At 38.6% G+C, this 144,179-nt stretch overlaps 3 protein-coding genes across 3 annotated transcripts in view; 2 read left to right on the top strand and 1 right to left on the bottom strand.

The window, feature by feature from the left end:
* Nucleotides 1-2,492, top strand: part of LOC139309694 (neuropeptide Y receptor type 2-like) — a 16,543-nt gene extending 14,051 nt beyond the window's left edge. Inside the window, exon 2 of the mRNA XM_070933877.1 lies at nt 1,274-2,492. Within this exon, the coding sequence (XP_070789978.1) occupies nt 1,332-2,492 (1,161 nt within the window). The 5' untranslated portion in view covers nt 1,274-1,331. The remainder of the gene's footprint in view (nt 1-1,273) is intronic.
* A 42,615-nt stretch (nt 2,493-45,107) lies between these two features.
* On the top strand, nt 45,108-70,730 carry HMGXB3 (HMG-box containing 3). Its single transcript, XM_070937228.1, has 19 exons — nt 45,108-45,262; nt 48,007-48,181; nt 48,979-49,545; nt 49,697-49,795; nt 52,746-52,877; nt 53,711-54,129; nt 54,851-55,026; nt 55,465-55,562; nt 55,921-56,019; nt 57,283-57,432; nt 59,943-60,244; nt 61,836-61,963; nt 62,171-62,302; nt 63,155-63,339; nt 63,633-63,852; nt 64,266-64,399; nt 65,498-65,614; nt 67,989-68,198; nt 69,053-70,730. The coding sequence occupies exons 1-19, from the start codon at nt 45,117-45,119 to the stop codon at nt 69,515-69,517; spliced, it is 3,954 nt and encodes a 1,317-aa protein (XP_070793329.1). The 5' UTR covers nt 45,108-45,116; the 3' UTR covers nt 69,518-70,730.
* Nucleotides 70,731-76,082: 5,352 nt separating this feature from the next.
* Nucleotides 76,083-136,847, bottom strand: CSF1R (colony stimulating factor 1 receptor). Its single transcript, XM_070934391.1, has 24 exons — nt 136,776-136,847; nt 132,540-132,638; nt 129,444-129,777; nt 123,843-123,974; nt 106,779-107,030; nt 104,784-105,059; nt 104,067-104,209; nt 102,363-102,528; nt 100,632-100,818; nt 99,617-99,732; nt 98,780-98,891; nt 97,264-97,457; nt 96,051-96,151; nt 94,190-94,316; nt 92,358-92,462; nt 91,078-91,188; nt 90,421-90,589; nt 89,752-89,834; nt 84,595-84,710; nt 82,539-82,661; nt 82,183-82,294; nt 78,305-78,404; nt 77,461-77,566; nt 76,083-76,217 (listed from the first exon to the last, which is right to left on the bottom strand). Exons 1-24 carry the CDS (start codon nt 136,845-136,847, stop codon nt 76,083-76,085), a joined length of 3,471 nt encoding a protein of 1,156 aa, XP_070790492.1.
* Between the last annotated feature and the right edge of the window lie 7,332 nt (nt 136,848-144,179).

Genomic DNA, 144,179 nt, shown 5'->3' with positions numbered 1-144,179 from the left:
GGGAATTCTGGGCTCCACATACAGCCTGTGGACCATAAATCCAACTTTTATGTTTGTGAACTAATTGCAATTTATCTGGTTCAACCATGGATAAGCAAACCATAATTTATTGTGCTAAACACAGCAACTGTTAGATGCAAACAAGCAGATCCACACATGTAGTGTTCAGGCTAGCTATTTTATTGTTCTCTGTCTATTACAGAGGATTCTCCTCAGCCTGGCAGATTTAGCCTATCAACAACCAGATAAGGCTGTAAGGCAGCAGCCCCCAACTTTTTGGGCACCAGGGACTGGTTCCGTGGAGACAGGTTGTTTCGCGGACCAGAGGGGGTGTGGTTTCGTGTGTTCTCTGCATCCTGCGGATGGGGCTTTGCTTGTTTGCGCAGCCCAGTTTTTGACATGCCACAGACCAGTGCTGAACCACAGACCAGGGGTTGGGGACCCCTAATCTAAGACATTTAAGGAAGGTCATATCTAGCTCTCTTTTATTTACGTAGCAACTGGAATGATTGTTTTCCAACAGCAACTGTGTCAGCTCCTAAAGATCTACGTTAGCCCATGCGAAATGGCTTGCTGGGAGTATTATGAAGAATATAAAAAAATGGCTCCTATTGTTGCTTGTCCAGGTTAGTCTTTAGTGGAGGATCTTGTTCACTCAGTCCCATCATATAGTTATATCCAATTCTATGGGCAAGGAACTGAAGCCTTAAGCATACTGATGAACAAAACAGCTGCAGAGTTTATTGTATTTCTAGTTCATTGCTAATTTATATTTTGACTTTCCTTGCCATTCTTCATGCAAATAGAATTACTCTGACAAGCAGAGGCAAGGTCATGAGAGCGCACAAAGGCAGATTGTAGATCAATTGCAAGCAATTGCAAATTGCCAAACTGGTGATCTGGTTTATGTGATGATATGAGCATGACATTTGGAAGGATTATTTTTTTTAACTCATTCAATTTTAGATAAAGAGAATTGCAAAGAGAAAAAAACATCTTTTGTGAAAAATAATGTGAATTTAATCAGGGTCAAACTTTTTTTGCTCTTTGCTTGGCTTTTATTTTATCATGCAGATATAATGGGATCTACAGAGGCTAATTTTTTTCTTTCAGGTATTCCATTCAACTGTGCATGAAAACCAAATATTAATCGTTTTAATGTGCACGAGGATTGCAGAAATTTAGAGCTTAATTTGAAATGCTGTATTTGATTATAAACTAAAGTCTTTAAATATCATCTTTTTCAATCTTATATTTGTTTCTTTTTCTGCAGACAAACATACAAGCATAATACTGTCAACCCAGGGCCTATATAAATACAAAAAATAGGCATGGGGTTACTTGATCAAGTCAATAGCACCGTCATCTTGGAAGAGCGTATCTTAGAGAAGAAACCACAGTCTCGCTGGCATGCAGACAGTCTTGTCACCCCCAGTCAAGGATTTCAAGGCGGATCCAGTGAAATTATGATGGACAGCACCAAGATCCTGGGGGTCCAAATCATACTGGTAATGGCTTATTCTCTCATCATTCTGCTGGGATTCATTGGCAATTCCTTGGTCATCTACATGATAGTGAGATACAAAACCATGAGGACTGTAACCAACTTTTTCATAGCTAACTTAGCTCTTGCTGATCTAATGGTGGATACTTGCTTGCCCTTTACTTTGGCTTACACTCTGCTGGATGAGTGGAAGTTTGGGGCTGTACTTTGTCACCTGGTGTCCTCTGCTCAAGCTTTAAGTGTTCATGTATCTATTCTCACATTAACCGTGATTGCTCTCGATAGGTACAGATGTATTGTTTTTCATTTAGACAGTAGAATATCCAAGAAAATCAGCTTCACCATCATAGCGATTACATGGCTGGTTGCCGCTCTCCTAGCTAGTCCACTGGCTATCTTTCGAGAATACAGATACGAAGAAATTCCATCCATCAACCTCAGAATCGCTGTCTGCTCAGAGAAATGGCCTTCTGGCAACAGAGATGCCACTATATACAGCCTATCCATGCTCATCCTGCAATATGTCTTCCCTCTTTCTATCATCTGTTATGCCTACATCAGGATATGGTTCAAACTGAAAAGCCACATTAGTCCTTCTGCTAGAAATGACACTCACTGTCGCAGGAAAAAGACCACAAAGATGCTTTTCATGGTTGTTGTGGTGTTTGCCGTCTCTTGGTTACCTTTCCATGCTTTCCAGCTTGCCGCAGACTTAGATATGGCACTTGCCCTCCATGATTATAAACTTCTTTATACGGTATTTCATGTCATAGCTATGTGTTCCACTTTTGCAAACCCTTTGCTCTATGGCTGGATGAATAAGAACTACCGCAATGGATTCCTTATGTTCTTCCATTGTCAGAAAAAGCCAGAGAGGCTCTATGTAGAGGGATCAATTCGGGGGAGGTCCTTCACTTTCAAGGCTACTACTTTGAATGGGAGCATCAAGCACTCAACAGGTGATGGACAGCTACCAACACCGGTTTAGTACATAACAGCTTCATCTCCATACAGGGCCTACCTGTGTTGCCCACCTAAAACTGTTGTTTCCTCCCCCCTAAAAATAAAATTGCCAAATTTGAATTGCCAAAATGCTGTCATTGTCATAGTTAGATGAAAGCACCTTATCTATTGGTCTCTCAAGCTTTGTGTACCATCCATTCTGCTTTCCCAAGTTAAACAATCCTTGCCTCCAATTTGTGTTTTGTGTTCCAAAAGAAGCAGAAATCATTTCATTCCAGCATGCTTTAATTTATGAGAATAAATAAATAAATTTTACTGTTATTTGAAGGGCAGGAGAAATAGCAGGCAGGATTATTTCACTGCTTTAGGCGCTTAAGAGGGAATGAAGGTGTTTGCAACAATATTGACAAATCACAGCAAGCAATGGCACTTATTAAATACATGATGTTTATTTTAACTTCCTGCAGATTTTTTCCACTCCTTATACCAAAGATCTATCTTACCATTCCTTAATCAGAATTCTGGGTAATACATTATTATAGTTATAGTTCAACAAAAGAATAGGAATGAAAAAGTTGTATAACACACGGGTTCTGTGAAAAGTTGTTCTAAAGTAATTAATTCCAACTTCTCCAATTATTAAAAAGGGCAAAATTTGCTTTTTGATTTCCAGCAGAAAATATTGACTCTAAATGTTTTTAGGCTAATGTTATTGATAGTGACACTCACACTGCACTCCACTTTTTGCATTTCATTCACTGGTTAAAGTGATTGTTAAATCTTGTTCTTTAATACGTAAATATTTATTTTGGGAATTGAAATTCCTGTTCTTCTTGACTGTCATGAATATTTCATATTATGAGATTGCTTTCCTACTTTTTCTGTTTGGGGGATTCTAAGATGTCATCCATAGCCTTCATTCTTGGTAAGTTATTGCAAAAAACATGTCCTATAATACAGGTAGTCCTCGACTTACAATAATTCGTTTAGTGGCCATTCAAATTTACAACAGCACTGAAAAATGTGACTTATGACCGTTTTTCAAAATTATGACCTTTGCAGCATCTCCATAATCATGTGATCAAAATTCAGATACTTGGCAACTGGTTCATATTTATGACAGTTGCTGTGTCTCAGGGTCACGTGATCACCTTTTGCAACCTTCTGACAAGCAAAGTCAGTGGGGAAGCCAGATTCACTTAACAACCAGGTTACTAATTTAGCAACTATAATGATTCACTTAACAACTGGTACAAGAAAGGTCATAAAGTGGGACAAAACTCACTTAACAAATGTCTCACTTATCAACAGACATTTGGGGCTCAATTGTGGTCATAAGTCGAGGACCACCTACACTTATATCCACTTGACCAATTCAGATTCTGCATGAATACTATAGAAGAACAGATTTTCCTTATCCTGAATTCTCAGTTCTTCTAGTGTCTGAAGTAAGAATCAGGATAACTCCAGGTGGAAGGGAGAGTAATTGCAAAGAGCAAATGTGAGCATTGTGGCAGTCAGTAAAGCACTCTCTCTAACTGAAAATTTTGTGGTTCATTGCCAACATGTTGTATCAATTCTACCATTGCTCCAGGTGATCTTTATCCAGAATTGTTCAGAAATGCTACGGAATATTGATATCCTTGACAATGGTGTTTGCTCTGGGTCCTAGTATGTAAATGAAATCTTCATTAGCTAAGGGAAAGGAATGGAGTCAAAATGATTATAATGAGATTAGAGGTGTAATGGATAACTATGTCTTCATGATGCCCAGTGAAATAATCATCACAAATTGCTGCCAATGTACATTAAAACATCTATCTGGAAGGAACTTTGGAGTCTTTTCTTTCTTGGATCATGAATATTACTCTATCTGTGACTATCTAGACACATGATTTTGTCTTTTAACAGATAAAATACTAAAACATTTCATGATAACTTCTAAAGTCATTTTCCCTTTTTGACCAGAGAAAAAGACACAGAGAGATGTAAGTGCTCCAAAATTCACCATGAAATAATATTCCATAAATATGTTTTGTGTACGAAGAAGATACATACTTGAGGCAGATATGAAAGTTGTACGGGTTATGATGTCATGATGCAGACTCCTTCCTATGTCCCCTCTGCGGAGGCCCATGCTTGTATGAATGGTGGTAGCTTCAAACAAATTGCACATTACTTTCTTTATATGTGAAGTGACCACAGATCTATCACATCCCAAAGAAAAACCATTTAAGAAGGGCCGGTTGCAGACCATCTGGAATTGGATCACCTTCCTTTTTCCGGAAGGTGATCCTTCCCCCCCCCCCCATAGTGGTTTCCAACAAATACAGTTCAGTGGCCTCTCCAGAGGCACAAAGAGAAAGCACTTGTGTGCCAGAACTCCATCAAAGTCTTGCCTTTCATAACTAAGAAAATGGGCTGAGGTGTCAGTATTTGTGAACAAATTGTGAGCAGAAGAGCACTCATTTTCCCCTATTACTAATATTTAGAGGCATACTATCTCTGATCTGGCAAGTTCCATATAGGCAGCAGGAAAAAAAAGTATAGAAAATAGTGCTATGTTCCTTTGCTTTAACACAGGAATTTTAGGAAATCTTTCTTCTTTCTGATTGTTATTTATTTGTTTATTTGTTTATTTATTTATTTATTTATTTATAAACAAATAAGAAAACAAGTAACAAAGTAGACACAGACATGGACACATGAAAAAATTTTGGCACAAAAAAAAAGGATATAAATTGACAAAACATAGCCATAAACACATAGAATGATTACATATAATTGGGAACAGTAGGACAGGGACGGTAGGCACGCTGGTGCGCTTATGCAGCCCCCTTAGGGACCTCTTAAGAAACATGAAAGGTCCACGGTAGACAGTGTAAGGTAAAAGGTATGGGGTTTAGAGAGACTAACAAAAGGATCAGGTAGATTGTTCCAGACATTTACTACTCTATTGCAAAAGTCATATTTCCTACAATTAAGATTGCAGAGTGTAAGCCAAAGTAAAGGGCAAGATTGAGTTTAAATCTATTGATTGGCCCTTGATTGTAGCCAGGAGAGGGTCCCCTTGAAAAAAGACAAAAAAACCAACAACCCCAAAACAAAACAAAACAAAACAAAACAAAACAAAACAAAACAAAACAAAACAAAACAAAACAAAACAAAACAAAACAAAACAAAACAAAACAAAACCTCTACAAACTCTGGTGCAACAGAGAATTAAAGAGCAAAAGTGATCAGAGAAAAGATGGTGATAATGAAGTTTTTCAGCACAGTTACGGTATTTTTTGGTATGATATTACAGAGATGCATTCAAAACCTTTGCATTCGACTTCATAATGGAAAAATGAGATATGTCAATATACACATCTATACCAGGGATGGGTTCTAAATTTTTTTACTACTGGTTCTGTGGGCGTGGCTTATTTTGTGGGTGTGGCTTGATGGGAGGTAATGTGACAGTGGGCATGGCCAACTTTTTTTTTTTTTTAACTTTTAAAAGCATTTTTTCTACAACTTTAAGAGGTTGCAGAAAAAAAGGCTTTTAGAAGCCTCTGAGATCAGGCAACTCAGCTGGGATCACCAGAGGCTTTTAAAGGCATTTTTTTTCCTACAACCTCTTTGGCCAAATAGGTTGTAAAAAAAATGCTTTTAAAAGCCTCTGATGATCCCAGCTGAGCCGCATGATCATCAGAGCCTGTTTTTTTACTTTTAAAAGTATTTTTTCGGTTGAAGAGGTTGTCGAAACAATGCTTTTAAAAGTAAAAAAAAAAAGCCTCTGATGAGGTGGGCGGGGTAAGCGACCGGTGACTGGGCCGGGGACCGGTTCGGGGGCATGGCCAGCCAATGTTATTACCAGTTCTCCGAACTACTACAAATTTTTACCGGTACGAACCGGGAGCAACCCACCACTGATCTACACCCTTTAGTAATTAATCTATTTTACCTTTGAATCTGTCACAAATCTCTTGTACCACCCCAACATATCCAAACAGCTACAGTGAATGGAAGCATGGTGCAACACTTTTAACCAGTCTATATTTTCAAGACAACAAGGAAGCTGAAGGTATCAAAGAGTGGCTTAAGCTAACCAAGACCTGTTCAGCATAAGAGATTGTAGAAGGAGAAGGAAAGCTCTGACCAGGCTTCTCTCTGTCCTCAGCTTATTATCTGCAGCATGACCGAAAGAATATTGGAATTTGCAAAGGTAAGTAGAGCAATAAAGGAGAATATTTGCAGTTCAGGATTGAAATGCGACATTTCATTGTCTCAAACTAGGTGACATAGTCAGTGCTCAACAAGTACAGCAATTTCATCCAAATGATATCATAACTCAACATCTTCTTTTGACCTTAGTCCACTCCAATTTCTGAATATAGGAAAGTTGGAGATCCCTTTCTTTATTTTCTAAGAAGCTCCATATTCAAAAAAAGAACTGTGAAGTCCTTGGTGCTTTCTGAGCCTGATTATTTGCTTGCGGATGTTTTATTACCCAATTAACAATCCTGAGTCCATATATTCTCTTCTATTGATCCCCAAAAGATCCAAATAAAACTACTCATTAGTTAGATGCATAGGCCTAGTCTGAGGCAGAACTTGCCTCAGAAATAATCAGTCTGTGTTGGTGAAATGGTCTGATTGGATTGGGATCCTTTTCCCAATCCCAGTCTGTAATTCTGAGAGATGAGGGGGGGGATTAGGATAGAAATTCTCAGGACAGAAAATTTAAAGCCCCAGAGATGGATGCAATCTCCCAAGTTAGCTAACACTATTAAAATTGGTATTAATGTTGCTTTCTTTTATCACGGTTCTACTTCTATTTGCAGGTCTTTATATTTTGTGATTTTTCTCCAGTCCTTTCTCTTCTTCTTTGCTGTTTCCAGATACTGTCATGCCAAAATGGACTCTTTCATTAGAATCTGCCATGTTAGAATTTACAAGAAGTCCATTATTTTGTCTCTTGCATTGTGGAACAAGAAACAACAGATCTTGAACTTCTGTGTTTTTTCCTTTCCATGTATCAGAAAAATGCTACTGTAGCCCTCCACCTTCTTTTTCTCTTCTAGTCTAAGCATTTTTTAATTCTGTCCTCTTCACATGACTTATTTTCTTCTTCTGTCACATGCTATCATAGTCAATCCATTGAATGGAAGATGGAAACCATTTGATTCAACGGCCTGTTTTTCAATATATCTAAATTCAATAGTAAGAAACAACACATTTTTAAGAGCAATAGTTCTGGATACATTTTAATATTTCATAATAAATCAGAGTTATAGGTTTGAGTTAAGATGCCCTAGTTTCCCCAAGATTGCATAGCATTGGAACTTACTGATTGATTTTTATTATAAGTCTTAATAATGTTTTCCTTGAGTTTGATTGATTGTCTTTGTGGATAAGTCCAAATGATTTTCTAGGCAACAATTAAGAAAGAGTTTGCAACTCCTTTCTGGATTTTTTAATGTTTTATTTCAGGAGCCTTAAATAAACATAAGCCCCCACTCATCCCATGAGACAACTTTGTAATTAGATTCATCCAAGAAAAAGGGCATAAAAATAACCTATACTGCTTTTTAAACATCATGTGAGACAAAAAAGCCTATTTTTAACTTCCGTCATCAAAAGATGTGCGATTGCTGCAGCAATCTTAAAAGCTTATCACTGGTGTGCTATGATGCTCACATTTATCTGGATAAAATTCAGTTAAAAGATTTGACATACCCCCTCATAAAAAGGGAGGTTTAGAAGATTGATGGCAACAAACCATAATTTGCAACAAACCTACTGGTGTCTGCATTATGCAGTCCAAAAAAGTCCAGATGGAAGCCATGATCAAAAGTTCTTCCTGTGTTTATGTGCATCTCCCTGGATTTGCAAAGTTATAGTGTCACAAATACAGGCGGTCCTCAACTTATGAATACAATTGAGCCCAAATTTTCTGTTGTTGAGTGAGACATTAGTTAAATGTGTTTTGCCCCAATTTATGACATTTTTGCCACAGTTGTTAAGTGAATCACTGCAGCTGTTAAATTAGTAACCCAGTTGTTAAGTGATTCTGGTGAATCTGGCTTCCCCAGTGACTTTGATTGTCAGAAGATTGCAAAAGGGGATCACATGATCCTGGGACACTGCAACTGTCGCACTGCAAATGCGAACCATCCGAATTTTTGATGACAGGACCACGGGGATGCTGCAAAGGTTGCAACTGTGAAAAATGGTCATAAATCGCTTTTTTAATGCTGTTGTAACTTTGAATGGTCACTAAATGAACTATTGTAAGTCGAGGACCACCTGTATGTGCTTCTGTGGATCCACCTATTGTGTTGCATGAGCAACATGCTGCCTTGGTGACATCTTTAAAGTTGGTTCTGTGACGAATTTGTGTATTTTGGATTTGACCTCTCAGTGAGAATTTTAGTACCCCATCGCATGTTGCATCACTCAAAGCTTCTCCGCTTCTGTTTGTTTAGGTTCCATACCTCGTAACCATAAGATTGTTGTTTGCACGACTAAGACACTGAAGGGTTAATTGCTTTGTTCTTTCTCGTCTTCTGTTTGGATTGATTTTATGCTATTAAAGCTGAGCCATCTTTAGCCTTTTATTTCTTCATCCGTCACTTGTGTGGCACAGATCTTCTGCTTGAGGGAGATTGAGCAAGAGACATCGGCTAGGGGCTCATCATCTCATTTGAATACATGGCAGGGGCAGAAATGGTTTCACAAGCATTGAGTCTTTTTAGGCCATCTGCTCTGCTTGCCAGCTGAGCTCATTTAGACACTGCTCAGAATGTTGATAACATCATGAGTTGCTGAGATGGATTGTTTAGTAATCTTAGGGAAAGAAGGGAAGGAAAGTGGAAAAGTGTCTAGGACAGGGGTGTCAAACACAAGGCCTGTGGGTTGGATCCAGCCCGCGATGTGGTCGGATTTGGCCTGCAATGTGGTCGAATCTGACTTGCGGGGCTGTCCTGAAAAATGTAGGAGGCCAGCCCATGTTGCTTTGGCCCGGTCTACCCAATGCAGCAGTTTGGGGAGTGGCATCAAGCTGGCAATGCCTACCCAGTCAGCTATGCCCACCCAGTTGGCCATGCCCAGTGAGTGGTGTCAAGCTGGCCATGCCTGCCCAGTTGGCCATGTCCCCCTGGCCCCTGAGGTCAACCACAGCCCTGATGCGACCCACAATGAAATAGAATTTGACACCCCAGCTCTAGGATGTTTGGGCACTGACCTTTGGCTACACCCACCTAGCCAAACAACAGCAAGCTTTCCTCCTCTGCTGGTCCTCTGCCGGCAATTGTCCACTGTCAATGGCCCCCTCACTTTCCACCCCAAGCCCCTCATCCCAGCCCATTCACTGAGACACAGTTTGACCAGGGTGTTTTGCTGCACAGGACAAGTAGCACCAGCCAATAGGATGGCTGGTGGTAGTGATGGACGGCAGCGAGCAATTGACGGTGGGTGGGGCTATTGCAGGGACTATGGGGGGCAGCACATGATCAACGGTGTGCTGTGGGGGATAGTGCACGATGAATGGTGTGCTGTGGAGGGGGCAGTGTGTGATCGATGGCAGGCTATGGGGGAAGAAATTGATGAGGATATCTGATAGTGCTTGCAGTTTTGAGACCCACTGCCTGGGAAGGAAGGAGAGAGGGAAGCTACCACAGGCTGCCAAATGCCTGCTTTGCACTGCAAACTCTGGGGTTTCTACACTGCACTGCGGTGCCCTCTGCCTTCCTGCTCAGAAGACAGCAAAGCTTTAATACTGTCCTAGAAATAATATGAAAAGGGGGACTGGGAAGGAGAGAAGTCCTCACAACAGGAGCAACTTGAGTTATTATGCAAAACTGTTTGATCCAGGAAAAAAGTTTTCACTGCATAGAGAAGAAGCAAGGAAGCCAGCCAGCAGGCCGGTAGAGCCACAGCCCACTGCCAATTGTGCACTCCCTCCCCAGTCTGCCACCAACTCTCCACAGCCCGCCACCGACCCCACAGCCTGTTGCTGATCGCACGCTGTTGCCCTCAGCCCGCTGACAATTGCATGCTACCCCCCAAAGCCTCAATTCCCCACCTGCCGCTAATCATGTGCTGCCCCCCTACCCCCAGTGCCATCGCTGTCACCCGCTGCCTGATTGTCTGGCAGTTACTTGTCTGGTACAGTAAAATGTCTGGGTCAAACTGGGATGAAGGGCTGGGGGTGGAGAGCCAGGGGGCCATTGGTGGTGGATAATCACTGGCCGAGGGCCGCAGAGGAGAAATGCCTTCCATTGTTTTAGCAGCAGTGGTTGACTGGGAGCCAAGTGGGCATGGCTAAGAGTCGGCAACTAAACGTTCCATTCCAAAAGAGACACTTCCTCCCAGGGCAGGGAGAGAAGCATAAGAAAGACATTCAGGTAAATTCTGCCTTACTTGTGCTAAACTGTGAGTGAGAGAATTGATTCATGCCTATGGAGATTCTTAATCATCCAGATCATGGTTGCCCCAAAGATGCTTTTCAAAGGACTTCCTCGCTTTTTTTTTTCCTTGAAAACATTTCACTTGTCATCCAAGCTTCTTCAGTTCTGACTGAATGGTTGGGGATAGAAGCATTTCTATGAGCCATGGTGGCACAGTGGTTAGAGTGCAGTACTGCAGGCTACTTCTGCTGACTGCCGGCTGCCTGCAATTCAGCAGTTCAACTCTCATCAGCCTCAAGGTTGACTCAGCCTTCCATCCTTCCAAGGTGGGTAATATGAGGACCCAGATTGTTGGGGGCAAGATGCTGACTCTGTAAAAGGCTTAGAGAGGGCTGTATAAGCACGGTGAAGTGGTATATAAGTCTAAGTGCCTGAATTTCTCTTTCCCCACTCTTGTACTAAAGAAAATTGAGGCAGGATTATGTTGACTTTCTTTTTCCACACTCTCCCTTTTGCAGTACTGAGCTGTCCTAACTTAATAGTTCATCTATTCCTTTATTACAATCATCCTCATATTCCTTCCCGGTATCTAAAGAAATGAGGGAAGGGGATTTTAGGCTTCCTGATGGGTAAACATCTATAAAAGTATGGAAAGGAGAGCAGTGAGGAAGGAGCAACCCCTAAAGAGAAAAGGCAGAGAGTGGGAGACAAGGCCACAGATAAGTTGGTCTTTCCTACATAGATGGGAAAAACAAGAAACAGGGAAACAACCAGTGAAGTCTTGTAATAGCCCTAGTCCAGACCACCAGTCTCCATTGCCAGCCGCTGCAGTCTGATCTGGACTTTCTGAAGTTGGTTTAAGAAACAGCCTGGAATAAGACAGGAGGCAAAGAGCACAGGCTGCAGTGCAGAACTGCTTAAATCGCACAGCATCATATGTTTATCCAAAGGCCTTATATCTCATCTCTTTGTCCTTATGAACTATTTCCTACTATGGTATTAGGTCTAATGTAGGCATAGATGAAGAGAAAGCTCTTTACACACAGTCCCTGCTCCCACCTGGTCCATTAGTGAGATGAGTCAAAAGGGAACTGCCTCTTCCCTCTTGCTTTTCTATCCTTATACATTTTTCTAATAAAGCTGTTTTTATTTCAAATAAAATAAAATAATTATATAGACTGCGCCTTTTTCTCCCTCAGTGGAACACTTAATTATTTAAGGACACAATGTTCTTTCAGTGTTACAGTTTTCATTCAAGGAAACCCTCCTCTAACGAGGGCTCCTGCTGAATTCAGATCTCCAATACCTGCATGTACAGGCAAGCCTTTACTGACAAGGAAAGCTAGCTAGTTATAATTGGACAGGGAAGATATATCATAATTGGGAAGCCTACATTGAGAGCACCTTTTGTTGAGCTGCCCTATAGTGAATGTTGAGCAAGGGAGCACCTTAAAAAAAGACATCCCCCTTCAAAAGTTAGCAGATATATTTGATGGAGAGATACCTAGAAGCCAGATTGTGTATGGCTTTATACCAGTGTTTCTGAACCTCAGGAAAGTTATGAGTGGACTTCAACTCCCAAAATTCCCCAGCCAGCACAGAGGCAATCCAGCAGGCCGGCCTGGCCTAATTTTTTCCCCTTCTTTTAAATTTTTAAACTGAAATTTTAATTCGTTTTAAATTATTGGAAGTTTTAAATTGTCTTGGGCAAAAATTATTTAATTGGGTTTTAATCATGTTTTAACTTTTGTACTTATGTGTTTTATTTTGTGCCTGTTCACCGCCCTGAGTCCTTCGGGAGTAGGGCGGTATACAAATTTAATAAAATGAAAAATGAAATGAAAAAAATGTATTCATTCAAGATATGTTCAGGAACAGGTTCTTCCCTTGGTAACTTACCTATGGCATTTTGAAGTAGCTATAATTTCCAGATCACCTTAAAAGGCAGCTTTATGAAGACCACCTTGCACTAATGTAACCTTTAGGTTACCACAGTATGAATCATCCATTGACCTTCCCATCAATCAGTTCCCATTGTATACTTCAGTCTGAAAAATGTCCCTCTTTAGACAGTTGTAGAATCAGGTTCTTGGTGCTTCTCAGGATCTAGCTAGGTGACATCACTTGTTTCTACAGTGGGTCCATGTGTCACTATAATAAAACTTACAGTATTCTGAAAAGACTTGGATCAGGGGTGTAAAATTTGCGGCCCACAGGCCGGATGCGTCACATGCTGGCCCTGCCCCCGCCCAATTTTGTGAAGGGGAAAAGAGTCCTGATGTGTCCCTTGATGACACAGTGACGATGTGAGTTTGACACCCCTGATTTGGATGATCTTGAAAATTGTGCTTATCTTGTATTTCTGAGATAATAGGTGACAATCATAGTTACCGTATTTTTTGGCGTATAAGACGCACCTTTTTGTCCCCAAAAAGAGGGTGAAAATCTGGGTGCGTCTTATACTCCGAATGTAGCCCCGCCCAGCTTCTCAGACAGAGGTTTCAGAGGCTGAAAAAAGCATCAGAAATGAAGCTTCAGAAAAGAAGCCCCCAAACAGAGCTTCAGAGGCTTTTTTCCTGAATTTCTGTTTCAGAGGCTTTCAGAGGCAAAAAAAAAAAAAAAAAAAAAAAAAAGTTTTTTCTGAAACAGTTTCAGAAGCAGGAAAAAAAGCAAAAAAATAAATAAAAAAAAAATAGCAAGGCACAGAGCTCACAACCAAGGAACCTGTTGCTAAAATTCACCTCTAGGAACAGCTGATTGGGGGTATTCAGGGAGGCTGATCCACCTGCCAATCAACTTTTTTCTTATTTTCCTCCCTAAAAATACGGTAAGTTATATATAAGCCAACAGCTAAGGTGCTGGATCAAGAGTGGGGAAACACAAGATTTCACAAACCAGCTGGGTGACTTTGGGCCAGACTCTCACTTTTATTACCTCCCAAAAAAGATTTTATTCTACAGTGAATTGCTTTCGGCTGGTAATAACTTCTGTCTGTCTGTCTGTCTGTCTGTCTGTCTGTCTGTCTGTCTGTCCGCCTGTCTGTGTCTCTATCTCTGTCTCTGTCTCTTTCTCTCATTCTATCTCACAGTGAATGGAGGCACTTCTTTTTATTTAATGCAATCTGATGAATGGTAAAAGAGCTAAATGTAAGTGCTCGGCCTGCAAAATTCTATTCACATGGCTGTCTCTTCTCAACCTTGGAGGATGATTTTTTTTTGAAGGACATTTAAGAGAAATGGAAACTATTCTCTGTTCCACACATAAACATTTTGCAAAGCGATTTAATATTCACTAGTGCTTGTCAAAATAAAACTATGTATTCCGACACATCTATAAAGCAGAGATGGGAAACAAAACCTGATTGTTATGAGTGAACCAAAGATTCTGTTCTTTCATATTATATACAAAAAAAGATGAATGTACAACAAAAAGCAATTAAACTATGCACATGTAGCTGAACAATTATTTTACTTTTTTCCGATTGCCCCTGTGTCTTGTCTTATTTTTACTTTATAAAGAAAATTGATGGATACAGTGAGATGTATTGTTTATCTGGATAACTCTGTTCAAAATGAACAATACCTGAGGAGTCAGAGGCCATGGCTCAGCCTTCTGATATTCTAAAGGATGACAGGAGGCCAGTCAGTGACATGACTGACGTGTTTGCCTGTTGTTTTTATTTTCTTCAGTGTTTTAAGGATAGAAATAGGACAAGAGGCTTCTGAGAATGAACAATACAGGGTTCTATCTAATTCAAATCTTTCTCACTTCCTATAGTGAAGTCTCTAAGGAATCTGTCTATGGAGCTTCTCAGTCATCCAGGTCATGGTTGTCCCAAAGGTGCTTTATTCAAGAGGCCACTGGACTTTCTAATTTTTCTTTGAAGACATTTTGCTTCTCATCCAAGAAGCTTTTTCAGCTCTGACTGGATGGTGGGGAATGGGAGGATTTATACTCCTTGCAGACAGCTGGTCATTTGCATTCTTTTAGAGAGTTGCTGAGGCCACCTGGAGGTTTATCTGTGTCATCAGGGTCACCTGAATAGTGCAAATGGGTGTGGAGCCTTCTTGGAACTGTTGAAAGGACTGTGTTGTAGACTGGAGATAGATGATGTTGTATTCCTCCCCCTCTGTTGAGAAAGGGCTGTTCAATTTTGACATAGATGTCAAAATTGAACAAGCTTCTAAGTATCCTTATCCAGGCCAACTTCTCCAAAAGCACTCAGTACCCTCCTGGCTCCTATATTATAGTGGTTATCCCTGGTCTGTAGTTCAGAAACTGTATGAGAATCAAAAATGTATAAAGATACAAATATTTAAATTAAAAAGAGAAGACTCATTATTATTACTCATTTGGGATCTAGTCTATTCTAATTTCTGCACTGAAGCTCTAGGCCTCCATCTTCCCTTAACCCAGAGCAGTTATGCCCTGGCAACATCCATTTCCCCCTTTGACTCCATGACATTCTCTTCATTTCTACCTCAGTCCATGAGTGAAATCACTTTAATTTTTCTTTAGCTGTACTGATAATTAAATATTTTCCAAGACATACTCTGGGTATGTAAAATCTGTTGGGCTTCCCTACCCATTATTTTGGAGACAAAGTCAGGTGAGAGGTGGGGGAGGGATGTGTGAGGTGCACAGTGTTTCAGGAAAATACAGGGCGGTCCTTCTTTTCTAGTCCTTGGTCAGTCTTCTCCACTCCCAACCTGTTACTCTTTTCTTAAAGAGCTGGACACAGAATGGCACATGAAATGTGAAGAAAATAACAGAATGTATTTGTTGAAATAAACAGTTTTGTGTTTTTTTTTGCCAAGAAAGCTAGACTTGAACTTCACTTTAAATATATATGTTACCTTTTGGAGCAGGAACTGCTACTGACAGATAATACTATAAGCCTCAAAACTAATTAAGCAGGGTCTTTAATTAATTTGGGCTTCTGTTTATTTAACATTAACATTAATTATACCCATAAATTATTGATATGGGAAGAAGAAATTGAGAAGCAATTCTGTTTCCCATGCTAAAGTATGATTGAAAGCTTGAGGGAATTAATATTGTTTAATTTAGAACCTTGCTACTTAATACACACACACACACACACACACACACACACACACACACACACACACACACACACACTGTGGAGGGAGAGACAAAGGGAGGGGAGGGGAGGAAGGAAGGAAGGAAATCACCAGAAGTAACTCTTCTCAAAACAAATGAGCTCTGTGAACTCCTGTAAAAAGTGCTGTTAAATAAAAGAGGTACTATATATTCATCTTCCATCGCCAGAGTGGAAATCATGGAGGCACAAACAGAAGAGTGAATCCAAGATCCTGACATGAGAAAATATTTGGGCTATTTTGAGGAAATCTTTATATGGAATCAATTACCATCTTACTTTGTGTATCTTATCATCTTCCATACAATAACATTGTTTTTGATGTTTTTTTTAAAGCCTTCCAGATGCAGAAAGAGAACACCTATATTTTAAACTCTAGGTTTGTTTGGTTTTTTTTTTTAAAAAAAGCTATGACATTTTTTTTCATCTCTTTTGAGAAAATGCTTTCATATATTTTAAACCTTGTGGAGAAGCAGCCTTCTCTTTCTTCTGCCTCATGATTTTCTAAACTGAAATGAAAAGTGAGGAAAAAGGGAAGATGCATATTTTTTAAAATGTCAGGGACTGTATTGAAAACTGTTTTGAAAGACTCTATAGTCTAGGTTTTATTATTTAATCATTTAAATGTATTGGCTGTCCAACTCAATTCTTATAATTCAGTTGATATTTTTTTCTTTGTTTAGTTTATATAGTAAACAAAAATCCTAACCATTTTGTCAGTCCTATCTTTTTAGTGTCACTCTCACCCTCTTCTCTTTAAAACATCCCTTTGTTTTATTCATAATCCTGACTGAAGGGCACAGGACTAATATTCTCTCAGGAGGACACTAAAGGACAAGTCTAGTACTCTTTCAAAACAACACTAAACCTACCTTTTTATGGAGCCTACCCAAGACTTGCCAATATTTGGGGGTTGTAGGCAGGTTCTTCTATAGAAGTCAGGAGTCTAGTCCTTCCTGCAGTGAAAAATGCCATCAGAATTACACCTACCAACCTTCATGGAGTAGCCATGTCTGCAGAAGTCTAAAGAGGTCGGTTGGTACTGGACAGATCCTACTCCTGTGCCATCCATCATAAAATATTAGATAATAGTCACAATAAGAAGATACAGGAAAAACACTACTTTAAAACTGGAACAGGTATGGATAATTAGGCAGTCCATTAGCTGTGGACTGAAGATGAGATGAAAAGCAATGGCATGAGGACATGGCATGAAAAACTAACAACCAGGTGTATTTGTAGTGCAGTTAGGATTCCCCCTTTGCAATCGCATTTCAGAGCTGGGCAGATTGACAGATCAAGTACCTATTATTTTCCCCAGCTGAATCCTCCCAAAGTCCTCTAACAGAAGACAGTACAGATAGTTCCCCACTTGTGACCACTCATTTTACAATGGTTGCAAATTAAAACAGCCCTGAACAAATCTACAACACAGTCCTTTCAACAGTTCCAAGAAGGTTCCACACCAATTTGCACCACTCAGGTGACACAGATAAACCTCTAGGTGGCCTCAATGACTTGCTAAAAAGAATGCAAATGTCCAGCTGTCTGCAAGGAGTATAAATCCTTCAATTCCCCATCATCCAGTCAGCTTGGATGAGAAGCGAAACGTCTTCAAAGAAAAACCAGAAAGTCCAGTTGCCTCTTGAAAAAGCACCTTAGGGACAACCATGACCTGGATGACTGAGAATCTCCATAGACATTTAGTCCTAAACAAAGTGACTTACAACCCCTTTTTTCAAAGTTACAAGTGTTGTTCTACCATCTCAGTCATTTGATCAGGATTTGGGTGCTTGGCAACCAGTTCACATTTACAATGGTTGCAGAATCCATAGTCACATGTTTGTGATTTGCGACCTTCCCAGGTGGCATCCAACAAACCAAATCAACATGGGGAATCTGAATACACTCAATCACATAATTCACTTAACAACCATGAACTGTAAAATTGAGTCTGGTCACACAATCACTTAATGACTGCATCATTTAGCGACTGAAATTCGCTAAATGACATATCAAACCAACAGGGAAAGCTGGATTCACTCAATCACATGATTTACTTAACAACCATGGTCATAACATTGGGTCTGGTCACATGATCCCTTGATGACTGCATCATTTGGTGACTGAAATTCTGATCCCAATTGTAATTGAACATTGAGGACTACCTGTAATGACTTGGCATTGAAGGGTGATAGAAACAGTACAGCAATGTTGCAGATTCCAACTGTCTTTTACAATGTAAAAACAGCATCTGACCTACTGAACCACAGACCAGTAGCCAAATTTTAGTTTTGCATTTTGCATCAATAGTGCATCAATCATGTGCTTAATTTATAGTTCAACGCTGTGCAAATCAAGAGAAAGCTTATTCTATAAATCATGGTTAAGTTAACCAGTGATAAGAGAGTTGAAATATAGCCATTTTTGAGTAGATCATTCCCCTTATGGCAGTCATTTTGTAGTGATGTTCAAAACAGTCTCACACATTTTTTTTGAAGCTATTAAGGGTTTGCAAAAATGTAGAGACTCCTAGCTGACATCTTACAAGATACATGGCTGATGTAATAATAACAAAAAGGTGGGGAAAAGTAATATGAATACCATATCAGGAGACAAGATCTGTTCTTCTAATATAAGTTAATTAAAGAATTTTGCCAAGCAGAGGTCACAGATGGCCACCCGCTTTCCACAAGACTAGGCATACATCATTTTATTATTATTATTACTAATTTAAGTCAAAGCAATACATTTTTGACTGGGCAAGACATGTGATTATTTCAGCATCTTAGCTATATGGGATATGTGTGTGTGTGATTCATTGTGTCTGTGATTCATTGACAAACAATGCAGAGGACATTGGGGTGAGTTGGTACCCTGCTTTGGAGGGGGGGGGAAGCATTTTTGCCAAATTTGGGTATCCCAGAGATAAAGTTTTGGAAACTGGCTTTCAACTGAGAAAAGGGATTTTGAGCTATAGTTTCTCCTCTCACTGTATCCTGTATTTATTTTAAGAATCTCTGGGCACCAGATACAATGTTGCATACACTTGTCAGAATATTAATCTTTCCCTTGAGATAATAGAATGAAAAGAGACTTGGCAAAGGACAGGATAAAGAGTTTAGTTCTTTCTAAATCTTAATACTGTATGTGTTACATGATAAATGACCGATAGAGTTTCCAATCTACCAACTGTTGCCTTCAAAATATTCCTGAGATCAGCCAATGGGTGACAATTCAATATATAGTTTGGGAATTAAAGCAGCTGAAAACTTCAGCCAGTATTTGCTGGACTGGGGCCCCTAACCTCTGTTGAGTTCCAAGTTACAGGAGAAATGAAAAATCTGCGACTGAACTTTCTGACCTTGACATTTTTAGTCAAAAGTTGCTTTCTAATATATCATGCCAATTACGATGAAAATAATATTTCAGGTTCAAAACTATGCTTTTATAAATCACATTATCTGTGTCATTTGCCCTTTTAAATGATCTCTTACATCACATATCAACCCAAAAGAAATAGATTCTAGCCTATGTACAATTGCATTAATTTAGTGTGCACCATATTTTTAACTCTCAGAGCAGTTACATATACAATATATAGAAACAGACCATAGTTCTGTAGGAGGGAAGTATTTACCCTTCAATACTCATAATACATTTATGCTCATGGTCCTCTACCTTAGAAAAATGTTATTAATCTGTTTTAATACAACATATTTCTCTGTGATGATCAGAATAGTAAATGCATATATGTTGCATGCTGTCCATGGTATGATGAGAAAGCTTTTATTAGCTCTCTTGCAATTGGATATTACAATTTTATTCAGTAAAGGATGCAGTCATCATACATTTTATAAAGTATTAATTTAGCAAGATATACCAACGTTCCAACAGACCTATTCACTGAAAAACTACTCCCCCTGGCATCTGCAGATAACAATTCTTTTTTAAAGTTGTGTTTTATTTGTTCCAAAGATCTCCAGATTATAGATAGCAGAAAGAAGCAGTTTTTCACACAACCATTTAATCCACAGGAAAGCCATGCTTGTCTAAACTTGGAAGCTAAACTGGCATGGAAGAGACACCTCCAGGGAATAGAAGACAGTAGCAAATTTCTTCTCTACAGATAACAAGAAGACTTTGTCCCAATTAATCAACAGAAATTAAGTTCAAGGAGAATTTACTTCGATGCGAGTAGAAACTCCAGAGCCACATATGACTTCCAAACCTAAAAAACTCTAAAGAGCCCAAAGGTGCTTTTCAAAATGCAGCTCTACTTTCTTGAGTTTTTTCTTTGAAAACATTTCGCCTCTCATCCAAGAAGGTTCTTCAATTCTGCAGTTAAGTTCTTCAGAACTGAAGAAGCTTCTTGGATAAGAAGCAAAATATTTTCAAGGACAAAAACAAGGAAGTCCAGTTGCCTTTTGAAAAGCACCTTTGGGACAACCATGATGGTTGTGGAATGGTTGAGAATCTCCATAGACAACTTTAAAGAGCTTTGACAAACTGTAACCTTTAATTTGGCCAATGTCCACCAAATACAAAGCAAAAGGAGGATGAAGTGGACACTTTTTTTAAAAAAATATTTTTACTTATTTTTATACATTTATTAAATTTTTATGCTGCCCATCTCACTGATACAATTTTGTTGGCTCATGCATTTACAGGAATGGTGACTGAAGCTATGAACCAAAGCTATGAGTCATACCAGGGAGAAAAACTGTGACAGGTAGAAACAAAATATGAAAGTGCAGAAACAGTGACAACAAAAGTACACATAGTCAAGGCCCTGGTGTTCCCTGTCAAAACATATGGCTATGAAACAGGCCATCAAAAAAGCTGAATAAATTAAAAAAATAGATGGCTTTAAATTCTGCTGCTGAAGAAAATTGTTGAGAATAACTTGGACTGCAAGAAGAACAAACCCTTTAATCCTTGACAAAATAAAAACACCAAACACTGAAAGTTATAACTTAAATATTTTAAATTCTCCAAAATTTTATAACATGACACTTTCTATCTAAAGTAGCAAGACATCTAGTAATAAAATCCTACACTAAGTAAAGTTTCTTAATTATCTTTAAGGACAACTTGAAATTTGCATATTAGGGTCACGCTGTTAAGGTGGTGCCTCCATTTTATCTAAATTCTATTTTAGTAAATTGGGCCTTCATTCCGCCCATATCCAACGAATGTACTAAACTGATTCTGCTGCTAAAATCACATTTCTCTCCAAACTTTTCAATGACATTACCTAATAATTTTATATAAATGAAGAAACATTTAGCCATTCAAATATCATGAAATTGTTGAGAAATCCTTCATGCTACTTTTTGGAATTAGCTCCGGTTATCTTTCAACCATCAATTCATTCATAAATTCATGTACCAGCTTGAATTACTAACATTTATTCTGTCAGGATTGATAGGCCATCTCTTGTTATTCCTGTTGTGTCATTTCATCTGGCAGAGATATTTCACCATTGTAATTTCCTACTATGTACCTTTCCACTCATCATCAGCACCAAAATTTGTGCTCCAGACTAAATCCATGGAGAAAGAAATAAAATATTTTGACTGGATGTAGTTGGGAATAAACTGTATGGAATGAATGGCTGTTGGACTGACTGAGGAAAAGAATCCTTCTTGTTTTTTCTCAGATTAAGTGTTAATGAAGTTGGGAATTCATGAAAAGCATTGTGAAAGGATGATATGCCCTATGCCTCATGAAATGTACTATAAACTATAGCACAGCATAGAAAGGAGGAATAGGATCAAATTAGCCTATCCAACCAACATGCCCTGAAGAAAGTTCATTTGAGTCAACAGTTTTTGTAGAGGCATGTAAAGTATTAGAAAGTATCTCTGACATATTTTTAAACAAGGAACTTTTGCAAGTAAACCATAGCGTAGCACTTCCAGTGTCCTATTTATTGGTATTTATTTATTTATTTGTTGAAAAAAAAATAGCTGGTTGCTTTATAGAATTATAGTAAAACAATAACTCTCTAGGCTTCCATTTAGCAGATGTCAGAAGCAATGAGCAAAATTTTACTATAGACCTCATTGCCAAATACTGGACAACTGTTGGACAAATCACATAACTTATGTTATTTGCATAAATATATATTTATTATGTTGACATATATTTATTAATTATACAAAAAAATCACATTTAATGAACATTTGGATTTAATATGATTCTTTACCCCAAATAGTCCATTAAAGTGAGATTTTACTATATTAGAGACACATATTCTCTGTTTACTTTCTACATATCAAAATATTAAATCAGGATGATGTACCCTGAGTATTATCAGTCTCCTCTGATATACACCCCCCTCTGTAGCCCATGCTGAAAAAAGTAGTATTTTTTCTAACCCAAAGGTGCTTTTTCAAGAGGCAACTGGACTTCTGGTTTTTCTTTGAAGACGCACTGAAGAAGCTTCTTAAATGAGAAGCAAAATGTCTTTAAAGAAAAACCAGAAGTCCAGTTGCCAGAGTATGTAGAGAAAATTCACTATTATGTGGCATAAATATCTTATTACAAAAGCTGTACTTGCATCCCAAAACTTTCTTACTTCTGTACCTTTGATAAGATATTGTCCTTTAAAAATTCCTTTAACTTATTTTTATAGCTCTCTATCAACATTTCTTTTTGTAATAATATTTCATTCAATGTTCAGTTATAAATTCCATTTTTCCTTTTAAAAGTTAAAATCACTGGATTATGATTTGAAAATTCACTTTATAAACATTATGTCATGTATCCATTCTTGAAAAAGATCTCTAACTTTTAGAAAAATAAATATATTATTTTGAATTGCCAGGTTTATGTTTCCATGCATCACGTGCTCCAAATTATCCATTAAATTAAAAAAAAAACCTGATAATTTACCTTGTATTATTTTAATATTTTTCTAAGAAGTTCTATCTTTTTATGGGAAAACTATTCCATTACAATCCACCCAGGGGACCCCAGGATTTCATATGTAAAATCCAATAGTTTATATATAATTTCTTTGTAAAATGCTGTTTTATCTTCATTTGGAACATAAATTCCTGATATCAAAGTCTTAGCCTCCTGTAGATTAATCCACCCCAACATAACTTTATTAATTTCTTTATACTGATGGTTTACCAGATATTGCTTGCTTTTAGTGGAGCAATAGTGCCACCTGCAACTTTTCTCTACCAAGGCTCACATATTAGATGCTCATATGTTTAAGCTGAAACATTTATATGAACATCTTATAAAGAATGCCAGTATGCTTATTTTGATAACTCAGCTTCATGTTTACTGACGGAAGTGTTAAATTAAGTTTTTGCCAGAGGAATAAAAGTAATTGCAATATCTGACACTTTTTAGTTTAAATGGCTTTAGGACTCTGAGATACCTATTGTTTAAAAAAATAACATTGAGTCTTATTAAAATGATTTAGTCAGTCTTGCTTCTTTTTTTCATTTCTTTCATCACTGATTTTACCAGCATAACTTTGTTGAATCAAAGACATTTTAAGTGAAATCACTGTGAACATAAATGCTAATTCATGGACTCCTGAACAGAGGGCCTGGAGAAGAAAAATGGAGCGGTCTTGTTATAAAGGCAGCTTATAATGGCACAAACATATCTTGGCAATCAGCAATGATGGAAAATGAAATTTAGAGGCAGAAGATAGGTGACCTTATGAAGAATAACATTAATCATGTTCAGATTTGTTTGCTGGAAGGCAGACAGCTGTGCCTCTGTTTTTATGAGGAGGGTTATTGGTTCATGGCCTTTCGATCTATCTCCATGGTTGCTGCCTGTTGACATAGGATAAAAGAGGGAATAATGAGGGCAACAAAAGATGGTAGGGAGGAGAAGGTGAAATAGAAGTTCGATGCCTGATTAGAGGACTGAAATAAATGAGCTTGGGGGACTGTGGGATAAAATAAAAAAGGAAGGCTAGAAATTTTAAGGCAATTCTTAGCTTTGCAAAGACAGACAATAATAAATGAAGATTCTAAAAAAATGAAATTAAAATATACATATTTTAAAATGTTCTTTGTTGTGTGAATTCATTTACTTATTTCAGATTGTGAGATCATAAATGAAGCTTGGATGGCCATCAGCTGAAAATGAGTGGACCAGTGGACTTTGCATTAGGCATGGCATTGGATTAGATTAGAAGATCACCAAGATAACTTCCATTCCGGGGCTTGGTTGTGCAAGGTTTTCCTTGATAAGACTTGCTGAGACAAATTGACCCAGATTACTTGACTAGCAAGCTAGTGTAGATTTCCCTAATTATTTTCACTCTGTCCAATTATTGAACAATTAAAAAGTGTGAAAGTAATGCTTGGGCATTAAACAACCAGAAAGTATTTACTTTCATGTGCATGAGCATTAAGTCTGGGTCTCAGGATACTGGCAAAAGCGTTCAGGAAAATTGTTTTCTAGATGGAACAAAGAAGTAGCACATGTGATAATAAAACTATACTAGGTTTTGTATATACCTGAGTTTTCTGAAAAGTATGGGATTAATATTGTTCAGTTGTAGCATTAGTTTCACAAGCATGATGTCTCCTAAGCAAAGTTTAACTTATTCTTTTTGCAACATCTTATAAAAACTAGCTGAAGTGACATTATGCTAGATGGGATGTTTACGATGAAATTTTTATGACTCATGATTTCATGATCCATAACTCCTCTTAAAAAGTGGAGTGCTGAAAAGTAGTAGTGAGCTAATGGTAGCATTTCAGATGAAACCAAAAGCTTGAAAGACACTTAGTGTTTCCCCAATCCATCTCTTCATGTACTCAAGAAACATTTTTGAAACATAATGCTACAGGTTTGCAACTCTTAATCTAATATTGTACTATAATATTCCAGCTCTGTAAAGGTTAACCCTTAAAAGTTTGATGAGTTGTCACTCAATGGATGCCGTTTGCCTCCTAAAACAGATAAAAAGCAATTGAAATTCTGGTGAATGGCTTTAATGGGAATCAGAACTGCCTGTGGTGGAAACAAGTGATAGTTCTTTTTTCTACCAACAAAACAAAAGGAATGAACGTGCTGCAATTGGCCTGCAAAGGAGAAAGAGACTTGGAAGACCTATGGTATTAAGGCAGTGGTGAAATCCAATTTTTTTTACTACCGGTTCTGTGGGCGTGGCTTGGTGGATGTGGCAGGGGAAGGATATTGCAAAATCTTCATTCTCACCCCACTTCAAGGGAAGGATAATGCAAAATATTCCCTCCCCACTCTGGGGGCAGCCACAGGTGGTGTTTGCCGGTTCTCCGAACTACTCAAAATTTCCGCTACCGGTTCTCCAGAACCTGTCAGAACCTGCTAGATTTCATCCCTCTATTAAGGCGTTTACTTGCTCTTTGTCATATATGTTTCAAGAAAATGTCTATGAACTTCAGGTGTATAATGAATCTCAATTTTCTGGATTTCACATTCTCTGGATCCCTTCCAGTCTGATTTCAGACCATAGCATAATGCTGAAAGAACATTGGTTGCACTTGCTGATGATCTCTGGGGCAGTGTGTCCCTTCAGGCCCTCTCAGCAGCCCTCAGTACCATCAACCATGATATTCTTTTGGACCACCTGAAGATTTTGGGAGTGGGAAGCTCAGCACTGTGGGGCTTCTGCTTCTTTTGTCTTGGGGCTCTGCCCTCTCCCCACTTTTATTTAATATCTATTCCTGTCCTCATGAATAGATCTACAAGATCTACAAGATTAGCAGCCTACTCTAGTCTCAATCTTCACAAAGACTCTAAAACATTTCCACCCCTTGGGTATGGGGCAAGTCTATTGGCGTTCCGACTTGGAGGGCTGTAATAGAAACTTGTCTTCTAAACACCTAGACATTTTTCTTGTTGTTTTCAACTGCATTGTTTTCATCCTGTTTATTGATTATTTTACTTATTTATGTACTCATCATATTTGTATAGCTGCCCATCTCACAAAATGTGACTCTGATGGCATGTAATAAGAATTAAAAACAGTGATATAAAACCAGGGGTGAAATGCTCCTGGATCGGACCGGATCGCTCGATCTGATAGCGATCTTGGCCGGTGGTTCGGTGATCCGGTAGCAACGGCAGAGTGTAGCTCCACCCACCCGGCCAGGTGTCATTACTTCCTGGTTTTAACCAGGAAGTAATGTGTTTTTACCTTCTGCGCATGCGTAGGTTTTGCACATGCGCAGAAGGTCTGTGTGTGCCTGTGATGCACGTGTGCGAGCGAACCAGTAAGGAAGGTAAGTAGATTTCACCCTTGTATAAAACACAATAAACAAATTTAAAAATATTATGATTGAAAGGCAAGGAGAAAGCCACCAATACTAATAACAGTAAAGCTACTCAGCAACTCACCATTCCCATGGGACACCCACTCCCCCCAGACCTGATGACATAACGAAAGTTATGGAATGCTAAGAGAGATGAAGCCAACCTCACTACTGGTGAGTAGATGGAGAATGAATATAGGTATCCTGAAAGATGAAGAATTCATGAGTAAATTTAAGAAGGAGTTATATCTTTTTTTCCAGGAAAATAAGAAAGAGGATACTTCAATATACAATACATGGGATACGGTTAAGGCAGTGATGAGGGGATGGTTAATCAAATATATGATTGACAAACGTAGGGCGGGTAAGAAACACCGAGACAACCTCTTGAATAAATTACAATGGGTGGAAGAAAGGATGCAAAATGGATTAACCCAGACAACATTGATAGAGGAAAGGGAGTACTGGCAACACCAGATTAAATTATTAGATCAAGAGGAATTAGCAAATAAACTAAAGTGGACTAAACAAAATTTTTTTGAAAGGGCGAATAAAACAGGAAAATGGTTGGCTTACCGGCTTAGAAAGGAGCAGGAACAACGGAGAATAGAAGGGCTGAAAGATGTAATTGGGAATTTCCATTGTACTAAGGAAGGCAAGAGAATGGTAGCTCAGGATTTTTTCACACAGCTTTATCAGAAAGGAGAGGAAAATATCTGTGAAATTCGGAAATATTTGGAAAAGACAGACTTGCCTAAAGTCTCGGAAACAATGAAGGAAATTCTTTTTTTTTTTTTTATTGAAAAAGTTTTCAAATACAAATTTTTCCCCTTTTTTCCTTCCCCCCCTCCTCCCTAACCCCCCCTCGCCACCCATCCCCCCGTGACTTCTTCACACCAAAAACCTAATTCATAACAGATTACATAATATTTTACCATCGCCTTACTCTCTCCTCTATATACTGACCCTTACTTACTAAAAATATTATTAATATTGTTACTTTCCCCTTTTACCATACATTTCAAAAAAAAAAAAAAAAAAAAAAGCAGTCTGCTATAACATTGTATGATAACTTCTAGTTTAGTATAATATTATTATAACCCCCAATTTAGCAATAATCTACCCTTTTTGTCCTCCCCAAAACTTATATCTATGTATTGTTACAACATTTCAAAACAACCTTCCACTTTAAGACTGTATAATAAATCCTACTTTAACATTTATTCTTTGTGTATATTAATATAACATTTCAAAGCAGCCTTCCACATAAGTCCTAATTTAACATTTATTCAACTCTGTCCATTTCCTCCACTACCCTAAATATATCACTTAAACATCCCTTTTCTTAAGCTAATCCATCAGTAGACTAACATATTTCCACCCACTTTCCTACAAAATTACCATACACAACAATTCAATTCTTAATATCTGCCCACTCTACTAATATATATATATATATACATATATTCCGTTATTTAAAAAAAAAAGACAATAACTTTAAATTTATAATCCATATAATATCTTCTTTGATGTCTTTCCACTAGATTGTTGAGTCCCCCATCCATAATTGGGTAACATAGCATCCTGGTGCAACAGTTTGTTCAAAGTCTTCAGTCTTCATCTGCCCCCATCAGTAATGAATATCCTCATATATATATAAAAATAAAAACAACCACCCGAGTGACATTATAATTGTATTCCATATAGTTGTAATTGTGGCTTTCATCAGGATTATTAATTCCCATCATCGTAATGGGTAACAACCAGATCTTCTGCATGCCCCAACGTAACTCTCTTGCCTTGTAGCTCAGAATAATTATAATATATTTATCAGTACAAGAAAAGAAATCCAAAATAGATAATTCAAATCCAACAGATTAAGGCTCTTTTCACATCCCAAAATTACGGCATTGCAGAGGTCTGTCACTGTCCTCAGGATGATATTAACCAATACTTCGCCTCCACTATCTTTTCACATATTCATTCATTTTTTTTTTTAAATCACTGGCTTCACCGTTGCTTAGTTTAGAAATTTCTGTTTTTATGAGACCTATTTCTTTTTTTCTTTTCTTTTTGTGGGTTTGATTTCCATCCTGTTTTCCTTTCTACAAGTTGTATATCAACTGATCGGTTTTCATTCTGCTTTATAAACTGATCTTGTTGGATCATCACGTTGAAATCAGATGCCGCTTCTCTCATATTTGTAGATAATCCAGCTGGAGTATCAAGAGAATCCAAAGACAGTTTGTCTACCACAACCTCTGTAATTCGATGTTTTCCCTTTATTTCCAACTCCTTCTGCTTATCCTGTATTGTGCCTATAGATGTTAAGTTCATTTTCAAAATTTTTTGATAAAATTCTTCCGCTTTTTCAACAGTATCTAATTGGTATCTTTCTCCTTGATATCTCAATATTATGCCAACTGGGGCATTCCACCTAAATGGAATATTTCTGTATTTTAACTCAGTCACCAGAAAACCAAATTTCTTCCTTTCCATTAACATCTTAGGGGGAAGCTCTTTGTAGATCCATATCTTCCTTCCATACAATTGCAAAGTAGAATTGAAGGAATTTTGCACAATTTTATTCCTAATTTCCTTGTCTGTAAAATAAATCACCACATCTCTAGGCAATTGCCTTTGCTTTGCAATCCAGGAGTTTATTCTGTACACTCTATCAATCCTACAAAACACTTCCCCAGGTTGAACCTTTAAAATCCCAGCCAGAATTTCAGAAGATATTTTCCTTAAATCATCTCTGTTATTTTCCTGTAAACCTCTGAGTCTGATCGCATATTCTGTAAAATTATAATGCATCATTAAGACCTCTCTTTCAATCCGTTGTTGTAAATTTTCTACATTACAAGACTTTTGTTCAACCTCCATTTTAGATTTTTCTTCTGAGCTATTGTCTTGAGTATTTGTCAAATCATTTTCAATTTTTTGTATTTTATTATCCAAATTGTCCTCAATTTCTTCCACTTTAGACTCTAATAAGTTAGTATTTTCATCCAACTTAGTCATAAATCCTACAAGATCATTAGCCATTTTAATAATCTTTCGATTCAAAATATCAAACTTTAATTGCACTAATTCTTTAATTTCCTGCTTAAATTTTTCAAAGTTCTGATTCACAATCTCATCCCTTCTTACAATCTCCTCCAAAAGAAATTCAATTATATTAAAATCGGTTTTCTGAGACTGGAGCTTTAAAACTTGGTCACGTAGTTTGTTAATGGGGGAATCCCCCCCCATTGCTTGTTTGTCCAACTTTAATGCCATGTTTCAACACAGACAAACTATTTTTCTTAAAAAGAAAAGAGAGGCAGCAGAGAAAAAAAAAAACCTCTTTCCAACCAAGATGAATATCAAATCTCCAGGAAAAGAAAAAACACAAAAGTAGAGCTTTATTTTAAAGTGTAGCCAAAAATATTTATTCAGCTACTTTGTATCTCAATGAGAAACGGAAGGACTCTCCCTTTCAGCCCCTTCTCAAGCCTCGGCAGTCGCCCTTTTTAAAGATTCTTTTTTCCTTTTCCTTTTCCTTCTTCAATAATTGTTATAAAATAAGTGAAATACTTGCAATTCGAGGTCACAGATCCAGCTCAAATCCCTTCAAATGTAACCAGGAGCATTTATTCTGCTATTTTGTAACTTAATAAGAAACGGAAGGACTTTCTCTTTTCAGCTTCCCTGCTCCAGTTTCGGCAATCGCCATTTTAAAAGGTCTTTTTTGCTTTGTTGAATATCCTTTGTAAAATAAGTATTAATACTTGCAATTTAGGGTCACAGATCCAAATCCGAATCTCATCATCTTTAGTTAATCTGTTAAATATCTTAAAAGGCTTGTCTTCGTAGCCTTGTTCTGCAAAAAGGCAGAAGTCTCCCAACGCCCGGAGCGGGCGGCGAGTGCTATAGGGAGCTTCCTCCGCCCGCCCCCAAGAGTAAAAAAAAAAAACCCCTGGGGGCTACGGAGAGCTCTACCTGCACTCACCTGCTCTATCCCACATTTCCTCCTGGAAATGGGGTTTTTCGAGCCGCCTTTGCGCTGTACAGGCGGCTCTTTACAGGCGAAGGGGCTGGCGGTCCCAAGAGACCGTCTGGTGGCTACGAAGAACAAACCGGAAGTCAATGAAGGAAATTCTTAATGCGGAATTTACGATGGAGGAAGCAGCATAACTCTTCTGAGGCACCTGTTGGGTGGGCAAATGAACCATCAGATCAGATCACACACACCACCCAGACTTGCAACTGTTTGAGCTGGAGAGCCATATAAATTTCTGAAATAAATAAATAAAACAGATGACATGGGGTTAGAATCTGTTTCGCTAACACATTATTACATCATTATAGAAACAATGTAATTTGTATCAATTGCCTGACAGCATTACAAAAATGATAGCTCTATGATGACTTTCCATGCCAATGATATCATTTGTGTGGCCATGATGAAATATAACTCATTTTAACAGACTTTCAGGAATGACAGATATCACTCACTACTGTAATAAATTAGGCCTTACCATAAGGTAAAGGACTGTACATGTATTAAAAAATTTATTGTTCCATCCCACAGACACCCCCAAGCCAATCTGAAGAGATATCGGTCTGCTATATTATAGTCTTGCTAAACTATTGTGCTTTGGGAGCCTTTAGCTGACCTAGTAGAGCAGAGTGCCTATAAACCTTTTAAGACTTATTTTAATCAATTTCCAGCTGAATAAAGTGATAAGGAAAGTCAATTCTGATGTCCAACATTGTTGGCAGAAAGTTAGGAATAAAAATGTGAGCAGGCATAAGATGGATGTCTAGGCCATCCAGACCTGTCACTTTTTTATCTAAATGGAAAGAGAAAATAAATACTCCCAACATTTGCTACTTCAGAATATGGCTACCAAATGAGCTTTTCAAAAAGCAGGCATTTTTTCGGCCTCTGGGGCTGACTCATTTACTTCACAATCATGATGCTAATTCTTTTTTTTTCTTTTTTCGTATATATATATATATATTTATTTATTTGTTTTCTCAGGTTTTCGCGGGTGTTTGTATGTAGGTCTTTGGTTATTCGGGTCTTCTCCCACGTAAAATTGGAAGTGTCTTGGTGACGTTTCGACAAAGTCTCATTCGTCATCTTCAGGCTGGTGTTCTCGGCTTCGTGCTTCCAGGAGCAAATGGAAGCTCCTGGAAGCACGAAGCCGAGAACACCAGCCTGAAGATGACGAATGAGACTTCGTCGAAACGTCGCCAAGACACTTCCAATTTTACGTGGGAGAAGACCCGAATAACCAAAGACCTACATATATATATATATATATATATATATATATATATATATATATATATATATGTATGTATGTATGTATGTATGTATGTATGTTTGTTTGTTTTCTGAGGTTTTCGCGGGTGTTTGTATGTAGGTCTTTGGTTATTCGGGTTTTCTCCTGCATAAAATTGGAAGTATCTTGGCGACGTATCGACGAGGTCTCATTCGTCATCTTCAGACTGGTGTTTTCGGCTTCGTGCTTCTAGGAGCAATGTGTGATCGCAGCTGTTTCTTCCTTTTAACTGCCAGTGGGGCTGTGAACTGATTGGTTGGGGGCTTGGCTGTGCTCTGATTGGATGGGGGGTTGGCTGTGCTCTGATTGGTTGGGGGTGTGCTCTGTTTAGATGGGGGCTTGGTTGTGCTCGGGTTAGTCTGAATTGCAGGGGGATTTGAGCTGGTGAGCTGCGATGCTGTTGTTTGGCTTCGCGTTCGTGGTTGTGCCACATCTTCATGGTGGGTGTCAGTTTGCTTCATGTATGGATTGGAGGGGTTTAAAGTGGCTAATGATGCAGCTGTGGTCTGGCTTCTGGTTTGTGGTTGTGCCTCATTGGTGTGGATTTGGGTTTGTTTTTTGCGTGGATGTGTGGTGGTGACATCCTGTGTGGTTTTCGTGAGTGTGAGTCTGGTGTCATTCTTAGTGTTGGGGACTCGTTTGTCAATAAGGGCAGGTTTCCAAATGGCTGGTAGGTGGGAGGTATCATCTCGTTTATTTATGCTGTGTGGGCGTTTTTCTATCTCGATGGCTTCTCTGATTATTCTGTTGTTAAAGTATTCAGTTTTGGCGATAGTTCTGGTCTTTTTAAAGTCAATTTCGGGTCCTGTGGCTCTAAGGTGCTGGACCAGGGAAGAAGTTGGTTCCTCTTTTCTGACTGAGTTCTTGTGTTCTTCAATGCATGCACTTATTCTTCTGTTGGTTTGTCCAATGTATGTGGTGGGGCAGGCGGTGCATGGGATTTCATATACTCCTTGATTTTCTAACTCAATTTTGTCTTTGGGGTTTCTTAGGATGGTGGATATTTTTCGGTTTGTGCAGAATGCTGTCTTGATGTTGTGTTTGTGGAGGATCTTGCTGATTCTGTCTGTGGTGCCTTTTATGTATGGGAGGACGGCTTTGCCGTTTTCTTGTTCTCTGTCTTGGATTTTAGTGGGGGTTTATTTTTGGATTAGGTTGGTAATCTTATTTCTTTGGAATCCGTTGGATGTTAGTACGTTAGTGAGAGTGTGTAGTTCAGTTTGTAGGTGTTGTTCGTCAGCTAAGCGTTTTGTTCTGGAGATGAGTGTCTTGGCTACGGAGTTGATCTGTGCTGGGTGGTGGTGTGAGAGTGCGTGCAGATAGCGGTTTTTGTGTGTTTTCTTCTGGTAGATGGTGTGTCCTAGGGAGCCATTGGATTTCTTGTAGACTAAGACATCCAGGAAGGGAAGTTGGTTGTTAGCTTCTGTTTCCATGGTGAACTGTATTTTGGGGTGTAGGCTGTTGAGGTGTGTGAGGAAGATGTCCAGTTTTTCTTTCCCGTGTGGCCAGATTATGAAGGTGTCGTCTACATATCTGAGCCAGAGTTTGGGTTTGTGATCAGATTTTTCTAGAGCTTGGGTTTCAAAATGTTCCATGTAGAGGTTTGCAATGACAGGTGAGAGGGGTGATCCCATGGGTGCTCCTTCTATTTGTTTGTATTTTTGTCCGTTATAGATGAAGTATGTGTTGGATAGGCAGTGGTTAGTCAGATCTAGGATGTGCTTGGGGTGGTTATATTTGTTTTGGATAGCTGTCAAGGCTTCTTTGATTGGCACCTGGGTGAAGAGGGATATGACATCGAAGCTCACGAGTAGGTCGCTGGGCTGTAAATTTTGTTTCTTTATGATCTCTATGAACTGAAATGAGTTTTTTACGTGTGAGGTGATGGATTCTGCATAGGGCTGTAGTTGTTTGGTGAGAAATTTGGTTAGGTTTTGTAGAGATGAGCCTATGGAGCTGACTATGGGTCTAAGTGGGGTTCCTTCTTTGTGTATCTTGGGGAGTTCATAGAGCTTAGGGCATCTGGATGATTTCTCTCTGGGAATGATTCTTTGCTGGATCTCTTCGCTGATGGGGGAGGCTTTTATTTTGGATCTAGTGGTTTTTTCCCCACCACCTACCTGGATACATACATACATACATACACTTACATATATATACATCAATATCAATACATGAACAGTGTGGCATCTGAGTATCATTCATTTTGATACAAATAACGATAATGTTAATAATATTTATCACGACTTCCGGTTTGCTGCTTGTCCCCGCTGGATGCTCCCCCGGGATCGTCGAACCCACTGCCTGTAAGAGCCGCCTTTTTCAGCGGAATGGCGGCTCGAAAAAACTCCGTTTCCATTAGGAAACGGAGATAGAGCCGGCTGGGGTGGGTAGAGTCCTCTGCCTAATCCCAAAGGTTTTTTATTTACTTTTGGGAGGGAGCGGAAGAGACTCCCCGTATCCCCAGCCGATGCTCCGGGCTCTGGGAAATCTCTGCTACACGCAGAGCTAGAGGGCAAAAGCAAGCCTGTAAATCTGTCAAATAAATTAATTAAAGAAGATATGAGCTGGACCTCTGATCCTGAAGCGCAAGTATTCTTTTTATTCTATTTTGCCTAAGAAGTGAAGTGAAGGGAAAAAAGTTTTTTTAAAATGGCAATTGCTGCTGCGGCTTGAAGAGAGGCTGAAAGGGAAACTCCTTCCGTTTTCAATTACAAAGTAGCGGAATGAATACTTTTGGCTGTAACTGAAGGCAAAATCTCACTCTCACTTCTGGTTTTTTTTTCCTTTTTTTTTTTTTTTCTTTGAGGATCTGATATTGATCTTGGTTGGAAAAAAGTTTTTTTTTTCTCTCTTTTCCAGTAAATTTTGTCTGCGTGGAAAAATGGCACTGAGACTTATAAAACTAGACAAACAGGCAGTGGGGGGGGATTCCCCCATTAATAAATTACATCAACAAGTTTTAACTCTCCAGTCTCAGAAACCTGACTTTAATATAATAGAATTTCTTCTTGAGGAGATTGTAAGAAGGGATGAGATTGTGAATCAGCAACTTGAAAAATTTAAGTTGGAAATCAAAGAAATTGGTGAATTGGTGAAATCTAAGTTTGGCTTTTTGGATCGAAAGATTTTAAAAGTAGCTAATGGCTTAGCAGACTTTATGACTCAGTTGGAAGCAAATACTAACTCTAAAATGAAAGAAACTGAGGAGAATTTGGATGACAAGATCCAAAAAATTAAAAAGGATTTGGCAAACATTCAGGATAATAGTTCAGAAGACAAATTTAAAATGGAGGCTGATCAAAAGACTGTTAATGAAGAAAATGTACAACAGAGGATTGAAAGAGAAGTTTTAATGATCCAATACAATTTTACAGAATATGCAATTAGACTGAGAGGTTTGCAGGAAGATGACAGAGATTTAAGGAAGATATCTTCTGAAATTCTGGCTGGGATTTTAAAGGTTCAACCTGATGAAGTGTTTTGCAGGATTGACAGAATTTATAGAATAAACTCCTGGTTGGCAAAACAAAGGCAATTGCCTAGAGATGTGGTGATTTATTTCACAGACAAAGAAATTAGAAATAATATTGTCCAGAATTCTTATGATTCTGCTTTGCAATTTCGTGGAAGAAAGATTTCGATTTTTAAGGAACTCCCGCCCAAGATGTTAATGGAGAGGAAGAAATTTGGTTTTCTAGTGAATGAGTTAAAAAAAAGGAATATTCTATTTAGGTGGGACGTCCCAGTTGGTTTAATATTGAGACACCAAGGAGTAAGATACCAACTGAATACTGTCGAAAAAGCGGAAGAATTTTATCAAAAATTTTTAAAAATAAATCTAACATCTTTAGGCATAACACAGGACAAGCAAAAGGAGTTGGAAATAAAGGGAAAACATCAAATTACAGAGGCTGTGGTAGATAAACTGTCTTTGGACTCCTTGGATACCCCAGCTGGACTGTCTATAAATTTGAGAGCAGTGTCATCTGATTCTAATGTGATGAACTATCAACTTACAGACAAGTGCGTAAATCAACCAGTTGATATACAAGTGATGGAAAAGACATATGAGATAATAAAACAAAACCAACAAGATCAATTTACAAAGCAGAATGACAACCGATCAGCTGATACACAACTTGTAGGAAGGAAATCTGGATGGAAATGCAACCCGCAAAAGAAAAAGAAAAGAAACAGATCTCGTAGAAATAGTAGTTTCTAAACCAAGCAACAGTGAAGCCAGGGATTTTAAAAAAATAAATGAATATGTGAAAAGATATTGGAGGTGAATTATCGTTTAATACTATCTTGAGGAAAGTGGCAGATCTCTGCAATGCCGTGATTTTGGGATGTGGAAAGAGCCTTACATTGTTGGATTTGAACTATCTATTTTGGATTTCTTTTACCGATAAATATATTATATCTATTTTGAGTTACAAGGCAACTGCTGGGGCATGCAGAAGATCTGGCTGTTACCCACTAAGATGATGGGGATTTATAATCCTGATGAAAACCACAATTACAATTATATGGAATATAATTATAATGTCACTCGGGTGGTTGTTTTTACTTTTATATATACATGAGGATATTCATTATTGATGGGGGCAGAAGATGATTGAAGACTTTGAATAAACTGTTGCACCAGGATGCTATGTTACCCTATTATGGATGACGGATTTAACAATCTAGTGGAAAGACATCAAAGAAGATACTAAATGAATTATAAATTTAAAGTTATTGTCTTTTCTCTTTTTATAAAATGGAATGTATATATAGACATATGTATATTTTAGCAGAGTGGGCAGTGGATTATATTTAGAATTGTAGTGCATGGTAATCTTGCAGGAAACCGGGTTGAAATAGGCTAGTTTAGTGATTGATCAGTTTAAGAAAAAGGATTCTTAAGTCATATATTTTGGGGAGTGGAAGAATTGGATAGAACTGAATAAATGTTAAATTTGGAGAAGGCTGCTTTGAAATGTTAAATTAATATATATAAAAGTAAAGGTTATGTTGTTGTAATAATAATAATATTTTATAAGTTTGGGGGAGGAGAAAAAGGGTAGATTGTGAAAAGCGGAGAAAAGCGGAGTTATAAGAATACTATGCTAAGGGTCAGTACTTTGAGGAGTGAGTAAGGGCATGGTAAAATATTATGTAAATAATTATGAATTAGCTTATTGTTGTGAAGAAGAAGTCACGGGGGGGATGGGTGGTGAGGGCGGGTTGGGGAAGAAGGGAGGAAAAGGGGGAAAAACTTGTATTTGAAAAACTTTTTCAATAAAAAATAAAAAAAATAATATTTATCACATTAATCAAACTTATATAATTTTAGTATTAATACACATATTTGTATTAAGATATAATCATTTAATTGTTTACTGTTTCAAGATGCCATTCTAATGCCAATCACAATATTATTTGAACATACATAGTAATACCCTCTTCCAACCTCTAATCTTCCAAATTAGTTATTACTTTTATTCTGTTATATAAAAATGTGCATACTAATATTCCCTCTATTTCTTATTTCTACCTCTATTCTAACTTTTAGACAGGCTTCAGTCTGTCCACCATTATATTAAAAGACCTTTCCTTTCTATCCATCATCTCTTGCCCTTTTTAATGCTTCAATTCTTATTCATTTTTTGGGTTCCTCCCATACGTCTCTCTTGGATCTTTGTCTCTATCAACCTCTACATCTTTACTATTCAGTCTATATATTATTCCCATCTTATACTGCCAGGCCTCTAGAGTCTCTGCCCAAGCTCCTATCTCTTCCGACATCCTGCTTATCCCAATCCATTTTTAAATCTCTTAAAATACTTTTTCCTTGCTTTATTTCATCAGTCATTTTTATCTTTACTGTCTTCTCCTTCTTGTCTTCTTGCTTTATTTGCTGATTTGTCTGTTCTATCTTTTCCTCCATTCTTTCTGTTGTCTCCTCCCTTTCCTGGACATAGTGATCTTTATTTATTGTCCCTTGTTGAATGCTTTCTATTTTCCCATCTGTGCCATGCATTAGCTTCTTTCTCTCTCTAGAGTTGTTTGTCATAATGTCCTTAATGTTTTGAAACATTAATGCCATCTCTTCCAGAAATCCACTCATTTCCCCCTGGGTGGAAGTTGAAGTGCACACTGTGGCTGTAAATGAAAACTGGTTGTGAAGTGCCTGAATTTTGGTCATGTGACTGTGGAGACACTGCAATAGCTGTAACTTTGAGGAGCAGTTGTAACTATCATCCGTTCCATGCACCACAACTTTGAATAGTTGGTGAACAAATGGTCATTAAGCAAGGACTACCCATAAACACTTTGGGAAACTGGCAGAGATACTGCCAGGGAATGGTCAGACAAGAGTCAGCTGGACAGTGGGTAGGCAAGAGGTTCAGAAGAAACCCTAGCTAGTTTCTTGGGCTGTAAAGGTGATGGGGGTGGAGACTAGAGATAGAAATTTCTAGAAATCATCCAAGACTAGCGATAGAAATTTCCTGGGGGGAAGGGAGGGGCAAACAACATAGACACTTAATTTTGTCAGGTTTGAGCCTTAATCTATTTCTCCCCATTCAGACCAGCATAGCCTCCGGGAGGACAGGACAATGGGACAGGGCATTAATGATCTTGCTTGGACAGTCCAGTGTTGAGATATCCAACGGGGTATCACCAGCATGTACCAAACCCTCAATTGATGGATGACTTTACCCAATCGTTTCTATAGAAGGTAAACAGAAGGGGTAAGACTATTGAGCCCTGAGGCATCCTAGACTTGACCTTCTTGTCCCATCACCACTGATTGGAACCAACCGCAGAACTACTTGCATTCCCCATATTAGTAAACATGGACACGAAAAAAGCAATAAATGCTCTTTATTCCAAGCTTGAAATGACCCCCATCATCTAGAAACTTCCAATAAAATGTTTTGAGTTAGCCACATTTCAGCAGAAGAAAACTTAAACCGACATGCTTTGTGTTTCACCGAAACAAAACTGAAATTGAGTGTTTCAGCCATAGGACAGAGTGAGTACACTGTAAATGTCCATCGATCCTTTCTTTTCACCTCAGGACCGCAAGAATGAATAGAATAGCAATTCCTGCTGAGTGCTACTAGCTGGCAAAAAATTGGTAGAAATAAATATTAAAATAAGCTTGAAAACTCTTATTATGAAAGCACTTATTTAATCATCCTCCTACTCCATCTTCTTTGAGTTCAAATGCCAGGGTCTCCTCCTTGCTTTGCCTACGGATATGAACATTGAAAGGAATGTGAGAAGAGTTTACTTCGTAGTTCTCTTTAATAAAAAAAAGAAGAAAAGATACTTTAATCTCTCATATACTCCATTAATAGGAGCCTTGGTAGTACAGTGGTTTAATGCACCCTGTTATTAACACAGCTGCCTGCAATTTCTGCAGGTTCAAATCTTACCAGGCTCAAGGTTGACTCAGCTTTCCATCTTTTCTAAGGTAGGTTAAATGAGGACCCAGATTGTGGGGGCAATAAGCTGACTTTGTATAAATATACAAAAGTATGAAGGCTATTGCTTAACGCATTGTAAGCCGCCCTGAGTCTCCGGAGAAGGGCGGCATATAAATCAAATTAAAAAAAAAATCAATTCCCTCCTCTAGGGCAGAATTACATTCTGGCAGAAAACTAATTCCAGAGTCCATTAACACAAATGGGATTTCTTTCAAAAATGTTTTAAAGTAAACCTCTTAGGTTGCATGACCCAAAACCACATAGTCAGGACCATAGAATATCTTTTTCCATCCCAATCCTTGAAGTTTCACCTTTGGAATTACCTTATTTTATTTATTTATTTGGTAGCTGGCACTGCGAAAGAAGTAATGTTTTTGCCTGGAAGGGGAAAAAAAAAAGGCAAGGGAGGGAAAAAAGAAAAGAACAAGCTGTTACCAAGAGAAAGCCCCTACTCTGGGAAATATAGATTATACTGTCTAGTCTAAATGCTGATTTAGAATGCAAACTAAAATATTTAAAAGACACAAGTAAGCTTTTTTGGGGGATGGGAAGCACAAAGTGATTTAAATTAACATGCTTTCCAAATAAATACATGTAAAGCACATTTATAAATGAGATTTTATCTGACTGCTGATTCGTATGACCAAATCACCTTAATCTATTTATTTGGTACTTTGGTACTCATCTACTAAATATACATCCCTTTGTTCCCCATCCATTTTTGATCCTATCTCTTCTTGTCCTACTATTGTACGCACATTCCTTTACCTATTCCACTGCTTCTCAGCTTTCTCTGCCACATAATCAAGCCAGCAGATATTTGCTAACACATACTGACATTTTGGCTAATTTTTTTAAAAAAAAACAATTACATAAACTAATGGATTCTTGCCAGAAATTAAACTTTGCAAAATAACAAAAATAAACAAAACAAACAAAAATTAGATGTCATCTTCATTCTTCTTAGATATGATACCATCTCAATTAGAAGACATACCAATCCTAACAATGCAAATTTAAAGATGCCAAGTACTAACATTGAAATGCTGTTGTGATTTAGCATTAAAAACTGAAAAACATTCCATCCAAAGGTGAACGTAAACTTTGTGCTGATCTGATACAACCCATAATTGTCCTTGTGCAACCAATTATCTACCGGCTCAACAGTGACATAAAAGGAAATGCTGTGAATGCAGTTTGTAGCATAGACAATATCCTTTGGAAGGGGTTGAATGGCTTCACATGGTGGGGCATTCCTGATCTGTAAGTTGGTAGGCCACCAGAATATCATAATTTCCTGGAGATGGGAGAATCTCTGCAGCTCTTTCTCCTTGAGACTGGTTTTTTTTAACTCATTGGGAAAATAAATGCTGTAACCCGTTGTGGAAAATTAGCAGTAAAGATACTTGCAAGGTGATGTGAAAGTGTTTTGAGGGATTGACGGTAGATGAATGGAAATAATCAGGAGTGAAATCCAGCAGGTTCTGAAGAACCTGTAGAGGAAATTTTGAGTAGTTCTGAGAACCGGCAAATGCCACCTCTGGCTGGCCCCAGAGTGGGGTGGGAATGGAGATTTTGCAATAGCTTTCCCCCAGGAATGGGGTGGGAATGGAGATTTTGCAGTATCCTTCTCCTGCCACGCCCACAAGCCATGCCCACCAAACCACACCATGCCCACCAAGCCATGCCCACAGAACTGGTAGTAAAAAAAATTGGATTTCACCACTGGAAATAATTCTAATGGTTAATTGTTACAGAAACTCCTGCTTTTTCCAGATACCCATTTGTCTTTTTCCTGACCAAGGAAGCAGCAAGTAAGCAATCATTGGTTCTTCAAAACCACCGCCTGATTTTTTTTATTGTGGTGGGTTTGCAGTTGAAAAAGAACAAAATACAACATGAGTGGAAGTGAATGGGTTTCACCAATGCAAAATATTGCTTATCCTTCCACAAACATGACCCATTCTCTTGAGCAATGTAGCAGGAAGAACAGACCGCTAGATGATACAAAGGATCCGTTCGTTATTCCTTGAAGTTATTCCTTCACACTTTTTCAGCTCAGAGGACTAATTCAGCCAATTAAGACTAATTCTCACCTGCAAGGCTGTTAGGAAATGAGCAGGTGAGTAGAGGAAAAACTATATTTTCAGTCATCAGCATCCTATGCCGCCATATATCCAGTATAAAAGAGGTAAAATAAATGAAGAGGTAGATACTCTACTCTACATACTCTATACTCTACATACTTTAGCATACTCTACATACTCTAGCAAAATACGTGATGCAAACTTAGATTTAATAGTATCTGGTTCATTTGATGTAGAAAACTAGAAAATGGGTCAATTAAGGGCAATTACAATCAGCAATGATTATTTTTTAGAAAAAAAAACTTGCGCGCATACACACAACACCTGATAATTCTTGGCTCTCTACCTATGTTTGGCGATTTTGCTGCGTTTTGAAGATTAAAGACTTAAAAGTCTTTTTTTTGAGAATTCAGAAACCCATGGAAAGGAAAACCACTCCTGTCTGTAACATTAAACTTTCTAAAATGAAAAATGGTTTGAAGTGACCTTTGGCAGGGGGAGGAAAGAAACAAGGCACTTGTTTCCTGGAGAGCTCTAGATACTAATTTTACCATTAAGATTCCAGCAAAGAAGGGATGTCCTACACACAGTTACTCATGCGCTAGTCACCTTCCCTATTGACTACTGGGGCTATATGGGGCTGCCCTTGAAGACCACTCGGAGGCTTCAGCTGGTGCAAAATGTGGCCGCGTGGGTTGTGATGGGAGAATCCCGATACTCCCATGTAACATTCCTCCTGTGCGACCTGCATTGGTTACCGGTTACCCTCCGGGTGAGATTCAAGGTACTGGTGATGACCTATAAAGCCCTACATGGCTTAGGCCCAGGATATTTGGCGGACCACCTGCAGCCAGCAGCAACATCCCATCGCCTGGTTCGCTTCCATAGGGAGGGCCTGCTCGGGGTGCCATCAGCGAGACAATGTTGGCTGGCAGCCCCCAGGGGTACAGCCTTCTCTGTGAATGTGCCCACCCTCTGGAATCAACTTCCCTTGGGGCTTCGGCTGGCTCCTGACCTTCGCACCTTTCACCGCGAATTAAAAACGTGGTTATTCGAGTCCCCCGGCCTGGACTGATGGGTTTTTTTATGGGCTTTTAATTGTATCAGATTTAATTAGGCATTTTAACTTGCTTTATGGATTGTGGTTTTATTGTTGTGAGCCACCCTGAGTCTGTTGGAGATAGGGCGGCATATAAGCCTAATAAAATAAAATAAAGAAAAAATAAAGAAAAATAATATTCACTCCCTTTCCTTCTAATGATGTCATCATATTATTGGAAGGAAATAACCAAGTTTTGGGCCTCCTTTAGGCATGAAAGCTGGTTGGCGTCTTTGGACCAGTTCTTCTTTCTCAGCTCAAATCATTTTGGAGGATTGTTGTGGGGAAAATAGAAGATGGGCATATTACATATGTTTGCCATCTTGAATTGATGAAATATTAATAAATAGGATAAAAATATAATACAGATTGTCCTTGCAGAATTGGAACCAGCAATTTTGTCACTAAGCAGAATATTGCATGCCCGGGCCAACTTACAACGGGTTGTGGTTGTTAAGCAACACATCACATGAATATGATTTGCAACCCCTTGACCTTGTTTTGTCAGAAGCTGGCTGGGAAGGCTGCAAATGGTAGTCATGTGACCAAAGGATGCTGCAAATGTCATAAATACACGATGGTTGTCAAGCATCTGAATTGTGATCACATGGACGCAGGGATGTTGCAACAGTCATGTGAGGACCATGTTTTAAGTCAGTTTTTGTAATGTAACTTTGAACAGTCACTAGCAATAACACTTAGACTTATATATCGCTTCACAATTGCTTCTCTAAGCGGTTTATAGAGTCAGCATATTGTCTCCAACAATTTCGACCCTCATTTTACCCACCTCGGAAGGATGCAAGGCTGAGTCAACCTTGAGCCTGGTGAGATTCGATCTGCCAAATTGCAGTCAGCTGGCAGTCAGCAGAAATAGCCTGCGGTACTACACTCTAACCACTGCACCACTGCGGCTCTTAAATGAATGACTAAGCAAGGAAATGTAATAGTAATAATAAACTAACCACAGTGGCTTGGTTCATACCTAAACTCAAAACGTAATTGGTTACTTTGTAGTTTAATCTGTTGTGTAACTAATCATCTTGCTTCTGTAAAATAAAAGTATAGGTAGTCTTCGACTTGCAACAGTTCACTTAGTGACCATTCAGTTTCAGGGCTGTGGAGTCGGGAGATAAATGTTCCGACTCCGACTCCTCAGTTTTTTGTGCTTCCGACTCCGACTCCAGGTACCCAAAATTTCCTCCGACTCCGACTCCACAGCACTGGTTACAATGGCACTGAAAAAGTGAACTTATGACCGTTTTTCACACTTAAAGACCATTGCAGCATCCCCCACAGTTAGGTGATGAAAATTCAGATGCTTGGCAACTGACTGATACTGATGATGGTTGCAGTGTCCTGAGGTCATGTGATCACCTTCTGCGGCCTACTGACAAGCAAAGTCAATGGGGAGACCTGATTCACTTAACAACCATGTTACTAACTGCAGTGATTCACTTAACAACTGTGGCAAGAAAGGTCACAAAGGGTGGCAAAATTCACTTAACAACTGACTCACTTAGCAAGAGACATTTTGGGCTCGAGTGTGGTCATAAATCAAGGATTAACTGTACAACAAACGCCCACGTAAAAGCAGGTGTTCAAAACCAGGATCTTCTTATTGCAAGCTAAAAGCATTTTATCTTCCTCCTACCAGAGCAGGAATAGCACCGCAATTCCCTCCCCACCCCAAAAGGAAGCTTATCAGCTCGCCTATGCAGAACCATCTGGGTCTCCAAACAACAGCTTCAATTTACAAATGCCACTCTCTGCATTTCCTACCTTTTATTTCTCTATGACCCCTCTTTTTTTTCTGCCTCCCCCCTCCCGAAATATTAGCGAAACCATACGCCAAAATACATTTATTCGATTATTTAAAAAAAAAAAAGGCACAAAATTCTTTCTGCAGCCGAATAACACACGTCCCGCCCTGAAGATGAGATAGAACTCTATCATATTTTCTTCCTAGGTAGGCTTTTATTTGCCTCCCCGTCGATCCTCGTAACTCTATGATTTACTCCACGATCCCTTCTCAGTCTAGACTCCATCCATCGAACGATTACAGACCAGATGACCTATAAACCAGGAAGGAGTTGTCGAGGTAAAGCTTCCGGTGCAGTGCCTTGTTTAAGAATCATTCTGACCATTCCCGGCAAGGTGTAAAGTCTTCGGCTGTTTCTCCTCGCCGGCCGTTACAGCTTCCTTGCGAGGCGTGTGTGAGTGAGTGAGTGAGTGAGTGGCCTGGCTTGGCCTTCCTCCTCGGCATGCTCGGGCAGAGGCGGTCTTTTCTCCCAGAGTATGACCTGCGCTCTCAAGTAAGTCCCGGGGTGTCTCATCCATAAAAGTCTTAGGGCTCTTTTTCCCTCGGGTTCCTTAGTTGCCCTTAAACAGAGAAGGAAGGAGAGCGAGTCGGTTGGTCAGCACTTCCCAGGTTCTGCTGTGGGGAGAAGGCGAAGATGTCACGGGGGGAGCTGTATTGAGGCACAACAAAAGGCTTCAGGGTCCTATAAAAGCTCATCTGTTTCCAGGACGTAAATTCTGTCTCCTGTCCCAAGTTATCAAAACAAACAAACAAAAAACAAAACAAAACAAAAAACCGCGATTCCTTTATTCCATTTATTTATTATTTGTTTGTTTGTTTGGTTCGATTTATATACCGCCCTTCTCCGGAAACTCAGGGCGGCTTACAATGCGTTAAGCAATAGCCTTCATACTTTTGTATATACCTGCTTAGTAGGGCTTAAAATGTACTGGATCTTTCTGCCAAAGGTCAAAGTTTCATTGTTTGGGATATATGACATATAATGATTTGGAGAATATAACTTCCTAGAGTTTCTGTCTAGCAATGGATGCTCCATATGATGGCGGTGAAGTAACTGTAGTCATGGAAGAGATAGAAAGCACATACACTTATTCATCCCCAGTGCCATCTAAAAAGAAGAAGAAATATAGAAGTCCTGGAGATCAAGGGGAAAAAATTAAAAAACCCAGGTGAGTGATTTTTCTACATGAATAATCAGTTGTAATTCCTAAACAATTGTTGTTTAGGAATTACTATTCCTTATTTTGTCTTAGATACTTTAAAATCTATGATGATACTTTCACACACATGCATGCTCAGCAAAAATCAACCTGCTCTGTGGCTAATGGCGTTTATTACAGAATTAATGGAGAGTGTTGTGAAATTATAATTGAGTTTTTGGATACACCCAGAGGCGGCAAATACATTTCATAAATGATACCCTGTTTAAAATGTTAAAATGTTGAGCTATAGTTCCATAACTGAGAAGTGAGTAGTCTTATACTCTTACTTGGCAATAATGAGTTTCTTTGAAGAGTTTTGTTTTTTAAATTAATAATTTAGTCATGCTTTAAATTACTTAATAGCTTTAGCATTCCACGTAAAAATTGTGCTTATAGTTTTTGCTTCTTAAGTAACTTTTTGAGAGAAATGATTATGGAAATATATATGTATACTTTATGTATCTTTATTCTTATGAAGATATGTATATGTGTTTGTACCTTTGAATTTATTTTTATTTATTTATTGGATTTATATGCTGCCCATCTCATCCAGCAAATCCTTGCAGATTTCTAGGCAATATGTTTTGAAATTGTTCTGCCATTGCCTTTCTCTTATGGCTGAGAGTGAGTGACTGACCTAAATGTACGCAGCTAGCTTCATGCTTAAGACAGAACTAGAATTCATGGTTGCCCAGTACCTTTAACTGCTATACCTAATTGACTGTCTATGATTATGACAGTTGCAGTGTCCTGGGGTCATGTGATCTCCTTTTGCAACTTTCAGAAAAGCAAAGTCAATGGGGAAACCAGATTCACTTAACAACCATTTTACTGATTTAACAACTGCAGTGATTCACTTAATAAATGTGGCAAGAAAAGTCATAAAATGGGGCAAAACTCCCTTAACAAATTTCTCACTTATCAACATAAATTTTGGGCTCAATTGTGATTGAAATCACAATTGTGATTTCTCAATTGTGAGAAATACCTGTATATGGGGTTCTCACAGAGTTTCCACTTGGGCACTGAATAGATTCAAATTAGCTCACAGAGCATGGTCATTGTCAAGAGTGGGAAAAACTTCTGCAAAGCATCTGGAAGCCATCAGATTGCCTGCATCTGCAGTAATGACAGACACATTAATGGAATAGCATCTGTTTGTTACTTGAGTTGAAGCAGATCAAGGTATACATATGAGAAATAAATCCTATTACCTCTTTAGCAAAACTGCAGTAATAATACATTAAACATCTAAAACTCTTCTGTGCTTTTATGATTCCCCAGATCAACTGTCTGAAGCAGCCACTACACTTTGTCAAATGACAGGGTTGGCTCTATAGCAAAATAATGGACTATTCTTGGACTGCTATATTACAAAAGCACATTCTCTATGGACCTGACTTGCATGCAATTGTCTAAAGGTGCTCTAAAATTTGGTGTTTCAAAATAATTGCTCATTTACAAAGGCAAGATTAAAGACATAGTTAATAATAATAACAACAACAGAATTTAGGCCAACTGACCATTTTCTTAAAGAATGAGAGATACCTAAGTTAAGATAACTTTTAGTGTCATTTTTGTGAGCACACTGGTCCACATTAAAAATGAAGTCCTGTTACCTGCTCTCAAGAGAAAGTATTTATCTACCCAAACATATACAGAATACACACATATACATGCTATACACACACACACACACACACACACACACACACACACACACACATACACACACATTAATACACATATGTATTAATCACTGTCCATTTTGAATACATAGTGGAAAGAGGAAATTTGATAATTCACAAGCTTGATGCTATATGCAACAAAACTGACTGAATCTAGAGGTTCTGCTTCGGATACCACGAAGCCTCCTCCCAGAAGGTAACAAGGAAAACAGATCATGAACAGTATATGTAGCGTCCCACCCAGACAATCACTGCTCAAGTGTCGCTTATATGTCATGTCCTGGATAGAAGGAAGTGAACTGCCAATAATCTTTTCTGCCATCCTCACCACTCTCTGCACCGCCTTCCCGTCTGAAGCAGTAATGCTTCAAGAATGCTCTAGAAACTTTTTTCATGTCAATTTTTGTCTGTATTCAAGAACTCATCAAGATTCTTCTCAAGAAGAATTTGGATGATGTGGCTGTTTTAAAAATCACCATTCTTTTTCAAGAAATTCGGCTTAAGAGTTTCTCATTCTTATTGCTCTCAACAGTATCCTGAAAAGAGTCCCCCTCCTGTGCTTTTCATCCTAGATAGCAAAACAAGCCATTATCATTTGTTTTATTGTTTACAAGAATATATTAAAAGCAAAGTGTCTGTTCGATGGACCATGGACGAAACATTGGTGCATACCATTTACTTGTGTCTGTTTCAATTTATTTCATGCCATATTGTAATTTTTTTGGGGGGGAAGGGAAGAAGATGTACCCATACTTTTGGGTACATCTGTAAGTTGAAAATAAGACTTTCTGAGATCAATAGGTCTTGCAAGGGAATATGGTTCTTTAGAATTTGCTTGCACACATAGTTTTGGGATGTTAATTGAACAAAGCTTGTAGTCCTAGTCTTTGTATAATTCTGTTAAAAAGTTTTTATCATTGTTTATTGAAAATTCATATGAAAATGCATACCAGGAGTAGATGGATAATTTGCTTGCATTATAATTTGAGAGGAAACTAGAAAAGTATTCTGCTTGTTTTTCAGATCTGCATATCTTCTGTATTATTATGATATATACCTGAAAGTTCAGCAGGAGCTCCCACACCTTCCTCAGTCTGCAATTAACAAGAAGATCAGTGAGAGTTGGAGGCTGCTTAGTGTAGCTGAGAAAAGTTATTATTTGGAGAAGGCTAAGTTAGAAAAAGAAGGTCTAGACCCGGTAATTAATTTGTTTATAAATATGCTTGTAAGTCTGCAGGTCTTTTGTGTGCATGTGTGTGTGTACATGCATATTTTATGTGCTGTATGTATTTGAATCTCAAAAACAAATAGAATGCTGTTCTTAGAGGTACTCAGGAGGATAATTATGTTTCCATGAATTTCTATTATAGATTTGTAGTCGTAGGATGTTTCTGTATGGAAAATTCCAAGTTCATAGGAATCTAAACATCTGCAATATTGGATACTAGTATTCTTCATTATTGATTGCAATGTCAAAGAGCGAATTAATAGCAAACAGTAAACTCATTACACTATTTTATATTTTGAATTCAGTATTTATTGAAGATTGATTTTGGCAAATATGTGTTCTCTATAGGAAGCTTCACCAGATAGGAAAACTAATGCTGGAAGAGTACTATGTGTGAGATGACTAATATATCTCAGGAATTTCATCAGTTTCATGGTTTAAATTGTTAATAACAGTAAACATAATATATTAAACATGTATGCTGCCTGACTCTCGACATCATTGGGTAGCTCACAAATTACAATAAAAACAATAAAATATTAAAAAGATAAAAGGTGCCAATCACAATGTTTATATTTATATATATTTATCTGGCCTTCCTTACAGAAGGCCAGAAAAATGTTGTTAAAATTAGAGAAGGTGAGAGAATGAGAAAATTTTGCTTAGAATAGGATTTTTTTTTTTTTTTGCATTAGAAAGCTGGCAAAGAAACCACTGAAGTACAGCTAAGCTGATGACTCCATATTCTGTCTTAACTTTTTTCATAGAACTCAAAGTTGTCTTCCCTGACTGCTGTAGTTCCAGATATTCCAGGTTTTCGTAAAATCCTCCCTCGTTCTGATTACATAATTATTCCTAAAGGAAGCCTGCAGGATGAGAAGAATAAGCCACACGTGGAACTTCATGTGACCCAGGGCCAAACAGCACTGGAAGGACAAACAGCTGCTACTAATGTCACAAGTGTTTCCCATAGTACTGTGCAGAACATACTTTCAGTGGACTCCAGCCAAATTGGCATTTCTGAGCAGTGCATTGCCATTGAAGGGGTATCTGAAGATTCAACCTCATTTGTTCAGGCAGATACAATAGAAGAAGTTGTTGCATCAGAGATCTTGTCTCGTTATGTCAGACCTGCTGCACATAAAGTGTCTGGCGATATCTTCCTGGATGAGGAGGCCCCTTTAGAAGCAGGAGATGGGTATCCCTGCCAAGCAACCAGTGTGGTTATTGAAGAAACTTTGGTTAACACCTCAGAGGCACCAAATGGGAGTGTGACTGTGGCAGAGCCACAGGCTTCGCATGGCGTTTCTGTGGTAACAGTGGTGACTAGGAGAGTAAGTAAAGTGCTCCCTTGAAAGAATTGCATTTGAGATCTTAATGAACTGCTTGTTGTGAGCTGTTTTGCTACAAAGTGTCCTCAGAATTTTAAAATCGACTACAATGTAGAAAACAAGCAGTTTCATTACCTCTATCTTTTATTTCTAGGATAGACAAGAAAGTAATTCTGCAACCCCCACTGCACAGTTCATTATGATGCCTCTTACAGCCCATTCTGTTTTGGAAAATCCAGCATCAATCAAACTGGTCAGTAAAAGAAATGCTGACACCAGGTGTCTTGGAACTATGTATTATTCAGTAACTGAATCTTAATGTATCAATAGATCATTGAATATGTCTAGGATAAATTGAACTCAATTTTAATTTGAAGCATTTTTCTGTGGTCTCAAACTTCCCATATATATAAGTTCTGAAACCAAACATTTACTTTCATCATTTTACAAAGAACAGTGCATTTGAATTTATATTGAAATATGCATTCCCTGAATGTTTAATATAGATTAAGCAAGACTGCCTCCTGGATTGTTTTTCTCCTCCCTGAGGAGCTGACAGACCAGATTATCAGGTGGACTGTATCCTCTGGTGCTATATCCCACTTTATATTAAAAGCCCTTATCTTTAAACAGTTTAAATGGACAGCTTGTTTTATGTTTTAAAGGTTTCCGAGGAGAGATATAGTTCAACCAATAAACAAGAATTCCATTTCTACTCTTATTAGGAATAAGCATTCACAAATAAAATGAAAAAGCATTTTAAATGCGTTGTATGTGCTAATGAAGGGGTAGGCAATATAGTTTGGTCCAGGTATGACCAGGTATAGTTTGGTCCCATGAACTCCAGCAGGAAAAAAGAATGGAAATTTTAATCCTGAATATAATAATTATATTTAATTATTTCCCATTAGTTATGTGCATGAGATCGTGAATGGGCAATAGAATGAAAATGGTTTGGGACTGCGGATTGAATGTCTTGGCTACCCTAGCCTGCATTTGTTAGGTTTAGTGTTGCACCATTTGTGTGTAACTTGCAATCCTTCACTCCATTCTCCCTATGAAATACAATAGCCTTGGTCTTTGATACATAAATCTTCAGAACCATAGTTCTAATTATATCATATATCTCTATTGAAAATTAGATTCTAAAATAAAATAAAAATGAACATTTACGACTATAGAGAGGAATGTCATATGATACACTCTTAAATTATTTTACTTCAGATGTTTATTTTGATGGTTCTGTAGTTCACAATCCATGTTGTTGATATTTCTGATGCTTAAATTCAATTTGATCATTTGAAGCATCTGTCTAGTTACTTCCAATCCAAGTAAGTTATTGCAGCCAGGTAAAATCAACTGCCAAGAAAAAGTGACACTAATATCTTGATAGTCTCCAAAAGCATAATTTCTGATTTACAATAGTTAATGTTATACTCCAAAAGGACTGCAAAATTATCCATGACTTTTACTGATTTTGCTACTAAAGAGTCAGGCTAGTATCATTTTGTCATCTGGAAGCAAGGTGATTTTATATTCCATATGAAGCATCTCAGGCTCCTGATAAAGCTAGCTTTCCTTCCTTAGCTGTAGTCAGTTGTCATCCAATCTTTTAAATGGTGAGTGCTTTTTCCCCTATCTCAAATGCCATTTAGGATTATTTCCAATTCATAAATCAGTAAAAGACTATGGTGAGATCATAAAATAAGTCCATATATTTGCCTAATCTTATTATATTTCTAAGTGCTTTATTTGTAAAGAATTTACTTTGGTTAATGTAGAATCTTGGCAGGAAAAAGTAAACATATGCTTTCCTCATGAAAGAAGCAATGTATCAAATCTGCAAAGGATGCAGTCAAATTTCCTCAGAAATGTTTTACTTTTCTTTGCTGTTTGTTCCTAGATCCTTCCTGCTCTCTAGTAGTATTGGCTAATATTTTTGGCAGTGATGGGTAGGATAGAAGTGGTTCTCCATCATTTTTATCTGGATCATTCATCATTGCAACTTTGACTTTAAAGCAAGGCTACTTTTTGGAACCAGATAAGATCTAGATTTGTTAACAGTTACTGTAAATTATCGAATAACATGAGTTTACTTTTTAAGAAAGAGTTAATGCACTATAAATACAAAACATTTTATTGAATCACCAGAATCAACTTGAAAGACATATCTAGACATATCTAGAAAAAAATTAAAATGATTTATGATCAACTAAAATTCTTTTTTATTTTAACATTTAAAAATATAAGAAAAAAGAAATAGAAAAAATTACAAACTAGCTTAATTTGAGTAAGATTCTTTAAATAACACTTATTGTAGTAGTACATATAAAGGTGATCTTATATCATTCTGATACTTTACACCAATATGAAAATGAAACAAAATCACAGTAATTAAAAAAGAAGCCTATATGATAACAAATCAAAATAGACAATAAGAGTTTCTTTCTGATCCAAGATTTGTCCCAATTAATACCAGTCATGCAAACTTTAAAAAGAAAGGGAAGAAAAAGTTGTTACTCAATTTGAGTATTCAGATATTAAATAGAAACCCGTCGCCCTCCATAATAAATGTGATTTGCATAGCTAATGCAATGTAACCTCTTTTTCCCCTTGGTGCTCAACAACAATCATGTCTTTGCATTTGACTGCTTTACATGCAGAGCAAGTATACTATCTCCCTTTCTCATGAATAAAATAATTTCAATTTACATTGCAGTTGCTGACTCAATATTTTGAGTTAAATATTCCTGATTTGTGTTTATAAAAAATAAAATTCCAATAATACCTCTGATTTTAGATTTTAGATTTAGATAATTTTAGATTGTTAAAATTATACAACCTTTTGAAAACATAATGAGACATTATAATACAACTGGAAATAAAATATAGATAATGAAACCCAGTCAGCATAATACAAGTATAATTAATAAGATGTAATAAAAGCAGCTGTCTCAAGTATTTGTTTATTCTGCTCTCAAATCTTGAATAAAATTCTAATTCCTGCTATATACAAGGAGCAATACAATACTTAAATATGAGATTATCCTAGATCATATAATATTTGTCTTGAGCAATAACTCATAATGACATTTGAGGTAGAAACAAAGCTACATATATTCTGTTCTATTGGAGCAAAATTTCTTGTTGTGCCTTATTATGCCGTTCAGTTTTGTAAAGTAATCTATATCCTTTCACTTTAGACAACTACTTACACTCGTAGGGGGCACGGAAATTGCACCAATCCTGGCTGCACCTTTACTTACGTTACCAGACATAAGCCACCAAAATGCCCCATGTGTGGAAACTTTCTGGGAGGGAAATGGATCCCTAAGGTATGGTGAAATTAATTTTAAAAATATGACATTGCATTGAGGGACTTTTGTTTGTTTTGGGTTGGGTCTGTAAGATGTTTATGTGTTACAAAATTACTATTTGTACAAGTAATGTTTTTTAAATATACAATATACATTACATAAATATAGCATATAAAAGTAGCATTGAAAATTAATTTGCTACTACAGCTAATTTCTAAGGGAAAAATGCTTTAGGATGTCTTCTACCTTAACTGAACTAAATTTAATTATGAAATAAATTATTATTTTGAAATTCTAGGTTTATTTTAAAAATACAGCTTATTGTTTGGGTATTTAAATGGGTTATGAAGATGGATTTGATTTTTTTATTCAAAGTTTTGTATTTCACTCTAATGATTTACAAAATGATTACAATTACTTAATACAAATTAAAATCAAAGTCATAACAATAGAGAAAATCCTGTTTCAAAATATAATTGTCATTGATTCTTAAAATTTAAAAGAGTTCTGCCTTTTTTTCAGACGATAGTTAATTTTTCACAGGGTGCCATGTACAGTATCTGTAGCAGCTTCATATATTACATATTTAATGCTAAATTGAGATGTTAGAGAAGTTTAAAAAGCATGATTAGATCTGCTTGTTTCTTATTTCTCTAACTTCTTGATTAAAATTGTGAAGAGTGAATTGTTTTAATTTGTCATAATGTTAAGAATTCTGAAGAGTTCTGAGTTTGATGTTTTCATTGCACTATTGTTGATGTGGCCCAGTTTTTCTCATCTTTGGCAACTTTAAGATGTGTGAATTTCAACTCCAGAACTAACTTGGAGAGTTTTTTGTTTTTGTTTTGCAGGAGAAACCTCTAAAAGGCAAATCTGAACCAGGTTCTGGGCTACCAATAAAAACCTTGGGCCTGAAAAAGAATCAACTACCATTAACCTTTGGACAGGCATTGGTTCAAGACAATCCTGCTAAATGTGTGCTAGAAAGTTCAGAAGCAGTTACCCAGCTTCTCAATGCATCCCCTGTTGAGGGGCAAATGCAGGAGACTGAATGGGAAGAAGTGATAATCTCTGAGGCTCATATTCTTGCAAACAATGTACAGTCAGAAGAGCAAGGAGGTGCCACTACCATTATTCAGCTTCAAGAGAGCCTTGCACAGATAGAGCCATCGTTAGAACAGAAGGAGAGAGAAAATGAGCCGTCTGCTGAGACAGCAAATGTTCCCAGTCCTATTTCACACCCAACTTCTACTGTGAAAAATACAACAGGGTAAGTCAAATTCATGTGGACCAAAAATGGGGTACAGGTTAACATGGTGTTAGAGTGCAATGTATAATTTAGATTAAAATAAACCAATGTTTTATTCAGTGTTCTCCAAGGTCTTTTGTTTTTCCAACCTTTTCAGATAAAATTTTAATTCTGAACAGTGGTGGGATTCAGCCGGCTTGGGCCGGTTCGGGCAAACCAGTAGTTAAATTGATGGCTGGCTCCGCCCCTTCCTGCCCTGCCCCTTCTAGGAGTCCCCACATGCCCCATTTTGGCTCCCAGGTAAGTGCAAGGAGGCCTCCTAGGCTCAAAATGGGGCACGAGGGGGATGTGGCGCACCCCCCCGTGACCCAGTTTTGTGCCCAGACGGCTTCACAGAGGCATCTTAGGCCCAAAATGGGGTGCGGGGGTGCAGCACCCCCTCCATGGCCCATTTTCACTCCCAGGAGGGTGCAGGAGGCTGTCACACCCCTGGCCACGCCCACCATGGCCACACCCATCTAGCCAGTCATTAGGGCAGAGAACCGGTTGTTAAATTATTTGAATCCCATCACTGGTTCTGAATCTATACCCATGAGTTAAAGCTAGCTATTTTTTTTAAAAAAATTTTTCCTGTGACTCCTAAGTAGATTAAGAGTCAAGCAACTTTGCCCTTTAAGTAAATTGTGACTGTTATGACAGGAATTTCCTGTGAGATTCTTAATTACGTTTCTTTCCTTTTCAGCGGTGATGCAGTTGGTGTTGTACCTAAGGGTCTGGAGCAGAAGAGCAAAGCAAAACCCAAGCCTTCCTTGCTGGCTGCTGCGAGACCCATGAGAGCCATTTTGCCCGCTCCTGTTAGATTGGCAAGAGAAACTAACCAAGAACAGATCTCTTGCGGACAGTCATTTAGAAACAGTGGTAAAAAATAAGTCCAATTTATGCTACAGTTTCTGAATTGTAGGCTGTGATTCATTATATTTGATGGGTAAAGCTTAGATGTAATTTAGATTTAGACTCAGAAAGTTATTTTTAAAATCCTTCATCACTAGAGCTAATGAATAGTGCATCTGAAATTACAAAAATCAAGGTAACAAAATGAAACCATCATAAATTTTTTTAAAAAATTACAGCCGAGTTACATAAAAACATTAATTAATTTAAAGTTCAAAATTTGTGCCTAAATGCCTGAACAACCAAAAAAAGTTTTGATTTGGTGTTGAAGAGAGCAGAAAATCAAATGAGATTTAGAGATGACTTGCCAAATTCCATCTTTCCTGGAGCACTTATTGTAAAACTTGACATAATTCAGTACGTTGCTTACTGATGTTAAAATGTCCATTTACCTGTTTTTCCAAGAAGAAAATTCCCCAATAAGAATCTCAGGATTAAAGCCAAATACTCTGAAGCAGCTGGGTCAGAATCCTGTTCAAGCAGCCACTGCTGAAGATCAGAAGGTAATTTTAGATTTTGCCAAAATGCTTGCTTTTCTGTTCTTCAGTTTACTAGTTAATTAGTTTGAATATAGTCTTCTAATGGGAAGCAATTAGAACCAGTTCAGAGAGTTTATACTGTAGGTATTTCTCTACAGTACCAAATGGGGGAGGGCTGAATTGATTTCTCCATGCTTCATGGAATCTTGACCTAGTTCGGTGAAACCCCTCACTTCTTGGGATTTAGCAGTTTTGAGTGGAGCAAGTAATGTAACATAAAAAATTGTGAACTTTGACTATGCTGATGTGTTTTTCTGTCAGAAAACTTCACAGTACACCTCACTTCATGTTTCTGTCTTGCCTTCTTGTTCTCTGTCTAAAGCTTCACTGCAGCACAAACAGCTCAACATCTCAGGTCAAAGTGGTGGAGGTCAAGCCAGATGTATTCCCTTCTTATAAATATAGCTGCACTGTAACCTTGGTAAGAATAATTGATAATTGGAAATCTGTAAGTGCAGTACCTAAATGCTGTCTAATAAATGAACTCGGGGACTGTGTGCTGTCATCCTAGATGTTGGTATGTACTATACACATACCCATCAGGTTCTTCCTGTTTAGGCTAATTTATGGAAAGGCCTGAAAGAGAGAGATAACTTTACTGTCATTTTTTTTACTGTGGGCACACTGGCACACATTAAAAATGAAACTTTTGCTTCTCTCAAAAGTATACACATATATACATACACACACGCACATGCACAGACACACGCTATATACATACATAGAAAGACACACAGATACATACATATAAATACATATAAATGTTAATCACTGTCCATCTTGAATACATATTTGAAAGAGGAAGCTTGAAAGTTCACAAGGCTGATACCGTATGGAACAAAACTGTGAATCTGGACGTTCTGCTTAGGATACCATGAAGTCTCCTCCCAGAAGGTAACAAGGAAACCAAGTCGTAAAGAGGAGGTGTAGTGTCCCTGACAATACTGCGGACCCTGGACAAGCATCGCTTATGTGCTGTGTCCTGGATAGAAGGGCGTGAACTGCCAAATAATATTTTCTGCCATCCTCGCCACTCTCTGAACCGCTTTCCTGTCTGAAGCAGTAATGCTTCCAAACCTGACAGTAATGCAATACAACAGGATGCTCTTGATCGTCCCTCTGTAGAAAGTGGTAAGGGCAGGGGAAGGAAGATGTACTTTCCTCATGCGATGCAGAAAATGCAGGAGCTGCTATGCCCGCTTCACCAGCGTCTCACTGTTGAGCGACCTAGCCAGCCTACCAAACTGGCTACCAAGAAAGAGAAACCAAAGAAATCGAAAGTGTAAAGCAAGAAAAAAAGGAAGTGTAACAATCTAGTCCACTATTCACTAGTCCTCTTACAAAGAAAACCACTTTGATGTGTTTTTCTTACCTGCCTGTGTCTCATAATAATGCAGTGAAATGGAAATTGTCATCTGACTTGATATTAATCCATAAATAATGTTTTTTTTCTTAGTATTTTGGTGAAATTTTAATACTTCTCTATATTTATACCAATATTAATAATTTAGATTTGTTTGCATGACCACCTCCTAGTTAACTAGGTTTCGGATGAATAGTTTTCCCTGATTGACAGCATAGTGACCAATTCCATAGTTTTGTATCGCTGGTATTTGAAAAGATATTCTGGAAAATGTAGTACAGTTAAAATAAGAGTGGATAAACATTTGAGCTTTCTATGTAGGATTTGGGATTGGCAACCTTACGTGGTAGAGGGAAATGCAAGAATCCTTCCTGCACTTATGTATATACTAATCGGCACAAGCCAAGAGTCTGTCCCCGTTGTGGCTACAACCTTGCCAAAGACAGAACTGAGAAAGCAGCAAAATCTGTGGTGAGTTACGGTTACTTTAAGCTTCCTTCAACTGAGTCTGTGATTTTGAAGTCCATAAAACCTTATTTCTGAATAAATCTGTATAGGATAGGCCTAGAGACAAGCAAATCTCTGCCTCCCCGCAAGGTTTGACTTTGTTGTAGGCAAGAGCTGGTCTTCCCCTTTCACTGGTGCTGAAGAGGATGAGGCAAAGAAACAGGATTTTCTTCTGACCTTCTGTTGCATTTAGAGATGTAACATGAATATAAAGCGAAAGCCCCTGTGTTGACCAATTTTTCATTGGTCAGTTGGATCACTTGGAATTATTAGCTCATGGATGCATTAATTTGCAAGCAGGAAAGGACTGGTCTTTAACATATTTTCAAGATGTGAGAGTCTGCATTGATTTTCTGAGGAAAAATTTCTTTCCTATTCCTGTTCAGTTAACAGTTCTTCTGACAACATCATGGCCTTTCTTCCCTTAGTCCAGCTACGATATTGTAATTTAGTGCCAAATTGCAGCTGTAAAGATAGGAATGCAGAGTGTGAAACTAAGCAATGCAAGTTGATCTAATGTTACTGTCCTGAAACAACCCCTTCTTTTTTCCTCTTCATTTTTAATGATATCTTCTTTGATGGCATATAGTTTATGGCTAGAAATATGTAATGCATTTCTCAGACTAATTGTGCCCATGTGACTTATGTTATGCCAGTTTTGTTGGTTTGGAATTCTATCCTTTTAAAATAATAATTGATAGAAAGAATCAGACCGATAATGCTGAGAAGTTATTAATTTAATGGAGATGTTTCTGCCTCACAAATTGAATGGAAATTTGCAGTTTATTGTAATAGAAATCATTGTGAACAGTGAAAGGTGACCATGTACAGGTAGTCCTCGACTTAGGACCACAATTGAGCCCAACATTTCTGTTGCTAAGCGAGACATTTGTTAAGTGAGTTTTGCCCCATTTTACGACATTTCTTGACACAGTTGTTAATCACTGCGATTGTTATATTAGTAACACAGTTGTTAAGAGAATCTTGCTTCTCCATTGACTTTGCTTGTCAGAAGGTCGCAAAAGGTGATCACACGACTATGGGACACTGTGACCGTCATAAATATGAGTCAGTTGCCAAGCATCTGGATTTTGATCATGTGACCAAAGGGGGACCACATGACATTGCAGGGGGATACTGCAATTGTCATAAGTGTGAAAAACAATCATAAGTCACATTTTTCAGTGCTGTTGTAACTTTGAACAGTCACTAAATGAACTGTTGTGAGTTGAGGACTACCTGTATTTAGAATTTAGACTTGTACGTGAGCTATCTCATCTTTGAACTTTTTCTACCTGATACCTCTTTTATTCAAATGTTTCCAGTGACTCATTTTGAATTTTCAGTACATAAGTTCAGAAATCTGTGACAAATACAGATCATTGCCAAAATTGTCTAATACTGAATGTTTTCAGACAGTCTACTGAAACAGTTCAGTTTGTGAAGTCTTGGGCTAACAGGAATTGGGAATTCAGTAGCAGTGCGGTTGTAGGAACTTCTGATTTTCTAGCAACTGGATTTAAATTCTTATGTTTCTTAATTTACTTTTTAACTAGTTTTTCTGTATTGACCTAGGCCCAAGTAGTTATTACCAGACACAATCAGTCCTAAACAAACATATTTTATTACTTCATTCTCAGCTTAGTCCAAATTAATTCCAAAACAAGTCCTTCAGAAAAAGTCCTTCGGCCTTATCACAAACCTTTGTCTTCTTTGGCACCCTGCCAAAGGCTTTTCTTGGCAAAGCCCCACGAAGTTCAGAAACCAGACTCCGACAAGAAACAAATGTAGCAACGTTGTTTTCCTACAAAGAGCCCAAGAGCCTTTGCTGCTCTTTTAAGGCTTATGGGAGGGGCCAATCATTTCCTGGCCTTACTCCCAAGTCGTCCTTTTTGCTTTAGCTGCTCTTGCCTTCTGGCAGCTCTTCGCATGCATGCACTAGGAACAGGCTCCTTCTGTTCTTCTGCCTCTCTGCTGTCCGCCTCTGGAGGCTCTGGAGTCCGCGCATCGCTCCCAGATGGCCCTGGCCCCATTTCTGCCTCTGACGCAGAGCCCTCTGGGCCTTCCCCTGACTTCAGGACTGACCCATTGTCCTCCCCAGCGTCCTCACTGTCTGACTTCTCTGCCAGCTCCGCAGGCTGCTGGTGGACCACAACATTTCCTTGAAGGGGAAGGAAATTGATATAGCTACAGTATAGTGCAATAATTACCTCCCTCTCTTTATAAAGCATACAGCCTGAGCTTTAGTTCACTAACACTTCCAACTAAAGAAAATAAAATTTAATTATGATCAATGGTTTTTGTTATTCCAGTATCATCTTTTGCACCACTGCCAGTGGCTTGACTGTATTTTGTATGCATTAGCGGTTTTCTCTAAACATCAGCAAGATGGCAGAAATTACCCTGCCAACAGTAAGATAATTATCAACAGGTGGCTTGACAGATAATCAAGATAATGTTGTTTTTTTTTGTAGGAAGTCACTTCTAGCCCTGCACATGTACTGAATACCAATGAGCCTCTAATTCAGTCTCAAAAAGAGATCCAGCGTCAATCCACTCTGCAACTTCTACGCAAAGTAATTCAGATCCCTGAGAATGAATCTGAACTCTCAGATGTTTTTGCACTGATTCATGAACTCAATAGCTCACGACTTATCCTGTCTAACATGAACGAAGAAACGGTTACCATTGAGCAGACTTCCTGGTCAAACTATTATGAGTTTCCTTCTTCCCAATGCCTTCTCTGCAACAGCCCTTTATTCAAAGGAGGGCCAAAGTAAGCGAAATTACAGTTATTGCCACTTTTCTGAATCTTACCATGGTACATTTCCTTTTGAAAATTCTCCGCAATGAAACTCAGAAAAGATGTTGCTGTTGCATTTGTATTTTTGTCACATTAATGACTGAAATGAAATGAAATGAAATTGTCAAAAGAACTACTTGTCCATACCTGTCAAGAATAGGCTATTATGTTTATTTGCTCTTTTCCCCGTGTCTTCATCCCAGAACCTGATTAAATCTTTTTTATCCTGTAGCTTGAGAAAATTACCTGGGTAGTCTAATTTTGTTAACAGAGATTCAGAAAGCTTTTAAGAGCCATACAACCACAATACAGGAAATATAATCTGAACAGATTATATGTCAATGAGGTACACCTCACTTTTCTTCAGAAAGGAATAGAAGATAATTTTAGTATCTAATTATGTCTGCTATTTTGCAATTTCCCTCTTCAACTGCATTAGCGGGATGAGGTGGTTGGTTTTTTCCCCCAAGCTGATCAAAAGGCTGACGGTGATCAAAATAGGGAGCAAAAGAGGCAAACTTCCACCCTTAAATGTTTAAAAAGTATGAAGAAACAGATAAGAGCTGTGTGGTCCTCAAGACAACTATGTATGGGTGTCTTATTTGAAAGTAGAGCTCTTCCTGGAATTCTTGTGTTTTAACTCTAACCTTCTTTCAGATAAATAATATTAATCTGAGGACCTAGGTCTGTGATGGCGAACCTATGGCACATGAAGCCATGTCGCCTGGCACATCTAACCTTACCTGTTTGTCTTCTAGTGTGCATGCGCGCGTGATGATCAGCTGTTCTTCGCATGCACGGCAGTGCCGAAAACTGATTGTTGGGCGTGCATGGGCGTTAGAACCTGGAAGTTTGGCTTTTCTGGAGCACGATCCCTTCGCACACGCGGCAGTGCCGAAAACTGGCCTGTGCATGTGCCAGGCGTGCATGCATGCTAGAACCTGGAAGTTTGGCTCTTCCAGAGCGCAGCCCCGACGAGCGCGCACACAATGTTTCTGTGCGACAAGGTTCGCCATCACTTCCCTTGTACCTTGAATCAACCATTTCCACTTTAGATTGTCAGGAGATAGATGGTTATTTAACTGTGTTTAGATGAGACTTAGTAGGCAGCTGTATCTAAAGATGCTTGGTTGATACCAGAAACTCTGCAGGATTGGCCATGGTTATTGTTTGAATGGGTGGTGGTGGTAGACTCCCTGGAAATTCCAAGGTTGTTAACATTAGGGGATGAAAAAAAAAGGCCTAGTTCTACAGCATTCCCACAAAATTACATACATATAGGAATCAAGATGTGTTCCAACAGTACATAGTCTTGCCTGCCTGATCAGTAAGATAGCTACTTCGAAAATGCTTTGATTTTACTTCTACATAGTTAAGCATTTTTTTATTTTTATTTTATTTTGATTTATATGTCGCCCTTCTCTGGAGACTCAGGGCGGCTTATAAGGCGTTAAGCAATAGCCTTCATACTTTTGCATATTTTATACAAAGTCAGCTTTATAGAAAGACCCCTCTTCCATGCATTTCATGGGTCAATATGCATTTTTCTCTTCCATTTCCATAGCTCTCTTGCAGGCCCTCAGGAATGCTGGTTGTTAACAGCTAATCGGCTGCAAGTCGTCACCGCCCAGCTCAAGGTGTGTGTGAATGTGCAGTGCTTGGCCCTTCACAGCTTCAGTGATATCTACACTGGTGAGTTAAAAGCATTGAGGCTTTTATAAAATTGGAAGCTTCGAAGGGCAGAATACATTTAGGGTGTCCATTTTCTTCCTTTATTTCCCTGGTGAAGCTGGGTTGTGCCATTTTAATTTATTAACTTGGAGTTGAGATCAGGTTATTTTATGGTCTGTGTAGCTTTTTCAAATCCATAATAATAACTGTTCTGTTTTTAAATTATAGGTTTGTTTAATATTGGTAATAAGCTTTTAGTGAGCCTAGACCTTCTGTTTACAATAAGAAACCATATAAAACTTGGCGAGGATCCTAAAGTGACAATTAGCAAGATTTTGGAAACTGTGCAGGAACACACAGGTATTCATATTACAACTTTTTTCTGCCTTTGCTACAGCTTTCACACATTACTTTGTAATACATTAATTTTGCTCAAAGTGAAGTTTAATATAGATAGCTTTTCCAACCAAATCTGTCCAAAATGCTGGTTATTTGATGATTTTGAGAAAAGAATCGTTTAAAAAGTTACCCAGAGGTTGTGATATAACTGCCATTTAATATTTCAGCCTTCAGAAACAAGGAACAAGCCTTAAAACAAGCTGATGTGAATCTTTGGTTGAATGGGAGAATGGAGAGATTGCAAAAAAATATTATTTAACCAAGTGAGAAAGTCAGTATTTAAGACAGATGGTTGGTGATGATGTAATTTAAGACGGAATACCTTCATACTGTGACTGCTGGGTGCAAAGAGTGGCAGTTTATAATTTGTTTGTGGCCAGTAAAAACAGAATATATACTACTATGGAAGTCTTATTTCTTAGGATAATCTGTGAATCTTGAATAGAGAATTACTGAAATGTAAAACTTCCTTTCTTGAAGCAGTTTTTCCTTGCTTGTTCTAAGTGTGGCATATGAAAGTTACTGAATTGTACTGGCTTGCCTGTGGTTCAGGCATAGCTTTCAAATCATTGTTAGAGCATTGTAGTCTTGGTTCCTGACCTGAGTGAGTAATCAGTACTAATTCACCTGATGAGTAAGCAGTGTTGAGTCTGAGCAAGTTATAATTAAAGTAATGTCTGCGATTCTCTATTTGAAGCAAAAGTTCAAAAGTCCAAATTGGTGGTTTGTCATTACAGATAGGGTTGATTTGCATGAGCCTTCTTGATAGAAATTATTCTCATTTATTCTCCCCCCCGCCCCCCACTTCCTCAGAGAGAAACCTGAGCACTGAAGAGGTGAATCAGCTTGAGGAACTGCTGTGCAATGGATACTGGGCCTTTGAGTGCCTCACTGTCCGAGACTACAATGATATGATCTGCGGTGTCTGTGGCATTGCACCAAAAGTTGAAATAGCTCAGAGGAACGTGGAAAGTGTTTTGTCACTGAAAAACATTGAGGTAGACCAGGAATGCATTATTTTAAAAGCTGCACTTGTTTGTTAATGTTGATGTGCATATTTTGTTCAAACACCTTCATCCTTCTACTATAGAATCTACAAAGGTGGGCTTTTAGTTCAGCAAAATTCATGAGTTGGTTTTATGTTAACACTACCTTTTGAATAAAAAGCAATGCAACAATGAAAGAAACAAGAACATAAAGCTATAACAGTTTCTTGAGAAAGATTAAAATAATATGTACAATAAAAATTAAACATTGATACTTTTCTTTCCTCCTTTTTTTTCAATGCTAGTTTACCTGGCCAGAGTTCTTGACATCTAGTGAGGTAAATGTCGAAGATTTTTGGTCAACCATGGAGACAGAAGTCATAGAGCAAGTGGCGTTTCCCTCCAGTATACCTATCACAAAGTTTGATGCCTCCATCATAGCTCCCTTCTTTCCACCACTAATGAGGAGCACCATAGTAGTCAACACAGAAAGGGAGAAGAATCTTGAATCGCATGTAATCCCAGGTGGCAATCAAAATTCCTGTCTTGTTTACCTTTTTAAGCAGTAGTTTTGATGGTATCCAAAGTGGTACTAAGATTAAAAACTCAGTATGCTTTGCTGTAAAGGAGTGTGCCATCTTAGATTGCACACTAGCCCCAGATATGCATGTATTGGGCTGCATAGGGATAAATATATAATGGTTACTTTTTTCCTGTGGAATATCGGTGTAGGTACAGCTTTTAAAGCAACGCTTTCATGCTCATAATAGCACTTCCAGTGTTTATATTAGACACGGTTTTATTTCTGTGAATTCTGATTGATGAACATGACATAGATATGGCCTTCAGACATGGGATTAAGGCTGTGACCTCCCCTTGGGGAGATGATGCTGATCTGGGTAAGTGCAATTACTCAGAATTGTATCTTGCTTTTTCAGGTAATGCAAGTGCTCTAGTGAGGCTGATTCAGGATGAAATTTGTAAAGTGGAACAGATTGGTTCCTACAGTGAGGAAGAACTGCAGAATTTCTTGACACAGTGCAGCATTCCTTGGGAGGATGGAGACTCCAAGGTAATCACAATGTTCTTCAAGCATAGAGTCATGCTGCTAGCTAGCTAGCTAGCTAGCTAGCTATTATTTATTTATTTATTTATTTATTTATTTATTTATTTATTTATTTATTTAATTTGTATACCGCCCTTCTCCCAGAGGGGACTCAGGGCGGTGAACAGCCAAAATTAAAAAACATAAAAATACAAAAGTTAAGATAATTAAAAAGAATTAAATCCTTAGCTTCCCAACTTAAAACCCCCAAATCCATAAAATTTAAAATCCCAATTAAAAACCATTTAGGCTAGGCCAGCTTGGTGGAATAAAAACGTCTTCAGGGCTTTACGGAAGATCCGGAGGTCCGGGATCAATCGTATTCCAGGAGGCAGCTCATTCCACAGGGCGGGTGCCCCCACAGAGAAGGCTCTCCCCCTGGGGGCCGCCAGCCGACATTGCCTGACCTACGGCACCCTGAGGAGGCCCTCTCTGTGAGAGCGTATTGGCCGGTGGGAGGTTATCGGTAACAGCAGGCGGTCTCGCAAATATCCTGGCCCTAAGCCATGGAGCTTTTGAAGAAAGCACTACTTGTGTCCCGTGCCTAAATAATGTAATGTCCCTCTTTCTATAATAACAGCAATAGCACTTATATACTGCTTTACAGTGCTTTACAGCCCTCTCTGAGCAGTTTACAATGTCAGCATATTGCCCCCAACAATCTGGGTCCTCATTTTAACCACCCTTGGAAGACTGGAAGGTTGACTCAACCTTGAGACCCATCAGGATCAAACTCCAGGCTGTGGGCAAAGTCAATGCAATACTACATTCTAAGCACTGTGCCGTCACGGGTTCTTTCTATATTTATTAAATCTGTAAAATTAAATTATTTTAATTTCACAAATGATTAATAATGATGAAGTGCATTTCACCATAAAGCTGCCCATTTTTGTGGCATTCTGAAGCAAAATAAAGCCTGTGGGACACTGCTTAATCATCTCTGTTAGATGACCTGCAATTGTGCCACATTTTGTCTCTATCCTCCTTGACTCTGCATGCTGCTGGCTATTTGTAAGCTAAGACTGTTAGAAAAATTCAGCTGTCTTTTTTCCCTCTGTTTCTTAGGAGCAGCTTTGTCTTTCTCTTCTGGCTCTTTATGATTTTGTACAGAATGGGACACAAATCAGTCAGCCTCCAGCATTCCTAACAGGAGGAAAAATCTACAAAGTGTGTCCACATCAGGTGAGGCTGACAAAAAAAAAATGATACTAATATGTAAGGATGTTCGTAATGAAAATGGCCACTGTGAATATTCCAAGAGTGGAAACAAACCCATGTATTTTAGAGGTTTTGTTGAAAACATGAAGTCAAACCCAATGTTCTGTTGGGAACATGGAAGAATGAAGAGGTTTAGTTTTGAGTGTTCCGGCTGTTCTTTAGTCCTGAGGTGTTTTGTGACTCACGATGTGGCTGTTTTCACCCCCAGTCTGGTCAGTGCAGCAGCAGGAACCAGTCATGTCATGTTGCTGTTGGTTTAGACTAGATTAAATGGAGTGGCATTTTAGATAAAATCATCATTGGCATCTTTCAGTCTCAAGAGACTGTGGTATCGTGCTCTGGAAAGAGGTCCTAAAACAGCATCTAGTGTGACTAAAAAGGCCAATTTGAGGGTGGCAATCCCTTCCACATTGAAGGCAGATACATTCTGTCCCCTGCCCAGCCCCCAGATTTCGCTGGTTCCGGGACTGCCTCTCTGCCTCAGCCTGCTGAACAAGTGTCTCTTCAAATTGGAGAAGGCCATGCTGCATCTTTAGTCTCCAAGCTGAACGATCGGAGGTCAAGGTTTCCCAGTTGTTAATATCCATTCCCAGGGTCTTTAGGTCCCTTAGATAAAGTATGAAACAGAAAAATGGAACTGTGCATATAGCCAGGCAGAATGCTGATCACAGCTGCATAACTGCTTTCTGCCCTATAGTCATTGTGGCATTTTAATAAAAACTGCGATATCCAGAAGTTTAGAGTTAACGGGGATAGATGGGTGGGTTCACAAAATCTATTTTGTGGGTAGGTAATGCAAAGGGATACTTCACAGCCTTGCTTCACACATATGTTGCTAATGCTTATAAGACAACATATATCAGGAAGATTGCCAATTGCTTCCTTGGGTTTGGGCCTAACAAGAAGGCTGCAAGAAAAAGAAAAGAAATAATTGGTTAATGGGTTTTTTTAAAGAATCAGTTTTTAAGAATAAGTGTTTACATTAGTAAATACTTGTAGGAGAGATGATAATGGAAAGGCATGTTGTTAAGTTAATTGCTGTTTGTCTTGTAAAGAAATTACGAGATTGCACATTTATTTTCTCATTGTTTCTTTTGGGGTTTTATTTGAAGGTTTTCAATTTTCTTAAAAAGGTTTCCTTGATTGAATTTTCTGTGATTTGGTAGGTAATTTTCTGTGATTTGGTAGGTAATTTTCTGTGATTTGGTAGGTAATTTTCATTCAGTATGGGCTACTACCACTCTTCTTTTTTGACCCTGAAATATAAAACAAAGTAATAGCAACTGCTGCTCTCAAGGTCCCAGTGTTTTCTGTGCTAAAAAAGAAAAAAAAGAGAGAGAAACAAATACCCTGGAAGCCACTTGAGTTAAATGAAACAAAATCAATTTCATGTGTTTTAATGAATATGTTGAATGCAGTTGTTTTAATCTGAATTTGAAACAAATCACATTTTCTACGTAGTGCCCATTTCTTACTAATATGTCATTCCAGAAAAGGTATGGATAATTCCTATAGCAGAAAATGTACTTTTAAGGATGGTGAAACAGGCATGGACACATACTTTTGTGTTGTTCCAGGAGTGAACAGTGTTACAAGTAAGAAAAATAACTAAGTCTGGAGAGAAGGGAAAAGAAAAAAGAAAATTAACTAAATCTAGTTTAAAACTGACATTCATTGTATTGTCATTCTACCATTCTATCCTTGCTCCCATCACATCCTTCTACCTGAATATATAAAAGCTTAAAAATATAAAATATGAATGTATTTTAATAAATTATATATTTTCTGTTTTAGCCAAGTACTTTAGTGTAATAATCAGTGGTGGGTTGCTACCGGTTTGTCCCAGATCAGGTGAACCAGTAGCAGCAGTGGGGGGAGGCTCTGCCCACCCGCCCGGATGTCTCTGCGCATACGCAGAAACTTCTGCACATGCGAGAAGCATCGCGTGCACCCGCGCCCACAAGCAAACCGGTAGCGAATGAAATTGAAACCCACTACTAGTAATAATGGATCCCATAAGGTGCCTTTTTTCTTCTCTTCTATCCCTATTTGATATTAATAGTATTTTGATATAATTTGATGCTTGCCTAGAAAAACATTATTTGTAAGATGTATTAGTATAGTTTTTACAGAGTGTGAAGGAATAAGCTTCTATGTGATGAAAATTACATTGAGCATTCTAAAGTTTGAATTACAAGTGTAAATTACCAGGTTTACCTTTGGAAAGTGAGTGAGGGTTTGTCCCCAGGTTCTTTTGTAGTTCTTCATGTTTTTTTCTTTACAGTTCTGTGTGTCTTTTATAGTTCTATAATCTTTCTTCATCTTTTTTTCTTTACAGGTTGTGTGTGGTTCAAAATATATTGTCAGAGGGGAAAGTCCCAGAGACCATGTGGATCTACTAACTTCCTCACGTCACTGGCCACCAGTCTATGTAGTAGATATGGCCACTTCTGTAGCATTGTGTGCAGATATCTGTTATCCTGACTTGACTGCTCAGATGTGGGGAAGAAACCAGGGTTGCTTCTCTGACCCTATGGAGCCTTTAAGGGTTAGTTGCCATGTATTTCTTTGAAGATTAAGCTCCTTACCGATACTTTGACATATCTGGAATAGTTATCATGCATAGTTTTTTCTGTTTCTTTCACAAAATCATGGCTTATTTAAATCTGTTGATAACTTTGATAATAATTCTCTAAATGATATTCTCTAAAAGTGATGCTATTAGATGATCTATATAGCTCCTTCGACAGTACTTAGTCCCATTTATTTAGAACACAGTATTGGAATAAGCAAGGATTTTATCTATTGTCTCCCTCTTAAGTTCATTTTTTAAATCAGCCAAAGAGTGAAAAACATGTCACCTTTCCTGACACCAAGAATGGATCTGTATTGATTCTCAAAATTTAATATATTGTTACGAATGAGAAAGACAGGCTGATATGTTTTCCTTAATCACTAAGCATGAAGGAATATTTTTAGGGATGATCATTACAGTGCCTTCTTCTTCCGTCTGAAAATTTGGGGTCACTGCCCCTTTCTTTTTCAATGTTTGCAAAAAAGCTATATAAATATGATTCCAAGTTTTAAAAATTACATCATTTAATTCATATATTCAAGATGTGTATTTATGTCATCATCATTTGTTCTTGACTGCTTGGTTGAAATATCCTCCTCAGGAATGGTCAGTTGAATTTTATAGAAGTACGCATGGTATGAGAATGTACAGGTTATTCAAACAGCTTTCCACCAGTTTTGAACTTGAGTTCAAATCTATTGTGCTCTCTATTGGATTATTTTGAATTACGTTCATATTTTTCTTATTGCTAAGCAAACTTTGAAGACTATAAATACAGTTTTCTAATACATACATCACTTTTGTCTTGCTTTTTTCCCCTCCATCAGTATGTGTCCTGCCCAGAACTCCTTGACAGGCACTACAATGTGGATACAACCACTGATGAACATTCTGTTGAACATCCAATCACTAAATCAACATCTCGCTTTGTAGTTCACACTGGGACAGAGCAGAAGACTCAAAGTGATCCACTGGCTCGACACCGTTCCCTCTCTTTGTGCCGGGAATTGGAGCCCTACAGTGCTATCATTACAGCCATCAACGACAGCAAAACCAATAATGTCCGCCAAAACCCTATAGCATTTGACAGTGCAACCCACTATTATCTTTACAATCGTTTGATAGATTTCCTCTCCAGTCGTGAGGTTGTGAACAGGCAGATCCACGAAATTGTTCAAAGCTGCCAACCTGGTGAGGTTGTAATCCGGGACAATCTATATCGTCTCGGTGTTGCCCAGATCAAGACAGAAATGGATGAAGATGAGATACAAGAAGAAGAAGGTGTTGTCTAATGTATTGTGAGATGATCATCCCTGAATCATACATAATAGCTAAGCAATTTATGATAGAAAGTTCCAATCCAGCACAGGACTATGTTAAGCTAAGAGTCATGGCTTATTGATTGGGCTTCTGATCTATAGACAGATTGCTATTGAAGAACAAATTTCTCTTTACAAAAGGCTGGGTAAACCTAGAAGCAACCCAGGATAATTGTTCGAAGACAGAAGAATTTTCTATTGCTGACAAGAGAAATAAAATACATACGCAGAATATCACTTTTTTTGAAGTGCGCATGTTGCTGGAAATGCACAAAAGTGAAAAAAAACCCCAGCATAAAACATGTATGACTGCTCCAATATTCTGAAGTGGCCATCATAGATTGAAGAATATTTGGAACCTAGCTCTTTAAGTTTCTATTCTGAAAAGACTTGAACTTTGACTTGGCATTGGAGGCTTGAGAATTTATCTGCTTCTTCAGCTTGTTCTGCGTCAATCTGAGAAAACCATACATTATTTAATGGTTGAAAGCTAAACTGGCTTGCATATTAAGTTATAAGCTGCTAGAAGCATCATTGCCCTGACTAGCATGGTTATTTCAAAGGTTCTTCAGGGGTTTATATGTTTTAGATAAAGGATGTGAGCTAATGGTCAGGCGGGGATATTCAGGCACTTTACTTTATAATCCAGTTAATGGACTTAATTGATTGTTTATTCCTCTGACCACAGATGCTACTAAAGGTATTTGTGGAATAATGGTTGGGTTCCATGAATACAATCTGATGTTTTTTCTAATTATTTCTATGGCTAAAATTGTTAGGCATGCAACATAACACTTACCTTTAAGGGCCACTTGGAAACCACTACATACTCCACTATTCCAGTGTTATAAATCTGACTTGTATGAGTTCATACTGTCATAGTCAATTATTATTATATTGTTTTTCCTGTGTAATGTGCTGAGCCATGATGTGTAAGCTCTACACTGTTCACTGATTTGTGTTCATTCTTAGCCATCCATAAATCTACAAAGTAAAAAAAAAAAGATTTCTGCTACCACTGAAATGTGGGGAAACATTTCTTGACTGAGGTAAATTTATCCACTATGTTTTCTTCAGATTTGTGGTGTGGATTTAAAACTCTCTTCTGTGAAGAGTTCTAGTGTGTACTGTGCTGTAAAAAAAAAACAACAAAAAAGAAATTTATTAAAGTTCTGAAGAAAATTTATGACTTGCTGTTTAAAATGCTAATTTATGAAATACAGTTTTTAAGTCAGTGGTAAACTTTAATAAATTATCTCTTCCTGTGTTGGAGAGTAAAACTATTTGGACAAATGAGTTTTCCTTATTTTGTAGCTTCAGGAATTTGAAAGATGTGGGGAAAGACGCCTCATTCTGGTTACTAAAGAATAGAGTTACCAATCCATATGGTGGAAGTGTTTCTTTATCAAATGTTTGCATGGAAAATATTAATTTTAGATGTATTGAAACAGTATTAATATTTTATTGTCTTTGAAAACAACCCTATAGAATCCATTGGTGCTGAATTTAAATTGTTTTCATTATAACACTTAACATTTGGGTAATTCGGCCAGCATAAACACGTTTTGTTTTCTTAACTTTATAATCTGAGCTCATTTAGATGTTATGAAGGATAAAACCAGAATATGGATGATTTGTATCTATTTTTAATATTCAATTAGATTTTGCAAATCTCATTTATTATAATACACTCCACAAATGATTTGCAGATCTAGTTTCGCAGGCAATGCATACTGCTTATGCTTCTATTTTTTCTCTCATTCAAAAAATTAAATGTGCTTTTAATCTATGGTTTTGTTTTATTGTGTTTATCTGAAATAGTATTATTAATTTCAATGGTTTCTAAACTAAAGAAACCATTTTCTGAGTTTCACCTATTAATCATTCCACTCTTGTAGTACTGAACTACCGGTATTTCCCTTCTCACTGCTCAAACAGCAGAGGGGGCTATACCAGTGCTTCAACATTCAGGCTAGAATAATGCTTTCTATATGCTTGGTTATTTATTTAAAGGATCTGTATGGCTGCTCATGTTATATAAAGTAACTCTGGGTGGCTAACAGGTAAACAAATAACAATACAAAACTTTCTCATATCACCAAACATCATAAAAGTTCCATCACAAAACTAAAAAATGACAGACTTTCTCTTTCCCTCCTCCCCCAGGTCTTAGTAGCCATATTAAACAGAGTTATATTATACAAGAGTTCGTAGAATCATACAATTAAGTTGCTGGATTTTGTTTCTTAACATAATTAACTTAATTAACATAACTAGTGCTGCAATTAATATAATCTGGTATTTACTATTGGGAATTTGTAAAAACCAGCCTTGTAAAGTCATAAGTTTACACGGGAAAAAAATGATTTTTTTTTTTAAAAAAGACTGCAAGTTACTTGATCAAATTGATTTATTTTTCATGATAGTTGAATTACAAATAAATTCACATTTATGCAATTGTTACATTAAGATGCTTGAAACAGCAGATTTTTTTTTTAATAATGATCTGGTGAGCACGAGTAATCTCTGTTAGCTGGAGTTTTGTGCAGTTAAAAAAGCATGATCCCCATGTAACTATCAATGGATTTTGTAATTTACATAAGACAATTGTGGCTAAGCATCATGAATATTTCATTTGTGTGAGCTTCAGGGGTGATTGCTTAGCAAAGTGAATAATCTTTTACATAAAACCTGTCTAAAAATTATTAAATAGAGCAATTATTAAACAGTGGGTAAATCGTTCCAGTTATTTGGAGCTGTTCGGATCTACTACAAGTTTAAAGCCTTCACTGTGGGAAATAAACAGGACTGTGCTAACTGAAAGAGATTGCAATGTAGGAGAACCTTTTTTAAATAGATAAAGAATGCATGGACTTTATAAACAATTTACAAAAAAAATTGTAAACAATTTTATGGACTTTGTAAACAATTGTTCTGCTTTATGGTCTTTGTAACTTTGTAAAAATTGTTCTGCTTTAACAATTCTAAAGAGTGATGCTTTGCACAGCCTCCTCAAATAGAAGTGCAGCTCAAAGACAGTAAAATATCTGTCCTAGCAGTTTGTGCATATGAACTACAATACGTACAATTGCCACAGTGTTTCAGGTATACTGTGTGTAATGCATGCTACAAAAACAAATACTTGTTAAATGTCCCAAACTGATTGCCCATTTGTCCTCTAATAGGATATTTTTAAAATCCTTTATTTATAAAAACAGCTTGGAAAAAATACCTAAAGTCAGTAGTCTTATGTTGCCAGTAGTTTGCTTCCCCTCTTGAGTTTACAGAATACTATTTAACTATACTTTTTCTCAGTAATGCAAAGGGCAGATAAATACAGGAAACTAAAAGATCAGTTTAATCACAGAATAAGGAATGATATTGATAAAATCCTACATAATAATAAAGACTATATATAATATGCTAGAAAGCCTGACTCAAATAATATTAGAATTTTGCCATGTAAGCTTCTGATCCTGCTGAGCTCTTTGAAAACAAACATTAGCACATTAAATGGTATTCAGAAATGGAATGGTAGTTTGGTAGCTAATTGAAGTAGCAAGACGATTCTTATGACCACTTCCAGTTCATAACAGCAGCTGTGTTGTGTAACTGAGGTTCTAATTAAGACTTCAAACGCTGCCTACTGACTAATATGTTACAATAATCTAATATGAAGATAGAATGTAGCTGCATCCTCTTAACTCAAAAAGTGTACAGTTCTATTGTTTCACTGAGCTACAATTTCAGAAACTACTACTCTTTTACTGCACTCACATTACTCTAATTCAGCATTATGTGAATGATTACATTTTCCTTAGACTTGGTGGGAGGACTGAATGGCTGAATCATCCCATCAGATAAGCTGTCCATCAAGAGATGGACGGTATTTTCCGGACTAAGCTAGTAGTCAAATTAAGCTAGTATTGTAACATATGCGTTAAACTCTAGAATAATTGATAAAACGGAAACTAGAGGAAAAGTAAAGTTTCCATTTTACCAATTATTCTAAAGTTTATTGCATGTGTACAATACTAGCTTAATTTCAAAATTTCCCAGAACTTTATTCTGGTGTTAGAGGCTCCTTAGATGATGTGAGCTACAACAATACTTTCAATCTCATTTTTAAATGTACCCTTTAAACCTCAGTGCCCCCTATTGTTGCAGATGTAGTTGTGTCTATTATGAGGTTTAGGCTAGGCAAAAGAGGAGTGAAAAATGAGGTGGTAATAGTATAGTGAGGAACAGTAAACCATCTACTGAATAATAAGTCCTCGCTTTACGCTCAGCAATATAAACTCTTGGCATTGCACATGATTCATTTAATAGAGTAATTGCTAGTGGGTTTTTTTTTTTTTTTTGCATACCAGGTATGGGTAATCCCAAAAAGATTAGAAAGATCAACAACAACAATTCTACTTCATCAAATTCTTGGTATTCTAGTTCTAACCTGGAATCAACTGTTGTTGTTTTTTTAACCAAGAAGGACTGCTAACTCATGAGAAAAGTTAACTCTTGTACAGGCTAGAAATTAATTGTGGACAAAGCCACAGCCAAAACGGAGTAATGACCTTTCTTCTATCTTCCTCCATTTCTTTTCACACAATTCATTTCTGAAATGAAACTTGATCTCCTGGATGAGAGGAGGCCTAGATCCAGCCTAAATTAAGTTGGAGATGGCAGTCAGGTGGGATTTTTATTTTGTCTGTAATACTTTGTAACACAGTTCAAAATGTTCTTAACAGACAGGAACAAAATCTGCATTGCTGGAGGAGAAATTACATCTATTTATGGTAGGCTAGCTATCTTCCATGTCTGAAATTACATCCCATTCCCAACCACATTAATACAGATTTTAAAAAAAATTTCTAGGGTCAAAAAGATGTGACCCAAAGTAATTTACACTTATTCTTTATTCCCATCTAATAGATAAACATTGAAAATCAGTAAATGTAAAGGCAACAATCTTATTATGTTCATCTGGAAATAAGTTTGATTTCATTTAATAGTCTTTGATTTGAAATAAACATATGTAAGATTATATTATAAAGTACTCATTAATAACAAGTGAACCTATATCTAAATCTAATCTTAGCTAACAAACTGTTTTTTACTGAAAATCATAGTACAGGTAGTCCTTGACTTACAACAGTTCATTTAGTGACCATTCAAAGTTACAACTGCATTGAAAAAAGTGACTTATGACCATTTTTCACACTTATGACCATTACGGCATCCCCATGGTCACGTGATTTACATTTGGATGATTGACAACTGGTTCATAGTTATGACGGTTGCAGTGTTCCAGGATCATGTGATCCCCTTTTGCGACCTTCTGACAAAGCAAAGCAAAGTCAGTGGGGAAACCAGATTCACTTAACAACCGCGTTACTAATTTAACAACTGCAGTGATTCGCTTAGCAAATGTGGCAAGAAAAGTCGAAAAATGGGGCAAAGCTCACTTAACAAATTTCTCACTTAGCAACATAGATTCTGGGCTCAATTGTGATTGTAAGTTGCGGACTACCTGTAATTAATTTATTGGGGGTTTTATGCCAATTCAATACAGAGCGACAGTGAATGGCTTATATTCCCTTCTTTCAGTAATAATATTCGGATAGCAAAACAATTAATACCAAGTAATTTGCATGTTCTGAAATGGTAATCCCAAATGAGAGAAAAATAGAGTTGCCACTTCTTGAAGCTTTTAAAAAAAAAAGTGTAGGAGAATTAGATTAATTTTCTTATAGACCCAGCAGTTTTCTTCTCTATGATAGGTGGACAACATTTGGCCCATCCTTTCAACCCATGCCAAAACTCAGTGACAGAATGGTACAATTTTGGTTCTTTTTCCAGGTTTGGAGGTTGTTTCAAGGATGAGATGAATGCAGTGTTTTCTCGAGAAATCTTCCCACAATCCTCCTTATCTTCAACAATCCCTCCTACTGCCAAAGGCGATGTCTTCCAGCGATGTCCCCCTTTGGTTTGGTTATCTGCTGTGGATTTCAGTCTGCCCACCTAAGCTACAAGAAATGACTGTAGAACGGCAGGTTACAATGGGAATGCCTCTAATTCTTTCTGTTCTCTGTTCTTGCTCTGCGCAACCCCCGTCTGGTTCAAAATGTGGGTAATCTAATTCTTTTCCCTCTCACGTATTATACTTTATAGGTTTGATAGCTTGTAGAAGAAAGTGTATGGAGAAAAGAAAAGTCCATCTGCCTTGTTAAGCCTTGTTTTCTGCGATTGTGCTTAACAATCTCTCCCATTCTGCAAAATTGATGCACCGATTCTCCAACGTCCTACATAGCATACCTTAAACTGTCAACTGTGATAAAGCCCTCCTGCCAGTAATTAGAATCAGATAGAATGGAGAATTTAGGAATCTGCTGTCAGTGCAAGGCATGATCCCAGTCTGTGACTTACGTATGACTGTCTTGTTTTTCTGATGCGAAAAGCCTCAAAAAGGGATGGGGTTGCATGAAATCCAAGCCCAAGCTCAGTTGGGCTTCCATCATCCAGAAGGCCCAGAACACACACCCTAGCAAAACTGATAATTGTTGCTGTTAAGAAGGGGTTGCTCCACTTCTCCTGACTCACAGGATTCGTCAAAGTAGCTGGCAGGCTCACATCCACTGTCTTCCTCTTCTCTGGGGCAGGACAAGTTTTTATAATCCTTCATATGATATGAAGGAGGAGAGAAAGAGAAATACAAACATACTTCAGAGTCTGAAATGTGTTATTTTGCAAAAGGTAAATTCAATTTAAATTAATTTAAATTAATTTACTCTGGCCTTGGGGTCAATGTTGCATTATTTATATATTTATCTACATAGAGTACCCAAGCTGCGATTTATATCATTTTACAACTTCTACCCACAAAAAGACGCTATAGGGCATTGCGCACCAAAACAACTAGACACAAGGAGAGTTTTTTCTTTAATGCCATCATTCTGTTTAACAACTAATTCCCACAACACTGTCAAATAATTTACTAAGACTGTATTACTATTATTCTTCTCTTCCTTACTATCTATCTCTTCCCACTTATTACTATAACCATGTTTTTTTTAAAAAAAAATTGATTTATATGCCGCCCTTCTCCGGAGACTCAGGGCGGCTTACAATGCGTTAAGCAATAGCCTTCATACTTTTGTATATTTATACAAAGTCAGCTTATTGCCCCCACAAACTGGGTCCTCATTTTACCTACCTTAGAAAGGATGGAAGGCTGAGTCAACCTTGACCCTGGTGAGATTCGAACTTACAGTAATTGCAGACAGCTAGTGTTAATCACAATGCTATCAGTCTGCTGCATCTATCTTTCAATTATATTGTTTTTTATTTGTTTCCTAGTACGATTTGATAGCTTATTAGTAACCTTGACTATCACAAAGTATATCTTTTTATTCTTGATGAATGTATTTTATTCTCCTTATTTACACTGAGAGCATATACACCTAAGACAAATTCCTTGTGTGTCCAATCACACTTGGCCAACAAAGAATTCTATTCTATTCTATTCTATTCTATTCTATTCTATTCTATTCTATTCTATTCTATTCTATTCTATTCTATTCTATTCTATTCTATTCTATCCTATCCTATCCTATCCTATCCTATCCTATCCTATCCTATCCTATCCTATCCTACCCTACCCTACCCTACCCTACCCTACCCTACCCTACCCTACTCTACTCTACTCTACTCTACTCTACTCTACTCTATTCTTTTTATTTTGCCGTGCATATAAATGACATTATTTGGGTGTATATGGGGAGTACAGGGTTTAAAGGAGAAGCATAAGATGTTTTGGAGGTTTTTCTACAACAACTTTTATCACAAAATGAAAAAAATGTGAAAACAATCTTGGCTGAGCCAGCTTCTTGTTTTTTAATTTTGTAAAATAAACCATTCACCTGTTCCTTAATGGCATCCAGCTGCTTCTGAATTAAGGTGCAGATTTCACTGAAAGTTGGCCGTTGAGTGGGCTCCAATTTCCAGCATGCCGTCATTATATTGTACCTGTATGGAGATGGGAGGTGGAAAAGGAAGAAAAATCTGAATTTGATACTTTCAGAAGAAATTGCAGGATAATATGTGACAGCTGATTGGACAGTTACTGGTCTATAATTTTGCATCTTTGATCTCCTTGGGCACTATTGTGCCATCTCATTCCTCCTTTGGCATGGTTCAGGCTCCATGACCCATCTGAGTTTTCTTTGAAAAATATTATGAATGAATGGGAAATTAGCAATTAGATTACTGATGGGTATCATAAAGCTTCTATTCCAGACTTCCCATGTGTGCCCATTAAATTCAATGAGCTGAATGTCTGAGTAGATGTACCATTGTGCTGCCAAAGACAACTAACCAAGATGGCTGGGAGACTTTCCTCAGCGTAAACATCAACCTTTCTGAACTGAGGGAAAGGAGGTAATCCCATATAATCAGCCCTGAATAGATCATTTTTCAGATTCGCATGTTGTGGACAAAATGAATGGAATTCAATTGTACACAAATGATTTCCATGTGACCAGAAGAATCTGTAAACAGGTGGGCAGATTGACAGAGCAAATCCTGAGCATCCTGAGAAATATCTTGAAAGATATCAAGGTTCCCTCAGCTTTTTTATGAATGAATGAATGAATGAATGAATGAATGAATGAACAAACGAATGAACGAATGAACGAATGAACGAATGAATGAATGAATGAGTAAGTGAATGGTTTGGATACCTGGAGCTGCAGTACTTTTACTTACATATCATCTGGAGCAAAATCTGGCTTCCCCATATGATATCCTTCCTTCACAAGGTTATAAAACTTATTATTCACTTTCACACCAGGATAGGGACTTCTTCCTATAAACACAAGGAAATGGTTAATGCTCATATGGAGGAAGGACCCTGTAGTTTTAGAATGCTCCCTATAGAACTAGCTAAAATTTCTTAGGAACTAGTTTCACCTTGCTCATTCTTTGCAGGCAGTTTGAGAGCAAAATAGGAGGAAACCGAGCTACGAAGACAATAGACAAGCATTTTTCAGGCATGGGGCTACACTTGTTCATCCCAACCTGTTTGGGCTTTGCAGTGGTCATGGTGTTTGGAGATGAATGTTTCTGATTTTTCTAAGAGTAAAAATATTTAATTTTTAGAGCAGAGTTTAAGGGATGAAACTTTGCCCATTAAAACCCACCAAAAATGGGACATATCACCCTGATCTAAGGCATTAAGATTTTTTAAGGAATGCTATAAAAGCCTTTCATTCCTAAACACTTTTCTCAACTCCTCCCAAATGAAGTGCTATTTGTCTGCAGCAAGCCAAAATTACACCGAAATAATAGCATACATATAGTCAAAAACTGCTCTGATATACTGGCATCCCTATAAACAATGCAAACATGTAAGTCTTGCCAAAAAAGCCAATTCAATCCTAGGCTGCATTAATGATGATGATGATGATAATAATAATAATAATAATAATAATAATAATAATAATAATAATAATAATAATAATTAAATAAATAACTCAAATCCAAACTTCTGGCACAATTTCCAGTGAATGATTTTAGCAACACGGTCATGGCGTTGTAGGTAGTCAGTTTGTGAAATTTTGCTGTCGACCACCTGATCAGTGGGTGCAGCAAAATTTCACAAACTGACTACCTACAACGCCATGACCGTGTTGCTAAAATCATTCACTGGAAATTGTGCCAGAAGTTTGGATTTGAGTACAGCAAAAACCACTGGGAACATCAGGTTGAGAAAGTTTTAGAGAATGAGAAACTCAAGATCTTGTGGGACTTTAGGATTCAGACTGACAGGCACTTGGTCCACAACACACCTGACATAACAATAGTTGAAAAGAAAAAAGTATGGTTCATTGACATTGCAATACCTGGTGATGCACGAATTGAAGATAAGCAGCAAGAAAAAATCACAAAGTACCGGGACTTACAAATTGAAGTTGAGCGACTGTGGAAAAAGAAATCGTGTGTTGTCCCGATTGTAATTGGAGCCCTCGGAGCAATACCCAAAGGGCTACCCCGCTATTTAGAAATTCTAAATTTGCTGGACTTGAACATTTTGACTCTACAAAAAACCACCTTACTCGGAACAGCTTACATCCTCCGACGATACCTTAACAGTTCCTAGGTCCTTGGTTAGGACTCGAGCTGCTGAGCTATTAACCAGCCTCAAAGGCTGTGAATCTCACTAAAGATTAACCAATAAATAATAATAATAATAATAATAATAATAATAATAATAATAATAATAATAATAATAATAATAATAATAATAATAATAATAATTTTATTTCTATACCGCCCTTCTCCCGAAGGACTCAGGGCGGTGTACAGCCAATTTAAAAACACAGGACACAACAATGATTAAAAATTAAAATAATTAAATAGATTTGGCCGATTTAAAACCCCAAAAATTTTAAATACCCCAATTTAAAATTATTATGTTGACAGCCCTGCCTGGCGGAACAACAGGGTCTTCAGTGTGCAGCGAAACACCCAGAGGTCGGAGATCTTACATATTTCTGGGGGCAGTTCATGGGGCTGGGGCTCCCACAGAGAAGGCCCACCCCCTGGGTGTCGCCAGCCGACATAACTTGGCTGATGGCACCCTGAGGAGACCCTCTCTGTGGGAACGGACTGATCGGTGGGAGGCTATTGGTGGCAGAAGACGGTCTCGAAGGTACCCGGATCCTATGCCATGGAGCGCTTTAAAGGTGGTAACCAACACCTTGAATCGCACTCGGAAGACCACTGGGAGCCAGTGCAGCTCGCGCAGGAGGGGTGTCACATGGGCACAACGAGTTGCGCCCATAACCACCCGCGCGGCCGCATTCTGGACCAGTTGGAGCCTCCGAGTGCTCTTCAAGGGAAGCCCCATGTAGAGAGCATTACACTAGTCCAGCCGGGAGATGACAAGGGCATGAGTGACCGTGCGCAAGGCGTCCCGGTCCAGAAAGGGCTGCAATTGGTGGATCAGGCGAACCTGATAAAAGGCCCCCCTGGCCACGGTCGTCATATGCTCTTCTAAAGACAGGAGGACACCCAGATTGCGAGCCCTCTCTGTGGGGGGCAAAGATTCACCCCCAATAGTCAGCGATGGCACCTGATGACTATATCGGGACGCTGGCAGCCACAGCCACTCGGTCTTGGACGGGTTGAGTCTGAGCCTGTTCCTCCCCATCCAGACCCGCATGGCCTCCAGGCAGCGAGACATCACATCAAGGGAATCGTTGGGGTGGTCTGGGGTGGAGATGTACAGCTGAGTATCATCAGCGTACAGATGACACTTCACCCCAAAACCATGGATGATCTCACCCAGCGGCTTCACATAAATGTTGAACAGAAGAGGCGAGAGGACCGACCCTTGTGGCACTCCCCATGCGAGACGCCTCGAGGTCGACCTCTACCCCCCTGCCAACACAAACTGCGAGCGGTCGGAGAGGAAGGAGGAGAACCACCGCAGAATGGTGCCCCCTATTCCTAACCCTCTCAACCGCTGCAGCATGATACCATGGTCGATGGTATCAAAAGCCACTGAGAGATCTAATAGGACTAGGACAGAGGAGCAACCCCTGTTCCGAGCCCTCCAGAGATCATCCACCAACGCGAGCAATGCCGTTTCTGTGCTGTGCCCCTGCCTGAAGCCCGACTGGTACGGGTCTAGATAGATAGCTTCATCTAGGTTCCTGGGCAGTTGTCGTGCCACCACACTCTCAACAACCTTCGCCACAAAACGAAGGTTGGAGACTGGACGGTAGTTAGCTAATTCAGCCGGGTCCAGGGAAGGCTTCTTGAGGAGGGGCCTCACCACCGCCTCTTTCAAGGTGGTGGGAAAGGCACCCTCACTCAGAGAAGCAGTTATAATCCCCTGGAGCCAGCCTCGTGTAACCTCCTGGGAGGCCAGTACCAACCAGGAGGAACACGGTTTTAACAGAGGGATAGAATTAAGATCACATGAAGTACCACTTTATAAAGTCTTAGTTTGGCCACATTTGGAATATTGCATCCACTTTTGGTCACCACAATATAAAAATGTTGAGACTCTGGAAAGAGTGCAGAGAAAAGCAACAAAGATGATTAGGGGGCTAAAGGCTAAAACATATGAAAAATAGTAGAACTGGGTATTTCTATTTAATGAAAAGAAGGATCTAGGGGTAGCTTGATAGCAGTGTTCCAATATTTGAGGAGCTGCCACAAAGAAGAGAGGGCCAACCTATTTTCCAAAGCACCAGAAGGCAGGACAAGAAGCAATGGTTGGAAGCTAATCAAGGAGAGAACCAGTCTAGAACTAATTTTCTTGACAGTGAGAACAATTAACCAGTGGAATAGCTTGCCTTCAGAAGTTGTGGATGTTCCATCACTGGAGGTTTTTAAGAAGAAATTGGACAATCATTTGTCCAGAATGGTATAGGGTCTCCTGCTTGTGCAGGTGGTTGGACTAGAAGACCTCCAAAGTCTCTTCCAACTCTGTTATTCATATTTTTGCATCATGATGTGGATGCACAGGCATGAATCCCAAAGCTGCATTTCTGACAAAGCCTTTCCACATAGAAAAGGCAAGCAAACAGGCAGGCATAAACAAACAAACAAATATAGAAATGTTCTTCACTTACCTAGGGAGAATATCTCCCAGAGAAGGATGCCATACGACCACACATCGCTCTGTACTGTGTAGACACATTCAAAGATGCTCTCTGGTGCCATCCATTTCACTGGGAGGCGAGCCTGGAATGATATGATCTAAACTCAGGAGGAAGCTCTTATGCTTAGCATTCTCCACCTGGACTCTTTAGAGGTTAAACATAAGAACATGTTCTTAGCATGAAGATGATCCCTGTGTCCAGGTGCACCTCAGAGGGATGCTTAGACAATTGCTATCAATCAATAGAAACATTCCAGAGCCAAGTAAAGCTACAGCTTGATTCAGCTTCATGGGATGTAAATGTATAGATTCATTGTAGTTACTTACATTGCCTTTGACAACATAATTGCTGTCATTCACAATATCTCTGGCCAGCCCAAAGTCACAGATCTTGGCCACTAGTCCATCAGCCACTAGTACGTTCCGTGCTGCCAAATCTCGATGGATGCACTGGATTCAAGAATGGGGGGGGGAGAGGAAAGGGTCAAATTTATTTTCTTCTCATTTTATTTATTTATTTTTTACCTTTTTAAAATTATAAATAACTCAACTAACATTCCTTCCTCCTCCTATTTTCCCCACAACCACCACCCAGTGAGGTGGACTGGGCAAAGAGAGAGAATGATTGGCCCAGGATCACTCAGATCGCTTTCATGCCTAAGGCAGAACGGGAACTCACAAGCTCTTTGTTTCAATTTATTGATCCTATAATTTGATTAGCAGCAAGGCAGATTTAGTCCAGTTTGGCCAGTGCAAGGGCAGTCAAAAGTCTTCAACATGGTATTTACAAATGTTTTTATATGGTCTAGACTCTAGGCCATTGGAATTAATACAATCTAGAGTAATGGGGAAGGGAGGAACTTTATTATGGCCTATACCAAGCTATAGTAATCCATTACCTATAGTAATGGAAAAAGGTGCCATTTAGGACACCTTGTGCAAAAAAAAAATCTACTTACTGATTGTGCCAATATATCTACAAAAGATTTAATCATCTGCAGATGCGTTTGGCTAATTCAACTATTTGAATTGACTACTGCAAAGTTATTTTTGTGAACTCTTCCATTGTCTTTTTCTCTTGAAATGAAGGTGGACATTAAAAGATCAAAATAATACAAACTACACTTGGTTGTTCTTTCCTTTCTTATAAATGTTACTTTGCAGTTTTTCCTGTCTCAGTGCATCCATTATTTAAAGGTTGACAGAGCTATTAGGATACCACAAAGGCAGTGCCCCCAACCACATAAGACTTGTACAAAGTCTATATAGGAAGAGAGGGTAAGGCCTATTATTTTATAGAATCTGTGTCTCAGCCACTGGATTTTCTGTTGAATATAATTTGTATGGACAACTTCTGCTGTAATAAAGAACCAAAGAGAGTGCTCTTGTCAACGTGATTTATAAGACAAGGTCAAAAATCATCAACTGTCACTTTCAGTTGTTACCATTGGAAAGGACGGAGGTTGCTAAAGCTAATGTTTATGTCAGACTACTTACTCCTTGCTTCCTACAGCAGCTAAGCAAATATATATTCAAATGGATGCCCAAAGTTTGTATGTTAAATGGTCAACCAACATTTTTTAAATCAATCAATCAATCAATCAATCAATCAATCAATCAATCAACCAGTCAATGTTTCTTCTTTTTATGCTGGTTAGAAAAGAGAGAACACAGTGTTCATATTATCTTTAACAGGACTATATATTCATTTTCACACAGAGAAAGTTATTGTTCTCAAAAGCCACACAGAGTTGTGTGTGATTAAAGACATAATCCAAAAGAATACTTCCAAGCAGTATACTCTCTAAGAACAAATTCTTAAATTATACATGGATCATCTCAGGAATCACAGCACTATGAACTGATAGGGTTATATAGTGTAGTCCTTAACTTACAACCACAATTGAGCCCAGAATTTATATTGCTTAGTCAGTTTTGCTCCATTTTATTACTTTTCTTGCCACATTTGTTAAGTGAATTGCTGCAGTTGTTACATTAGTAACACGGTTGTTAAGTGAATCTGGCTTCCCCATTGACTTGGCTTATCAGAAGGTCGCAAAAGATGATCAACTGACGCTGGGACACTGCAACCATCATAAATACGAACCAATTGTCAAGCATCTGAATGTAAGTCACATGACTATGGGGATGCTGCAATAGTCATAAGTGTGAAAAATGGTCATGAGTCACTTTTTTCAGTGCCGCTGTAACTTTGAATGGTCACTCAATGAACTGTTGTGAGTTGAGGACTACCTGTGTATTATTCTGTGTAATAACAACAAAATTCCTTCCTGGTAGGAAGATAATACAGGAAATCAAGCTTGGGCCTGAACTCCTTTTAGGATGGTGATGATGATGTGCGCTGTCAGGAGAATGTCCTCACATTTTTTGAAGCCAGGAAAGTCATTCCCTGGGCCACTTGGTTGGAGAACTGTAGCAAGTCAAAGAGATCAAGAGAACGTAGCTCTTCTTTTCCTTCAGTTGATACCAAATTTGTTCCTGGATTAGGAGAAAATTCACAGAGGTCACTGAAGGTATGCATTTGAAAGGATAGGTGACCGCCACAAAGGATAGGTAATAGCCACAAAGAGGGCCTTGAAGGGCATTTAGCAATAAGACATTAAGATAAGAAGGGTCAAAAAGCATAATCCTCAAGTGAAGTGAACTCTCTGAATCTGAAATCACCCATGATAACAAAGGCCTCCCTACCTAGAGACTAAATATAAGTAACTCGCAAGAAACTAATGGAATGAATTTTTGGTGGCCATTTCCAAGAATGAACTGGAAATTGTGGAGCAGAAGGAGATTTAATGGCTCTTTGCTCATCTATAATTGCTCTATCTACATATTGGTTTTGCTTATCTATGGACTTTACATATAAAGAACTGCTTTATGAGAGGTCTTTTGTGCTCTCTGAGCTTGCTAGCAATGATGATGCTATCTAGTTTTGGTAAATGAAATATCTGTAAGAAAACAGCCAACCTCAGAGAGAGAACCAAAGACCCCTCATTTCAACTCTGACCTACAAATATTCTCCTTTATTGGAGCTGCTTTATATTTGGAAAGGATTTGTGACCAGAAAATATATACACCCAAGCAGCTTTAATTGTGAAATTCACCTTAATGGATGATGATTAAACAATATAAATGACAAAGATGCAAGGGGTAAAGATACAATTCATGGACAATTATTTGCATGCAAAATGACTTCCAGCTGAAAATGATAAGGTTATGTCTGATTTAAAAAGAATTTGAAAAAGGTGATTTCAATTTTGTGTGAATGGCTTTCATTAAAGCAACTTGTCATTTTTAAAATTGTTTTCTGCATAAGTTTGAAAAAAAAAGTTGCAGCCTCTTTAAGAAAACCTCTCATTAAAATTAATACAACATGAAACAAGCTGATCCTATAAGAAAGTTGAGGAACAAAGCAAAGACTGACTGAATGATGTAATCCAGTGGTGAAATCCAATTTCACTGGTGGCTTGGTGGGTATGGCTTGGTGGGCATGGCAGGGGAAGGATACTGCAAAATCCCCATTCCCACCCCACTCCAGGGGAAGGATACTGCAAAATCCCCATTCCCTCCCCACTCCTGGGGGAAGAATATTGCAAAATCTCCATTCCCACCCACTCTGGGACCAGCTAGAGGTGGTATTTGCTGGTTCTCCGAACTGCTCAAAATTTCCGCTACCAGTTCTCCAGAACCTATCAGAACTTGCTGGATTTCACCCCTGGTGTAATCTATAAATATTACAAAATAAAAATAAAAGGGAAGTAATAAAATACCCCACACTCCCTTCCCCAGCATATAGAAGGATCATGTCCAGATCTGGCTTTTCTGATAGGGGTGTGAGGGCAATGATTTGATATAGACCCTGCACATATTGAAATCTGTGTCTTGTCTATAATTGAGGAATTTAACTATAACTGTACAAAGAACATTACAACAAAGAACAAGCTTTATCTATGGCAATATACCTTTAACTTCTAAATCTGCTGTATTATTGTTATAAGTAGTATGCATTACTGGGAATATTTAAGGATTGCAATTATAGGTAGAAGCTGTGAATTAAACATTCCAGTCACTCCAGAGATGAAATGTTTCCTTTTTCCTGGATCACACTGAGTTGGCTGGCCTGAAAACTTTCCAGAAGTAAATCATTCAGAATAAGAGCCTGTTTTTAGTGTTCCAAAGAGAGAACAGCCAAACTGGCATGGTTTGGAAGACAAATGTAATGCTTTAGCGTTCTCCAGATGGCACATATTTATCCACTGCTTGCCATTCCACTAATAAGGGTCCTTGGCCAAAGACCACAATGAATGAGCCACCAGTAGGAGTGGTTCTATAAAAATCTTCTGCTGTGAGGGAACATTGCTTATAAGGCAAAAGGGAAAAAAAGGAGGGGGAAGGAGAATCTAAATGCACAGACCTATGGTATTTACAATTTAGATCAGGGGTGTCAAACTGAATTTCATTGAGGACCACATCAGGGTTGTGTTTCACCTCAGGGTGAAGTCGGCATGGCCAGAATCAGTGTGGCCATGTCGCCGGTCGGTGGCGCCTGTGGTGGCCTGAGCACTCGGCCAGTGAAAACAGGCTCCCAGGCTCCGTTTTCGGCAGCCACGGCCTCCTGCAATCCTCTGCCAGTGAAAATGGAGCTTGGGTGCAGCCCTCCCAAGCTCCATTTTCACTGGCAGAGGGTTGCCGGAGGCTGTGGCAGCCAAATAGGGTAGCCCGGGAGCCCATTTTTGCTGGCAGAAGCACCGCAGGCCGGTCCTTCACTGTTTCCAGGGCAGCCCCGTGGGCCAGATCTAAGTACCCTGTGGGCCGAATCTGGCCCCCGGGCCTTAAGTTTGACACCCCTGGTTTAGATAGATGCTACTTTATAAAATATTTGCAGGAAGGATCAATGAGGGAGAATGAGTAAATAAAACTTAGTTCAATTCATACATGATTAAACAACAACAACAACAAAAAGGTTGGAAAATAATATATTGTGAAAGTAAGGGAAGAAACAGGAAGATTAAAAAAAAGGAATGGAAAGTTGGATAGACAAACTGAAGGATCTTCTTTAAAAAGATTCCTTGCAAGAGAGACACCATCACACAGAAACTGAACTATTCAGATCAGAGGTGGGTTTCAGCAGGTTCTGACCAGTTCTGGAGAACCGGTAGCAGAAATTTTGAGTAGTTTGGAGAATTGGTAATAAAAATTCTGACTGGCCCTGCCCCCATCTATTCTCTGCCTCCCAAGTCCCAGCTGATCGGGAGGAAATGGTGATTTTGCAGTAACCTTCCCCTGGATTGGGGAGGGAATGGAGATTTTATAGGATCCTTCCCCTGCCATACCCACCAGGCCATGCCAACCAAGCCATACCACGCCCACCAAGCCACACCCACAGAACCGGTAGTAAAAAAATTTGAAACCCACCCCTAATTCAGATACAGTGTCTGGGTAACAATGAAGTGGTGAGTGCCAGAACAGCAAATAAACACATTTCTGGTGGTCCAACTCCCACAATCTTGATACTAATCCAAAAGGGGGTAGCTGGGGACATAATTATCACCCTTGCATGGAGTTTGCCTTCCTCCAAAGGCAAACCCCTGCCTTCCCCATAGCATACTATTTTTTCTTTTTTTAAAAAAGACATGGATGCTGTTTTTAGTTTACAGAGTTCCCACTTGACTCACCTAAGACCAAGTTCTGCAGAAGAATTTGAATTAGGGATAGGATTTGAATTAAGAGAAGTCCATCCTGTCTCAAATGATGCAGCTGAATTTGGACTTATCTGAAATAGTATAGGGTTTCCTGCTTGAGCAGGGAGTTAGACTAGAAGACTTCCAAGGTCCCTTCCAACTCTATTATTCTGGTCAAATCAGAGTAGAGCCCTAATTTATCGTATCTTGTGCAGAATATGATATTAAGAGAAATAATAATACTAAATTTGTAATAAAATTAATATTTAACTTAATCACTTATTGCCAGATTTTATAAATATATATATAGATTTATATATTTAAATATATATATTTAAATACTATATGGAATTTTAGCTCTTGATAAGCCCATGACATATCCTTATGTTTTACAAAGAGCTATTTGGAAATCAGAATATTTTTTTTTTACTTCAGCTAATAAGTCATGACATGGTTAAGATTTAAACTAAGAAGTTTTGTCCCCCAATTCCAAAAATGAGGGTGTCTGGTCACTGAGATAGGTATGATATCAACCTGTTTAAACTAGTACAGTGGTCAGCAAACTCATTAGTCAACAGAGCCAAATATCAACAGTACAATGATTGAAATTTCTTTTGAGAGCCAAATTTTTTAAACTTAAACTATATAGGTAGGTACATTGTTATTAACTTAATTAGTTCTTTTTAACTACAATTAAAAAGTAGGGGGAAAGGGATGTAACACGCGGAGGGCCAAGTCCGCTCCCGTTCACCTCCCCACACTTGTTTACCCGTCCCAGAGAGCTCGGGCTACGCCTTCCTCCGACCCAGCCACCTTCCTTGCTGGCGTCACTCCTGAGCGAACTCTTCTGTCCTCGGCTGTTGCAAAGAAGCAGCAGCTCTGGGTGCACCACGCCCGCTTTGTTCTCTTTGAGAGCTGTTTTGCACCTTGTTTGCAAAGCAGCTCTCAAAGAGAACGAAGCGGGCATGGCTCACCCAGAGCTGCCACTTCTTTGCAACAGCCGAGGACTTCTTCCGCTTGGAGCTCCAAGCTGTGGGGAGGGGGAGCGGCTGCAACGCCAGCAGCTTCAGTGGGCTCCTTCCCTCAGTGGTTTGTTTTCTTTTACCTAATTAAAGGCTGCTCTGCGCCTTTTGATCTTGCTACCCAGCCACTGGCGCACAGCGCCAAAAAGACCTCCAGCCACTGCCACCATCTTTGCGCATGCGCAGCTTTCTTCTCACCGGCTGAAGGACTTTTCGGCACTTTGTGGACTTTTCGGTATTTTGTGGAAGAGCCACATTCAAGGGGCCAAAGAGCCGCATGTGGCTCGTGAGCCGTGGTTTGCCGACCACTGAACTAGTAGATTCACATTTTTTTCTGAATTATATCTAATCGTTTGTTGTTCCATGCTGAATAAAATAGTACATAAAACTTTTAGAACTGAAGATGAGGAGACAAACAGGAAGTGTGTCAGAAGTAGCCAGAAGACCCTGGAAAGATCAGAGGATAGGCAGGAGGAAAGATTGGTGGCATCAATAGGAAGATACTGGAAAAACTGGGAGACAGTGGGATCATCAGCAGCAATAATGAGAAGACATTGGTATGATTGGAAGTGGTGTTGTTCACATTGGAACTTCTTGTTGGCTGATTGCACCCTGGCACAGAATCAACTCTCAGCCAGCTAGGCCTACCTTACATAACCGTTATGAAGATAAGAAGGCCAGGTTGCACTGAGTTATCCAAAGAAAGAAATGCATAGTAATAAGCAAACAGAATTTTAGCCAAAATATTAGTAATGTTGCTAAATTTCTAGAACAGATATATCCCTCTTTCCATTTCTCTTGGCAGTGATCTTTGAGCATTACCTTGTGATGGCATAGGCACTGATGCTATGATTGATTTCATTTCCAAATAACTGTCAACACTTTGGCATCCAAGTCCACTATCACTGAATGAAAGAGATCAAAAGAGAAAAAAAAACATTAATAGTTTCTATCAGTCTTAAGAGCAGATCTGTCCCGCCAAATAGTTAATAAGCTTTGATTTAATTATAGAAGGTCTACTGAGGAACTGAATAGACCTGGTTTACACACAGGGACAAACAAGAGTTTCTCTCTTTTCCCTGGAGTAAGTAAAGGAATATTTCAGAATTGTACATAGTCAGGTTTAGGTTAAAATTTCTGTGGGTTTCATGGCTTAAAATGTTGGGGAACTGAATAAGAGATTCTTGTCAATTATGGTTGGAATGATCTCCAGCATCTAAAAAAAAGGAGATTTGGGTTTGACATGTGGGCCTAGAACTTCAGATTACCCATCTGTCTTAAAATAGAAATTGGAGTCTCTACTGGAGATTGCAATAGAATAATTGCTTACTATTTCAATTAATTAAATATATATGCCATCCATCTCACTCTCCAAAGTCATTCTGGGCAACTTTTTGCACACTTAATAAATATGCTGTCTTTCGATGCCAGTGTATTAACAAACTATTAACACAGTTTTACATCTCATATCACTGATGACTAACTTATTACCTTCTTTGGACATACTTTTTTCCAAGGTAGATATTTTTGTAATCAGCCATCATGCTATCAAGAGTGCATTCCAAGGTTAAACCCTCGATTATGAGATGCTCAGCTTTTTCTCTCAGGAAATTCAGTAAGTCTCCAAAGGGACAATATTCAGTAATTACAAGGACAGGGCCTAGAAAACAGAAAAGAAACATCACTTGAAAGTACAATTGTTTTTCTGCTACATAGCAGCATTGATCAGTGAAGTGCAGTATTGAAAGAATCACAAAGTTAGAATGACCTACGGGTCATCTATTTCTACCCTTTATCTAGGATCCACTACTAGGCCATATTTCTCAACCTTAGCAACTTCAAGATGTGAAGGTGGAATTATTTTTTAATCTGTTTTATTCATTCAACTCAGACAGCTCTGAAGGAAGATATAAAAATAAAGAATATCTCAAGCTGAGCTCAATTTCCGGTATACTATGTGTTTTAAATTCCAGAATTAAATCATTGGTGGCATTTATAGTTTGATGGGTATCTGATATTTTCAAACAAATATTTATTCAAGCAGTGACTGTCATCTTCACTTTAAAATCTATGATTCAACCATTGATAGAAAAGAAAGGAAACAATATTTCTGTGAACCAGAAAGGAAATGATGAGAAGAATAATTACCTCCATGGGTACATGCTCCTAGAAGATTGACAATATTTTCATGATGACCCAAATGGCTCATGATTTTCAGCTCAGACATAAGAGCTTCTTGCTCATCTGTATGTGCAGTTGCTGAAATCCAACATGAGAACAATTAATTTGAAGTCAAATATAGGAAATAGACATGACACCTGAAATGAAAACACCAGATGATGGAAAGGTTTGAACCATTTAGAATAATTGAATGGAGGTAGTTCAAACCTTGGTCAATGTAGAAGCCCACTTCTGCAACAGTAATGGTTGGGAAAGAGTGACTGTGGGCATCCACATACATTACATCAGGGATGCATACTTCCCAAATACTCTTCTGTGGCTGAGTCACTGAAGTGGGTGGATCAAACATTGATGAAAAATGAGATTCCCACGGTGGTGGAATGGATTGTGAAAATGTCAGAACTTGCAGAAATGGCAAGACTGATCTGCTCACTCAGAGAACAAACAACAAAAACATTTTTTTTGAAAGACTGAAAACCTTAAACATTTGCTGAAAGAGGAAAAATTAATTGATGATTTATGGTTTTGAAGATTAAGAAAGGTGTGGACCAGAAAGGGGGGTGGGGTTGTAAAATATTTAAGGCAATATGTGTGTAATCATCTGTTGAAAAGGAGGTCAAAGTGACTTATACATTTTTTTAGGAAAAAGGAAACTTTAGTTATCTGTTATGTCATATGTTATAAGACAAATCAAAATTAAAAAATTAAAAAGAAAACTGCATGAAAAAAGAGAAAGAAAATTTTAGTGCACTTTTTTTCATGCACTTTTCTTTTTCTTCTTTTGATTTGTCTTTTAACACAGCGGCCCACAACCTTTTGGGCACCAGGGATTGGTTCCGTGGAGAGAGGTTTTTCCACAGACCAGAGGGGACATGGTTTCATGTGCTGCCTGCATCCCGGAGATGGGGCTTTGCTTGTTTATGAGGCCCCATCTCCGGGATGCTGGCTTATGGCATGGCGAGGACCGGTGCCAGTCCATGGACTGGGGGCTAGTGACCCCTGTTTTAACATATGAAAACTCTTAGTAAATATACATTACAAATGCAATAAGTAGGGCTGAAGAGAAAACAGGTAGAAAAAAGAAAAAATATTAGTAAATATAAATAAAGAACTGAACTGGGTAGCGCCAAACAGAATAGAGATTTAAAAAATATCTTTGTAAATATGAAAAAAATGAAATGAGTAGGGCTAAAGAGAAAAAATAAAGCCTTTCTGGTTCATAGGAGCTGGACTGATCTAGTACTTACATTTCAGCATTTTCACTGCCACCTTCAAGACAGAATCCTCCTTTCCCAACCCAAAAGCGGTGGCTTCAATCACCTTCCCAAAAGCTCCAGCTCCAAGGACTTTTCCTGTGAAGTAAATACTGTCTTTTAAATTTTTGTTAAAATTAATTTTAATAATATGCATTCTTCTGTATTATTTTTTAATGATGCACATTTAAGATCAGGAAAAGTAAAGAAAAGCCTAGACAAAGAAAAAAATAAAGAAGGGAGTAGAGAACACAAAGTAGATAAACAAAGAATTTACAGGCATCCATAGAATTACTTTAAAAAATTTAAATTATTCATTCTTCTGCAGAAAGAACCGTGCTTACTTTCCAATAGGCAACAAGGGAATACTTGCAGCAGTTACCAAGTGAAGATTTAATTCTGTATACTTTATGGGAAAGGACCATTTACAGTAATATTTAATAGACAAATACAAATATTGCTTTTCTTCTTCAGTTGTTCCATGCCAACCTTTGCCCTTATTGATCAAATAATCTAATATTGAGACATATTGCTATATGTATTTTGTTATCAGTTTTAACATAGAACATTTAGCTAAGCAATTGGAAGTACAACATCAATAGTGTATTATTTTAGTTTCTGAGTTTCCAATTTAATTCCAGGTTTGTTTGTTTTTTTGGCATACATTCTTTGCCAGAGACTCTAATGCCAATCAAAATAAGAAAGGAGAAAGGAGGCAGATTTTTCCTGTCTCCTTATATAAGTACATTTCTGTCATAAATATTCATGATCTTGGCTTCTTAAGTTTTTTTAAAAATGCGCCGTATCCATGTAAAAGTAGTTGGAGCCACAATTCATCTTCTGCAGACTTGTAAGCATGAAAAATCATTTCAAATGATTTCAAAATTTATTATAGCCTGAGGTCAGATACAATTTCAAATGAACAAAAATAAAAGCAGATTTGTCCATGTATATAGAAAAAAAAAATTCACATCTCCAAGAATCAGAATGTTTCCTTCGGCACTTTCAAGAATGATTGAAAAAAAAAAGTTCTTTTTTTTGTTGTAATTTAGGATGCAAATTGAAGTAATCCGACTATTGCAAATGCACTCTACATGGAGCTACCCTTGAAGAGTATTGGAAAGCCATAACTGTTGCAGAAGGCAGTGGCGTGGCCAATTCTCGGGGTGCCTAAGTTGGCCCATGTTACACTGCTGTACCACAAGCTACAATGGCTACTGGTTTGCTTCCAGGTATTGGAATTCAAGGTATTGGTTATCAGGCTATCTGAAGAACCTTCTCACCCCACTGGCATTGGCCCATTCCACTCATGCCAAAGAGGCATGCTGCAGATAATAATAAATTTATAATTTTATAATAAATTTATAATAAATAAAATAATAAATTTGGAAACACAATAGGATTTTAATTCTCTCTCTGTGTGGGTAAGAATATATGCTTGAAAACATGATCTTGAAAACATTTTTGCCAGAGTTTGTTAATAGTGAATAAGTCAATATGGCCAAGGTAAGATTTTCAAAAGGCAATTCTGTTTTTCCATTATGCCTCGCTTTGGTTATTCAATCTCAATTTTAAAACAACAACAACAACAACATTCCAATGGTATATATATTCCACAGCTTATTTACTCTTGGATTCAAGAGTTAATTTTTATCTGGCCTCATTTTTCTGCTTCTATAAAACCTCAACATTTTCAACAAGAATAATGCTACAATCCTATTCCACAGTTAGATATTTTCATACTGTTGTATAATTTCAGTATCTAATCTGCTGGTAGGGCCAAATGAGCTTTTGGTTAGAGATAAAAATTTAGAGGTGCTCCTCACCAAATTGCAGGTTGTTTCTAGGAAATTCCCATTTCTCATTGTAAGGAAGCTGGGTGGGGTCAATAAAGATGTAATTGTTTCCTTCACAGGTTTCAATAATTTTCCAGTGGACTTGATATTTTGGTTTCTGAGAAAAGAAATTATTTAGGAATCATACCGTGTTACCCTGAAAATAAGGCATCCCCCAAAAATAAGACCTCCCCCCAAAATAAAACCTCTCCTGAAAATAAGACCTTCCCCCAAAATAAGACCTCCCCTGTAAATAAGCCCTCCCTGAAAATATTTAAATGCACGTGCAGCCAGTCCCTGCCATTTCATCTGGTTAGGGTTAGGGAGACAGAGCTGGAAATCAGGTAAGACGGCAAGAGGAGCCCTGTCTTGCTCCACGTGCCCCAAAATAACAAGACCTCCCCAAAAATAAGGCCAAGCGCATATTTCGGGGTTCAAAAGAATATAAGATAAGGTCTTATTTTCAGGGAAACACAGATGTGCTGTTTCACAGTATTTTGGTGTTATGCTTATACGGCCTGATTCTATTATGGTAATCTAATAAAATGACAGATTGTTGCATTGAAATGTGAATAAAGAATTAATAGAGCATTTCCTTATTAAAAAAGGTGAAGCAGTAACTGAATACATAGCATAAGAACCGAGAAAGATACCCATAAAAGGAAAAAAGGGAGGAAAAGAAAAACAAGAGATAATAATTATATTGGGGAAAAAAGGACATACATGCATTTTATGAAAACTAAGTTATTATTCTGTAAATTACTTATTTATCAAACTTATTGGCCATCCATTTTACCACTGGGTAACTCTGGGTGACTTATAAAACTAGGACATATATTCACAAAATCTGTTCAACAATATAATTGTTAATGAAGTAATATCACTTCATAGATTAAAACAAATAAAATTAAAATTGTTCCTGAGGAATTGGCCCTTATTCCCTGCTCTCCCTGCACTATAGAAAAAGAGACAACAAGAGAGAAAATACTATCAGAAGAATCTCTCCCACATTTCATCATTTGGGGGTGGTAGCAGTGAGATTTTAAATTCCCAGAATAAATATACAGATACTCTTTGCTTAACAACCAGTTTCTTAATGACTATTTGAAGTTACGACAGTCTCCAAAAGGGTGTTATATGCACTTCCAGCAGCCTAAAATGTCATGCTGCCTCCTACAGTCACATGACCACATATTGGGCACTTGGCAACAGGCTCACATTTACCACTGGTTGCAATATCACATGGTCACATGACTGTGATTTGTGACTTTTTTTGATGATCATGGTGACTCAGTTTACGACCATTGGAAAAAATGGTCAGAAAATTGAGTTAGGTCATGTGTAACATTCTTATGCCCTGAGTTATGATCAAAATTGCAGGGCCAATTGTGGTTTTTAAGCAACAAGTAAAAGAAATTAGGCTGGCTTTGGTAAAACCTGTTTTTGCCACAAACATGCTGTTCTATACATTTTACTTCTGGTGTTGTACTAATGACTGTTTATATATTGTAATCTTAATCTTAAGGAGGTTGTTTGCTTTAATTGAGTTTCACACAGAATATATTTCTCCCTTCCCTCTTTTTTGGGAGGTGGTAGAAAGAAACGTATTGAAAAATTCTATTTTTTTCCTTCCTTCAGCCTATTGGCATATGTGTGTTTTTTAAGAAACATTATTTCTCTGAATTGCAACTTCCACAATCACTCAGCTTCCTTATTCATTGGGGATGATGGAGATTGTGGTTCAAAACATATCCAAATGACACCAAGTCATGTGAGTTTCAGAGCTCCTTTGGCTTCTTGGACAAATTCTTGATTATTTTTCCTTCTATACATAAATTTTAAAAAACCGTACCTGTTTATACTTATAGACTAAGAAGATGATACACAGAAGAAGAAAACCCATTGTGCCTCCAAAGCCTGCATAAAGTAGTTTGGAATTTTCATTCTCGTTTCCTGGAAAAACAAAGTGCAGAAGGAAGAGAACAGTTGCAGGGAGTTCCAACATCCTTGAGACCAACAGGAGAAGGTTCTGTTGTCAGTTTGTCAAACTAGGGTAAATATAATCACAACATGACAATAGCATGCATCAGAGTTTTTCTCTAGCAGTCTGAAATATTGTTGAATTTGCAAAGTGAACTCAATTGTTGGTTTCTGGCACAGCATGTTATGCCAACTGAGACTATTGTGGTTAATTGAACAAACCATCATTTGGCATGATGTATGAATCAAACTACTCTTTTAAATTTGTTATATCTGTCTTTGTGCTTTATACCTTTATGAATGGCATTGAGTTAATTCATGCTGAAAATTTATCCAGGTATTTTGGACAATAATTCACAGATTGATGGGGTGATGAGATGTGTATTCCTTTTTTATAGTATTTTTTTTAGTTTATCAAAATATAAAATACAAAAAAATACAGAAAAATGAAAATATGGTGAAAATAAGGGAGGAAAAGAGAAGAGAGAAAAGTGTAGGACAAGGGGAAAAAAGAAAAAGAAAAGCATTGACTTTCTATTCCTTTTGGTGCAATACAATAAGGTAGTAGAGATGTATCTTCCAAAACAGCTGGGGAAGGTGGAATTAAATATTCATCCACCATGTCGCTCTTTCCCCCAAGTTTTGAAAATACTAGTCCTTTATAAAAAGATGAAAAACTAGCCCAGGGAGCAGAAATTAAAGATGGAAAATGTGCATTTATTGCTAAAAACCTCCAATAGTTTTTTTTTTTTTTAAATGTATCATAAGTTACCAAAAAACAAGAAATAAAAGGAACCAAAATGTGTAAGTTTCAGGTGGAAATCCATTCCTTTTTGGATTTTCTTTCTTTCTTTTATTTTTTTGTACATTTGAATTTTTGAATAAATCTACCCTTGTTTAGTTTTCTCAAACCCTCCAACCCCCCAAATTATAGCAGCAAATGTTTGCTTTAAGTGAATGGAAAAATGATATTTTTTTTTAAAAAAAAGATGGTGGTGAAATCACACAGAGTATATTGAAAAATTACTGAAATAACTCAGGAAAACTTTTTTTTAAAATCAAATGAATATTTAGATTGATCTTACCAATAATCTTATCGACAGAAAATTTAATGAAACTGGAGTCATTTCCAGCACTATTAACTGCAAAACAGCAAATGGTTTCACTGTCCTCCGTCTCCACCTTAAGGACACTCTTCAATGACACTCTGACAAAGGGAATTTTACTCATGATCTCTAGATGGGAGTCATTCAAAATCAGGGCCCCATATTGACCACATCTGATAGACAAACAAAAATGTCAGAGATATTAGTATGACAGGTGGATAAAAAATTTATTTGCTGGAATTTCTAAGGATTGATGTATCAGTGGTTTTTCTTACCCTTGTCCAAATGATGAGAACAGGGGAAATAGCTAATTCATCAAAGAGATACTGTCCAATACAATGGTCCCCAACCTTTTGGGCACCAAGGGCTGGTTTTGTGGAAAAGAAAATTTTCCATAGATCTGGCTGGGGTGGGGTGGGGAGAGTGATTTTGTGCACTACTTAGATGCTGCATATGCACAAATGAAGCTTTGCTTGCGTGCTTGTACTGGTCTGCAGCCTGAGGGTTGGGGACCAGTGGTGAAATGTTAAATTTGTTACTACAGGTTCTGTGGGTGTGGCTTGGTGGTGGTGGGGTAATGTGACTGAGTGGGCGTGGCCAACTTTTTTTTTTTTTACTTTTAAAACCATTTTTTCGGCCGAACAGGTTGTAGAAAAAATGCTTTTAAAAGCCTCTGACGATCCTAGCTGAGCCGCGCGATCATCAGAGGCTTTTTTCTTTTACTTTTAAAAGCATTTTTTTGGCCAAAGAGGTTGTAGAAAAAATGCTTTTAAAAATAAAAAAAAAAGCCTCTGATGATCGCGCGGCTCAGCTGGGCATGGGGGGGGGAGCAGGGAGTTTTGCTACCAGTTCTCCAAACCACCCAGGAGCATTTCACCCCTGTTGGGGACCCCTGGTCTAACACATGGGTTAGGCGCTACCATTCCTGATCTCACTGACATTGGCCTTTAGATCATTTGAATTAGCAGCAACCATCACAATTCCAAAACTGTGCAATGAACATAACACTCCAAAAGAAACAACAAATGGATGAGAATCATTCACAAATAAGCACGATCTGCAAATTAGCAACAGTTTCTTATGGCAATCAGCTTCATAAACCCATTTTTTCCTATGCTCTTTTGTCTTTTATTGATTGCTTCTATAATTTTAATTCAGTGTAAATTAACTACCCCAGAGATTACATAGTAGGAAGCTGCATTTCAAAAGAAACCAAAATCAAAACAAACAAATCAGCCCAGTGGATTTCCTTCATTATAGATATATAAAATATAACAATAGCAATAGCACTTAGACATACAGTATCAACCGCTTCACAGAGCTTTACAGCCCTTTCTAAGCTGTTAATAGAGTCAACATATTGAGAACTGAGATGTATCAGTTCCATAATGAAAATGGTGATATCTGACAGCTGCAGTGCCATTACACCCCTAAGTCTCAGCAGGCATCTTTTAGTAGAAATGCATTGGATTGTGCTGTGATTCTGTTAACTCACCTATCAACGTGGGAGGGGAATTTGTACCATTGAATATGTGGAGGAGGATAGCCAGTTACTTCACATTGGAGTCTACTGGAAAGGTTGGTCAAAATTGTAATTTTTGGTTTAACTAAAAAGCAAATACAAAGGAATCATTAAAGTTAACAGACAGCAACATATTTTCTTCATTTCAAATCTCATTAGCAGCACTAAAATGGGAGCACACTGAAAAATGGAACTTGCGGGAAATCAGATTAATAGCATGCTCTTTGCAATTTAGCTCCCCATCACTTTTTCTATACAGGGGCATAAAGTCAAATTATTTTTTCCATCTGAATGAAAGGCAACTTCTGATAAGAATTCAGGATTACTTCTAGGACCATATCAACAATGATAAGATACAGGTTTGGGGAAAAACCTGGTGTTTGCTTTGCCACAAAAAAGAAGATAATTTCCTTTTGCTTACCTACACTGAGATCAGATATAGTTAAATTATATTTGGTTTTAAGGGAAACTGGATTTCCCTTAGAAAGATTTTTGTGGCTTTTCAGTCTTCTAGCACTGGTTGAAAAACATCAGCCTTTCTGGAAATTCCAGATGGAAAGCATGATCAGATGAGCTAATTCTATGCTATTTGTAAGGCTACTGTATGTTAACAGAATCTCACCCCCCCCCCCACATCTCCTTTACAGCCCAAGAAACTAGGGAGGGTCCCTTCTGAGATGCTTGCCCTAGCCACATTCCTGCTGCTTCTCTTTTATCTCACCATTAATCTATCCATTCCCTTGGCTGCATCTCTGTCTTCCAAGATCATTCCCACATGCTATTACAAAAAATGAGTAGCACAGAACGTACTTTTCACAGAGACGTGAAAATGAATAGATGCATTGGCTTCCCCGTTGTCTGCAAAAAATATATATTCACCACTGTCTTTTTCCTCCATCCAATTCAACCTGAGTGTATTGTTATGTCTGCCAAACGAGAGAACAAATATGCATGCAAGTAATTGGTAGAGTCAAAACTGGGTGAAGAAATAAGTATTTGGCAAGCTATGAATAGTATGTGTAGTTCAAAACCAACACTTTCAGTTAGACAAGAAAAACAAATGGCAAACAATTCAGGGATTGCAAAACTAGTTATGTGCTCCCAATGTTGAAGCTGAAACTATGCAGGCCACTGCATTTTCAACCAGCTGTAGTTTCTAAATACTCTTTAAGGGCAGTCTCCTATTACTATGACTTTCACTAATTCAACTAGACAGCATGAGTAACTAAGTCCTCCTGCCTCAGGTAAGATAAGCACACTTGATGCACCAACCCAACTTGGGCATAACTCCCTCTAGGGATAGTTTTCATTTGCTTATTCAACAAGAGCCTTGAATTAAGAATTTGCAAACCTTCTTCTTGCTAGGTAGTGTTTGACCATCAAGGAATACCTCTGGTGGCAACAGAGGATGCTGACAAGTGAAGACTGAGCTTCAGTTTATTGTCTCCCATCCAGACCCTGACAGCTTCCTAGCACCAGGAAAGGAAATTGATTGCATCTCCTCATGGTTGGGGCTAGTGATGTACAATTGGGTATTATCACATATACACGATATCACAAACTGAAGTATAGAATTACTTCTCCCAGGGCTTAACATAGATGTGAAAAAGCAGAGAAGATAAGACTGATGCTTGAAGCATCATGCCTAAGCAGGGGTATTTCTCAGAGAAAGACTCAATAAAACACATAGTGGATTTGCTGCATAATATGGGGCAACCTTACTGGACAGTCTTCCTCTCCCTAAAGGCTAAATTAGGACTGACAACAGAACTATAATTGGAAGAGAAAAAAACTGAAGGAAGGGAAGACACTGCATAGTCCTTACCTGTGATTGCCAAAGCTCATATCACCAGACACTGTGGACTTTCCTGATGGAAAGTCCTGATGATGTATCCATCTATATGTTGAAGGTCTAGGATAAGCATCAATGAACACCTGAAGATTCAGGTTTTGATGCATGTTGGTCTCCTGAATTCTGTTCTGTAATGTGGACAAGTGCAGATACCCTTTCTCTGGAAAGCAAAGTACAAAGTTAATGTCTAGGAAAGTGAAGAGAAAAAAACTTTTACTTTGAGGAAAATAGCTAGGCTCTTTGCAGAGTTCTCCATTGTGGAAGCTATAATGATGATAATCACTGAGGAATCCAGCAGTATTCCAAAGCAAAAATAAAGTACGGTACTTAACGCTGATATTCCCTTTCTTCAATTCAGTTCCTGAGAAACGACGAAGTGCCTGTTTGGACTGTGGAAAGGAAGAATGACTAGAATGTATTTGGTTTGGGCTTACAGGGAATCACAGAAGTAATTTTTAGGAACGGACATATATTATACAAGGGAGTTCAAGAATTCATGGTTTATTGAAACTCAGTCCAATGAGGTTCAATATTTGTAAGGGGCATGTATATCTTGGAGGGTACACCAAACACCAATTAATTCTTGCAACATTCACAAGGAACAACCATGATGCTACATGATGAACTATTGCATGCCCATGATTCAATATTTGCCACAGCAAATAGTGACTTTTGTGTGCAGAATTTAAAAATCCCACAAACAGGACTTCATTCAATTCCATATCTCCATCCTGGTGGCCTTGAAATACATTGGATAATTACTCCCACAATTCCATGTGAATTATGGAATACAACTGGAAGGTACCCTGTTAGAGAAAGAGTTCTTATCTGATCTTTAACCCCAAAGATGGGGGTACTAGATGGCTTAAAAAATCCAGTAGAAAGACAGTTTCTATCAATGGGCTTACAAAAGAAACAAACATGAACTGAAAAAAGGGCTGGGACAGAATATAAACTTCGTATTTCTGGGGTAATTCAGTTCTACTTTAGGAGCTTCTAAGCATTTGATTTCCCTTAGGTATATGCGGAAAGCAAGGGAAGTTGGCCGTAAATATGTTGTACTTAAACCCAATATGGATTTGATGGACAAGATTCAATAGGAGCAAGATAGCTGAATTACCTCAGAAATCTTGTCATTCAAAATGGTGGAGAGATATGAATGGAAATATGGGATGCGGGAAAAGGAGGTATTTTGCCTTCCATGTCCTTAAAACATCTAATTCTGAAAGTATTAGAAATTTTATTCTTATTTTGATGAATTTTAAAAGAGAGTATAAAGCAATGCTACATTTCTTTTGAAAACTTTGTAGTAGTTGTTATACTAATTAATGAGAAGTAACTCTGAGTTTTGGTGTTTTATAGTTGTGTGTATACACACACACACACAAAACTAACACACTCGAATTCTGGAAAATATTAAGAGTTTCTGTCTTTATCATGCATTTTTCTTACTAAGAGACTAGAATTCTAAACGATAGACAAGCTTTGGTAATTCTTCACATGTGCTATGTTTATTCGTTTCTGATTGATTTAACTAACATTCCATATTTCTATCCATAAAAGCCTTCTGGTCATCTAACACAATATAAAATCCCACAGAAACTGAAAGAAGACAACATTATTTATAAACTGGTGGGATGTTTTGGATACACAGAATCTATTTTTATTGATGGGTGAGGAGGTTTTCCCTGTGTTCTTACCTACCTAGCACCTGGAGAGTAACCGAAACATTTACATGTAATTGTGCAGCTTCCCCAAGGCAAGTATATATTCCACTGTCTTGTAACTGCACTGCTGGAATGAATAGGCTGTAATCAGTGGCGTATGACTGAGATAATCCGGTATCTAAATCCATTATATTCCAGCTGGCCTGTGGTAAGAAAAGACAGATATAGGGCTGATTGGGAAATATGAGCTCTAATGCTCATTGCCATTATCTCCAATTAAAACTTTACCAGACTTTAGAGCAGTGATTCTCAATCTTCCTAATGCCACGACCCTTTAATACAATTCCTCATGTTGTGGTGACCCCCAACCATAAAATTATTCCTAAAACCATTGAAAATATGTGTTTTCCGATGGTCTTAGGCGACCCCTGTGAAAGGGTCGTTCGACTCCCAAAGGGGTCGCGACCCACAGGTTGAGAACCACTGCTTTAGAGCTTTTCCCACCGGTCCTCCACTTATATTTTGTTAATATCAGATGTTCATGCTATTTCATGATCATATATATTTAAGATTATGCTACCCTGTTTTCCCGAAAATAAGACATCCCCTGATAATAAGCCCAATCGGGCTTTTGAGCGCATGCGCTAAAATAAGCCTCCCCCTGAAAATAAGCCCTCCCCAAAAATATTTAAATGCAGAGCTGGAAATCAGGTAAGATGGCAAGAGGAACCCCATCTTGCTCCATGCACCCCAAAATAATAAGACCTCCCGGAAAATAAGGCCAAGTGCTTATTTCAGGGTTAAAAAAATATAAGACAGGGTCTTATTTTTTGGGGAAACACGGTAGTTCCTAAATATTAAGCCATGTGAACAATGGGTTCACACCAGTATTATTTAAATATAAAAGTATAAGGTAAAAGTAAAGGTTCACCCGCACATGCGTGCTAGTCATTTCCAGCTCTAGGGGGCAGTGTTCATCTCTGTTTCTAAGCCGAAGAGCCAGCACTGTCCAAAGACATCTCCATGGTCATGTGGCTGGGATGACTAAACAGCGAAGGTGCACAGAGTGCTGTTACCTTCCCACCAAAGTGGTCCCTATTTTTCTACTTGCATTTTTTATCTGCTTTCAAACTGCTAGGTTGGCAGAAGCTGGGACAAGTAACGGGAGCTCACCCTGTTATGCGGCGTTAGGGATTCGAACCGCTGAACTGCTGTCTTAGCCACTGAGCCACCGTGTCCCCATATAAAAGTATACTTAAGTATAAAAACTCTTTTAAAAGCAATTAATGTAGGTGAAAAGAAAGAAATAAGATTCAGCAGTACATATATTTGATGCAGTTGAAGCAGCTTTCTTCAGTTTGAATCACTGAGGACTACAACTCCCAACATCCCAGCCAGTCAATAGCCTCACGATGCCTGCACCTAGCCATGATGATGCCAAAATGATGACACATGTGTCATTTTGCAAGCGCCGTCATTTTTTAGTTGTATGTCATTATGTTGCACCCAACTATCTAAGGAGCAGAGTTTTCATTGTGACATTGCAGCACATATTAAATCATTGGATGCCCATGAATGTCTTGTGGGTTAGGGATAGTAGACATTGTTGTTCAATAGCTCCAGAAGACTGGTCTAAGTCCTTGCATGAACTGGCTTATACAAGCCACAAGTAACTCTGAGCTCATTCAAGACAAACAATGCAAGCTAAGGCTCACATCCAAAACCCTTAGAAATGACTTACATTTGCAGTAAGGGGATAGATCCATTTGCCATTATATTCATGAGAGTGATATTGTACTCTGCAGGAAATGTTGAATGGTTCTCCTTGTAACCGCAGATGGTTTGCTAGTCCTCCAATAGTAACTGTCAAAAGCTGATCGTTGTCTAAGAAAAGTCAGAAAAGTCTATTAAGAGTCTGTTAGAAAAGACTGAACAAGAAGGCTTGTCAGTCAAACAAACCTAATATCTTCATCTTTTCTTATATTATCCCTTTGCTATTTCTGCTTAATGGCTGAGTATTTTTTTAAAGCTCCTGATCCCTTCACCATCTTTTATGTTGTCCCTTTCCTATTTTCTGCTTGATGATGATTTATTATCCAAACCTTTCAGTATCTTTTTCAGCAATATTGACACAATGGATTGAAAAATTATCATGGAGAGGATTTCCCATTTTACTTTACATTATTTCAAACCAGTTTGGCAGTGACAGTAAAGAACAACCAGTGTACTGAAGCAGCTCTTCATTCTCCTGCCAGGATGGACAATTGTTCTTTGTTGATTAATATTGATCCAGCACTGCACAGCAAAATGAATATAGAGAATTTGGAATCAACCTCTCCACGTTGAAAAAATGAACCACATGCACTGAAGCACTTTTTCTAAGTACTGCCACAACAACTATCCCCAAAGGCTTGGAAATACATGTTCAAGTCATGACAAAAGAGCAGTTCCAACCTACCATAGACTGAAAGGATAATTCTGCGTGAAATCACCCACTTTCCTTGAACCTGGGCTTTACACTCATAGAACCCTTTATCACTCAGCTCTACTTTGTGAATCCACATTCCTTCCTTAGGACTGAACGAGACTCTTGAGTGAACTGGAGAAGAATCTTTAAGGAGGATCATGTTGCCTGTGAATCCTGGGTCAGCAATCAGGCATGGAATCAAGGCATCCCTGCCCTTTTCCACAGAAGGATATACATCACTAAGGCCACACCATACCAAGTCAGGATCTGTAGAATAAATATGCTATGAAAAATAGCTGGAATTAATCTGAATTTTTTTTTGCCTTAACCCAGCATAGACTCTAGAACAATATACAGATATTAATTATAATAAAGGTAATAACAGGATCCAATTTGGGTCAGTCACCAGGACCAAAGGTTTAGTTTTCTGGGCTTTTGGACACATGCTGGAGCCCATCCTCAGGGAACTGAGGGAACTGCTCTCTCACATTCTATTGACCCAGATTGGATCCTGCAATATTATCCTGCAACATTATCTGGGGACACATATATTTGCCTTCATTTGTAAAAGTAATAACATAATACATACAGTAGCCATTCAATATCATGTAGCTTGACTCCACCAATATTTGTAAAACCAGTCTTGCCTCAGGAGGGCAAGTCGTTTCTCAGGAGAAGAGCTCCTTCTCATTGTGACTCATGGGAGGAAAGGATCTTCAGCAGGTCTCTGTCTCCCTCATAGAATGGATAGGCCCTAAATTGGTCCCAGGCTCCAAGACTTACAGGGCTTTATATGTCATAATTAGCACCTTGCTCAGAAATGCATAGGTAACAGCTTCAAATCAGTAGAGCAATGTAGTGGTAATACATATTACAATACCTATAGTCTCTGTGAGGTCTTCAAGGACAAATGTCGTGGACATGGCCACCATTTGCTCATCAAGCAGGAATTGAGAATCCAGAGTCATTTATTATATACTATCAAGTTAATTATGACTCTTTAAAAATATCACTAGATTTTTCCCTAGGATAATTTGCTTGACAACCTTCAGATTTTCAGGTGATGAATCTAAAAGGGCTCCCAAATTACAGATGTCTTCTCTTTGAGACACAATCTGGTCAAGAATTAAGGTTGATAATGTCCTTGGATTGAAGGCATCTGAATTAATAACTTGCCTCCAGAAGTTGTGAATGCTCCAACACTGAAAGTTTTTATGAAGAGATTGGATAACCATTTGTCTGAAATGGTATAGGGTTTCATGCCTGAGCAGGAGGTTGGACTAGAAGACCTCCAAGGTCTCTGTCAACTCGTTCTGTTCTATTCTATTCTATTCTATTCTATTCTATTCTATTCTATTCTATTCTATTCTATTCTATTCTATTCTATTCCTTGAAAGGAGCTAATTTCCCACAGCTGAGCTGGACAAGCTTGCAGCAGGGATTTCCCATGATTGCTTTGTGTCATATATGAATTTTTTTTTTTTGGTATAGTTAAGCCTTGCTGAAAAAAAAATACACAAAAAGGGGGTCAGTTTCTAATCCTGCTGGCCTAGGTTTTCCATCTTCCACCAAGTGTCTTTACTACCTGATGGAGCAAGATGCTAACATATATACAGCAGGCTTCACACTCCACACTTTACAACCCCTCCATATTCTGTAAAAACACTGTCAGCTGACAGTGGAGGTATTTATTTATTTATTTATTTAATTTATATACCGCTCTACTCTCGAAGGACTCAGGGCAGTGAACAGCCAAACAGTAAAAATACATAGATACAAAATTTAAAAACAAAGTAAAATCGAATTAAACAATTTGGCCCAAACAAATTAGAACCCCAGTCATTTAAAAACTGATTAAAATTTGCATAATTAAAAAGAGGGAAAAGATTAGGTATGGGGAACACAATTCCCAGTCAGTGTTTATTTAGCATATGCAATGACTTATTTTCAGAGCATATGAGAGATAATAAGGAGAAATCTGGTTACCTGTCACAGCCACGTATATAGTTCTAATCCCCTCTTCTGGTTTGTTGATATATGCACACTGGTAGCTTCCCATCTGGTTGCAACTAGCATTAGGCATGTAGAGGGTTCCATTGTCATACACCATCAGTGTGGACCCATTCTGGATACTGATCCACTCAACAAGGAATTTCCCTGAGCAAAGTAATGTGACTGAGTCTCCTTTCTTCACTCTCAGAATGTCAAGATTAGGATGAATAGTGGGAGAAGCTGATCCTAAAATGAAGAAAAAAACTGATATTGTTTTTAGTGATTTTGCAATTCTTCATTCTGAGAAGTACGTGAGGGTGGCTGGAATGCTATTGTACTCATATAGACACACAGACACAATTTGGCTGCCCTCCTCACAATAGTGACTGTGGGTAGCAATCAAGGATGAAAAAACAACAACACCCAAACTTAAAAGCAATGTCTCATGAGGTAAATGATCCAATCCTAAAATGACATTAACAGCCAAGCTTCCTTAACCTTCTGGGGACACAGTCAGGTCTTCAGAGTGTTACAAAAGGCTAAAAGGATCAGGGCCATCTGAATCTCTGGGGCATTGTTCGGTCACAAAGCTATAGAAGGCTGTAGACATGACTGATTATAGGAGATTTGTCTGAGGGAAATTTTGAGAACAACTGACCAGTCTAAACCAATTACTGTCTGAATGAAATGTGAACATGCCATGCCACCTACCTTCAACACAACCATTCTGTATTAGCAGAATTACCACATTTGGAAGACATTTAACCATGTCAGGGTCAAGATCAACTGGAAATGCCAGTTTTAAGATAGGCAGTGCCATGGTGGCTTGCTTCTCATAGGCACAATTGCTCCACCACCATAGAAGAGCAGGTATCCCCTGCAGATCTGTGATCAACCTGATCTTATCAATGTATCCATTTAATTGAAGCTTGTTGTGTGCTGGCATCTTCAGGCCAGCAATGACTTTTCCTCTAGCAAGCAGTTCCACACGTTGTCCAGTTTCATCTTTCTCCTTCTTGTCTTATTTTATTTCTCATCTTTGTGAACTGGCCCCTTTTTGATATGGCCAAAGGATATGGTCTACAGTTCCTGTGTCTCTTTTCTTTTGGTCAGTCTGTGGGGCTCCTTTTGCTAGATCTCTGTGAATACATTAGTTATTTTGCTGTCCCAGCTATTGCTTCTTGCAAATTCACTTCTGCACCCTACCTCAACTTACTATCCCTTGTATGTTCTCACATAATAGTGCTGGTTGGATACTAGAGATAGGAAATTGCAAAATATTATTATCTACAGTACTTATGTCCTTATTTTTTTTTTTTTACCAAAGAAAGCCAATGGTCATTATTGGTATTCTTCCAGTGGATAGAGCCATAATCTCATGCCTTTTTGTGACAGTTACATGTCCAACCACGATATAGGGATTCAGTTCTACAGTTCAGTTTCTTTCTTCCTTTTCTTAGAGAAAAGGAAAAGGAGAAATATTCTGTTTGCTCAGATAATTTTTCTATTCCCATATGGGAATTTTTCTGTTCCCATATGGGATTTCTGCTAATATATTTTGGATATATCTGGTCCAAATTCAGGCTTTCTTGAACAGCTTGAACAGTTCTGGGCTGCATAAACAGAAGGATAGAATCAAAATCACGTGAAGTGTTAATACCACTTTATAATGCCTTGGTAAGGCCACACTTGGAATATTGCATTCAGTTTTGGTCGCCACGATGTAAAAAAGATGTTGAGACTCTAGAAAGAGTGCAGAGATGAGCAACAAAGATGATTAGGGGACTGGAGGCTAAAACATATGAAGAGCAGTTGCAGGAACTGGGTATGTCTAGTTTGATGAGGCTAGGGGAGACATGATAGCAGTGTTTCAATATCTCAGGGGTCACAAAGAAGAGGGAGTCAAACTATTCTTCAAAGCACCTGGGGTAGAACAAGAAGCAATGGGTGGAAACTAATTAAGGAGAGAACCAACTTAGAACTAAAGAGAATTTCCTGACAGTTAGAACAATTAATATGTGGAACAACTTGCCTGCAGAAGTTGTGAATGCTCCAACACTGGAAATTTTTAAGAAGATGTTGGATTACCATTTGTCTGAAGTGGTGTAGGGTTTCCTGCCTGGGCAGGGGGTTGGACTAGAAGACCTCCAAGGTCCCTTCCAACTCTGTTATTCTATTTCTATAGCAAAGTTTGTTTCATGAAGGAAGAGACATCAGAAAGAAAACAATTACGTTTGAAATAACTTCATTATTTTCAACAGCCTTCTTAAATTACGAATTTGGCTCTGTTGGTCTGAGAGATATGTGTAGCCTACATTCTTTAAGATCACGTTATTTCAGACATATAGATAGAGCCTATGGTTCTGAATAGAATATTTTTGTATATATATATTTTTTTTGTAAAAAAAATTGTCCCAAACCTCTCTCGCATTTCTCATACATACGCAGACATTCTGTATTTGGGCTTCCCAAACTATTTGCTCTTTGTGTCCGGAGAATTTTTGCATTTCCAGAACTTGCCAAAGCCCAAAAATTTCTGGAAAAGAGCTTAATGTTTCTAATCTTTCAAAGATAAAAAGCGTCTGAGGCACATTCTTTTGTGCTTTATTTTTTTGCTTGCAGCTGTTGGCCAAAGGTTAAATGAAAATAGAAATAGTCCATTAAAAAAAAATACGTCCTATCTGCCTATTTTCTTTGCATTTATTGGCAGCTAGACTAAGCTGATAAATATGCATTTGGGATGGAACACTAAAAGACATCCATTATATTTAAAGTAATATTTCTTAGAAAATGGACAGGAACAAAAAAGCCTCACTTCTATGCTCTATCTTAACTACATCTTAAAAAGAGGGGGAGATGCAAGACTCCAGAAACAGGAAGTTCCCTTTATCTCTCAAAGACAGAGACTCATTTAACTATTGACAGGCTAGGTGAGAAACAGACCTGGGGGGGGGCAGTCTGGGAAGACCCTTCCCTTTATCCAAGTCTTGTTATTTGCCCAGGTGTTCTAAACAGGGGCAAAGAGATGCACATGCTCACTTGGGCAGGCAAAGGGGAAAGCTCTTGTAACGGATGGCTATATACTGACCAGTGGTGGTATTCAAAATTTTTTACCACCGGTTCTGTGGGTGTGGCTTGGTGGGCATGGCAGGGGAAGGATACTGCAAAATCCTCAGTTCCTCCCAATCAGCTGGGACTCGGGAGGCAGAGAATAGATGGGGGCAGGGCCAGTCAGAAGTGGTATTTACTGGTTCTCTAAGCTACTCAAAATTTCTGCTACCGGTTCTCCAGAACTGGACTGAACCTGCTGAAACCCACCTCTGATACTGACCCTTTCTCTTTGCGGGTCTGGCTATCCCTACTCCCCAGGACTAGGGGAGTGGCCAGGATAGCAGGACTAGAGGACAACTCTGGGACAATCCTGGTCAAAAGCTGTACAGATCTCCAGCAGGTCTGGGGCCGTTGATCTCGCTCTTGCGATCCGGCGAGATCTGGCCATGAATGGTGTGAATGAGTTTTAATGTTTTTAATTTTTAAATGTTTTTTATAATGATTTTAAATGCATTGTGAGCCGCCCTGAGTCTTCGGAGAGAGGTGGCATACAAATTGAATTAATAAAATAATAAATAAATAAATAAATTTGCTTGATAATGAGAGATGGAACAATCAAGGGGAATCAAGATGGGGAATCAAGAAAATAAAATAGTTATATATTTTACTATTACTATTACTATTACTATTACTATTACTATTACTATTACTATTACTATTACTATTACTATTACTATTACTATTACTATGCTGTGGTGACGCAGTGGTTAGAATCCAGTATTGCAGGCAAACTCTGCTCACAGTCAGGAGTTTGATCCTGAACAGCTTAAAGTTGACTCAGCCTTCTGTCTTTCTAAGTTTGGTCAAAATGAGGACCCAGATTGTTGGGGGTAATATACTCAGAGAATGCTGTAAAGCAGCGTGTCCCCCCCCCACAACCTTTCTGGCTACAGGGACTGGTCTTCCATGTTTGGGATGTGTGTGTTGGCTAGGGAATTGTGGGAATTCAAATCCACGTATCTTAAAGTGGCCAAGTTTGAAAAACATTGTTTTAAGTGTCCCATAAAAAGATAAAGAAAGGAAAACTGAAATTGTATACCGAGCATTAAGAATGAAACAAAATACCAGATTCCAAAATATCAATGACAACTTTCAATGGCTGTTAAAGAAGAAACAAAAGGAAGAAAAGGTTTCAAGTTTTTTATAAGAGCCGAAAGACTATTCCTCCCTCCCGCAAACACACACTTTTTTTTTGCAGCGTCAGTGATTTTTTTGATCGCCACATATATTTATAAGAAAAAGATGGGGAAGTGAGAAATATTTCAGTGACTCAGTTCTGCTGAGGAAGGCATCAGAGAAAACAAACTTTTTAATCCCTTTCAGCAACAGAGGAAACACATTGAGACTGGTGGTCTCTGTCCTTCTTCTGTGGTTGTCTCCCCTGCCTCATCCTCCCCTCCCCATTTTAACTCTTCAATTTTGCTGTTCTTTCACTTCTGTTTTTTTAGTACTTGACTGGGGGAGCAAGTGGGGTGGGATGGGCCTCTATGACATGCTCATGGCAGTCCCCTGAAATGAATTCTGCTATTACCTGGGACAAGGGGTGGGTGTGTCCCCATAGATTTCAGGTCTTTAGTTTTCTTTTTAAGTGTTTAAAAGGTTTTTTTAAAACAGCTGGATCTTTTTATTATTTATGTCCATATTAAGCTTTGACTGCATCCTGACATGTCCTAAGCTTTTTTGATGAGAAAAGTAAAACACGTAAGTTACAATTATTAATTATTTTTTTTAAAAGAGTGAATAAGTATGAGCATTGACCAATGTGTAAGCTCTGATTCACATAGTGTCAAAGAGGACACAAAAATTCCCTAGTTTAAGTTCTGCAAAAACAAAATTTCTCAGTTTAGTTTTTTTAGTTTAGTTTTTATTGAATTTGTATACCGCCCTACTCCCGAAGGACTCAGGGCGGTGAACAGCCATAAAAATAAAACATATAAATACAAAATTTAAAATAGAGATAAAACAAATTAAATAAATTTGGCTGAACCATATTTAAAACCCCAATAATTTAAAACCGAATTTAAAATTCCCATTTAAAAACGGAGAAGTTTAAGTCAGGCCGGCTTGCTGGAATAGAAACGTCTTAAGCGTGCGACGGAAGGTGCGCAGATCCGGAATCCTCCGTATCTCGGGGGGGAGCTCGTTCCAGATAGTAGGTGCCCCCACAGAGAAGGCTCTCCCCCTGGGGGCCGCCAGTCGACATTGTTTGGCCGACGGCACCCGGAGGAGCCCCTCTCTATGGGAGCGTACTGGTCGGTGGGAGGCTATTGGTGGTAGCAGGCGGTCCCGTAGATAACCAGGTCCTAGGCCATGGAGCGCTCTAAAGGTGATAACCAAAACCTTGAAGCGCACTCGGAAGACCACCGGGAGCCAGTGCAGCTCGCGCAGGAGGGGCGTTACATGGGAGCGCCATGCAGCTCCCATAATTACCCGCGCGGCCGCATTCTGGACCAGTTGGAGCCTCCGGGTGCTCCTCAAGGGGAGCCCCATGTTAACTACTTAACAACCGGTTCTACGGAAGTAGAATCCCACCACTGGGTCTACCCATTTATTTTTGCAGGCACCGGTCTACTAATTTGTTTGCTTTTAACACGGATCAGCTGTAGGGCAGCCCTTTGAAGTCCCTCCGCAAGAGTTTAAACAATTTTTTTCCCTCTAGCCATCAGCTGGGACTCAGGAGGCAGCAATAGATTGGGGGTGGGGCCAAATAAAAGGTAAGAATAATCTGGGAGGTGGGCGGGGGGGAAGAACTGGTCTGGTGATGTCATATCGTCACCGCTACCGGCTCAGCCGAACCGGGCCGAACAGGGAGGAACCCACCACTGGTTCTACTTATCTTTACTACTGGTTCACAATGGGGCCAAGCGTCAGAATGTCATGGCTGCAATCCAATGAAAAAAAATGTGGTTTTAATGTGACACTTATCACTTAACTGTTGAGTCAATCCCAGTGAGTTCAATGGATTGAGATGAATGGGGCTGTGTAGCTAGTTGGCCTATTGAAACTGAGCTTGCTGAAATGTGCTGATGGATTAATAAAGAAATATTTTGGAAATGTTTTTCTGAAAACAGGATCTAGACTTGGGTGAGGCAGCTTTTGCAGCAGTTATAAGTAGGCCAGAATTACGCCTCCTCTCTTGGAGAAAACATACATTAATACTAAGGTTACATCTTGTTACATCTTGATAATCTGCTTGTGTCTTGCTAGAACCAGACCAATGTTAATTGTACTATTTGCTGACATATAAAATGAAAAAAAACTCCTTAAATAAAAATTACCCTGTCTGATAGTTTTCAATTGAGTGAAAATCAATGGTGGTATTCAGTCAGTTAACACTGGTTCGGGTGAACCGGTTGTTAAATTACCCCTCCCCCCTGCTATCAAAATGGATCCTGGATGCTGCGCTGCGCTGCAATGAAGAAATGGGCAATGGAGTGGCCAGTGCAAGGGAAGGAGAAGGCTGCTTTCCCTCTTTCTTCTCCCTGCTCCTTTTCCTTCCCTTGCGCCAGCTGCTTCGTTGCCCATTTCTCCATTGCAGTGCAGCACCCAGGATCCACTTCAGGGGTGGGTTCTACTCAGGGGTGGGTTCTAAATTTTTTTACTACCGGTTCTGTGGGCGTGGCTTATTTTTGTGGGCGTGGCTTGGAGGTCATGTGACTGGGTGGGCATGGCTAGCTGGTCATGTGACTGGGTGGCCATGGCTATGTGTATAGGGACTACTCAGAGGGCTGAAAAAAGTCATTTCTGACAGGTCCTCGCACTTTTGACTGGTCCTCACACTTATGACCATCCTCACATTTATGCCTGTGCAGCATTCTTAACAACCATGTCACTCATTTCACAACTGCTTCTCTTCACCATGGTGACAAGATAGGGCAAAAAAATTAAAACAACCCTTCCCCTTTAAGAAAGTCAAGCAAAAAAATAGCCTCCGGAACCGGAAGTGACAGTAAATCTAGGCATACTGCCAGAGAGGCAGTTTCTGTAATAAAGATTAGGCTAGGAAACAACACCAAATGTTGTAATTAATCCTTACAGGATTAACCCTGTAAAGTGGAAAAAAACAAAAGGAGATTTCTTTTAACAACCGGTTCTCCAAACTGCTTAACTACTTTATTTATTTTATTTTTTATTTTACTTCAAATTTATATACCGCCCTTCTCCCTAGGGACTCAGGGCGGTGTACAGCCAACTAAAAACACATAATACATAAATTAAGAACAGATTAAAAGGAAATATCTCAATTTGGCCCAAAATTTAGAAAGACAAACGAGTTTAAAATCATTTAAAAGGATTTGTTAGGCCAGCCCGGCTTGTTGGAAAAAGAAAGTTTTAAGGGCATGGCACGGAGGTCTTGGATTCTCCTTATCTCTGGGGGCAGCTGATTCCAGAGGGTGGGAGCCCCCACAGAGAAGGCCCTCCCCCTGGGGGTCACCAGCCTTCATTGCTTGGCTGATGGCACCCCGAGGAGGCCCTCTCTGTGGAAGCGCACGGGTCGATGAGAGGTCGTCGGTGGCAGAAGGCGGTCTCGAAGATAACTAGGTCCTATGCCATGGAGCGCTTTAAAGGTGGTAACCAATACCTTGAAGCGCACCCGGAAGACCACTGGGAGCCAGTGCAGCTCGCGCAGGAGCGGTGTTATGTGAGAGCGCCATGCAGCTCCCATAATTACCCGCGCGGCCGCATTCTGGACCAGTTGGAGCCTCCGGGTGCTCCTCAAGGGGAGCCCCATGTTAACTACTTAACAACCAGTTCTACGGAAGTAGAATCCCACCACTGGGTCTACCCATTTATTTTTGCAGGCACCGGTCTACTAATTTGTTTGCTTTTAACACGGATCAGCTGTAGGGCAGCCCTTTGAAGTCCCTCCGCAAGAGTTTAAACAATTTTTTTCCCTCTAGCCATCAGCTGGGACTCAGGAGGCAGCAATAGATTGGGGGTGGGGCCAAATAAAAGGTAAGAATAATCTGGGAGGTGGGCGGGGGGGAAGAACTGGTCTGGTGATGTCATATCGTCACCGCTACCGGCTCAGCCGAACCGGGCCGAACAGGGAGGAACCCACCACTGGTTCTACTTATCTTTACTACCGGTTCACAATGGGGCCAAGCGTGTGTGCTTGCTTTGCTCGTGCATGCATGTGCTCTTCTGCGCATGTGCAGAAGCGTTTTTATGATGTCAGGGTCAGTGGGCGGAGCCTCCCACCAGTTTTACTACCGGTTCTATAGAACCGGTGTGAACCGGGGGCAACCCACCACTGATCCACTTTGATAGCGTGTGTATATAATTTAACAACTAGTTTGCCCAGGGTCAGGTTGGCTGTCACGAAAGGTTTGTCCCACATGTATGGTGGAGTTGGAGGATGGGATGGGCCACGCCTCCCACGACAGCCAACCTGACCTTGGGCAAACTGGTTGTTAAATTTTTTGAACCTCACCACTGGTGAAAATGTCCTTTTTTGGTTGCCATGATATAAAAAAGATGTTGAGACTCTGGAAAGAATGCAGAGAAGAGCAACAAAGATGATTAGGGGGCTGGAGACTAAAACATATGATGAACGGTTGCAGGAATTGGGTATGCCTAGTCTAACAAAGAGAAGGACTAGGGCTGATGTGATAGCAGTTTTCCAATATCTAAGAGGCTGCCAATATCAAAGAGGTGTCAACCTGTTTTCTAAAGCACTTGAAGGCAGGACCAGAAGTAACGTATGGAAACTAATCGAGGAAAGAACCAACCTAAAACTAAGGATAAATTTCCTGACACTTAATCAGTGGAACAACTTGCCCCCAACAGATGTGGGTGCTCCAACAATGGAAGTTTTTAAGAAGAGATTGGACAATCATTTTTATGAAATGATATAGGGTTTCATGCAGGGGACTGGAATAGAAGACCTCCAAGATTCCTTCCAACTCTGTTATTCCGCTATTTTGTTTTACATGGCTAACTGGATATATTTGGTTAGTATCTTTGAATTGGAATTTTAATTAAATATCTTAGCAAGTAACACTTCCTTGCTTTCAGCTTTTGTTTGTTTGCTCTTCAGCCTGCTGAAAGCAACGTAGAATCATAGCATTGGAACAGTGGTGGGTTGCTACCAGTTCTACCCGGATCAATGAACCGGTAGCGGTGGTGGCGGGAGGCTCCACCCACCCATGCCACTGCGCATGCACAGAAGCATTGCACATGTGCGCAAGCGTGTGTGCGTGCATGAGCGAACCAGTAGTGACAGGTTTTGCAACCCACTACTGCATTGGAAGGAATCTTAGAGGTCTGATCCAACTCCCTGCCCAGTGTAAGGATCCTCCTACTGCCCTGGACATATGGTTGGCAAATCTTTTCTTGAAAACTTCCAGTGATGGAACAGTAAAAAAATTCTTATCTTTGGATACTCTTTGGAATAAATCCACATCCTCTGCCCTATGATATCCTTTCATGGTTTGGAAGTCAAGAACCAATTGGTCGAAGCTTTATAGTGAGGCATCTAAACCTGAAATAAGGAAGAATGTCCTGACTTTAAAAATTACTAAGGCATTGAACTGCCTGCTTCCTGAAGCTATGGATATTCCAGTCAACATGTGCCTGCAATTTTTTAACAGCCTGCTCTTCCATGCTCAGCATCCATTTTGTATTGTGACAACCAAAACTAGACACAGTATAGGTAGTCCTCACTTACTGACCACAGTTAGAACTGGCAACTCCGTTATTAAGTGATGTGGTGCATAAAGTGAAATATCTCATGACTGCCCTGAATTATGGTGCCTGATTCAGACAGACAAATTGTAAGGAGGTAGATTTTGGAAGCATCTCCTAACTGCAAGAACTGTTCCAGGATGTTCCAGAAATTTACTTCTCATCTTCTTCCACCGGTGTTATAGGTATCATTTCTGGTGCTTCATGTCTCAAAGGGTCACCAACTGAGAGAGGGATCCAGAAAAAGGTGGCTTGGAGGGATGAAAAATCCTGTTCAGCACACAATTTGCCTCCCATTATCAGTTATTCTTCAGATATTTCACAGAACTGCTTGCTAGAACACTGGAAAATTTGCCTCTGAAAACCAATTTGATCCAATACGCATCTGGGAATGGACCATCTGAATATGGTCCTGCAGAAATCATGGGTGGCTAACAATTGCAACGTGATCAAGGTATGATTTGACCATGGCAATGGTCATCACCTTCATTTCCACATCATTTAACATCTTCTCTGAGACAAAAATAAGGTCCAATAAATGACCACCTATATGTGTTGAGTTCAAGATTACATGATTGCTATGGAGTACATAAATTCCTGAGCCAGGATTCCTAGAACCCAGATCCCTCAACACCAAAATTTGTGGGTTCTCTGCCAATATCTCAGAGATCAATTCCCTGGGCTTCCAAGCTTGACTTAATTTGGAATTATTTTAGTTGTCTTAATGGAATTGTCTTAATTTGGAAGTATATATGTGAAGATGACCACACTAACACTTAGCTTTGTTTTATTTCCATGATATAATCACATAACCAATTCGGATATATCTCTATGACACCTACACGTTCATTTTATGTTTTTTTTAAATCATTGGGATTAGTGTGAGAAGAAATGAGAACACTAATCAAGCAGAACACAGATAATATCCAGGAGAAGAATACTGGAATATTTTGCATCATTTAAAATAGCTTCATCTCCAGATTAAAACAACAAATATTTGGTAGAGTTCTAATCAAATCAATACAAATAATCTACTCAGACAAGAATTTAAACAGAGATCATACTTGTTCATACATTAACAAGGTACCTTTCTCAAATTTCCATATTTCAATAATACAAGATTAAAAATAATCACCATATTTGCCAACTGTCAAAAAAATAGCAAGCATAGTAATTGAAATTGAAGTACGAGTATATGAAACCAAAACTAGCATAGATTGTTGACTCTAAATTTATAAATTAATCATGGCATAGAACATTTAGTGTTACTCGGTGTTTAAAAACTCAGGTGCATCTTTATTTGAGCAAGTTGAACGAAGTGCAAAGTCCAATCTGTTATATAAAATTTTAGAACAAATAATAACCAGAACCCTAAATGGTACCCTACGCATTCAGTTATTTCAAGTCCTATTTCTTTGCATATTTATTTTGCCAGGGAACACTTAATTCATTTTAAGATTCCATGGATTGTTGAGAAAAAATGACTGGTTATCTTGGAACCCTTGGTAAACTGAAGTGGAACAGAACAGTCCCCAATGGCTGCTTATATCATCAATAAGAATCATTTAAGTTATTTTTTAGGGAAATTTAGGGAAATTTGTTCTCGATTTCTTCAGCTTCCAAAAAGCTCTTGAGTTTTCAGACCAGTCCAGAAAATCACAAAGCTAGTAAAAACTGAATTTAGATTGATTCTTTGATAAAGAATTGAACAATCTGACACAGTTTAATTTTGAAATCCAACAAATATTTGGATCAGGATTGACACTTAGAATACAACAGATTAATTTGTAGGGCTATCATGTATAGCAGATAAAATAGAGCAGAGATAAAAAAAAACCCCTGGTAATATAAACTAGACTAGACTAGACTAGAGTAACAGAGTTGGAAGGGATATTGTGGGTCATCTAGTGCAACTCCCTCCTCAAGCAGGAGACCCTACATCATTTCTGACAGATGACTGTCCAGTCTCTTCTTAAAAGCTTCCAGTGATGAAGCACTCACAACTCAGAAAGGTCAGAAAATTTCTCCTTATTTCTAGGTTGAATCTCTCCTTAATCAGTTTCCATCCATTGTTCCTTGTTTGGCCTTCAGGTGCTTTGGAAAATAGGTTGACTTCATCCTCTCTATGACAGCCCCTCAAATATTGGAACACTCTATCATGTCAGCCCTGGTCCTTCTCTTCACTAGACTAGCCATGCCCAGTTCCTGCAACCATTCTTCATATGTTTTAGCCTCCAGGCCCCTAATCATCTTTTTTGCTCTTCTCTGCACTCTTTCTAGGGTCTCAGCATCTTTTTTATAGTGTGGTGACCAAAACTGGATGCAGTGTTCTAGGTGTGGTCTTACTAAGGCTTTATAGAGTAGTATTAGTACCTCACGTGATCTTGATTGAATACCTCTGTTAGTGCAATTTAGCATTGCATTGGCTTTTTTGCCTGCCGCCGCACACTGCTAACTCATATTTAATTGGCTGTCCACTAAGACTCCAAGTTCCCTCTCGCTTACTATTAAGCCTGGTTTCATCCAACCTTTATGTGTACTTTTGGTTTTTCTTGCCTAAGGGTAAGACTTTATTATTCTCTGCATTGAATTTCATTTTGTTAGATAACAAAATCAGTTTGCTATATTTGGAAAGGGTTATTAATGGTTAAGAACATCTTTGGACAGCAAATAAATAAGCTTCAAGATTTAAAGAAAACAATCTAATAAAACATGATTTTAAAAGACTCATAGCAGACATTTATATTCATGAGTATTAGTGTAACATATAGAACCTCTTCATGTAGACACAGAAATTTGGTGTCGGGGAGGATAATATTTGATTTAATGAAGATCAAATAACAAATATGAACTCAAAGAGAACAGGTTTGTGTTTGTGTTTGGACACATGTGTACATTTGCATGTAATCTTTTATCAGCACTGAAGTTGCTTTATAGGAAATATCCTAGAAAATGCTACCTAACTTTCCCCATCATCGATCAATTGAATTTCTGCATTTATTCTGAAGTAAGGTTTACTAGAACCTATTGTCAATTTAGAGATTTTGTACACCAGATTAGGATTATAGAGGTACACACACTAACTTTTTGGTGACAATCCCTCTAACGAATTCAGTAGCAGTTGTAGACTGGTACGAATTTTTGCCTCTGGGTCTTGAGGGAAGGCTTCCTATTGGCTTTTTTCTCCCCCCCCCCAAATCAACTGAATGGCAACAGGATATTTCTGCAAAGCAGCTATCATTTCATCATGTCCAAAAATGTTGTGGAGTTAGGTTATGATGGTGGAGTAAGATGGGAATGTAAAAAAAGTGGATGGGTAAGTAGCTGCTACTGACTGCAGAGCCAGACAGTTTTAATGCTGTCTTTGATTTTCTCCTGCCTTCATGTACACTGATATGGGAACAACATATCCTTTCCCATCCTTCAGCTTTCTCTATCCATCTGTCCATCAAATCTATTCTCATCACAGGTTTATCTATAGTAATAGCCATAAAAGATATTAAGTAGAGCTTATCTGAAGAGGAAGGAAAGATGGTCTGTGAGGTGTGAACTGGGCTGCCTTTCCAATACCTAGTTCCATAATTTTCACTTACACTGAAGTAAGTGTTAAGATATTCTCATTAAAAAGGAGGTCTTCGCATGGTCTGTTTTTTTTTTAAAGGCACACAATAAACCACGATTCCCAGAGATCACCCTATCTCTGATATTAAAAGGTGAAAGCTCCGAAATTTGGGATGAACAGAGGAACAAAATGTTTAAACTTTTTTTTTAAAGCCCATTTGTCAACCCTATTTTTGACTTTTAAAGCTTGCTTGCTGCCACAGTATCCTCTGGGAATGTGTAAAATTTGGGGAAAATTAGAGCAGCAGAGGGAATATGCTCTGTACAACATCTGTACAACAAAACTAGCTAGGCATGAAGGAAATTTCATCTCTTTCTTAGAGAAAAAGAATTGGGTGATTAACTTCTGAGTTTTCATCTTCTCCTTACAGGTCTGAGGAAACAAGCTGCCTAGAAAATGGCCAGCACCTGTGTTGCTGTCCGCCTATCTCTTTAAGCCCTCTCCCCAGCCAGGCCGGCAACCTTGATTATAAAAGCTGTGCTGAGAGACAGCTCAGAGTGCAGTTTGTGGGGGAGAGAGAATAAGCTTCTGTTTGTGTGTTTGTGGGGAAGTAAAGCAGCCAGAGAGGTATATTTTTTTTTAGCAATACTCAGAAGAAACAGGAGTAGTAGTTCTCAGAAGGAATAGTAGTTGCTGTAGGAATAGAAGTGGGGAAGAGTGGAGTAGGGGTGAGTAGTAGTGCATAATAGCTTATGAATGCTTGTGTGTGTTGGACCTATGTTGTTGTTGGCTTGTTTGGAGCCCACTGAAATGGGTATACTGAAAAGAACCCATGACAAAAGGGGGGAAAGCTGGGTAGAATATCTGTTAAAAAAAGTGGGGATAGCTAACTTAGGGTGGCAACCACACAAATGGAGATGGCTTAAACACAAGGAGTTCATTAAACACTCCATGAAAGGAAAATGAACCCTAGATACAAAAGTTATCAAACAAAAGACCGAACAAAGTTTGGTCCTCACAGAAGTCAGACTTTGCAGGAAATGACCAGCAATCCTGGCTATAGAAACTAGACCTCTTAACCAGAACCTACACCACACAGACATGGAAAAGAGGTAGAAGGGATAGATTCTCCCTTAGAAAAAACTACTACCTTAGGTATCCACCCTCTGCCTGTAGTTAAAATAAAGAAGATAGACCAGCCAGAAATGGAGCTGGACTCAGATACTTGGGCCAACGTCTCAGAAATGTTAAAGCAACAGCAAAATGAAAGGCTTCAACTAAAGAGAAGAGAGGCTTCAACTAACTAAAGCTATCCCCACTTTTTCCCCGGCTTTGGAGGGAGGCAGAAAGTAAAGATAAGCTAAGATGAGAAAACAGGCAAGAAGAGATGAAGGGGCTGATAGACTTAAAGGAGCGCTCAATAGTAAAAGGAAATGCTTTGACTAGTTAAAGAGAAAGAATGCCTTTGGAGGAAGGCAAGGAGTAATTCTATATGTTAGAATAAGAAAAGAGTGAACAAGAGATAAAAGAGGAATTGAGGGGGGCTGATAGACTTAAAGGAATATATCAACTAATTTGTGAAAGCCAGCTGGGTGATCTTGAGCCAGTCACTCTCAGCCCAACTCATCTCAAAGGGTGGTGATTGTGGGGAAAATAGGAGGAGAGGAGTGTTAGATATGTTCACTACCCTGAGTTGTTTGTGAAAATAGGGAGGATTCAAATAAAAAAAAAATCCAGGCTGATAAAGAAGACAGAGAAGCCTATTTTATCATGTTTGAAAGCCTTGCTACCTCTTGTAAATTCCCCGAGGGTGAATGGCTGACCAGAATACTCCATGTTTAACCGGAAAGATTTTGAGAGCTTGTAGTCTTCCACCAAGAGAAATAATGGACTACTCCCATATTCAAAAGATATTCCTATATAGGCATGGTATCATTCCCTACACTTATAGACAAAAGTTTAGGAGCTACACATACGGTTAGGAGCTACACATATAACAAGGGATTCATGAATTGTGGGCAAGATTGGAAGACATAAGCAGGAAATGTTTGAGGCTAGATGAAAGGGAGCAAAGAAAAAGTGATAGAAGTAATTCTGGAACAGTTTCTACTCTTAACAAAGTGAGGTTTTGAGTGCAAGAACACAGCCAGAAATGGATCAAAGGGCAGTAGACTTGGCACATTTTAAATAAAACATAGTACTTGATACTAATGCATGAAGATTGCAAAAATCAGTGGCAGCATAGCAAAATCAAGTGTGCAACACTCATCTCTATTATCTAAACCCAATTACTCTTATATTCAATTATATTACTAGTTTTTAGTTATGGTTGTTACCATTGATGCAACCCTATTGATATAAAACCAAATTTCAGTTTCTTCAAAGTACGAAAGAAAAATCTCTCTTGCCAATTCTAATGCCGAGTTAAACGAAGCTTTGCATGGAGTTTCAGAACATTGCCAAGATGGATCCTGGCTTACTTCCTTCATATTTTCAGTAACAACTGGCCTCTGGCTTTTCCACATCACTGTGTTGCATAATAGTGACCTTCAGTTACAGTTTGAAGCATATTGTCTTTTTCTTCCACCAAGCATGAGCATGAAATTTCTTCCTCTTGACTTTTGGAAACTAAAAGAAGTACGGTCAACTTTTTGTGCAGTGTGAATTTTTCCAGTTTAACCCCAGTGTGGCTGTAAACTTTTGATGCTGCCAATTTACTAGGGAGAACATACTTGAAAATTCACTCTTCTCCCTTCCCTTTAGTTAAAACATTTACCAGAAAAAGCAGACTAACAATCATAGTACAAGTTAGTTGTACCATTTATGGTGGAGTGAGAAACCTCCTGTGGTTAAAGCTTAAGAAAAGATTACAGACCTGCTTTGGTCAAGTAAAATGTTTCTAAAATTTATCCTTACTTTAAAATATTTTGATCAAATCTTCATTTAGATGCTGAAGGACTGATGAAGTACACTTAAAAATCAGTTATGAACTAAAAATTAAAATAGATACTTCTTGGTGGAGAAAAACTTTCCTCACTTCCAAATGGAATAAACAGATTACAGATTTTCTGAGCAGAAACTAATCATTTTTCCTAACTGAACCGCTTCAGCTTCTATGTTTAATTTGTTAGTATCCTAGTCAAAAAATTATCACTTGAGATTACAAAACAAAACACAAATACCCAAGTCCAAAGCTTATTTTTTCCAAAACGGGCATTGTATATAAACAAAATAAACATTACACTTGAATATTCAACACGTTAGTAAATTTATTCAAAAAAAAGAATGAAGAAAATGATCAGTTTTAAAAGTAAAACTGTAGGCGTTAATGCAATATTGGATGTATCAAACTGGCAACCATACCAATCAAAACAACAGATTTGGCTGACCATATAGTTTCCTTCAACAGAAATTTTAAAAACATGTTTTTATCCTTTATCCTTTTGCACTGCATGTAAAAACACCAAAGAACTGTTACTTTTCTAACCCAGCTTTCCTCATTTGGAACCCTCTAGAGATATTAGGTTGCAATTTCCATCCCAACAACCAACATAGCAAACGGCATTAAGGCTGAAGGGGACTGAAGAGAGTTGTAATCCATTATAGGTTGGTTGGTTGGTTACAGCTAGAAAAAGTTGCTGTTCTTCCCAGTTGCTACAGTTTACTGATGTGTGAATGGAATGAACAAGAAGACCTACCTTGCCAGATAGCTGCCGCTATCAGAACCAAAATAGGGCCCATTTGCCCTGGAGTGAAGGTATCCCACCCAGCACAAGTCAGGTGTGGTGTGCTAGGAGAACAGCGCCAATGCCTTGGCTCAGGGAATCTTCCTTAGTGGAAAACAAAGGATGAGGCAACAAAGGCTGCTAATCCTTCAGTTGTGTATTCTTTGTGCCTGGTTGCTTGTTGGAGGAAGATACTTCTCGTTTTCTGAAAAAGACCACAAGTTAGGAAATTTCTAGCTCCAAAAAAAGAACAAGCAAGAAAGAATGTGTCATGAACACTCAGTAGAAGGGAAGAGAGAGGAGGGTACAGCTCAAGGAGGCCCCATTTAAAATACTTTTTAAAAGACTGATTCAATCATGTTCCAATAGTACTGGCTTGTATTTGCAATCAGAAAAGATAATTTGTGAATGGCACCTCCTTTTCAGGCACTCACCTAGAGACAATATGCAGCCGAGGGGGGAGGGCATGTGTTTATCTGTGCAAAATGTGTCTACTTGTCCTGACCTAACCATCATATGTTCAAGAGATCTGAAAGCTCATGATTGTTCATACAACTGAATATAGTTGAAGTTTATTGGAATAATCTGGATTGCTGAGGTTAAATCTATATTAGGCTCTGATGCATGTGATCTGTCATATAATTGGACATGGCTGCAATGCATGTGAGAATTTGGCAGGGTGGAGGCTGAGGTCAGAGCTAGCATGTGCAGCTTCAGCTCTAGACTATTGTAGATTAGAAGAGAAATTTAGGAATGCACATTTAAAACAATACATTGTATATGAAAAATCTTTTTTTTTAATGCTGTGGTAAAATCAAGTTATACTGCTTCAGTGACCCTCATGAGATAGAAAACATGACAGAAAAAGGAGTTCCATAACTTTTCCATACCTCATTTTTTCTCCTTTTTCAACTTCCTAGGAAAGAGAAGAATTGAAGGGTGGAAAGCAGCCAAAGTAGATTGTAAACTACTGAGCATTTTGAATATGATGGGATAAAATACAGTATATAAATTCATACAACACCATCTCTCAATTTTTCTAGAGCTATCTCCCTCCCCCACCCCAAAATGGTTAATATTTCAGTGCTATCTTTGGATGTTTTCACTGTCTGGGCAAGTCGGTGGCACATGGCCTACATTAAGACTACAATTCAGAACATACTCATTAAACTTGCTTAGTTATTTAGGAACAAACAGCCAAGGCCAAAGGTGGAGAATACCGCATGAAGTAAGGTCCCAAATATGTGGAATAGTGATTCCCCCCCAAAATCATCCCTCAACCTTCTATCTTCAGGTGGTATTACATCATCTTTCAATGAATATGGGTGAATCTGCCCTTCCCTTCTTCCTGGGACTCTGAGGAATTCCTAGGAATTATTACATTATTAAAATGACAGAGGTTAATTTGCAGCAGAGTGTATACCACATGGTGGCTTGTTTGCTGATACACTGATACAGGTATATTTTGGTAGCCAATACTAGAAGCAAAATAGAGGGAAATAACATCTCTAGGTGAATGTTTATTTGAAATTAAATGCCACCTGTCTCATATGCCCAGCTAGAAAAAAGGAGCCAAAGGCTCCCAGTGCACAGAAAAAAAGGTGGAAATTGAGTGGAAAGTTTTGGTCATAACAGACATGGGAACTTCAGTACCAGGGGTGCAAGCAGAGTCTGTACTCTGCGTGAACCACAGTGAAACCAGACTTTTGGCACTGAGGAGAAATGAGGAGTAGCAACTTTGAGGTCGACCCAATTGCATCTCTGGAAGAAAGGTGAAAACAGCCCAAATGGAACAGATAGTATGCAGAAATTTATCACTGGGAATTGTAGAGCTCTCTACTATGCATTAGAGTAGCAGCAGAGAGCTGCTTTGTCATGCATTATGGACAAATCTCTAGAATCTACCATATCATCCAAATAGGGAAAAAGAATTTCCTGCTTCCAGCACAGATAAATTCTATGAGCTCTATTTTATAGTTTCCTTTCCTCCCTTCAGTTTTATGGGTTGGTTAAAACATGAGAAGTGTGGCCTGTACAAAAGCTTTACTTGAACCACAGCAAAGCCAGATGTTACCACTTAATAACAAGGCTAAGATTCCTCTATGATAGTATTAATTCCAGCTAAGCCATCACTTTTTTCCCCAGTGGCAGGAAGTAATAGCTATTGTTTGTCTGAAATGACATAGGATCTCCTGCTTGAGCTTGGGGTTGGACTAAAATATCTCCAAGGTCCCTTCCTATTTTATTGTTCTGTTATTCTGTTGAGCTAACTTTGTGATGACCAGGGATGACTACTTCCTGTTGACTGAGATGTCTCCAACTAACACCCCAAGGCAATTGGATTGTACCTCTTTTAGCTTTCATGGGCAATGAGGGTTGATGTCAACCCTACCTTATATGATAAAATGAAATGTGAAGTTTGTGGAAAGATCGAGCTATGATAATATAGCCTCCTCTGGGGTCACAGAGGATTTATGGCAAACTGTGCTGGTGGGAGTAAAGGCTAAGATGGGGAACAAAGGACACAAAAACATAGGGTAACAATACGCTTCACCTTCCTGGGTGAATTTTTCAGCATTATCAGCAACTGAAAATGGGAAGTAGAGGATGGGAAGCATGATTGTTTAGAGTGACCTTGTTTGTTTTATTTATGATACGTATACTTAGCCATTTTTTTTACAAGTTATGAGGGATCTTCCTTTAAAACCAAACCTCTCTTGGCCCTTCCAAACAGTTGAAAGGTGGAATAATGGCCATTTGAAAAGAAATGATAGTTTCAAGAAGCCAAGGGACTTGCAGCTCTGTATGTAGGCACTTACTCTACTAAGAAAATTACACAGATTTTAATTATGGGTATTTGTTCAGAAATGAATAAGAATGACAGGATATAACTCCTATAAATGCATATTTACATACATTGTACCATCTGAATTTTGTTAGCTATTTAACCAAAAGTTGCTATGGTTCATCAACAGATGATTCGGGAAAGAAAGGCTGTTTGTTATACAATAGCTTTAGAGTGCTCCACAACTATTCTTCCTTACCACAATCGCCCTGTCAGGAATATTGAGGGGAAAGAGTCACTGGACCAAAGTCACCTAGAGAATTTTTGTGGATGAAGGTGGACTTGAGCCTGGAACTACATTGCTTTTTTTTTTTTTTTTTTTGCACATGCCAGTGTGGTATGTTCACATTAACCACTATTCTGCAGTGGCTCTTATTGTTCTTGGTTGAAAAATTATGAGATTTAGAAAATACTTCTTCAAATTTTATAAGGAATTCTTACAAAAAATTATTCTTACTAAAATTTTGGGAGGTCACATTTTTATTTAGAAAAAAATATCTGATTTGGTTTTTTTGGCTCCTTGCTGACATCACCTAAGAAACTCATATGTATTATACCACCCATAGTCATTATGATACCAATTGTGGCATCTGTGGTGAGCCTCCAAAATTTTTAATGATGCTGTGGCCTGCCTGAAGGAAAAGACTGGGAATCATTGGTTTAACTGTGCCTGTGCCATAAATTTTAACATGACTTTTGGTCTTTGAGACCTAATAATATTTGATTACATTGTTATTAGGCACACAATTTTGACAAATGGGATTTGACATGAACTGATGTTCTCAGTATGAAATGATCTTGGAAGTATGAAATGTACTCAATATCCACCAAGCTAAAAAGAATAAAGAGAGGTAGGAGCTGGGTCAAGTCTGGTTGTTTCTTCAAAAATCTATACCAGAATGAGAGAATGTACCTCTTTTTACATTGTTAAGGATTCCAATGAATGGAACCTAAATTCATACAGCTGAGACACTCAGAATTCCATTTCCCCCTTTTCATTCATGGTGGAATGGAGGGAGTGACTGTACAATTGAGTGTGTGTCTTAGAGGTTTTCTGAGATCTAATATTAATGCCAAAGTACAGTTTATATTTACAGTATATCTAGCAAGTCAGTCTGCTGGATTATTGCCTGGGCAGACCTAGTGAATTAGTGATTGACTTTTCTTCTGCTTAATTTCAATCCAAAAAGGGCCATAATTGGTGTACCAGCCAGAGATGGGGAAAGATCCCTTGATTTATGACTACCATGTTCTACAAGAGGCCAAATCTTGGAAGACCTCAAATTGTAGATCTGCTTCAAATGTTGTTCCATCCAGAACCAAAGGCAAAGCTGGAGCCTGATTCAAGCAGATCTGTTGTCAGCTAACACAAACTCTTCCTGCAGAGATTTTAATTGGAGCTTATTTTGATGCATCCAAGCCTTTATGATCGCCAGGAACAGTGCAACATAGCATTTCCTGTTTAAATAGAATGGTGAAATGTTCTGGGTGTCATCAGCATATTTCATTCCCCAGCAGCATCATGTAGATATTAAACAGCACATGGAAAAGGACATTGGGAAAACCGCATATGTTACCACTCTTTCCTTGTTCCCACCCCCATTCCCGGAATGAAATTGCCCAGTTAAACAGCAGAGGCATCATCATACACTGTCTCCAAGCCCAGCTCTTCCAGGCAGTCAGCAGGAAATCAAAAGTTGCTGAGAGGTCTAGGACCGTGAAGGCACAATCCAGGGACGACAAAGGTCATTACACAAAGTACTCAATGCTATTTCTGTCCTGTGTTAATGTTTAAATTCCGAACCCAATGGGAGTCCAGCAAATTTGTTTTCACTATGATGCTATGCGGAATAACCTACCACTTCTCTAAACCTTTGCACAAAATGAGTAATTTTTCTGGAAATAGACATTTGACAATAAATGAAGCCTTGCATAGAAAGAAGGTAGATCTTGAGTGCTCAAAAGAAATTGGGCCACATGATTTTACTTAATTTCTTCAGGGATGGTATTCTAATGGGAGAGAGCCACATGGAGAAGGCTGTTTTTGGCCCTGCCTGATGTACCACCTCAGGTGATGTGACCTGCAATATTCCTTATCTTCCTGCTTTAGTGGGTTGGGTGGATGTAACTAGCAAGAGATGGTCCCTCAGATAACTCAGACAGTCCCAAGGCATGAAGGGCTTTAAAGGTGATACCAGCACCTTGAATTGCACCTAGAAGCAAATTGGAAGCCATTGCAGCTCCTGCAGGAGAGGTGACATATGTGCACATCTGGGTCTGCCCATAATCATGTGGGTTGCTGCATTTTGAAGCATCTGGAGCTTCCAGATTTTTTTCCAAGAGTATTCTCATGTAGACCGTGTTGCAATAATCAAAGATGAGAGGTAACTAGAGTGTAACCATGAGTAGGGATTGTTGGACCAGGAAAGGGTGTACAGTAACTGGTGCACAACCTGCAGTTTTGCAAAAGGCACTTCTGGCCATGACTGCCACCTGTTCCTGAAGCAGGAGTTGTGAATCCAGGCGAAACCACAGATTACGCACTGGGTTTGTTTGGGGCAATGCCACCCCATCTAAGAACAAAGATGACAATTCTCCCTGGACCAAAGAACCCTAAACCCAGAGCTGCTTGTTGTTGCCAGGGTTCAGTTTCAGCCTGTTGCTCCTCATCTAGCCCTTATCAGACTCTAAGTACTGTGAGTGGGAGGTCATGGGATTGCTTAACTCACCATGGGCCAAGACATAGAGCTGAATATCATCAGCATATTGATGATAGCTCAGTCCACGGATGAGCTCACTCAGTGGTTTTATGTAGATAAAAAGAAGTGGAGAGAGTACAAAGCCCTGCAGAAACCTGCAAAGCAGTAGACATGGGCTGTACTTCTTACTTCCTAGCAATGCTAACTGAGAGTGGACACAGAGGAAGGAAGTAGACCAGGACAACACAGAGCTCCCCACTCCCAACCCCTGAAGCCATTCCAGAAGGATATCATGGTTGATGGTATTGAAGGTGGCTGAGAGGTCAAGTAGAATAAGAGTGGATGCATTACTTTCATCCAGGTCCTGCCAGATATAATTAAAAAGTGTAACCATGCAGTTTCTTTCTTTTCTTTTTTAAATTTTAAAATCTTTATTGTTAAAAAAAAGTTGGACATGGTGGAACCATCTTGGCGATAACAATGCCATGCAAAAAGTATCATAAGTCTCTTATGTATTCTATATACATTACTACTTGATTATATACACATACTTAACCTCTTCTACATGCTTACAATTACATAATATATTACATATATTGCATCTTATTTTGATCTACACATCCTTGTTCTTATCTGTTCCGACTTCCATTCCTTACATCTAACCATTGATAAAATCTATTCCAAATCTCATAGTATTCTCTGTCTCCTTTATTTTTCAGTTCTAGCATCTATCACATTCTGCACAATCAAGTATTTTCTTTGTTAATAACGTGACCTTCTAGTGTTAATAATCTTTTGTTTCTTACGGTTATCCATTCTTTGACCCAGGTGATCACTGCTGCTTGGTAATATAATTCCCAATCAGGCAAACCAAACCCTCCCCTTTCTTTTGCCTCCTGAAGTAGTTTCAATTTAATTCTTGACTTTTCCCCCTGCCATATACTGTAAATTTCAACACAATTTTATTCAAATTATCAAAGTACTTTCTAATTTTATACGTATATTTTGGAATAAGAAGAGTAATTTTGGCAGAACACTCGTTTTAATTGTTGCTATTCTACCCATAAGAGAGAATTTGATGGTTTTCCATCTCTCCCAAGTTTGCCTTTATCTGATTTAATAATTTAGTATAAATATCCTCCTTAATCTATGTGTACCTTGCCTTCGAATAGATCTCTAGATACTTCACCTTTTTTAGTAATTGAATATTTATTCCCTTGGTCAAATCATCTTTCTGTTTGTCATATTTTTAGCTATCATTTTAGTTTTCTTCTTATTTACTTTTAGTCCGGCTACTTCTCCATATTCCTCCAGTACCTCCATAAGCCTAAACCCGATTGCAATGGTTCCTCTAGAATGAAAACTAGATAGTCCGCAAACCATACAGTTTCCATCCCATATCCAGGCCTAAATCCTTACTGCTGAGGCTCTAGAGGTTTCTGGATGAAATGGATTTCATCTAGTCCTGCCAAACAACTACCTTTTCAACAACCTTCCCCAAAAAGGGAAGATTGGAGACAGGTTGAAAATTATCCAACAGGGTGGAATCCAGCAATGGCTTCTTAGGAATAGGTTGGACCACAGCTTCTTAAAATGCTGGGAAGCATTAATCACCACCATAACCCAGCGCATGTCGCCTCCCAGGAAGCTTTCACAAGCCAGAAAGGGCATGGGATTTAAGGCAAGTACTGGCGCTAATATTCCCTAATGTTCATTTCCTCAGGAACAACAGATCATTCCCAAATAACAGGGTGAGGAACTTCCCCCAGGTGCCTCTGTTGGACCAGCAACAATGCTGGCATATAAGTGGGGATGAAGCTGAATGATTTTGTCTTCCAGAAAATCAGCAAATTCCTCAATGTGCTCCATTAGGTGACCTCTGTATTCTCCCTCCCGGGGAGGAGGTGGCTCACCTAAAAGAGGGTTGCTGGTCAATTATCTGCAGACTTAATTAGTGTGGAGAATTACTTATACTTCACCACCCAAATCACCACAAGGTAGGCCTTAATAGAAGTTTCTAGCCATTTGATCAAGTTCATCCCTTGTCTTGCACAAGACATGGTCTAGAAGTCTCTTCGTCCTTTTTATTCAATTCCCTCTATATATCACAGAAGACAAAGAGGTCTATGTGTTAGGAGAGGTTGCATGGGTGCAAACCTATCCAGACCCTCAGTCGCCTCCTTTTTCTAAACAGTGACTAAGAGATTGACAGTACTGTGCAGCAGATCTGCAATTACTATTCTCAGTTTTTTCTGAAACCTGAGTAGATCCATTAGTTGCCAAGAGTCGACCAATCTAATAGGTCCTGCCTCCCTGCAGGGAGATGATGTTCATCCATTGTTTCCGAAGAGGACCTTGATATCTAATGAGTTGCGGACACACCATGGACAGCCCACAGGTGGCTGTAAGGCCTATATGGGCACGGAATGTTCTGCCACATGTCGGGCAGCATTTGCAGCTCTGGCTTTGTGGAGTATTCACTTCTCTTGTGCTAGGGTTGTCCTTCTGTCTACAAATGTCTGGCAGCCTTGGTGGATCAATGTGTGCCATGATGATTCATCTTGTGCCAGGGTATCCCAGGAGGTGGTGTGCCAGGGAGGCTTTCAGCATGTCTTTGTATCACTTATTTGTCTGTAGTTATCTGCCTGGGGCATTCTGTCAATCGGCTCATTGTTGATGGAAGATGGGCGGTTCAGTACGGATTGGAAGTGCTCAACCCAATGCTATAGAATCAGTCTTCTCAGAAATGAGAGTTTCACCATCTGAGTCCAGTAGAGGGGAGATCCCTGAGGGCTGAGGTCCGTAAAAGGATCTGAGGGCTTCATAGAACCATTTGGACTGTGCAGCAGATCTGCACTTATAATCCTCAGTTTCTTCTGGAACCCACCTGGATCCATTAGTTGCCAAGGGTGGACCAATCTAATAGGTCCTGCCTCCTTGCAGGGGGATACAGCTCTCAAGAAACTCATTGCCACCGACTGATCTGACCATGACAGGGGTATGAAAGACAGTCCACCAATTCCAGGTCATATAGGCTCTGCTCCAATTTAGGCACTGCTCTCTTAGGTCCTGGATAATCTGGATCAGGCCCATGGAAGTCATGGTTTCCATGAAATCCCAGTTTACCTCCGACTCCACACCCAGGGATTGCAGATTGAAGTCTGCCAGAACTACAGTATAAGCCTGAGGAACTCTATTACTAGCCTCGCGGTGATGTCCAGGAGCCTAGGGAGGGAATCTGCCACATAGGGAGTTGACTGATAAGTGATCATTGAATGAAATATGAGGAAAGGGAGACATCTTTATGTACATTACCAATGGTGATCTCAGTATATAGTTTTGAGCCAGGTTTACCATTTTTTTAAACCAACTTTCCAAAATTGAGGGGTTTTTTGAAAAAAATAATTTTGATTTCCCTATTTATTTTTCCAGGAACAAATTAAGGAGAACTGACTCACTTAAAGGAACAAATATTAAATCAACTGCAAAGAAAAAGGAAATAATTTCTCAATGTGGCAGATCAAGTTTTTCTGTCCAAAGATGCTTATTGCAGAAGAGATGAGGGAGACATCAGTAGGTCATATCTTTGTATGCCTTTAGGTCAATGTTGACTCCTGGCAACTCTCAGGACAAGTCCCTGCACTTTTCTTGACAAGATTTTTCAGAAGGTTGCCCATTCCCTGCTTCCTAGGGCCAAGAGAAAGTGATTGACTCAAGGTCACCCAGCTGGCTTTGTGCCTATGGTGGCACAAGAACACATGGTTTTGGATGCTGCCTTAACCACTCTGCCAACCTGACTCTTTCTTTACTACGTCGTATGCCTTTGTTGAATGTTTAATCTTCATAATGATAAAAGTCCTCGGACTGAATTCTATAGCTAGCTACCTAATAGAAGATGAAAAGGGGAAATATATGGAAAAGGGGAAAAACACACTCTTAAGACTGCCCTTGAAGAATACCTGGGAAACCTCAGCAGGTATAAAATACAGCTGTGTGAGCAGTTATGTATGTTTCTGGTAGAAAACATACCACACCTCTGCTTCATGAGCTGCATTTATTACCAGTTTGTTTTCAGGTCCAGTGCAAAGTGGTGGTGTTGATATTTAAAGACCTTTATGTCACAGGATCTGGTTATTTGAGAGATCACCTCTTCCTGATTTCATTTGCCCATCCTGTCAGATCCAGCAGAGAGAGCATGTTACAGGTTCTGTTACCTAGAGAACCACATGTTGTGGGGCTTTTGCTACCCACACTGTAGAATCTTCTACCCTCTGAGGTAGAATGGTTGAGCTTCCAACCATTTCTTAAAAAGTGACTGTGCCAGCAAGCCTGGAACTCCAGGGCATGATTGAATTTGTGAGATGGTTGTATTATTAGCATCCATTTGTTATTATTTCTTTTAGTATGATTTTTATAATTTTTTTTAGTGTATTAACTATTTTATCTCTGTTATATGCTGCCCAGAATTGCTCATTTGTGGTTCTAGGAAGATAGAAAATCTCACCCATGTCCTCATATGGTTCCCTTTCTGTGATGCCTCAGGATTGCTCCAATCACTTCCAAGGATGGAAGAGGGCCATGCAGATAATTTTTGTTTATTTTTAAAGGGACACTAACCTATATTCATGTACCAGGTGGGAAGAAATAATGTTGGGATAAAAAAAACAAAAACATGGCACCCCCCCCCCCCAGCCTTATGCTTGACCACACATTGACAGCAGAGCTAGTCAAGGTAGGGTAGGTAGATTTTCAGGGCAGAATCCTTGCTACTCTTCCCTTCCCCAGCCCATATCATTTACCAGCAGAGAAATGAAGTGCTCTCTTGAATGTATGGTCGCATAGGGTCAGAGGATTCCAAGTGCCTCCTGACTCTTTACCCACAGTCAGCTGAAATAATGGGAGAGTTGATAAAGTCAATTTTTTAATTTATTCCTATTTATTGCTGCTGTAAAATACTCAAAGGGCCCCTATGTTACACCACTGCTTCTCATCTTACTTTCATGCTAAGCTATCAGTATCTCTTGTGTTGTCGATATATGGTTCCCAAATGAGACTCTTTTTTTTTTTCCATTTTGAGTGTTGCTTTAAGGGACAAAAGAGATGATTTAAATTTTACAGATGATTTAAGAAATCCATCTTCCAATCTGTGAAACCCCTTCCCAAAGGGTTTGTGGTCCTCAAAATTTCATGGCTTGCAGCAACCTCTTGAAAGTTGCACAGTCCTGCCATCCATAGGTACTGAAAACTACCCCAAGGTTGAGTCTGGACAGGCCATGCAAGGTTTTTTTTGGGGGTATCATAGTCCACTGTTGGCTTTTTAGTTAGAATAAGTTTTGCTAGGAGAGTGAACAGTGCAGCACTTTGGATTTAATAGCAAAAAAGGTGTTTTAGAATGTATGGAGATGCATGTCTGGCACCTCCCTGAAACAACAGTCTGCTCTTTCATGCTCCAAAACCCCCTTTTGCTTTGATTTGAAGCCCCGTGAAGTTCTAGCATGCACTGATTTGGTGGTAAGGACTTGTGATTTCAAATATAAATGTTGATTGGTAGCTGGCCAATGCTTGTGCTTTCATAGCACAAATAGGGCATATAGATGCTTAATTTCAAAATACTGTTTCAAGACTGGCTCTAACAGGGAAAACGAAAAGAACTGTAACTGATTCAGGGAACTGTTTTGCATGGTGCCATTACATAAACAAATCTCTCCAGTGACTTCTGTTTGGAAGGTTGAAGTATAATAACCCTGCATTGTGGGTATATTTGATTCCTTCCTCAAAACAACCATTGCAGGAGCTGCTTAAAAACACGTCTTGTTTTCTTGGTAGGCAAGGGTGTAATTTTTTTTTTTATTGACTCAGCTCTTACTGACTATTGATGGACAAAAATGGCCCATCATGTCTGCAACAGCTCATACTTCCCATGTGAATCAGGTCTGCCCTGATGAAAAAGCCATTTCTATATCTCAGCAGTGATTCTTTTGCATCCCAGATTACAGCTTGATGCAGCTCTCGGCATCAAAAACTTTTGAAAGGCTATTCAACCTTGGGGGGAAATTCATTTCAGGGCCTAAACAATGAATACAGTTGCAAAACTTTTAACATCTCTCATTTCACATGTGTACACTTGAATCATCCTGACAACCAAGGACCACCATATATGCCACTACAAACAGTTGCAAAGAGGAATACATAGTGTAATCCCAACATAACTACAACTTCATTTAAAGGCAGCATTTTTTTTTTTTATGTTCTCTTTCTGCTTTCAGTACTCAAGGCAGCTATTTTATTTCCCATTTTTGGTAAACATTCTATTAATCATCTGGATCCAATAGCCAAAGAAGAAGAAAAAACATCCCTAAAACACATGTAAGGATTGTAATAGCCATCATGTAGGATGGGCAGAAGACTAGCAGAGCACATCCATAAGCACCAACCAATAGTACAGTAAGAGGACATGATGAAAACTCCTTATTTGCAACACACATACAGACTCAATCATAATTTCAATTTCGTATGAGCATACTAGACCAAGTTAAATGGCAAAATGCTATGGGATTCCAAAAACTTGGCATTTAGACATATCAGTCATAGATAGAAATATAAACCATGCCGTTCAAAACAGACTAAGATTAAAAAAACTTAAGTAGACAAAAAGATCAGAACCCATCATCTCCAGCAACCAACATCCCAATAAGCAGGGATTAACACCAGATAACCAAACATAATGAAGGAACTTCCAAACAGAAGACCACATCCCTATCAACAGTGATGGGACAAGCTTCTGTATATAAACTGGAAATAAACTTCACTAGTACTGATGTTTCATTACCTGACAAGGAACATTATCTGAAAGCAGACAACAAAGCTCGGAGAGCTCCAAGTACAAAATAACATTTCTGGAATGATATTAATTTCATTTGTTGACAGACATATCAATTAACACATTAGGTCCAAAGATTCAGAACTTAGCACACTTTCATCCCTAGTTGAAGGTATAGAATTATTTAATGTTGTAATTAACATTCTTCAAGGTGCTTCACAGATTTCAATGATCACTATGAAGAATGTCCTTAAGCTCATGCAGGAAACAGCTCTGGGGTTCAGTATTAGTGGATGGAAGTTAAAGGTGGAGGTTCGACTTTGTTAGGTTTGCTCATGTTAGACTGTTCATTGTGCACTAGCTACTAGCCTGTTCTAGCCTGAAAACTTTTAGAGGTATGGATCTGAAAGTCTTACTGGCTAGGGAATTGTGAGAATTGCAATGCAGATATTTGGAGGGGACCTAGGTTGAGAGAACTATTTAAATGCACCATTAATATGAAGGTATTGCAAGTAAATCTATTGGTGGGGTTCCAGACTTACCTTCCATTCATCCCAAAGATCTGTCATCTGCTCAATAACTAGAGCTATCCATTTGTCACCTGCTCCCACCATGTCCTTTAGTTTATCCTCTTGCTATAGCTGCCTCTCTCGCTCTTCTTAGTGCCACAACCAAGCTCTTTCTCTGTGCCCTGGGATTACACTAAGCATATTAACATTTTCTGCTAACAGTGTTACCTTTATGTGCAGAAAAAACTATGAGAAATGTTAACCCACAATTCTAAGGATGAGCAAGAAAGATCACAAACAACAGTTTTAAAGAGAATCTCCTTTAATTTTAAAAACATTCGAAAATGGTACCTTGCTGATAATAAAAATGTGACTTAATGGAAGTCTTACGTACAGGTTAATATTACGTATCTGTACCTTAATCAGTTTCCTTTTATCGTTCAACTCCATCAGCATTTAAGGGAAGACTAAAAGAAAAAAAAATGTATTCCTTCCAAACTCTCAGATCCTGTAAGAAAAAAACCCTACTTTTTCATTTTTTAAAAAAACTTGGGGTAGTGCTTAATGCATAAATCTAGTTCAGGAGAACTGAGTATGAGTTCCCTTTGTAAGAGTACCTGGTTTGGCTGACTTGACTAAAATGCTTTCTACACAACTGCTTCATTTGCCCCAACTCTTCATTTGTCCCCCATCTTTTAAGAATTTTGCTAGGCAGCTGTGCAATACTCACCTTCCTCTCCTTGAATTACCAGTATTCCCTCTACCTAACCAACGGGAGAAAACTAAAATATAGCCACTAACTTGTCCCCTTCTCTTGCTTTGTTTGCTTTTCGTGGGGGAAGAAGAAGGAAAATAAAGTTGGTTATTATGTAAGAGAACAACCTCTAAGAACACCCCAAAGGAGAAGCACTTTCACTTCTATGGCTCCTCACTCCTAGGAGAGAAGTATCTCATGGAGCCAGGATTTCTTTTGCCAGGGGGTGACCACAGAAGCAAAGATGCTTTTGTCCTACAGCATTTTCTCTGGAGCCGGGGGCTCATTCAGTTCTAAATTAGCCCAGCACACGAATCTTTCTGGAAGCCCGGCATATCGTGAGGTTATGAAAGATGGTTGTCATTTGGAATTGGTTTAGCCAGTGGCGGGATTCAAATAATTTAACAACCGGTTCTCTGCCCTAATGACCAGCTGGGTAGGCGTGGCTCGGTGGTCATGTGACCATGTCGGCGTGGCCAACTCAATGTCACTTATGTCGATAGCGCTTAGCTGTTACAATGTAATAAGGGTTAACCAGAGAGGCAGTTTCTGTAAGCAGGGCAATAAAAATTAAGTTAGAAACAACACCAGAATGTTTCCTTTCTGCCTTCCTTACAGGATTGGCCCTGTAAAGTGGGAAAAAACAAAATAAGATTTCTTCTCCACAACCAGTTCTCTGAACTGCTTAGAAAGTTAACAACCGGTTCTACCGAATAGATGCAAACTGGCTGAATCCCACCACTGGGTTTAGCTCATTTGTATGGAAGACTTCCAAGAATGCTAAAAAGTAATACTTGAAAGGAAAATGGGATACAAGCTACATTTTTATTTAATTGGGAAATTTATTAGAATGTTCCTTATATAGTGCCGAGTGAACCATTTACTTTGGGGAGTGCTATCCCGCCAGAGTGCTGCATGCACTTTATATGGCCACCTACTTGCTCAAGCAACTCTAGGCACTTATAAGCAGTAAAAACACAGTATAAAAAATAAAAATAATTAAAAAAAACCATCCCCCCCATTCCCCCCAGTGTCACAAAGTCAGATGAGCCATTTCATGGGGTCCTCCATCCCACAATGGGTTTCCCAGCCCTGTTGGCAAAGCCAGGACTTCAGGGCTTATACTATTCATGCTCCTTGGATGAAGAAATTTGTAGAAATATACATGGGGTACTACCATTTTTACCCTCCAATTCTTACCTGAAATTATTTTGACTTGTGTTCTTCCTCCTTGGTTGGCTCTGGAATTTCAAGGGTTCCCGCTATGCAAATGACAGACAAGTCAACCTATTCTCCAGCCCTGGGGAAAGCTGAACACTTCCATGACTCCATAAAGAATGGAAAACTGGACTGTTGTACACAATGTACAATGGTTTGCTTCTAATGTACTAATGATATTTAGTACTGCATTTAGTACCATCATTCAGTTCATACATGCTCCATAAGATACATTTTGATCATGTTGGCAGTTTTGTGTAAAAGGTTGTTTGCATTTTTCTACTGGTTTTAAACAGGGGTGGGCTTCAAAAATTATAGCAAGGGGCTCTTTGTCTGATTGCTGGGTGGGCGGGGCCATGGTGGGCGGGGCCTAGTCAGTGTCCTGCACCATAGCGGGGTGGTGGGCATTTTTACCCTCCCTGGGCTCCAGAGGCTTTCCTCAAGCCTCTGGGAGGGCGAAAATGGCCTCCCCAGGCTCCGGAGGCCCTCTGGAGGCCAGAAACGGGCCCTGAACTTCCTGAACTTCCGGTAAGCCTGTTTTTCACCCTCCCTGAGCCGCCGAGCACCCTGCACTTACCTGCATTCAAAACAGGCCGCATGGGGACTCCTGGGAGGGGCGGGGCCAGCCAGGAGTGGGATTTGGGGATTCTCTGAATTGCACAGAATCTTAGCTAGAGATTCTCCCAAACCTCTGCAAACTCCCAGAAGCCCACCCCTGGTTTTAAACATATTGAAGTATTCTGAAAAGGAACAGTGCCACTTCATATAGACAAAAAGCACCTAATATTTATTTCCATTGTCTAGTCTACAGTCAATAAAACATGGCATGCACTAAGAAAGTGCATCTTAATGCTTATTCTACTTTTGACTTTTGGTCCTGTGAACTTGATTGACTTTTTGCTGAATTTTTCCTTTTGTACTTATTAAACTATCTCTGAGGAGGATCTTGTGACAAAATTTTGAAAAAATGGGAACTGTGCAAATTTCTAAGTTAGGCTATCAGAGAAAAAACTAAAGCAATATTCAAGATTTTTTTTTTAAAAAAGAGGAAGATATACTAAGTGAAAGATGGCTTCATGCAATGATAATCTAGATTATTCAGTAATTTAGGTGACTGAAATTTGTATGAAAACTTCAAGAAGTAAAATACAAAGGCCAGAGTAAATGCATATAGAATCAATTATTGGTATGATTTCTCACTAGAAAACATGAACAAAATATTTGGTTGGTTACATTCTCTGTACTTTCCCATCTTGGCCTAAATCTTCTGAATCCATATTTAATCTCAATTTCCTTTATTTAGAATTGTAAAACATATTATCAAAGCAGGAAGGAAATGTACGCCACTATAGTTTAAAACATTACAAAGATGAACATGCAGAGACGATGATCAATGATTTATAGACTGCTTCTTCAAAATTTTATCTGACAATGGTTGTTATAAACCCCTTGCTTTGGTCTTTTTCCCCCTGTACTCATTGTAGAGTAACATGAGAATCGGCTCCAAAAAAATTATTGAGGCTTGTTCAAAGGATCTTCATGCTGATGAAATTATACTTCTCTGATTTAATTCTAAGGTGGAAAAAGAAATTTCAGTTTGGAATGAGTAAATTGCTGACTAAGATTATGCCTGTGAATAATGTGAATTGAGAAAGGATTCCAACTTTGTTTGAGACATCTATAATAATGAATAAACCAAAGTGAAGAAATTAATGTTCCAATCCCTCCTGATCTCCTCAAACACTTGCTTGATTTAGAATTCAAAATGCTGTTGAAAGGCCGACTTACTTTGCAGGATCAAGGCTTTAAATGCCAATAACCAGCCAACTTCCATGAGAACAATTAATTGCATTGTATTCCCCATGCTTTAACCTACATAAAAGGTTTAGGGAAATTGGACAATGCATAGCATTTTTGTCAATAGTCTGCTGTTCACTAGATTATGCAATACAACAAGCAAAACTCTACCCTATCCAATTTCTTCCAGTGAATATAACCAATAATCCAAAGGAAAAGGAAAGACAAATAATAAAAATTGTATATGCATCATTAAGAAAAATGTTATTTATTTTGAAAATAACACAGCTGTGACAATATTTTTATGAAATCTGGCTAATAGTGGTTGCTGGATGTAGAAAGATAATATATGAGCTATATTGCAACAATTGTAGGCTAAAACATTATAGAAAGATGGAAAATTAATAAAGATGAAACCAAGTTTGCAAAAATTGATAGACGTTCCAAGTTTATCATGTTTCATTCAAGACACAAACTGTTGGTTTTAATTCACTCTTCTTAATATTATCAAAACAAACAAACATATAAAAAAACAAACAAACTCTCAAACAAACCCAATAACCAAGCAAGCCAGTTATCAGCAATATAAAAGTACCGTAGTGAATGATTCTGTTTAAAAATATTATATTATTATCGTAGGTCAAATTATGGCTATTAAATTCACGACACCATAAAGGCCCTTTGGTTAATTGACTCTTGCTTTGTCCTCTTCATCTAGCTGACGTGAAGGACTCAACATTGCTCACTCATCTAACTCCAGGAGGACAAGTTAGAACTGGGAGGGCTTGGTGTTATTTGGGATAGGAGACCTAGCAAATTGGAATGAATGGAAGTGTCTGAAAAAAAGCATAGCATCTAATAATTTGGAGTTAGGGGAAGGGAGATTTCTTATCAATTTTCTTTCTGACAGATTAGCTGAGTGAGGAGAAGCAGTAGCAGCATCAGAACAGTCTTCTATGGAAGAAAACCAATCTTTAACTTAGATCAACAAATGTTTCTGAAAATAATGTACTAGTACTTCACACTACGACATGGTGATATTGGTGGGGTGCTCTGTATTGGCAGTGTCCTTGGTTGTTCCTCTTGGCCGGAAACAATTTTACCTAAAGCATCTAAACCCCAAGAAATGCAATTGAAAAACTGTTCAGTTCAGTGCGCTGAAAGGCAAATGAAGCTCCTTGTCAAGGAAACTGTTAAAGTTTTTTTTTTAAAAAAAATAATCTGAGCTAATACTGCTGTGAATTGTATCTGGCCCTGCGTTCTTAAAAAACTAAGCAAACCTACACCGATATCCCATCCCATAATTTTGTTAGCTGCCTGTCTAACTTTTGACCTGCCTCCTTATTATTTTAAGAAAAGATGTAAAGAATGGATCCTGGCTTCACTTGAAGGCAGGTGGCCTACCTGGGAACTAAACTATTTGACCACTGAAATGATTAACTGTTCAATTTTTAAATTTGTTTTAAATCAGTTTGTGACAAATGTGCAATGTATGATTCATTTGAAAAACTATAATTGCCTGTACAAAGTAAGCTAAAAATTAAAAATATATATCATAAAATAAAACATTTAGGAATGTAGGAGTAAGTTGTAGTGATGCTATAAAGACTAAAAAGCATATTAGAGATGTAACTATGGGTTCCCTTCTCAGAAACCTTATGATACAATTAGAGGCTTGATGCTTTTTGTATTTTCATTAGACAATATAATCAGTTGGGTGATAATTAGAAAATGTTATCACAAAATAATTTTAAAAGCTGATTGAAAAAAGTATATAATATATTTGAAGGAGATAGACATAGTACTGGCCATAATTTATAGAATAATTCATTTTAGCTATTGTAACACTGGACTTTAAATTGGCATGTTTGCCTGCAAACATTCCCTAACTCTATTGCTGCCACATCAACTAAATGTTTATAACAAATAGTCTGACTGTGCCTTAAAAAAACAACAACCAAATATAACATTGAGAAAAGCTAAGGAGGTAAATATGAATATTATTTCAAAAATGGAAAATTGTTAATAGATCAACCAGAGGAAAATAATCACTATATATACCGTCCTGTCTATCTGTATGATACTCACGCATGCACACGCACGCACACATATCCTAACTATAGGTATATAATATACCTGTTCTACTATTAATACAATGTGATCAAAAGTAGCTAAAATACTTTTTAAAAAGAGGACAATGAGGCACTTTAGAACTACCTCTGGTAGAAAAGAGGACACTAGAATTTTTTTTTTAAAAAGCCCTTTTATAATGGGTTGCTTTCTGAGTGAAGCAAAACTGGAATACATGTTTGCATTGTGCAGAGCAAAGGAGACATGAAATGTGCAAAAGCATTTCGGCTACCTGCTCATTAAACCTAAGTAGCAGCCAATGGGGAGTACCGAGGTATTGTCAGTGGATTAAAAAAGGCAAGATGGCAGCCACAGCCAAAGCAATCCTCTTCATTGTGCCATATTACTACAGATAGGGCGCTAAATGAATGGTGGGAGACCTCCAATTTATGTAGGGTAAGGCACATAGGAACTGGTACGGGACCTAAATCTCCTAGATTTTTCTGCCTAGTAAGTAGATCCACTTTGGAGCATGCTGGAAGATATTTTGGGCAGTGGGTATTGCAAACCAAAGTTATTAAGTGCTGTCTCCAGCCTCAGAAAGACTGAATAATGATAATCAAGTCCAATTGCTGGAAATGACAAATGCATGCCAATGTAGCTTAACTGGCCACAATAAAATTGCTTCTTGCATCCTGGGAAAGTTTTTCAATTTCCTAACCAGCCCTACAGCCTTAGGATTTTGTATTAGTAGTTAAAAGTCCCATCAAAGGCTACATTTTCCAAGATCTACCTGTTGCAACTAAATACCTCTAGGATTCAACAGAATACAATGGTGGTTACTAATAACCCTCTGAAATAAACCAAAGATATAGCTGCCAATTAGGCAGTGAGGCTTTTTGCTTACAAAGTGCACAAGCAGAAAGAGGAAAAATGTATGATCCATTTTTCATCCTCTTACGGTCTTGGATAAATCCAAGCATTCCTTTTTAATCTCTTCATTTTATCCAATGAAAAGGCAGTCTGCTGAAAATGTAACATTGATTGTTCCTTTTGATGACTTGCCTCAATCTTTAGATGAGTCTCCATGCACTCTGTATTTTTTTTTTCTTCCCAAAAAATGCTGCTTTAGCTACTGTCCTCAGCTACTGCCCGGGCAGCTGCAGAATCAGCATTTACCTTGGAATGCTGAAATGAAAGAAGAAAGGCAGGCTCCAGCTTAAATGTCTGAGCTTGAAGTTCAGTAATTATAAATCTTAAACAATGGACAAGACTTTTCTGAGTCTCGAGTGATTTCTGCATGGGACTTCTCCTGTTCATCTGTCCATTTTCTATCCTTTCTAAGGATACATTTTTAAAAGCATCACTTGATAATCCAGTAAGCGAGTAACGGTCAAGTAAAGTTGCAAGAATCAAAAGGCATTTGTCCCAATTGGACCCGGTAGACTCTTTTGCTTGACCTTATGGAGACGTGCTTTTGTCATGGGGAGAGCCATTTCATCCAGAAATTATTGTGGCTATTAAGTGAAGATAATACGTTATAGATTTTCTTCTGATATTCTGATTTAGCAGGTGGAAACATGAATGACGAACTAATG

The sequence above is a fragment of the Pituophis catenifer genome, unplaced genomic scaffold, assembly GCF_029215685.1.
Source record: "Pituophis catenifer annectens isolate HBS135680 unplaced genomic scaffold, rPitCat1.0.hap2 SCAF_2, whole genome shotgun sequence".
NCBI classification, from domain to species: domain Eukaryota; kingdom Metazoa; phylum Chordata; class Lepidosauria; order Squamata; family Colubridae; genus Pituophis; species Pituophis catenifer.
Note: the sequence above shows the minus strand (reverse complement) of the source record. Positions and strands in the feature narration are given on the sequence as shown.

Excerpts from the sequence above, each read along its gene's own strand:
- CSF1R (XM_070934391.1), bottom strand. The coding sequence starts at position 136,847 with ATGGTGGGAGCAGGTGACAAATGGATAGCTCTAGTTATTGAGCAGATG. Across the intron at positions 132,639-136,775 it reads ATCTTTGGGATGAATGGAAG|GCTCCTGGACATCACCGCGA; the intron begins GTAAGTCTGGAA and ends TTCCCTCCCTAG. Across the intron at positions 89,835-90,420 it reads AAAAAGTATGTCCAAAGAAG|TGATAGTGGACTTGGATGCC; the intron begins GTAATAAGTTAG and ends TCTTTCATTCAG.
- HMGXB3 (XM_070937228.1), top strand. The coding sequence starts at position 45,117 with ATGGATGCTCCATATGATGGCGGTGAAGTAACTGTAGTCATGGAAGAG. Across the intron at positions 64,400-65,497 it reads GGGAGGATGGAGACTCCAAG|GAGCAGCTTTGTCTTTCTCT; the intron begins GTAATCACAATG and ends TCTGTTTCTTAG. Across the intron at positions 68,199-69,052 it reads ACCCTATGGAGCCTTTAAGG|TATGTGTCCTGCCCAGAACT; the intron begins GTTAGTTGCCAT and ends CCCCTCCATCAG.